At 40.4% G+C, this 144,179-nt stretch overlaps 1 protein-coding gene and 1 pseudogene across 1 annotated transcript; one reads left to right on the forward strand and one right to left on the reverse strand.

The window, feature by feature from the left end:
- Window positions 1–777: 777 nt before the first annotated feature.
- On the forward strand, window positions 778–13,865 carry LOC127676107 (serine/arginine repetitive matrix protein 4-like; annotated as a pseudogene).
- A 29,426-nt stretch (window positions 13,866–43,291) lies between these two features.
- LOC127676106 (PRAME family member 12-like) lies at window positions 43,292–101,043 on the reverse strand. Its single transcript, XM_052172026.1, is given in 4 exon segments — window positions 43,292–44,274; window positions 45,150–45,740; window positions 46,160–46,473; window positions 100,904–101,043. Coding segments are annotated over 3 exon segments (1,284 nt in total). The 5' UTR covers window positions 46,285–46,473; window positions 100,904–101,043; the 3' UTR covers window positions 43,292–43,706.
- Between the last annotated feature and the right edge of the window lie 43,136 nt (window positions 101,044–144,179).

Genomic DNA, 144,179 nt, shown 5'->3' on the forward strand with positions numbered 1-144,179 from the left:
AGGGAGCACATTCGTTGAGAGAGAGAGAGAGAGAGAGAGAGAGAGAGAGAGAGAGAGAGAGAGAGAGAGAAGAAATTCCTGTCTAGAAGATAATTTTTGTTACTGAACTTTAAGCGATAGCCAACACCATACACATTTCTTTTGTTTGTATATACAGGCCTCTGATTCCCCCATCCTCAGGGAAATAATAATTGGTAGAAACATGTCTATCATACCTCAACTCAGATGACAGCTCCTACTAATGCTTTGCAGTTGTGATCTCAAAGAAACTATGCAATGCCTTGAGAGTGTATACAACAAGGTCTGTGATATACATGCAGTAAGGAATGCAGAAGTTATTAACCAAAGATTTAAAGGATCTTTAATTTACTTTTTTTGGGTTGGTTTATGAAGTAGGTGAAGGAGATCTGTAAAGAATGCTGTAATTCATGTCAACCAAAGGAATGGGACTGTTCGACAAGTGGGAGGGGCCTGTGTACCCTGGCGCTCTTGCCCAATGAAAGCACTCATCTCTGCTTCCTGGTGATGAAAAGCATTAATCTATGTAATGCTGTCAGGTCAAACACAAAAGCCATATGTGCATTACGTTATGGTCAGGGAGAGAGACTCTACAAACATCCCTGTGGGCTCGGGTTGTGGGGCTGAGCATGCGCAGAAGGTAAGGTCCCTTCTCCATCCATGCACCAGCCTAGAGAGACTTACGTGCTCAACATCTTACCTCACAGAGAACCATAGCACATCAGGAAAATAAAACACTTCTAGATTGTAGTTGATACCATGAGAAAGTTCCTGAAAGAGGGAAAAAATGGTCTAGATGCGCCCAGGGAGCAAGCCAAAAGATACCAGACAGCACTGAACTCCCAGGTACCGCCGTTGAACTCTGCCAGCCTGGTTCCCTCCAAGATTGACTTCCTTTCTGATATGCTAGTAACCACACCATTCACTTCAGGTTAAAAAAATGCCTTGATCCTTTCCCTGAATCAAACCCCAGCCAGAAAGCTCAGATCCGGCTCCCCGTCATGGTGGTTTTCCATTCCCGGTAGAGGTGATAGAGGTCGTGGAACCATTGGACATCAGAGGTGGGAAAGAAGTGACATCTGATCTACCAGGAGCTGAATGGGAACAGAGCCTGTATATTCTATTAAAAAGAGGTCTCGCTTCAGAAAATTCTACCTGGCCACCTGATTTTGAGGTCTCACCTTCAAGGCAAAACTAGCCAGGTGAATATGATGTGTTTAAGGCAGGGCTGCACTGTACCTATAGGATTTACTAAGGCTAGACTATTACCTTGCTCATCCGCAAAGCCTTCTGGGAGGAACAGTAAAGAAAGTCCTACCTCCTAGCCCCAGGACCTAGTATTTCAAACTGTTGGGGTTCTCGCTTTGATTATCAGTTCCAGGTATGCACATCTCCCCTGAAGGCAGAAATGGTTTCTTAGGAAAGCTCAGGTGGCCCTTCTCTAGCAGGTCTTCGAAACAAGGGATAAAGTTGGGGGAAAGTAAATTTCTATTTTTAAAATAGGAAAATACTACATAAGGACCAGGGCCAGACAATAGGACATCTATACTAGTCAAGATGTCTAAATGCTCATAAATAAAGTAACAATGCCCTAATAAGTATGTTAGCAAATATGTCTTCAAGGTGATACGAAAGTCACCTTTGGATGCAGAGTCTCAGGGTCTCTCTGCACTAGAATGGCAGTGAGAGAGAATCTGATCCCAAGGTCACAGGCTTCCCATCTTGTCACTATCTAACCGTGTGACTGGCCCCAGAAGGGCACTTGGACACCTTAGCATTATCATGCAGATTCTGGCCCCAGATTGATCCACCTGAGGCACAGTAACTTCTGGGAAGACAGAACTGTGGAGGAGACATAATCTCAGAAGGAGGCTCGGGAGCCATTTAAACAGAGAATTCTGGAATCCCAGGAGCCCGAGAGAGGTTTCCAGGGAGTGCCCACACATTTCTCTCCTCATAGAGATATATTACTAGCAAAGTCAAGTCCAAGGATACATCTTGCCCATAGCAACTAAACGGCCAGGAGCCAGAAGCAAACCCACCGTGTCCTCTCAGCCACTGCCTAACCTGAATGTTGAAGAAAAACAAATTCTCGGCATAGAATCCCCTTCCCAAGGGCTCACTGCTCACAGCCTCCTAAAGCCTCGGTCTTCCTAGGCCAGGCCCCAAGCAGGACTCCGAGGCCTCTCTTCGGAGCGAGCGACCCCTAAATCCCCCATCACGATTGAGTTCCCTTCCGGTGTCCTCTAGAAATAACGGGCAGGTCTCTATAGTAGCTTCCGGAACCCAAGCAGCGAAAGTTTCCCCATCTAACCTGGGCAGGAAGGGAGTGGCAAGGTACAGATATCCACTCGCTCAAAGCACTGAGTGCCCCAAAGCTGGAGGTGAGGGTGAAGGTTGACGTTGTGCAGGAAGGTGTGTGTTTTTTCTTGTCATTTACGACTCTGAGGATGGACTCACGTTGCCCGCTCTTTCCTTTCTCTTACACCTTTCCTACTAAAGGAGGAGTCCTTGCTTGGTGAGTGGATGTAATCCGCGAAGAAGACAGGAGAGACTTCATTAGAAGCCACTGAGGGTGCTTAGCTGCCTCCTACGAGGGAGAAGGACGCGCACAAATGCCTGTAGAGACTTTTCTTTTTTTTAATGGTTATTATTGTTATTATTTTTGGTTTGTTTGTTTTTTTTGTCAGACCATAAGGACTTTACATTTATTTTGCCCCTCCCTCTTGACTCCTTTAGTTGGAAACTGCCGAACTGTCAGCTTGTGACCGTGACTTTTTTTTTAAAGAAAGAACGAGGGAAAGAAAGAGAAAGAAAGAAGAAAGAAAGAAAGAAAGAAAGAAAGAAAGAAAGAAAGAAAGAAAGAAAGAAAGAAAGAAAGAAAGAGACCTCATCTTTATTTCTTTGACCCATGTGACATTTCTTCAGGATTTTATTCAGCCAACTTTTAAGAGACAGAGAGAGAGAGAGAGAGAGAGAGAGAGAGAGAGAGAGAGAGAGAGAGAGAGAGAGAGAGAGAGAGAGAGTGTTAGCTGAGGGTTCTGGTTAAAATATAAACCTTGGCCTTTTGCATTTTTTAATTTCCAAGCTATAATTTTTGAGGCCTGTAGCCCCTTCTTTTTCTTCCCCGTTCCCCTTTCTTTATTGTTTGAGGTTAAGGGTGTCTACAGCCCTCCCCTTTCTATTAATTTGTCTCTTTTGTTTGAGTTTAATGAAGACTACATTTTTGTATAATTTCCTTTTTTTCTTTCATTTACTCTGAATCGCATGCCGTTTCCCTGCATGATTCCTAAATCTTCCAGTTCTTCTAGCAGGGGGTTTAAAAAAAAATCAAAACAAAACAAAAAGATCTAGAGATCTCCTATTTCTGTGGAATTCTTTCAGGAATTTGTGCTTTTGTTTTTTGGCGTCTCTCCTCTCCCCTCTCTCTTTGCTTTCGATACAGTGACTCATGACTCATGATGGTTAACATTCTAGGCTACTGACACACAGCCCGGGAGCTCAGGAGTGTCCGACGGGTCTTTTTGCTTTCAGATCTCTGGGTCGGGGTCCACTGCTGACTTCTTTAGCAAATCGGCCAGCCCGCTCGCCGCCTCCCGAGGGCGCTCATAGGAGTACGACTCGGGAAAGGACACGTCCTCGCCGCCCTCCATGAAAACCAGCTCGGCTCTCGGGCCAGGAGAAAGGGAGTCCCGGTGGGGATCTGAGCAAGAGTCGGGACCTCAACAGTGGCAACACCTCCGATTCAGGGAACTCCTTCACCACCTCCTCCCCACAGAACAAGGAGGCTCTCCTACCTGCAGAAGCAGTGAGTCAAGGTCAGTGTATTTGGGGTGGGCGGGTCTTAGCGGCAACATTTCGCTGTCTTAGTATGGTGCCCTTTTCTTTCCTTTATTTGCAGGAGACAGGACATTCTATTCATGTATGTGATATGTATATAGCACAAACGTGCACCTGTATACACACACACACACACTCACACAGGCGTGCCACTCCAGTTATGTGAAATTTGAGACACTGTCAGTTAAAAACATACCATAATACTGACCAGAATAAATTAAAAACATATTCACACCAAAAAGCCCTTGCATATATATATATGATTATAATAGTTATATTCATATTTCTAAAAGTTAGAGGCAACCAAGTCCTTTGTGAATAAGCTGTGGTATATCCAGGCTCTAGAATATGTTTTAATTCTTTTTTAATAATTGATTTATTTTTATTTTATATGCATCAGTGTTTTTTGCCTACATGTATCTGGGAGAGGGTATCAAATCCCCTGGAACTGGAGTCACAGACAGTTGTGAACTGTTCTGTGAGTGCTGAGAATTGAACTCCAGTCCTCCAGAAGAGCAGTCAGTGCCCTCAAATACTAAACCATCTCTCCAACCCCTCGGACTCTGGAATATTATTTGGCTCTAAAAAAAAAAGAAGAAGAAGAAGAACATGTTAACATTGTATACAAAAGAAACATTTAAACATGGGTGCACGTGCATGCACACACGCACACACGCACGCACACACGCACACAGGCATGCAACTCCAGTTATGAGAAATTGTGGAAAATATTGAATTTTCATATGAAATATTGTTGTGCATGGTTGGGGGGTGGGAGATGACTGTTAGAACATGACATTTTTAGGGCCATGAAACTATAACACATGACATAGTCATGATGAGTTACCGTTCAGGGATTCACCCTAAGTCATAGGATGTATAACTCCAAGGGCCAGGGTGGGCTTTGGATGCTGATGTAAGATGCTGGCTCCTCAGTCCTAACACGTGGACCCCTTTGGGGAGGGATGTTGGGTACAGGGGATGAGCCCCTGGAAGCAAGGCTGAATTTTAACATGCTCCAACATAGTTTATTCACGACAACACACCTCCTGCCACTGTGAAGTTCGGGCCTTTTTGTTGGGTGCTGTGCTTGCTGCCTGTGTTTTTCCTTCAGAAAAGGCAGCTTCGTGTTTGTTCAGAAGCCAACGGCAGGGCCATCCCTTCTTCACCAACTGCTCTGTCGCCCAAGCAATCACAGCAAATGGCACCTGGGGCAATAGTTCGATGATTAAAATGCTCGCCAAGCAAGCAGATGTAAATGCCAGGTGGGCTCGAAGGCCTGTCTTGTATCCTCAGGGGGCAGAGCCCAGGGTTCCCTGGGGCAAGCAGCCTAGTGAGCAGAGTCCTGTCAGCCAGCTCTGGAGTTAACCAAGAGACCCTGCCTCAGAGAAGAGGGGAGTATGGAGAATGATCCCTGGCATCAGTTAGCATACACGTGTGTGCACGCACGCACACACACCCATATCCATGCACACGTGTGCACATATTATACACGTGTGCACATGTTGCACACATGCCCAGGCACATGAAGAGAGTCTGGAAAAAATAAGTGAATCATAGCGTTAAGGACTCCATGTGCTCTCACAGGAGTAATTGTGTAGTCCGCACCATCCGTTCAGTTGCCAACGCCTCAACTTCTTACCAGGCACACCCTTACGGCAGCACTGGGCTTGGTAAAAATGGCAGGCCCCTGTCCCGGGTTTATAATTTACTAGGCAGATACCCATGTGGGGAAAGTCTGCTAGCATACTCTACCCAGAGAAGCACTGGGGCTCTCCTTCAGCTGGGGCTCCAAGTCCACCTTTGTTCTAAGTGATTCAAGTCTTCTAAATGTTGGCCACATGCTACTTAAGCGGTAATAGCAATAACAATGATATTAGTATTGATTAATTTAAAAGCCATTGATTAGTCTGGGTTTCTATTCCTGTACAAACATCATGACCATGAAACAAGTAGGGGAGCAAAGGATTTATTCAACTTACACTTCCACATTGCTGTTCATCACCAAAGGAAGTCAGGACTAGAACTCAAGCAGGTCAGGCAACAGGAGCTGGTGCAGAGACCATGGAGGGATGTTCCTTACTGGCTTGCTTCCCCTGGCTTGCTCAGCTTAGTTTGTTACAGAACCCAAGACTACCAGCCCAGGGATGGCACCACCCACAAGGGGCCCTCCCCCCCTTGATCACTAATTGAGAAAATGCCTTACAGCTAGATCTCATGGAGGTGCTTCCCCAACTGAAGTTCCTTTCTCTGTGATAACTCTAGCCTGTGTCAAGTTGGCACACAAAACCAGCCAGTACAGCCATTAACATTTATTGAGCTGGATAACATGCAAGACACTGTTAAAAATGCTTCCCATGAACAGCCTTCCTCAGGTCCTGTTAGTGTCTCCACAACTTTATGTCTATATCACTATTAAAATCTTTCTGTGAAGTGGTAGTGAAATTGAGGCACAGACCCGCAGACTTAAATTTAGTTAATAAGCAACAGTAGCGGCATTCAAATGCAGACCCCTCTCTTTAAAACTAGATTCCAAGTCCAAGAGATATATAGCCGTTACCTGCTTAATTTTGATATACATGGACAGCCCAATTAAATAATTTAGAAGCAGCCTTTCACGGCGGAATGTAAATGATGGTGAAATTATGGGTATTTATGCCCTGCCAGCTCTGGACAAAGGGCTCAATAAATATGGGCTAAGTGGAAGAGATAAGAGTGGAAACCAAGGGCAGCACAGACACAGAGGCAAAGGGATTGTAGTGGTGAGGGGCGTGTGGCTGTGCCGCCAGACAGATCCAAGTTTGGAACTGTGAGTGACCTTGAGCAAGTCACCAGTCCTTCGGAGCCACCTCAGTAAATCAGCCATAAAAGGAGGGCCAGCTCTGCAGCTCTTGGGAGGATTAAACAAAATGATGATTGTGACGAATCCAAGACATAGAGGATGACTTTAAGGTGACACTTGACAAGCTGTGTGTGGAGGGTATCACAGAGGGGCACACGTCCTTCTCCAAAGAGCTCAATATCTAGAGCAAAAGGCACGTGGAATTATATGACTGACCAGAGGAGTCGTATAGAAATGGGACGAGGTCTAGGCAGGAGTAACCATGGCAACACAAAGGGCACCCTCAACCCAGACTGGCAGTAGAGAGAATGTCCTAAAAGGCTTTTCAGAGAAGACACGGTCAGGTCAAACCAGAATCACGTGTAGAGGAATGGCTAGGTGACAAAGACAGTGACAACACTGTCCTAAGGTCTGGAGATAAAGGACAGAAGAGGACATTTTGCTTAGGAGGGAACAGTCTGTTAGGGTCAAGAGCCAAGACAAGAGGTGAACAGAGGTCGTCACGAATCTAGAAAGCTCTATCAATGCAATCTGAAGTTGACTCTTGTGCATCTTGAAATGAACATGCCCGAGTAAGGACCTTGGAAGGAGTCCAGTAAATCCCTAGACAAGAGAGACTGTAAGGCAAAGCCCCCTACCCCTTGTCTGATTATGAACAAGCTTCTATCTGTTTGGGGGGGCGGGGCTCTCAATCTCTCCATTTGCAAAACGGGCTACATCAAAGTTGCCCAAACTTAAGCTAATCACGGGTCACTTTCTTGATTAAAAAAAAAAACAACTATATTCACACTGGTTCATTTATTGTAATCATATCATGTCTTTTCTGTATTGAAATGTGTATCCCTTTCTGAAACACAAAAGCTCCTAAATAGAAAGCACCTCTGATGATATGACTAACTCACTAACTCTGTCTTTAACTCTGGTCAGTTACAGTTCCCTTCTCGAGGCCCTGACCCCAAGGCCTGTTCCTTTATCTTGGGGAGATTACAAAGTGTTAGAGAGGTGCTAAAAACCCAGGAGCACCCAGCCAGGGCTTTCTCATTCATGCAAGCAGAAGGACTGGACAAGGGCAAGGGAGTGGGGGATCTCTCACCGCACATTTGATGTCACTTAATTAACACTGTGCCCAGGAAGGCTGCCTGGGATGCTCTGAATCAGCCCCAGGTCATGATATGTCTCCCTTACCTGGGGGAGACAGAACTGTACTAAACATCCATCTACTTGTGAGGGATTCTCTACCTCTGCTCTTCTAAATTCAGACACCTGGCAGGCCATCAGTCACTGAAAGGAGGGAAGGTGGAAAGAGGAACAGAGGAAACTGTGGCCTGGGCAGATGTGGGGGAGGGAGCATTAGGTCGGAGTAAGGCAGAGTAAGCAGGGTGATGACAGCTGTGTTTCTTCCTGCAGAGGACTTCAGTCTCCATGTCTCCAGTGTGCAGAGGTGAAGTCTAGTTTGGTCCCATCCACAGCCCAGAGCTCCCCTATCAAAGAGTGCTCTCGTAACTCTTCCTACACCAGCACTCGATCCTCCAGTCCCTCATCCAGGTCCCCAAACCCCAGAGCCTCCCCCCCAGTTACACTCTGAGCGCGGAGCGGGTCCACCTCCTCCGAAAAAAGGTGGGTGTGTCTTTGACATTTGATCCACTGTATCTTCTTCTTCAGCAGGGAGTTTTGGTAACTAGAGATGCCCAACCCTGACACACACACACACACACACACACACACACACATACACCATGGACTTGACTTTGAATAGCTGCTCCAGCCATTACTACTGACAGCCTTGGTTAAGCCAAGGTCTCTGAGATCCTGCTTCCTTCTGTGGCAATAAAAAGAATAAGAATGCTTGGCTCAGCCCCATGGCTCCTCCCAGGGGCAGAAGCCCTTAGAACACAAGGAACTTTCCTTGTTATTGTTTCCCTTGGCATGAGGAGGAGTTAAGCATCAATTAACTCGTGCTGTGTGAAAAAGTAACCAACACCATCCTTCAAATAAAAATGAGTTTACTTAGTTGCTGTAACTCTGTGGATTAGCGATTTGTGCTGGGCTCAGCAGGCTGGCTCAGTTGTCAGCCCCCTCCCCTCGTGTGTTTTTTGACCAGATGGTGGGTTGGCTGGGGGGCTGGGGATTGAAAGTCATCCAGTGATTAGTTGTCTCTGCACTCTGTTGTCTCTTATCAACCAGCAAGTCTATCTGCTTGTACACATGGTAGTGACAAGGGAAGAGAGAGAGAGAGAGAGAGAGAGAGAGAGAGAGAGAGAGAGAGAGAGAGAGAGAGAGAGAGAGAGAGAGAGAGAACTACAGCTGGTTTTATATTCTCACCCCCCAATTTCAACAGTCATTGGTATTGCTTGGTTACCTTATATGGAATAACTATGTCATGGAACAGTCAGACACAAGATCTCAGGAACTGGAACACCCCATCAAATACAACCCCCATGCCTCCTTGGTCCCAACTTCCCTCTTTAAACAGAAACCCCCAGACAGCAAGCTGGCTGTTCCTCTTCGACAACTATATAATCACAATGCAGTTGCTTCCTTGGTTATTTCAAAACCAGCACTTGCATTTTTTTTTCTGTAAGATTCCTCAATGTGTGTGTGCAAAGAGCAAACCTGCAGGACACTTTTCCAGGAGGTGGAGGCACCACCATACTTGATAGGAATGAGTCGTTCCTTCCTCCGTAATATTTCCTAAGAGTGGGACGTCAGTTGTGAGAGAGGTAGAGCTTGGACCACAGAATGAGTAGCTGAGATGCATCATGAAGAATTGCTCTTTCTCTCCTGTCCGCAGGAGATATAGTCCTTATTCTCAATGGACCGACAGATGCCTATAGCCAACTCCTGCATCAGTGCCAACCCCCATAATGGCATTACCCATCTCCTTTTGTAACTAAGTACCTATCTTGCACTATGATGTGAATGTGTTCAATTCAAGGTTATCATAGCCAAATTAACCTGAGTTCTGCTCTTATTCAGTTGCCTGGAGACCTCAGTTCTTACCACGGTCTCAATACCCTCTGCATCCAATTGTTTTCCTGAATGGGGGATGCTTATCCTCTCTTCTTAGGGCAAGCATGTCCCTGCATCTTTCTGACATGTAGGAGTAATTAGCATCTCTGCTCACTTTTGTGAACCATTAGTAAGTAGCTATTGCTGGCACACAAATAATGCAGTGATGGTAGATCTGACCACAAGAAGGCTACTTAGTAACAGGCAAGTAGTCCACACACTGTGGATACTCTGCACAAGGAAACAATCTATTTCCTAACCATATACCTCAGAATGATCTGAAATGTAAAACTTGTGAATTACATGTTTCTAGAATTTTCCACTTCTTTATTTTTTTCCAAACCATTCATGAAGCCACAGAAGAAGCAAGGCTGTGGACAAGAGAGGAGGGGCTACTGTAATTTGCCCAAGGCAAATCATTTTGCAGCCAGAAACTCTTGGATTCATGTGTCGACTAGCTGTGTGACCCTGATCAAATTACATCACCTCTCCCTGCCTTTGTTTCTCCATCCATAATATGAAGTTAATAATAAGTGAGATGCATGCATGAGTTCATTAATAATAAGTGAGTTCAATGCCTGGCATGCACATAATAAAATGTATAACAGTCATAATATTTCCAATGTATTGGCTAATTAGATAGGTAGGTAGATAGATAGATAGATAGATAGATAGAGACAGACAGACAGACAGACAGACAGACAGAGAACTGATTTATTCTAATTTAGATTTACAACCAACTTTGTAGGGTTGATACTATTACTCCATTTTGCAGATGAGAAAACAGAAGCCTAGAGTAGTGGAATTACCTACCCAAGATTATACAGACAAAAAGTGGCCAGGACAATAAGGGTTCACTAAATAACAGGGTATTGTCCATATTATTATCAATCACTCAAAAAGGAGGAGATTTCATCTTCTGGTAAAGGGACAGATTCCTTTATGAGACTTGCGCAAAGACAAAGAGCGCCACCTGGGGACCGGGTACACAGAGCCTTAGCCGCTGTCCCAGCCCTAACAGGCTGCAGGCTCCTCAGGGGCTCTTCTGTCTTCCCCAGGTCCTACTCCCGCTCCCCCAGCTATTCGTCCAAGTCTGGCAAGCGGAGCCCACCTGGCAGAAGCTCCAGGTCTAGTCGAAGTCCCAGCTACTCCCGATACAGCCCCAGCAGGTATCACCCCACCCCACCCCCAGGGCGGATCCCGCCCCTCCCCTTCCTGAGCCTTCTCCTTTGACCTTGCCTTTCTGTACCAATATCCCAAGCCCTGTCCAAGCCCTAACCCTGCAAAAGTAGGGACAGGAATTCTTGCAATCCTTTTTGTCCAATCAAGAGTGGCAACAAGGCCTCAATGCGCCCCTTATTCTACTATCCTTTCGCATCCGGGTGCTCGATTTCCTTGCTTGACTTGCTGCAATCTCTTGCCCCCATGTTCACAGCCCCGACTGTTGCCCACCCCAGGGCCTTCTGATATGTTCCTCCTCACCCACTAATATTTGTGCCTCTGCTAAGGGGCACACGCACACGCGCGCATGTGCGCGTGTGCATCCACAGAGGCCACTACTCTGGCTCATGCCCAGCTCACCCCATACCTGCTTCCCATGGTGCCCACGGAAGCAGATTCTTCCCAGAGTGGGTCATCTTCCCTTTCCTGTCTTGTTTGGGGACCCTGACAAAGCCTAGCCTCAGTGAACACAGCTAAGCGTCTCACACAGCGTGTACCTGTAGAAAAGCCACTCCAGCCCTAGTTACCTAGCAACATCTCCTCCCCCTTCCCTCCCCGCGCCTGCTGTTGTACCCCTTCAGGGAAGGAGACCCAAAGTATGGTGAGAAGGAACCACAGCCCCGAGAACGGGCACGCAGGAGGCGACGGTCCTACTTGCCCATGAGGAAGCGCCGAAGAGACTCCCCAAGCCACCTGGAGGCCAGGAGGATAACCAGGTGAGACCCAAGAGCGGGCATTACCTGCTTCCAGACTTCTCCCCACTGCCACATACATATGGACGATGGCCTGACTAAGTCTTCTTTTGCCTCCCTGAAACTGGACTTAAGGATTCGCGGGGTCCAGAATGCCTCTTCCAACCCCTAAAATGATGACATTTGGTTCAAAGCCTTCCCTAGTATGGAATCTTATCAAGCTAGGCTAGCAGTGAGGCAGGGACCCGGATAGCATGTGGACCGAGCTTGTCCTGGAGACTGGAGGGAAGACAATGGGCCAAAATGAGGAATAGTACGTAGCTAGGGGGTGTTTGTTCCCACAGGGCAGGGCATTTGCCTGGTAGTACAACCTGGCCTTGTCCTATACCCTAGAATACTCAGATGCCAGGTTAAAATTAAACTATTTGTGATCACACCTTTAACTAAGTTCAGAGAATGCACATAATATTCCTGAGATTTCCAAGGTTGCTTAAATGGTGCTGTGGCGAGTAAACTTTTGAGTTAAGACCTGGTTCTGGGGTGGGGCGGCTAGAGACTTTTCCTCTCCTTAGGCTGATTCTTGCCCACAAAACAAGATATCACTCCCAAGAGTGTCATGTGGAGGAGATGAAAGGGAAGAGGTGACCTTGCTTTGTAAATTTAAACTTGGGACACACTGTGTTCTAACATTATTGACTCAGTGGTCGGAAGCGGTGGAAGTGTGACCTGTGACAGCTAAGGTCTCTGAGGAGAAGTGCAGTTGGCAGAGAGCGGGCAAAGGCTATGAGAGAAATTGTATTTCTCAGGCTTTGAAAGCTGGATTGGCTGGATGTTGCCCCCTCCCCCCAGATAGGGATATTTTTCTAGACATCTCCACTCACACCAGAGACCAGCAGGTATCATGGAAGCACACTGTATCCTTCCTGGAGAGGACCAGGAGGCAGAATAAAAACAGGGGGCCCAGAGTGACAGATGGAGTTGCCTGCTCAGCCTACAGTGCTCTCTTCCCAACATCTGGGCATCCATTGGCATCTTGGAGGCTGGTCACCAATGCCGCTGGCTAACTGATCAAGGATGTAGTTCATTTTCTTAAAAATCAGTGTGTTCTTTTTCACAGACCTCCCGCCCCTTATACACACACACACACACACACACACACACACACACACACACACACACACCATGCACTTGTTTTGAAAAAGAAATGATATACTACAGTAAGTGGAAAACCAGCCTCTCCTGCCTAGAAACAGAACCTACTAGGAATAGAAGGTTCTAGTAAAAGTAAAAATAGCAAAGCAAAAACTTCAATTAAAGTGGCAAGGCAGACACTGTTGCTAGCTGGGAACTCTGAGCCCCAAACCTGATTTGATTTGTTGATTTTTTTTTTCTTAAGTGACATTATCCCTTTTTCCAGCTTCAGCAGGATTTTTTTTGGTTTTGTTTTGGTTGGGGGGGTTGTTTTGTTTTGTTTTGTTTTGGTTTGGTTTGGTTTGGTTTGGTTTGGTCTGGTTTTTGGTTTTTCGAGACAGGGTTTCTCTGTGTAGCCCTGGCTGTCCTGGAACTCACTCTGTAGACAAGGCTAACCTTGAAATCAGAAATCCACCTGCCTCTGCCTCCCAAGTGCTGGGAATAAAGGCATGCCACCACTGCCCAGCAGGATACAGCAGGAAATAGCTAGGCCTTTACTAGTCTCAGAACTACAGGGGTGGGGTGATGGCTTTTGTTTGTTTTGTTGGGGTTTTTCTGGTTTGCTTTTTCTCAGTAAGAGACTGGGGGATAGAAGGATATTGTTTTCCCTGAAACAGCACTGGGGCTCCCTGAGCCTCATTGAACCTCACACTTCCTATCTCTGATCTCTCTCCAGTGCCCGCAAACGCCCCATCCCCTACTACCGACCCAGCCCCTCCTCCTCCAGCAGCCTCAGCAGCGCCTCCTCCTGGTACAGCAGCAGCAGCAGCAGCACCAGCAGCAGCCGCCGCTCTGCCTGCCGCAGTTACTCCCGGAGCTTGAGTCCCAGTCGGAGCCACAGCAGCCATAGCCAGACCCTGAGCAGGACTCGGACCAGCCTCAGTTCCAGCTCTCGCAGTCTCAGCCTGGGCTCCAGGAGCCGCAGTCGGAACCGGAGCCTGAGCTACAGCTCGGCAGAAAGCTATGTACTCTGCAGTCTCCTTTACTACCTGCCCTTCAGACCATCTCCCGGGAGACAGATACTAAATGTTCCTGGCTCCTGGCCTCCATGATTTCCTGGGATGGTGGCATGGGATACAGGGACTTCTATTCCTTTGCCAAGCTGCTAGGAGCCTCTCTACCAGCACCATCTTGAGGCTCACCGGGGCGGATGGAGAGGGCCACCTGTGGAAAGCTATGATCTATGATTCAAAAGTTTGGGCCTGCCCAAGACATGTGACGACATACGACTCTGTTCCAGTCACCCACTGCTTACAGGATATCTCCTAGAGGCCAGGGTTAATCCGTTCCTCGATCTATTTATTTTTATTTATTTATTATTTATGTGATGAGCTCTCTTCCCTCACCGTTAGCAGTATTTAATTATTTATTTATGTATTTATTCAGAGAGATTGTGTACCTTGATACGTGGTCATTCGTGTATTTGGTGGGATCTTCTAAATTATTTGTGTACCTTTAAAAAAAAAATCCTGTTGCTATGGCTGCAGTGGGTGGGGCCAGAGGCATCTTGGTCTTTTTCATGAATGCTCTAAGCCCTGAATATCCTGGGACTGACCCAGGTCCAAACCTCACTGGGCCTCCACCCCATATACACCCACTGCACCATTGCTATCACAGAGGTGTCAGAAAGATGAAGTCGGCTACAGAGCTCCTGGTTTTCTGTTCAGGGTTGGAGCCTAACATTAGCATGTAAAGCTACACAAATTTAAAAGAGCTGCGAAGAATTCCCTGAATGACTGCCTAGTGTCAGAAGTGCCATGTCTTGGCCAGAGACACTCCCTGAGCTTGGGGAACTATGTGGGTACTAGCATGGCTCTTGGAGACAAAGTATCATTCTGATGATGTTTGACTGATGCTCGCACATCCACTGGGAGATAATAGTAGGGAAGGGCTAACCCAGGGAAGACATCGTGCTCATCTCCATATTACTGGAAGGGATCTATTCCTTCCTATGAGCAGAACTGGTTGGTCTCGTGTAAATTACCCCTACCTGGTTCTCCTTCACTCCTAGCTTTTGTGATCAGAAAGCTGTCCTGCTTTGTCCGCAGTTGACAAACACTGTTCTGATAAGAGGGCAGGGGACCATCCTGGGGGTGGGGGTCGGGGGACCCACAACCCCAAATCAAACCTCCTTTTGCTATGATCAGCAGCTGTTCCATTAGGGACAGCACCAAGCTACTTCTGAAACTAGACAATAAAAGGCAGATGGAAGGACAGTCAGATGTCCCTCCCCCCCCCCCAAAAAAAAGGTCACTTCTAAGCTCACACTGGAATCTAAGACCTGGAGACCTTTTTTGTTTTGTTTTGTTTTTGTTTTTGTTTTTGTTTTTGTTTTTTTATTTTTTGTTTTTTTGTTTTTTTGTTTTTTTTTTGTTTTTTTGTTTTGTTTTTTTGTTTTTTGCTGCTGCATTTTTCTTTTTCTGTGGTGCTGAGGGTAGAACCTAAGACCTCATGCACATTAGACAAAGATTCTATTGAGCGCCGCACCCTCAGTCCTGTGCTAGAGTCCCCTGCCCTCATCCTCTTCTGTGTATATTATGCACAGTCTCATGAGTGTCTGTGTCCCACCCTGGTTTTCCCTCCGCTGAGTAGAAAATTGATTTGGTGATATATGTAGGACCCATGCCCCCTTCCGCTAGCCAGCCCACCAGAGACACTCTGGCCAAATGCAACATCATCAGACAACACTTTAAAGAACACTACACCTTCTCTGTTCTGCACCGATGAGCCAATGACACTGACACCATGGTCACCCTCCCTCTGTACTGAATTTTTATTTTTGTTTGTGTATTTGGTTTTTATTTGTTTTGTTGTTATTGTTTTTTTGGTTTTTGTTGTTTTTTGGCTTTTTGACTTTTAGCTTTTGGTTTGTTTTGTTTCATTCATGATTCATCTGTTTTGATTTTTGTGGGTTTGTTCTTTTCTTTTTCTCGGAGGTTGTCAATTTTGCACTGTAGATACCATGATGTGAGCCTGACCTCGGAACATGGCTTACTTAATAATTTATTATTTCCTATTTATTAAGTGGTATTGGCAAGTGAGGGGGACCAGCTCTCCTGCTGAGTTGCTATTAGAAATCCATCCACCTCTCAGTTCTGGGTGCTGCTGTCTGTGGTGGGGAATTATCACCCAGGTAATGAGTGCTAGACTTACCAGAAGAATTGGAACCACAGAAACAGAGGCTTCTGTCATACAAATTAAGTCCAAATGGATCTAAAGCACTAGTTCTCTCTGGGGAAAAAAAACTCATTTAGATGGAAATTAATTGAGGAACTCAAATGCCTGTACTCAAACCAACTTCTATTAAAAAGTCACAACTGAAACACTGAGAGAGAATCCTTTTTCTGTGGCCATGAGAAATTTCGTCTGTGTATTAACAAGCTGAGCCAAAGAGAAATCAATGGGATTCTTTTGTGGTTCTCTTGCCTTTGTGGACAAAAGGAGTGGGTTTCAGGCCTCAGTTTTATCTTGGAAACCCAAGGGACTTGGCCAGTATGTTCTGGGAGGGAATGGGAGAGAGCTCTGCTCTGATACAGTGAACTCCATCCTGGTGCTTATTGTGGATGTTGTGGTAATTTTTAATCCCAGCCTGAGGTTTCTACCCCACCTTAGACCATTTAGTTCCCGGGAAAAAAGACACACACTATCTTTTTATTTACAATAAGCTTTAAGCAGCACAAGAGCTGGGCAGATCTCTATTCTCTATGCTATGAGAATCTACTTTCCTATCGATAAGCCCAAGTTATTACTATGATTTATCTGGGCTGCTCTTAACTCCAATCTGCCAGCCCGCAGGGCCGTGTTTTCTTGACTCCTCACCCATGGTGGTTTCACCCTCCTCCTCCTGAACCTTCTCCCCTGTGCTTCTTCCTCCAACTCTGGGGAAACCTCAACCCCACCTATGTGTCCTCTGCCTAGCTTTTGGCTATCTTTATTTACCAACCAGAACTAACCGGGGGAGGGGGGTCACAGGTCTACATGCAGACTCCAGGTCTTGGGGTCCCATGCTTAGCATTACAATAGACAGCAAGGCTGCTGGATGTTAACCAAGGAAGGAAGCAAAGGGATGTAGGGCTTGGAATTTCCTGCCGGGCAAAGTAGGAACAGCTGGGATACAGGATGCACCAAAGTGATGATAATCCCTGAGCCTGACTCCAAGGTTTCTGTGTCCAATTTAAACTCTCAAGTCCAATTTCCCTGGAGTCACGCTGGGGGAAAGCAAAGTGGTTTCCTGCCCTGGATCTAATCACAGCCCATTGTCAGGCCATATCTTCTACAATTATTCTGATGAGCTGGCAACGAAGGTCCTATTGCTACTTTTCAGATGGGAGGGGCTGAGGCCTGTGGAAGAGCACTGTCACTCCCAGCTCCTAGAACTGGAATCTGTCTGACTCCGTCCCTTGTCCCTCAGTGGAACCTTTCTACGGGGACCTAAGCTGTGAGGACTCCTCACAGTGTCTCTTTTCTCCAAGGCTAAGCTATTTCCTCTAGTGGCCATTAGCCAAAAAGACCTTGCCAATTCTGCCCACACATACCTCAAAGCCAATTCTCTACAGTAGGGGCTAGGACTCCCATCTAGAAAAATCCCAAAGCAGAATACTCTCAACTATCCCTGCTCAGCCTGACCATGCAGCATCTGCCCAGAATATAGACACATAGGGTGTTGTCCCCTAGCATCCTGGGAGCCTGTCTCAGCATTACAGGGATCACAGCCCAACAAAACCTTCCCAAGGGTTTCCAGGCTTTCAGCCTGTAGGATTCACACCTTTGTTCTAGTTAAGGTCTGTGCTAAGCTATTCTCATACATGTCCCAGTGTCTTCTGTGTATGGGATGTTCAGAGAAGGAAGACAGGGTGTTTGGGAGCTCTTATGGCCTGCCTGCAGTGTGTCACACATAGATCCACATGGCTCAGCACATGTGTTCAGTTGTGTGTGTGTGTGTGTGTGTTTTAGTGTTTTACTGCTGTGAACAGACACCATGATCAAGCCAAGTCTTATAAATGACAACATTTAATTGTGGCTGGCTTACAGGTTCAGAGGTTCAGTCCATTGTTACCAAGGCAGAAGCATGGCAGCATCCAGGCAGGCATGGTGCAGGAGGAGTTGAGGGTTCTACATCTTTATCCAAAGGAAGCCAGGAACAGACTGGGCATCCTCAGGCATCTAGGAGGAAGATCTCCAAGTCCTTCCCCACAGTGACACACTTCCTCCAACAAGGCCGCACCTTCTTAATAGTGCAACTCCCTGGGACGAGCATATACAATACAAACCATCACAGTGTGTTTTCACACACACATGCAGAGGCTAAAGGGATAACTTCAGGTGTCATTGTTCAGGTGTCATCCAATTGCTTTTCTGAGGCAGAGTATTTCAGCAGCCTGATAACCAGTGTGCCTGTGAAAGTAGCCTGTCTCCACCTCGCGCAATGCTAAGGTTACAGGTGTGAGGCACCAAGCCCTGCCTTTCACATGGGTTGTGGGGAACACATTTGTGAGTCAGGTGCTTTATCAATCGGGTCATCTACCCTGCCTGGGTTTGGGATACCTGTGGTATCCAGAGGGTAACAGCTTCTATGTATTTCCTCAGGAAACCTACTCCAAACCATCTCACCATACACCCTATGTTAGCCTTCACCGCAATGCCAACATTAGATTTTCTTCCTAACAGAAACTGAAGCATAGAAAACCAAAGTCACAAAGAGCCACAGTCTCCAGAATCAAGGACAAAATTCAAGCAAACTGACTCAGAACCCCAGGTTGCCCGCTGTTCTCTATAGCTCCAGAGTTTGTACACATCTAACCTTTTCGTGGTCTGACAAAGATTTTACATCCTAAACATCTAGGGCAATTCTACTGCCTCCTGTGTAGCTTTGGACAAGGATTGCTCCTGTAGGTGACTGGTTTGCTGATCTGTAGAGTAAGTTAGCAGCAGTAACCTCCCTGGGATTCTATGGGAACAAAATTCGATAGTCAGTTCCTTAAATACATGAAAGTAGGGATAACATTTGGTTAATGCTAACAAGCAAAATTATCTTTTCCAGTACTGAGTCTGAAGTGGAATAGAGGGAGTCCAGGGATCAGCCTAACAGAGTCATCTTGGAACACAGGAGTTTTCTAGAAATATTCCCATGATAAAATTTCACATCTCCTCCCCTCCAGGACAGGTTGAAAGCACTCATGGGATATGTGGGTGTGGGTGAGGTTAGCTCTGGGGATATGGAGAGTACAATACACACATTTCCAGGCAAGAATCTCAACTCAGTGCTGTCTAATCCTCCAGTTCTCAAGGGGACATTTCAGGGTAAAAGTCTTATATTTAAAATGTTCACAGAATTAAATGTTTCAAGTATCATGTAAGTCACTACTATTACCGCTACTCTTACACACACGCACACTCATTCACAGACAGAGAGTCACACATACACAGTCACACATAGAGTCACACAAAGTCACACATAGTTACACACAAAGTCATGCACACAGTCACACACATAAACAGTCTCACATATACACAGTCACACACATAAACACAGTCTCTCATCCATACAATCACACACATAAACACAGTCTCTCTCAAACACACTTACAGTAACACACAGAGTCACACAGAAACACAGTCACACAGACACACAGTCACAGACTCAAATACACAGTCACACACATACACAAAGTCACACACACCTATACACAGTCACACAAACCTATACACAATCACACATAGTCACACACACACACACACACACACACACACACACACGAGTCACACACACAGAACTAATTATTCTCTTCACTCATCCTGTCTCTTGTCCAATGAAAACCTGCCTTGGGAATCCTGAGGATGGGGTAACCTACCTTGGGTAAGTCTGTGGTCACCTGCCTGCCACCCGCTCCCAACCCCACACTGATTTCATTCTTCCTAAATAGGTCGGTTGTGAAGCTGTACCCAATGTCCTCTTCTGACATTCTCTAGTGACTAAGACCCTTTGATGACTTAACGGTCACATGCTCTTTGCCCACACTGGCACATCACCTTTGGAGTGCTCCATTTGACAGAAGATAGAGTTAAGGCCCCAGGGGCAAGCTTACATAGCTAGTGGGCATCTGGGTCCAGATCTGACATTTCCAGGAGCATTTCTTTTGTTTTTTTTTAATCCCCGAGTGTATGGACCCCATCCTTGCAGAGCTAGACCACCTCACTCCCCCAGTAGCTCCAATTAGATGACTTGTCAGAAACTGTGTCTTTTAGGAGGCCGTCCCTGTGACTAATGTTGTCACTCTCTGTGGGTGACTCAGGGACAGGCCCTTCACCTTTGGATCTTCTGCCCAGACTCCCAGTTACCAGGAATCCTGCCTATTTCTTTATCTTGCAATTGACCTGGGCAGATGCCCCACCCCCTCACCTCCTTCCCCCATTACCCCTCTAGTGCCAGCTGTCCTGGCTGTAGAGAAAAAAAAAACCCTGCTTCTCAGATGCCTTCTTTCCTTACCAGATTGGCAGCTGCCTCCAACGCTCCTGCTTCTGATGATGGGAGATACGTGCAGCCTCTCTGCTGGGTCCAATCGATGAAACAATTCAGGCCATGGGAGGAATGTTGGGAAACAGAGCTGACTTCCCAGGGGATGGAAGCCAGACTCCTGCCCCGGTGCTTGCAGCTTGAACACTGAAGCAAGTCAAGCCCTTCTTTAGGACCCAGTCGCTCTACCTATTAAGAGGAGTAGGAGGGTTACACAGAGGGTCTCAGCAGCAACTAGTATTAAAATCACTTTGAACTGTTAGCCCGCCGCAGATGATATATGTGTGTTCTAGGGAGAATGCCAGGCACCGGTGCTTCTAAAAATCTCCCTAGGCTACTCCAGTCTGAAGCCAGGGTGGAAAACCACGGAAGAGGATGGCACCCACAACACTACCCACAGCTGGTAGATGTCCTAGGGTGAAGGACACACATCTAAGTGGGCATAAAGCCAAAACTAAGATCAGACAGCATCTCCATGGTGCCGATCACAGACCGGGCAGGTGTCTGGGAGCTCCACCTGTGTCGACGTAATATACCTACATATTCATCTCCACAACATCCGCAGGAGATAGACGCCATGTTAGCGTCAATTTCATAGTTGTAGAAACTGGGGCACAAATGGTTGCTGTAGGTCTCACTGGTAGTAAGTGACACAGCTAGGCAGCCGGTGGGAGTGGGGGAGGGCGGGCAAGGCAGGAGGAAGAGGAGCAAGGTAGAATAAGTACACTTTGGAGGGTGAAGCAAGACTTCTCAGGGCTGAGGAATGTGCCCTCCAGGCAGATGCTGGGTCAGGAGGGGAATTAACCAAGAACTGAAATGAAGCTTGGGATCAACCACAGGGGAAGCACGTGCATGGGGTGGGGGCAGGGCGGTGATTCCATCAGCTCCCACCCCTCTCTCCCTTCCTGCTTTTTTTTTTTTAACCTCAGTACTTACTGATAACCTGTAATTACTTCTCTTGTTTAGTGCCCATCTCTGAGGGCATAGGCGTGTGTGTGTGTGTGTGTATATGTATATGTATGTATATCTGTGTGTAAGTATCTCTGTGTGTGTGAGTGTATGTATGTGTGTATATGTATATGTATGTATATCTCTGTGTAAGTATCTGTGTGTGTATGTATATGTATATTTATGTGTGTATATGTATATGTATGTATATCTGTGTTTAAGTATCTGTGTGTGTGTGTGTGTGTGTGTGTGTGTGTGTGTGTTAGAAGGCTACAGCAAGGTAGTGACATGTCCCCAAGGGAGTGACATGTCCCCGAAGCAAAGTCGCTGATCTACCCTGGGAAGAGAGAAGGGAGCACAGGTGGTAGGGCAGACATGAGCACCTCCCATCCACCTGGCCTTACTCAAGGCACAGGGACACCTACCCTGGGCTACAGAATGACACAGATCTCAAAAGGAGCGGTTGGAAGCAAAGACTATGGTTCATCGTACCTGTGAGTCCATATGTGGATTTCATGGTCTCTCTGAGCGTCGAGGTTCTTACTGTCCGCTGAGAATAACAAAAGACCATCTTCACAGAATGACTGGAGAGCTTAGAGGAGCTGGTGTGTACCAGGCACTCAGCAGAGAGAGGGATTGACTTAGAATCCCATCCTACCCTGCGCCTCCATCCCTGCCCAACCCATCCACACCCTCCACCCCTCCCCACCCCTCCCTATCCCACCCCACCCTTAGAAATGAGGAGCAGGAGAACCAAATGTCGAGATATGCTCACAAGAAGTTTCTGGAAGATTCCATGCCACCTAGGCTGGGAGAGCAACTGCTCCTACCTGTTACCTTCCATAGTGTCTCCTCCACCCAGAAGAACCCATAGTCTCCAGAGAGCTGGCACCTCCGCCATGCCCCAGCCTTCGGGCACTCCGTCAAAGCTTTCCATCCGGGCCTTTCAGTGCTATTGTGGAGAGACTGTGGGCTGTGCGCGCCTGTCAATCAATGTGGAAGACAGCTCTACTTTACCACACCCCGGGACTCCAGCTCCACATCATGGGATAGCCCGGAGCCAAGCAGCCCTTGGTTGACTCACAGTCAGCTTTTCTTTTTGCTTTGTGTTTCTTTGCTTTGCTATAGAAACTTACCCGATGCGTTCTCGAACTGCAGCAAACACTAGGCCTCTTTGGCAATAGACTCTTGCACAGCTAAACCTGAAATGAGTAATACCAACCATATTCAATAGAGTCACATCACCTAACAGAAAGGGGGCTGGGGAGGTAGCTTAGACACTGAAGAGCCACACCCAAGGTTGTCCTCTTGGTTGTTTGTGTGCGTGGATGTGTGTGTGCGTGCGTGTGTGTGTGTGTGTGTGTGTGTGTGTGTGTGTATGCGTGTGTGTGTGTGCGCGCGCTCGCGTGCGCCCGCGCGTGTGTGCATGTGTATGCGTGTATACCTGTGCATATGTGTATGCATACTTTCTCACACATAAACATACTCTCCTGCACTCACACACACACACTCATAGGTACACTCACACACTCACACACACACACACTCAACAACAGTCTCATACTCACACCCATACCCACTCCTGTACTCTACACACACACACACACACACACACACACACGCACGCGTGCACACACACACTTATACATACCCTCACACACATACACTCACACACTCTCCCACATACTCTCTCACCATACACATACATGCACACTCACACACATACCCATATACAGTCTTGCACACTCCTTACACATACTCATGCACACTCACATGCACACTCACAGACTCTCATACATGCTCATACTTATACACACACACACACACACACACACACACACACCTGAAATAAACAGACTTGAAGAGGATAATGGGATGGAAATGGTACACACACAGAGGGAGTGAGAGAGAGAGTTTGTTTTGCCTCGACCTCTCTCCCTCAACTCCTATTTCTACATTAAGGAATCTTTTATTTATTTATTTATTTATTTAGGTTTTTTGGATTTGTTTTTTTTTTTTTTCGAGACAGGGTTTCTCAGTGTAGCCCTGGCTGTTCTGGAACTCACTCTGTAGATCAGGCTGGCCTTGAACTCAGAATTCCACCTGCCTCTGCCTCCCAGAGTGCTGGGATTACAGCCATGCGCCACCACCGCCCGGCTACATTAAGGTATCTTAACAAAAGAGAATCCATGACTCCCACACTTAACTGTACAGAGTCTCTCCACCATTTGACACTCTCCACAGAGGTACTGTGTGAAGGTATCTGCTTAGTGGCTACGCATTCCTCACCCACTTTCTGAAAGAGCTTAACTTAGAGGAAATGTAGGGTGGTTGGACAGCATTTCCCCTCTCTTAGGAAAGTGAAGATTTCTCCAGTGCCCCTCCCCTCCCAGTATCCCTTTCTCCTTCATCTATGATAATACAGGCCCTTCATTTTAACTAGACTTATAGTCACTGAGAAAGAAAACAACGATGCCTTCTCTAGGCTGGTTCTGCCCCAGGTGACTACTTTTAGCCAATAAGTGAAGGGCAGAATCTTCACACGGGTTTCTAGAGAGTGCCTCTCTAGAGTGTTTGTCTCTCATTGTCCTGTTCATCTTTCTTCAGGCAGAGATGCGGATGTGACTCAAGTGGCTCCCTGGTTCGTGAGGTGATGATGAGGGATGGGGACAGAGTCAGTTCACATGTGACAGGTGCCGAAAAGGTCTCGTTTTCATGGGGTTTTGTGGGCATCGGACTAGCACTGGATAGACATCCCTGGACTTCGGGCAGTGGCAAGAAATCAGCTGTCCTCCAGTTTTCATGGGTGACCCTTTGCGTGATCGTTGTTCATAGACAAAGCTAATTATCATTCATCCAGGGTGAGCCTAGGGCTGCCATGCCAACAGAGCCATTTTCCTGGTATTCCTCTCCTCTCTCCGCATTATCCCAGGCTCTTTGTGCCCTGTCCCAAGCACAGACTCGGAGAGCTTCCTCAGGCTGCACACACCCAAGAACTGCAACTCCCAGTCCCAAAAAAGAAATTCCCAAAGCTGTTGCCCGGTGTCATAGTCACCAACTGGGCAGTCCAGCTCCTATTCTACCACAGTGGCTTCTGGGAGAAGCTGCCCTATGGTTATAGACCTCCTAGGTCTCTGTTTCCCAAGGAGCTCGCTTTCCACTTAAGGGACAAACAGTATGTATCATAAATGTTCAGGACTGAGAGAAATGGGCACCAGAATACCAGACAAAACCTTCTCGATGAGACCACTGAAAGCTTTGCCCATTTAAGGGTCATTCATATTGCGAATGATCCTGTGAATAGAGCTATTCTCACACATGCAAAGGGAGCATCGCAAGGACTGCCTGTCAGAATCAGCTAGGTTAGGCTGCCATCTAGGTTTGTGTCTCCTTCATATCCCTTTTTGAGAGCCGGGACTATAACATTGATAATCATAGCAGACAGCTCAGGACCCTGCCTGCAGATTAAATGCTTTGAAAGGCATTGACGTTTTGATGAGTTTTGAGGTCATTGGATATGAACTGTTCCCACAGGCTCATGCCTCGGGACGCACAGCTGGTAGGGTGTTTGGGGAGGTTATGGAGCCTTTAGGGGCTCTGCTGGAGGAAGCACGTTCCCAAGGGGGCGGGACTTGAGTGTTATGGGTGGAGTCACTTCCTGCTGAGCTCTCTGAACTTGCTGGTGTGTGCTTTATAGCACGCAGCTGCCACTAGTTTCCATTGTCTTAGCCAGAGCCACTCCAACCACCTTAGAGGATGGCATCCCTGAACCGTGAACCAAAGCCTAACTCTGTTCCTTTGCTTTGCCTCTGCTAGGAAATGGGCGAAGCGATGAGAAACCAGCGACCACAGACGGAGAAAACTGGAAATGCCCGACAAACACGCCCAAGGACAACCACAACACGTTTTCTTCAGCACTGTGTACCAGGTCTTGGTGACACAGCCATAAACGATTGGATTAAAGTCCCCTCTCTCCTCCCTCCTACCACACCCATGCCAAAGGAGGGAGAGAGATAAACAGAATTAGAGGTGAGAAATAAAGATCTCAGTGTCAAGTACAGGAGAGAGACAGTTGCCGCCAACGGTTAGGGAGGCTCCCCAGAGCAGATGAAATGTAAAGGTCCGAATGAGTCGGGAGGCCCCGGGGGACACTGTTCCTGTCAATGGGAACAGATGCTGCAAAGGTCTCAGGCGAGAGCATTCTTGACTCTTCTGTCTGAGAGGCAGGAGGCCTCTGTGGCTAAAGAGCTAAGATAGTGGGAAACTTGGCAGCAGAGAATCAAACAAGGTTGCTAACTGAGAGCTTACTTGTGGCCTGCACAAAGCTTTACGGCACTGGCAGCCATTTTAATTAGCAGTTTGATTGCTTCTGGAGACTCAGGAGAGCCAGGGTTTCTCCCTTCCCCCATCTCCATTTCTACCCTTTAGGCTAGATGTTTGAACATAAGCATACTGAGGAGAAAGGAATGATTGAGAAACAGAGTTGACCACGCCCCCTCACCAGAGCAGGCCACGCCCCCTCCTCACCAGAAGGCCACACCCCTTCTTCCCTTTCTAGTGGGTTCTCCTTATTTGTAGCTCACCACTCTCCCAGTAGCAAGGTTTAAAATCCAAGCCCTTTGTATGATGGCTCTTTCTCAACCCTGGGATCCTTCCAGTGACTCTATACACATCCGGTTCCTTTATCTGCAGCTCAACCTGCTACCAGAACCACTGCAAACTCCCTCTGCTGGCTTCCTGGGAGTGGGACTCCCATAATACATACTCCCCAGTGTGTCAGTGATGGGGCTGCGGTCTCCTTCGTTTCCAAACATTTTCTGGCTCTTAAGCCAACTCAGGACAAAGTCAAATCGAGTTCCTGATTGGTTCCTCTGTAGGTCCATCAGGTCCATCGACCACGGTCCTCTTAACCATCATCCATGTTGCCAATGCCAGGCACTGTATTAGTCAGATTTTCATCACTATGACAAAACGCCTGAGACAACCTGTTAAGAAGAAAGGTTTCCGAGGCTTCAGCCCACTATTTGCCTTTGGGCCTGTAGCGTGGCAGCAAACTTGAGGTAGGGAAAACTGCTCACCTCAGTTTCTAAGAAGCAGAAATAGGCCAGAAAGGATAGGGTCTCAATATCCCCGCCAAGGCCATTCTCGAAATGATGATGGGGTGGGCAAGCGTCATGACCTCACTGTGCAGACCAAAGAGATCCAGGCTTGACGTTCACATAGACTGGGATTGAAAATCCACCAAATTAGTTTTCTCATCTGTAAAATGGGGGTTGCTCAGAAACCTTCCCTTCCATTCTACCCATTATGGATATTTCCGAGTGCTATGACTTGTTCATGCTATGCAGGGTGGGGCAAACCAAACCCAGAGAGCATCCGCTGCTCACACAGGCTCTGCTGTGCCCCGGCATGTTACCATCAAGAACCCAGATGGAAGGGACACCCAAGCATGGTGCTTATATGCCTGAGGTGCGGCAGGCTGCAGATTCTATTAGTGTCGTCTTTAAGGCTTCTGGGAAAGTGAAGAGAGGGAAGATAGAGACACAGGTCGCCCTGGACCTGGAGTGTCAGTGAAGGTGGAGCGCCCCAGGAGCCCCCACCCCAACCCCCGCTTCCCCAGAGAGTCCTGAGCCCCAGGGCTGTGCTGGAGCAAGAGGGAAAATGCTCACTGGAAACCTGGCCTTTGAGAGACTTTCCCACAGTCTTTGATGATAGTGCTGGGATTAAGGAATGGGAAGATGTCAGACAATTACCTTGTCAATGCCTGTGTGACTACAGCCCCTGTTTCTGCCTCGGGGGGGGGGGAGGGCGGGTTGGGGGGTGGGGGTGGGGTCCAGATCTGGAATGCAGGATGATGTCACCTTCTCCCTCAACTGTCTCTTTGGAAGATTAACTGTGGTATTTCCCGTGTGAAAGTTTTAAGTAGCTGGCAGGCAGGTGAGACAATGTTTGCTCTGGGTCCTGGGATCTAGCATCCTAATGCACACACTCACATGTGTACACACACATTTATACACTCCACACATATGTCCATATGTACATGCACATACATTCATACACTTACATTTACACAGTCACAAACATATATATACATATAAAAATACACTTATACATACATACATACTCACACAAAAATACACTCATATACACACTCACACATGTACACACATTTAACACACATTTATATGCATTTATATACACATACATTTATATACACATACACAGTCACACACATGTATATGTACATAAAGACACACTCACATACACACATATACACTCACACAAAAATAAACATTTATATACTCACACATGTATATGAACACATAAAAACACTCATATACACATACACACACAAAAACTCACATTCATATACACACATGTTCACGTTTCTACATTCACACATACACACACACACACATATAAATATACACTCACACACATAAATACACTCACACACATATACACACAAAACACACACTCATAGGCACACACGTACACATATTTATACACTTACACATATATACACTCATACACGCACTCACACATTCATACACATGTGCACACACACATACACACACTCACACATTCATACACATGTGCACACATTTTCACACACACACATCCAGAGTTTCTCCTTTTCTGGAGGAACCAGCCCAGGCTTCCTCCCTCTCCAAAGCCTCTCTGAGTCTGACCCCATGTTTTTGGCTGGTCAGTGATGGCCTAAGGTGTCTACTGACCGCTTTTCCCACAAGTCATCTTACATCTCAGTCACCAGGCTTAGCAGCTGCCTCGCTTCTCAATATCCTCAGGCAGAAAGCTGACCTGACCCAGGATGCAGTAAGATTCCAGAAAAGCATGCCATGCCAGGTGGTGCAGAGGAGCACTAGGCCTGGGTGATATTTTCCCTTCATGGTTATTGTGAGCAGTCTACATCCCATTGGCTGTGTGACCTAGAGGAGGTGTCTTCACCTCTCTGGACTATGTTGAATAAATATGAAGGTGGATGTTGTGAGCAGGAGCGGTAACCCCAGCAAATAAGAAGGCTAAGGCGGGAAGATATCAAATTCCCACCCAATCTGAGCCACATAGAAAGACCCACACACAGGGACAGGAAACTAGGGCTTGGTATGTGGTCAGTGCTGCGCAAACACGAACTGCGACTCTTATTTCAGAGAGCATGACAGCTGGGTCAGAGCCAATGGCCTAGGCTGGAATCCCAGCTCTGCCACTGAAGGTCACACAGAGTTAGGCAAGGAGGAGGAGGAGGAGGAGGAGGAGGAGGAGGAGGAGGAGGAGGAGGAGGAGGAGGAGGAAAAGGAAGAAGAAGAAGAAGAAGAAGAAGAAGAAGAAGAAGAAGAAGAAGAAGAAGAAGAAGAAGAAGAAGAAGAAGAAGAAGGCCTCTTAGAGCACATCCTCGGAACAGACTCACCCATAAATCAATACAGCCCAGCGGCACATTAAACACACAACGCAAAGCCCGCCCAAATCCACAGGCACTCAGCCAGAGACAGTGCTGCCCCCATCCCACCCATCATAGAGCCTCGCCTCTGCACCGGCATGGTCCATCACACAGGGTGACTCCCCGCATAATTAGCTGCAGGCTCACTCTGCCCCTCCCAGCTGCAGCCTGTTCCCAGCCGTGACGTCAGCTTAGGTCTTCTGGCATGATGAGCTCATTCTGTGTCTTATTGAGGCCACCCAGGTACTGGGGGGACAGTCAAGTTAGGATAGTGGGACCCTCTCTCTACCGGAACAAAAGCCAAGGGTCTCAGCCCACCCACTCAGTACAGATCTAAGATTCAAACAATTAGCTTTTCCACCAGGGTTCCTGGCACAGGACATCTGTGTGCACAGGCCACCAATTTCCTCATCTGCAAAATGGGTTGACACTACCTAACAAAGACGGCTGCGAACATTTCCTGCCATGCCTGCAGCTTGCCACAGTGAAAGACACACAGGAGCAATCCCTCTCAGTAATTGTTATTTTGAATAAAGTACCTCCTATGAGGACGGCTTTCTATCAAAATGGTTTCTCAACCTGGGACTCAAAGTTCCCGTAAAGAAAGCAGCATTGGGACTCCAATACTCTCAAAGGGAAAATGGCAAGTCCCAAGCTATCCACCTGCTGATGATTGGAACCCCAGACCCAAGGCACCTGTAAGTTAAAATATTCTGAATTCATTTTCCTAGCAAGATGGCGGAACAGAAGTTTCTAGAAATGGCTCTTCCTGGAGCTGGGCTTTCAAAATATCCCACCTGGAGAACAGTGCATCTAGATATTTGTTATTATTCAGAATAAAGATATAAACCCAGCCTGGTGCTGCTGGTCTGTCGTCCAGCCTGCACAGGAGGCTGAAACGGGGAACTCGAAAGTTCAAGGCCAGCCTAAGCTGAGAGTGAGATCAAGGTCAGTCTAGAAAGATTCATGAGGTGCTATTTGAAAATAAATACAGAAATAAAAGAGACTGTTTACTTGCTTACATAAACCCACTTACACACACATCATTCATCACACACACACACACACACACACACTCACATCATACATACATCAACACATGTGTACAAACACACACACATCATACATATATCAACACATGTGTACAAACACACACACACACACACACACACACACACAATTATAGATTAGGATTCCCCCATGAGGAATAGCGTAGTTGGACAACATAGTACTATTTAGAAAGAACATCAAGGGAGGGCCATATTAGGTAATGAGGAAGGACAGAGCGTAGGCAACGGACACAAGTCATAAAAGACATTAGAAAACATCTTTTTTCCTAGTTTCCATCCCATCACAGATTTTTGCTGTTTGGTTCTGTGTGGTGGATCTGTAAATAAAGATGTGATTGATAGTTAAAGTGTAAAGCGCATAGGAACGCTCCAACATGGCTGTTCTGTTGTACGGGGTTCACAAAGGGGGTGGGGCTCCAGGGTGCTGTTGTTCTGTGTACGGGGCTCACAAAGTGGGGGCTCCAGGGCGTGGCTGTTCTGTGTACAGGGGTTCGCAGAGCTAGACAGCATTTGGGACCGGGCAGGTGTTCGAGTTCAACCCACTGTGTGATGTTTTTATTTGTGAATCCATCACGTTAAATGCTTTTACAGAAGGAAGAGGATTAGAGGTGCAGCTAGCTCTGTGGTGAAAAGCTTTCTGGAATGTAAAAGGCAGTCAATGCAAAGAAAAAGTTGTCTGATGACTTCTGTTAACTCTCCTGCTGAATGAGACAGTCGTAGGGCTCACGGCTATCCGTGCGCAGAGGGGCAGGGTTCCACCGGCTAATGTTTATGAAGCACTTAAGAGCAAACATGCAACCGATAAACTGAAAGTTGAAAGCTTGAAAGCACAGACTCCCCTGCGAAGTTTACAACGTCATGCATTCCTGATGACAGGTGCAGAGCAGGCTCCTCTCCTGCCCCATTCCATAGGTGGAAAACCGGCAGCTCAGGCATGCCTTGGAAACTCTCATAGAAACTCTCATAGAAACGGCAGGCATGCCGCTCATAGAAACGCTCCCCTTGACCAAACTTCAGGCAGACTCCTCCTTGGAGGCCCAGGGGTGCTTTCTCTTCACCCAGTTCTAACTAGAACAAGTCAGTTTAGCCACAACCCCCATCATTCCATGTATGATCAACCCCTCCCATGCCTGTTGGCTGCTTGTCCTCCCATGGCTTTCAAAGCAAGGTCTGATCACCCCAGTCTATCCGTCCAGGAATCCAGTTAGATCAGTTTATCTGGATTTCCCTCTGATCCCTGGATCCCCCTCGGTCATTTCCCACCCGTTGACCCCCATTCTGCCTCCAGGCTGTAAATCCCCAGTGGCTCAGGCTGTACTGGGAGTTGTGCCCGACCTGTTTTCTTACCCCAAGTCCTACCTATCCCAATAGATTCTGCCTGGCAACGTCCCTCTCTTCATAACTTCAACTGCCATTTTTAACAAAATCATTCTCAGAAGTCTGAGGCTGTAAGATTTGGGCCCTACTGTAAGTGGGATTCTGTGTGCTTCTCAATCCAATGAGAGGCTTGTCTCTCTTCTGCGAGTCCCTACAGCGGGAGGCAAGACAGAACACGCTCTGAGGATGGTATTTCCAGAGTGTGACCTGAGCCCTCAGCCAGGCAGAGGGTTATTAATAGTCTGGCTTTAGTGCCCTGTGGGGCACTGGTGCCTGGAGTGGACTCTGCGGGAGGCAGAGGGAGGGCGGGGCGGAGCAGAGCAGGAGCAGGAGGAGCAGGAGGAGGAGGAGGAGGAGCAGGAGCAGGAGCATGAGGAGGAGGAGAAGGAGGAGGAGGAGGAGGAGGAGGAGGAGGAGGAGCAGGAGCAGGAGCAGGAGGAGGAGGAGGAGGAGGAGGAGGAGGAGGAGGAGGAGGAGGAGGAGGAGTGCCTGACAGGCTGCCTGGATTCGGAGGCCACGGCCACTCCCAGCTCCCCACCCGCTCCCTGAGCCCAGTTGTTCTCTCAGCGGGTTCATCTCAGCGGATTCTCAGGGGCGGGTTCATCACCTTCCAATACTCCGGTGACCAGAGGCACTTGCAAGACCCTCCCCCAGCCCCCAGCAGCAAATAAATAGAAGGCTCCCAGCCCAGAAGCCAGGAGAAGTTTCTAGGTGCGAGCCTCCCGAGCTTTATTAAACTCCTCGCTGCGCTTTCTCAAGACCTCAGCAGGCTTTGGCTGGGAGCCGCCGGGGACAGCCTGGGAGGAGGGCAGCCAGTGGCTTGCCTGGTGAGGTGGGACTGAGAGAGGCCCTCCGGGATTCTGCTGGGCCCGCTTAGGGGAGTCACCCTTGGGAGCCAGGACCCACCTGACTGCCTCCAAGTGTGGTCTAAATGTCACAAATCTAACAACACCCCATTAATCTTTGCAGATCACAGCTCATATTATCCAGGAGATTTGTGTTTTCTGGAGAGAGATAATGACCACCAAGCCTGAGCATGGACAGTGATCTCTAGCCTGGTCTCTAGAGTCCTTCCTTGCATGGGAAGTTTATAGCTGTGAAGCCCTACATGACCGTATAGTTATAAATTTCACTTTTTCATGGAAAAGACAAATTTTTAGCCTGAATGTTAAGAATCCTAATTACAATCTCAAAATTAATCCAGAATTAGTTCTCCTGTGATCTGAATCTGGAGGCTCAGAGATACAAGTTTCTGACCTGGATCTTGGCATGGAGATTTTGAAGCATAGTTTCTGTGAATTCCAGAAGATTAAGACAAGGAGATCTCTGAGTTTAAGATCATTTGGAATTAAAGTCACAGTAGCACATGGCTTTAATCTGGGCCACGCCCCCTGCTGGAGACTGACAGCCTTTAATCTGGGCCACGCCCCCTACTGGAGACTGACAGCCTTTAATCTGGGCCACGCCTCCTGCTGGAGACTGACAGCCTTAAATCTAGTCCAAGCCCCCTGCTGGAGACTGACAGACTTTAATCTTGGCACTCCCTCTCCTGGAGACTGACAGCCTTAAATCTGGGCCACACCCTCTCCTGGAGACCTACATAAGGACATTGGAAGGAGGCAGACACTCTTTTCTGCCTGCTTGCATCATGGGACTGAGAAACTGCTAGATCCTTGGACGTCCATCTAGAGCTACTTCTGACCATGGTTGGGGAGTTGGACTGCAGACTGTGAGTGCTCAAGAAACTCCCTAAATATATAGAGACTCCCCATGTGTTCTGTGACTCAGAAGAACCCTGACTAATAAAAGCATTGTGATGGGACAGTGGGGCACTGTGATGGGACAGTGGGGCACTGTGATGGGACAGTGGGGCACTGTGATGGGACAGTGGGGCATTGTGATGGGACAGTGGGGCACTGTGATGGGACAGTGGGGTATTGTGATGGGAGAGTGGGGCATTGTGATGGGACAGTGGGGCACTGTGATGGGACAGTGGGGTATTGTGATGGGAGAGTGGGGCATTGTGATGGGACAGTGGGGCACTGTGATGGGACAGTGGGGCACTGTGATGGGACAGTGGGGCCCTGTGTGGTACAATGGGGCATTGTGATGGGACAATAGGACACTGTGATGGGACAATGGGGCATTGTGATGGGAGAGTGGGGCATTGTGATGGGACAATGGGGAATTGTGATGGACAAGTGAGACATCGTGATGGGACAATGGGGCATTATGATGTGACAATGTGTCATTGTGATGGGACAATGGGGCATTATGATGTGACAATGTGTCATTGTGATCGGACAGTGGGAAATTGTGATGGGACAGTGGGGCACTGTGATGGGACAGTGGGGCATTGTGATGGGATAGTGGGGCACTATGATCAGAGAGTGGGACATTGGGATGAGACAGTGGGGCACTGTGATTGGACAGTGGGACACTGTGATGGGACAGTGGAACATTGTGATAGGACAAAATAACAGTATGCCAACACGGAACACAACAAAAGTGTTTACAAATGTGTAATGTTTCCAAGCTATGAAGACCCCTTGTGTATGGCTCTTGCCTTAATAGCCTTCTGTTTCTCTGCATTCACAGCTGTGGTACTCTGTGTCTTTGTCAAGCACCATGACATTCCTATTGTGAGGGCCAATAACAGAATCCTCAGCTCCATATTACTCATTTCCCTCATGTTCTGTTTTCTGTGCTCCTTTTCCTTCATTGGCCATCCTAAAAAAGCAACGTGTATCTTGGGGCAAATTACATTTGGAATTGTGTTCACGGTGGCTGTTTCCATAGTTCTGGCCAAAACAGTCACTGTGGTTCTGGCTTTCAAAGTCACAGACCCCGGAAGAAGGTTGAGAAAATTCCTTGTATCTGGAACATCCAACTACATTATTCCCATATGATCCCTATTCCAATGTATTCTGTGTGCAATAAGGCTAGCAGTTTCTCCTCCCTTTGTTGATATTGATGAACACTCTGAGCATGGCCACATCATCATTGTGTGCAACAAGGTCTCAGTTACTTCATTCTACTGTGTCCTTGGATACTTGGCCTGCCTGGCACTTGGAAGCTTCACTGTTGCTTTCTTTGCAAGGAATCTGCCTGACACATTCAATGAAGCCAAGTACTTGACCTTCAGCCTGCTAGTGTTCTGCAGTGTCTGGGTCACCTTCCTCCCTGTCTACTATAGCACCAAAGGCAAGGTCATGGTTGCTGTGGAGATCTTCTCCATCTTAGCATCCAGTGCAGGGCTGCTTGGATGCATCTTTGTACTCAGGATCTACATCATTTTAATAAGACCAGACAGAAATTCTATCCAAAATGTCAGGGAGAAATCATATTTTTGAATAAATAATTCAGGAACTATTGGATTATAGTGCATGTATCTACTTTTGACATCACTCTCACTGGCTCCTCTATTGATGACTAGAAGTATCATATCTGACAATCTTGTGTACATTCTCCATAAAATCTTTACCCCTTTACTTGCTTTGTTTACTCTGGAAGAAATAAAATTCTCAAATCCTTATTACAAATTTATTCATCATATTGCTTTTGTGGATATTTCCCCCTTATAACTTCTAATAAAATTTGATAAGGCAGTTGAATCTATGCCCTTATATAGGAAGTGAGTTCCAGAACAGACATGTCTATAAGTAGAAACCATCTATCAAGTCAAATAAACAAATTAACTAAATAATTTACAAAGGTGAAATCAGATCACATTTTCTTACTTCCAGTAGGACCACATATATGATAGTGCACTGCCTATTTTTTCACCTAGTCTTCAATTTATTGGCCAGTAGTCTGAGGCAGAAAATTTCTTTTTCTTCTCACAAGTTCAAAATATTATATTGAACAATGGATAGAAGCTGTGGAACCCAGTGGTTGAATTATGGAATAGCTGGAATAGGCTGACGAATATGGTGACCCATAGGAAGACCAACAATCTCAAACACCCCAGTTAGCCAAGATCTCTCTCACATTATACCACTAACCACGCAGCATAAACCAGCTGACATGAGGCCCTCACATATATGGTATAGGATGGCCTGGTTTGGCGTCAGAAGGAGAAGACACATTGACCCCCTGAGAATTGTTAGGACCCAGGAATGGTTAAGGTATGAGAGTTGTGAGGTGTGGATATCCTCTTGGAGATGGGAGAGGTGGTATGAGAAGAGGAAGTGTCAGGGGTAAAACAAGGAGGGGGGATAACAACATAAGTTAAAATAATAAAGACTGAAGAATTAAAATATACAGAATGAAACAAAGAAGATTGTAGATATGTGAACATGCTATTATAATGTAAGTATAGAAGAGATTGTTAAAACTACTGATATAGGCATGTAGCTATTTTTTTTTCTCAGAGCATGCCCTTGGTGTGCAGTTCTGACTGAGGTCCTTAACTCAGAAAATTCTGGGAGGATGGAATGGGAGCCACCTGCTCCCAAGACAGTGATATTCCCAAAAAGACAATTGAGTGTTTGTGATTGTATTAAATCCATAACATTCATCAACTCTGTCCTCATAATGGGATGAAGAATGGATCTAAAATGCATCAACATTAACAAATATTATCACTTCTCTAAGTAAGTCTTCATGCAAATATGCAAATATGATCATTAACAATGTCCCTTTAAGACCCATTCTTCAGTAACATCCACATTGTATTCATTGAAAATTCACGGAAGATGTCACTTCAAAAAGAAATATATATATATATATATATATATATATATATATATATGTGTGTGTGTGTGTGTGTGTGTGTGTGTGTGTATATATATGTGTGTGTATATATATATATATATATATATATAATATATATATATATATATATATTCAAACTGGAATTTAAAGGAAGTCTACACAACTTTATTATAATAACTGATCTCCTCTGAAATTACATTTATATTCCAACCTTGAATTTTAGTAACATTTACTTATTTTTTTCATATTTAATTTTGTGTCCCTAAATATTTTCTAGTCACCATATAAGTGCAGGAGATGGTAGAGAAGGGAAATTGGCAGCAGGTCAACTGGACTGTAGTAGTTGGATGGTGGTATTCAAGATTCAATGTCTCTGTGTGATTAATGAAGAGGACAAATGATTACTTGTAACATTAAAAATAAACTGATAACGAAATGACTAAAGATGTTATTCATGAGCTAGATCCCACATTTTAAAAATTCACATGATTTTATATCTATGAATTTGTGGATAATTTTTGACTCATGATTTATAGAATGTGAAGAATCTTATATTTTATATTTTAATACACATACAGTTGCTGCAATGTTATGAGGTAAAATGTTATTGCACAGTTAGTCAAAATTATTAAAATTATGTTGTCAACTACAGAACCAGTAGTACTCAAAAGATTATTTGTTTACAAAAATTGCTCCCTACATAAAAAAGGGAGATTGGTAGATTTAGCTTGTAATCATTTACAAAGAAATCAATGTCTTTAAAGGACACCTGTGGCCAGCCATGGCTAAGCAGCTATATCCATTAACAGTAAATATGATAAAGTGAACCCATCACCAGGATTATATAATAAGTGAGATTACATAACCCTAGGAGGTGTCTGCTGAAATCCATACATTTTCACATAATACTTGCTCAAAATTATTATGAAATGAATTATAAAATTATTTCTAATAAAATGAGTCATAATCAACCCATTTAGAACAATAAATTTAACAAAATTTCAACAAAATGTTTATATTATTTTACTTATGTGTATGTGTGTGCTATAGGTACACAGGTGCTTGTAAGTGCATACAAGTGTAGCTGCAAGTGAGAGGCATTCATTGACCCTTGAGTTAGACACAGAGACAGCTCTGAAAAACCTGACATGGATAGAGGAACAGAACTCAGATGTTCAGAATGGGCAGTACATTCTCTGCACAGTTGAACTGAATGCCCAGGCACATAAAAACATTAACCTATAATTGCTTTCCAAAAATGCATTTCATAGAGAAAAATAAACAACACGATGGAAGCACATCTTCACTCTCTGCACATATCCCAAGATTCAGTCCAATTGAAATAATGTTTCTTTTTTTTCCTGTTTTAATTTTCTTACTTTAATCCTTTGTTTTATAGGCCAGATTTTATTTCCCCTCGCGGCCTACCTTCTGACTGTTCCACATCCAATAACTTCTCCCCTTCTCCACAAGGTGGCGCCACCCCACCCACATCCCTCACCCTACCAAACCTCCCCACTTCCTGGGGCCTCCAGTCTCTTGAGGAATAGGTGTGCCTTCTCTGACTGAGTCAGACATGTTAGTCCTCTGCTGTATATGTGTTGTGGGCCTCATATCAGCTGGCGTGTACTGCCTGGTTGATGTTCCAGTGTCTGAGAGATCTAGGCGTTCCAGTTTACTTGAGACTGCTGGTCCTGGAAAATAATACACATGAAATTAAAGACATATTAATGATTTCTAAATTAATTGATTGGTAAGTAGAAGTTTTCTGGTAAAATTGAATAGTTCCATGGAAAATATTTCTGATTAAATTAAAGAAATATATAGAAAAAACTAAACTACACGGCAGTGGTAAGTAGAAATAATTTCAAATTGTCAATTTTAAAACATTTTCTCAGGATATTTCTTCAATTTTATCAGAATTATTTTACATGTACCTTTCATTTTATCAGAAAATGTGTGTCCTTCCTCCTTCAAATTATTTAGAAATGTGTTTTAAATAAACGAATTTTTCGCTATTATTATCCATGAAAATGGTCACTTTTAACACTTAAAAATACTTTCCTTGTTAACCTTCAATTTTTTCATATAATGATTTTTCTTTCTTTTTCAATTAATTTAGTAAAATATTTATGCCTACATTTTTATCAGTATAATTTTCCAAGAAAATTGACAATTTTAACAGGATTTTCTACATATTTCTTCCATTTTATCAGACACACTCTCCATGGAAATGTTGCATTTTGATATAAAATGTTTATTATTTCACTTTCAATCAATTTACTAATGCTTTTTGTCTACAATTTAATCTGCATAATTTTTCATGAAAATCTTTAAATTTATCATAATTTTTTTCTTTTTTGAATTAATTTAGCGATGATTTTTATTTTTACCATTTTATATGTATACTTTTCCTTGAATTCAGAAATTTTAACGTGTTTTTGATATATTTCATCAAATTTATCAGAAATATTTTCCATGTAAATCTCTACCTGTGTCAGTAAATATTTATAATTCCACTTTCAATTAATTTAGAAATATTTTTATGCCTTTCATTTTATCTGTATAATTTTCTATGATATTCTTCTATTTTAACATGTTTTCCTATAAATGTCTTCAACTTATCATAAGTATTTTCTAGATAAATCTTCAATTGTATAATAAAGTGATTCTACTTCATTTATCAACTAATTTAGCAACGTTTTTTTATGTATACCATTTTATCTGTATAATTTCCTGAGACAATAGTGTATTTTAATTTGTTTTTCGATGTATTTCATTTTTTTCTGATTTTATTTCCATCTAATTCTGTAATAGTGTCAGTAAATACTTATAAATCTACTTTCAATTAATTTAGAAATATTTTTATGCCTACCATTTTATCTGTATGATATTCCATGATAATCTTCAATTTTAATTTTTCCTGATATTTCTTCAATTTTTCTTCAGTTTTCATAAATATTTTTGATGTAACTTTTCTATTATTTTAGCCATGATTTTATGTATACCATTTTATCTGAATAATGTGCCATGAAAATCATCAGTTTTTCTGTGCATTTCTTCAATTTTATCTGAAATATTTTCCACTTAAATCATCCATTTTATCAAAAAATGTATATTTCCTCCTTCAATTAATTTGGAAATATTTTCAATTCAACCAATATATCCATATTATTTTGCATAATAATCTTAATTTTATCAGAAAATGTTTATAATTCCACTTTCAATTAAGTTAGAAATGTTTTTGATGTCAAACAATTTATTGATATTATTTTCCATGAAAATCGGCAAATTTAATACCTTTTTCTAGTTTACCAAGCATACTTTCTACATAAATAATCTATTTTTTCACAAAATATTTCTACTTCATTTCCAATTAATTTAGAAAAGTTTTTATGCCTACCATTTTATCTGAAAAAATTTCAATGAAAAACATCCATTTTAACATGTATTTCTATGTTTTTTCAATTTATTAAAAATATTATCTATGTATCTTTAGCTTTATGAGAAAACGCTTTACTTCCCCTTTCAATTATATAAGCAATGTTTTTATGTCTACCATTTATTTGCATAATTTTCCCTGAAAGTTGTGAAATTTAATGTATCTTTCTATATATTTCTTTAATTTTGTCAGAAATGTTTTCCACGTAAATCTCTAATTGTGTCAGGAAATACTTATAATTACACTTTTAGTTAATTTAGAAATATTTTATGAGTACAAATATAATTGTATAATTTTCTATGATAAGCTTCAATTTTTAACATGTTTTCCTGTGTTTTTCATCACTTTTATTTTTCATGTTTCTTCAAATCTATCAGAAAATATTTATACTTTCTTCCTCAATTATTGTCCAGATATCAACCAATTGATCTATATTATTTTCCATTATAATCTTAAATTTCAATATTGTTCTCTATATTTCTTCAGTTTATCAGAAATGCTTCCCTTTACATTTTCAAGTTTATCAGAAAATGTTTATAATTTGCTACCAATTAACTTAGAATAGTTTATATCATCCAATTGATCTGTATTATTGTTCAAGAAAATCGCAAAACTTAACACTATTTCCTATATTTTCTTCAATTTTTTCCAGAATAATATCCATGTAAATCTTTAGTTTTGACACAAAATATTTCTAATTCCACTTTCAGTTAATTTAGTAATGTTTTATGTCTACAATTTTATGTGTATAATTTTTCATGAAAATTTTAGATTTAAATATGATTTTCTATTAATTTCTTCAGTTGTGTCAAATTTTCCATGTAAATCTTCTTTTTTATCACAAAACATTCCTACTTCATTTTTCAGTTAATTTAGCCATATATTTTATGTCTACCAAATAATCTGTATAATTTTGCATGAAAATTGTCACTTTTAACATGTTTTTATATTTATTTTTTCACTTTTATCAAAAATATATGCCATGTAAATATTCAATTTTATCAAAAATGTTAATAATTCCTCTTCAAATTAATTTGGAAATGTTTCTATGCCTACCATTTTATTTGTATAGTTTTCTGTGAAAATTGTGATTTTTAATGTGATGTCTATATATTTCTTCTATTTGATCAGAACTATTTTCCATGTAAATCTCTAGTTGTGTCAGTAATATTTATAATTTGACTCTTGATTGATTAAGAAATATTTATGTGCCTGCAATTTTATCTGTATAATTTTCCATGATTATCTTAAATTTAAAAAAAATTCTTTATACTTCTTCAATTTTGTCATATTTTCCATGTAAATCTTCTATTTTATTACAAAATATTTGTACTTAATTTGGCAATTAATTTAGAAATGATTTTAGGCCGACTATTTTATCTGTATAATTTTCAATGAAATTTCTCAATTTTAAAGTTTTAGAGTTTCATTAGGGGAGGGATGTGGACACTGACATGCTTCGTAGCAACAAAAGATTGGCTCATCCACTAGGATTTCTTATCTTATTTCCCAGTAAAGGACAGAGTGGAAGTGTGGGTAAAAGTAGCAGGGGTTTGGGTTGTGGGGATCTGTGGGTTCTGAAGGTTACATCTACAAGAAAGGAACAATTTGACTTCAGAACTTAGGAACTGGCTACAAAGAGATGACAGGATATCAGGTCCAGGCAAGAACAAAACACTTCCTTTAAGCCACCATCATTTCAATCATCCTTTCCCACTCTAGGACACACGTGAGTTCCATGTCTACAGGAGTGAAACAGCCTAGGTCAGTTGTCAGATAGGATGTGGACATGGCCACTCCCTCTGCAACAGCAGCCTCTGGGGTTTGACAGTTCAGAGATGCTTGACTTAGAAGGGACCTGGAACTCCACACACTCTGGTTGCTCAGATGAGATCTGCATACCTGGGTTCTGTAGGTGGGTAAATTATTTTGTTTTGTATTTGTTTGTATTATCTCTGTGTGTCCTTGGTTGTCCTGGCTGATTTTTCTCTAGAACCTTTTTTTAAAAAACAAAATCCCCTGGCAGGGATTGCAGCCATCATTTAAAGGGGCAGGAGCTTGCTTCCATGAAAATCCTTCTACTTGCTCATGAGAGTCCTGCCTACTTCTCTCTATGTTCTTGATGGATGGCTTTCAAGATATTGCCTTGACTGTCAGAGGAGACTTTAGAACTTTAGACTTTAGACTTTAGAACCTTGCAAGAGGTCCTAAAGACTGTTAGGATCACAGAAGACCGAATGCATTTTCACCACAGGATTAGCATGAATCTATCATGACCAGGCCCACAATGCAATTGATTGAAACAAAAAGCATCTAGATAGAATAATGTCTTTGAATGCTTGTATGTCCTGTCTGTCTTTCTTTGTGGAGTTCGTGGAAAGTCATGTATGAGAGACTTTGCCAGAAATAAATTAATAAATAAATAAAATAAATAAATAAGTAAATAACCCCCTTAAAGAAATGCAGGAGAACACAGGTAAACAGTGTCTGCTTTCAAAGACACCACGTGAAAAAGTTGCTCAGGTGAGGAAGGATGGAGAACTATTCTGCACATCAGGATGAGTTTTCCTTTTACTTTATAGATTGTTAGGTGCTTGATGTGGGAATGTTAGGGTGGTAGTAGCTGTGCTGGGAATGGTATCTGAGCTGCATCCCACAGGTCTGTATCTCTATGTGTAATGTGTATGTTTTGCCTGCATGAACTTATATTCACTACACACACAGGATTTCAGATGTGGGAATAGGACTGAATAAATGTTGAGTTCCACAGAGCTGGAAGGATAAGAGCCTACAGGTTGGTAGCAGGAACGAATCCTAGTGCTCTAAAAGCATAGCAAGGGCTCTAATCTGTTGGACAATCTCTTTTGCCTCTAAGGTGTCCAATTTTGAGGTAGGATACACAACAGAAAGCACAGTACTCAATCGTATATGAATAGTAAATGAGTTTGCTCTATAGGCTGGCACCATCTGGACAACACAACCTAAAACACATTATGCATGTGCTTGTGTAACAAAACAGTCCTGAGGTGCTGAGTCAGAGCTACAATGCTGAGGAAACAGTTTTGACATGGAGCTGTATCCAGAGTCAATGAACCAGAAGATGCAGAATGAATTCCCTCCATAGAGGACTTCATTGCAAAAATCATGCCATTGTCTTTTTTTTTTTTTTTTTTGGTGGGGGATTTTGATTTTTTGAGACAGGGTTTCTCTCTGTTGCCCTGGATGTCCTGGAACTCACTCTGTAGACCAGGCTGGCCCCAAACTCAGAAATCCTCCTGCCTATGCCTCCAATGTGCTGGTATTAAAGGCGTGCACCACCACTGCCCGGCCACGCCATTGTCTTAAAAAACACTAGTAGCCCCTTCTCCATTTTTGTCCCTGCAGTTCTTTTCTATAACTGGGGGGCTGGGGTGCAAGCCAAGGCTAGATTATAAATCAAGAAATAAAATAATATAATAATGATAATAACAACAACAATAATAGGACACTGTTAGCACATGGAGAACATCAATCCCCAGTGGGTTTGAGGCATAACAAACCTGCTTATCCTGTCTCTACCTTTCTGTGGGTGAAGTGACCTGGAAGACAGACGGCCCTCAGGAGATGGATAGAGTATGCATTCTACTTGTGTGAATAAGTTGTATTGTGGGACCACACTTTCACAGATAAAACTATTCAACATTATGGAAGAGCAAGAAGATAGACTATGGTCATAGTAAGTCTTATGATAGCCCATGTCTGGGAAAAATGATACTTTTAACAACTCCCCCACACCCCATTTCTAGAGTGTGTGTGACTTCAGGGTCTAGTGTAGGAATGACACTGAGTCCACAATCACATCATATCACATCACAAGGAAGGTTCTGGACAGATGTTGGTTTTCAAGAGCCACTCACAATTAGTTTGACAATTCTGCGTACATACCAAGGAGTCAAAGAGTGGGAAGCAAAGAGTAAAATACAATGTCTTAATTGACTTTAATGCTACCAATATGTCTTACATGATAATTTCTTTGATCATATATCATGATGTCATAGGATAATATGAACATAAACTTAAAACTGAGGTCAGTGACTCAGTAGCACATGAGAGGAGAACATTCATAAATTGGCCATATATTTACAACATGGGGAAGTCACTGGCGATTCTGTCCCGATGGGCGCACATTTAGAAACGCAGTACCGTCTTTCTGATTCTACAAGACACCTGATGTTATTATCTTATTCTTCATTTCAAGTGACCCTTGTGGTCTCCATACACAGAACACCATTTTGATTCCAATGGATTTGAAACCACATAGTTCCGGAACCCCATGATGAACGTACTTCCTCAGATATCATGTCCTAGCATCTAGAATCAACCTCTTCTTTACCGCCAGCAACGGCAAAGTCTGGTCTTCATATCATAGATGCAGCGACTCCAACAATAACGGCAGGTTTCTGAAGCAAATGTGATTGTCTTGGGCTGCCTTCTGGCCCTGAGAATGTCCATGAGATTTTGACACAGTTGGGAAAATCTGTCCACTATAAGATAACCCTCGTGATCATAGCACTCTAGTGGGGCAGGGTACTGCTCAACAACCAGCTTGCTTTGATTGGCCATGCATTGCAGAAGGTCCTTTATTACAGCAGTGGAGAAGTCATTCTCATAGAAATTGACAGAGGTGAGCTGTGAGCACTGGCCCAGAGCAGGCAAAAGGATTTTGAGCTGAGAGTCATTCATCCTGCTGTTCTCTAACTGCAGGGTTTGCAGAGTTTCAGATTCATTCTCTAGGAGAATTCAGAGACTCTTGGAACAGGACTTGGGAAGCACTACATCATTGAAGTGCAGGTGTTTCAGTTGATAGAGCCTCTGACACACTGACGTGTGTTTCAAGTCTGACTTGGAGAGTTGGCAGACAGTCATAGACAAGGACTCCAAGGGACTCTTCAGGCATCTAGAGAAAGAACAAGAAAAATTTTCTGACTCATGGTGCTGGAGGACTCTAGTAAGATTGATACTGACACAGAGAATCCACATATGTAGAGTCAATCTATGCTTATGTTGAAGGTCTACCCTGGGGAAACAGCATGTTGGTGTCTCCTCATAGCATTGTTTACTGAACCATATTACACTCAGGTAGGGTGGGATCAGACCGCATGTCTGCAACAACCCTTCCTCACTCTGTCAGAGAACTAGAGTTTGCACCATCAAGCTAGGAGAGCACACCTAGAAAGAACTAGCACAGAAGGGTTCTGGCAATATCTTGGCCTATGTCCTGCAGACTTTATCCATGTCCCGGCAATCTCCACAGTCTTTATCCCTGATCACAGTGTTTCACCTCTGACACTGATGAGCCCCATCACAGTGTCACAGATTTCCTGTCTACTTAGTCAAAACTTGTGTTCAAATCTTTATGGAGAAGTAGAGGCTGACTGACTCCAATAGAGGAACAAACGGATTCCTGTTCTCACAAATCTTTGTAGAGGGTAGTTGTGGAGCCTGCCCATATCTGTCCTGTTACCTTGAATCAGTTTTGCCTGGATCCCAAAGGGTAATATGGAAAGCACACTTACAGCATCTGACCCACACAATGGACATGCTTACAAGACAGCTTTCTCAATATTCCTTACCCCAGCCCATACTCTTCCACATAAGTGGGGACTGAATCAAGTGAGCTCCATTAAGAAGGAAACAGTCCACACATTGATAGTGTAATAAGTGCATCACTGTAACATCCTCTATGACTGTCACACCTGAGATGCCCACAAATGATTGAAGTAAAGGGAAAGGTTGCTGCTATAACAGAAACAGATCACTATCCTTCCTTACCTGAACAACAGTTTCATGTTGTCACTGGAAAAGTAGCCACCATTCATGGAGAGGTGTTGGAGATAGTTGAGTTTGGAGAACTGAGAAAGGAGTTTGGCAGCACAGTCCTTTACATCTGCAAAATGAAGCACACCACTAACTGAGATCCTCAATCTTATTTCCCTTAGATGGAATTTGCGAAGATTTCTCATCAGGCCAAAGCAAGGTGCAAAGCAACCTAGAAAGGATAGGTCCTGTTTTGTGTATATTTCCAATTCCTCAATATAGTTTGGCTGAAAAATGTTCAAGATCTCCCTGATAATCTCCACTGGGAAGTGACAAATCTTCATCTTCAGACAGCATAGCCTCAAAGAGTCTTTTCTCTGCTGGGCCCATTGTAGTAAGCATGTTTGATGTTGTTGCAGAGAGAAGTCAAGGCTCAGGTCAGTGACCACCTTCAAACGCTGCCTCAGTGCATATCTAGGAATGTGCTTTGCAACTTGTTTCTCATTCCCAGTCTTTGCTGAGCAGACTTCATCCTTTCTTCCAGCCCATACATCCCAAAAATCCTGGTGCACATCTCTCAAGTCCAGGACTTGAAGCTTCCTGCTTCTGTGAAAGATAAAGGCAAAGTTTCATAATGTAAAATGAACCAACATGGAGTTAGCCTGGATCCCACATGTCTAAGATCAGCTCCATCAAAGTACTTTGCACCAAGCAGGCAAGGAGCTGCATCTGGAGACATGACCCACATCCCTTCATTCATTTGCTCTTGACTTGTGTCTATTCCATATCTAGTGCCTGTAGGAAAGGCACAGAAAGGCTCATCCTAACATGGTTCCTTGTACCCTGAGCTGTCCTGACCTATGACTATCATTTAGGTCAGTTTTCAAATTGAATAGTATTTCCACATATCCCCATGTCAATGGCATCATTATCCCCTGTGCTGTTTCCCCCATTCTTCCTGCCCTAATGTTTGTCTTACCACTATCCCCATGATTCCCCATTTAGCCTCCTTGGGCCTTGCTTACCTGGGACTAACATTCTGTGTCAGCACTATATCTATGCCATCCAGCACAGCTTGCAAGTCCTCCACATCAGGGGTTTTCATCAGCGCCCCCACAGGGAGGCAGGTAAAGGGCCAGGCTGCCACCATTGCCTTCAATATCTGTGTGTGTCTTCCATTGAAGGCCTCTAGGAAGAGTGGTGGGGAAAGCACAGTGGGCAGGTAGACCAGATCAGAGGAGTTTATGGCATCTTTCCTCAGCAGCACATCCAGTGCCAGCTACTGGAGTGTGGGAGGGTTGTAGGTGCTCATCCTGCTAGATATTCAGTCAGAAGCAACCTGGTGAAGCATTTAGGAGACATAATTTCAGGCTAAGTTTTCAGAAGTCCTATTTCTCACATATTGCATGAACCAGAAGTATAGAGCCCATGCTCTGGCAATAATGTAGAACACAGTCTGCCCAATTATACAGTCCTGTGGTCTCCAAGCCACAAATTCATCACCCTCAGCATGTGGATTCTCTTTTAAGCACCCACAGTAGAAAAAGTTATCCACTGTTGCATGGAATATCAACCCATGCTTCTCTTAATCTCATGTCTAGTATAAAGCAAAGGTTCAGACTGGACAAAGTCTTGTGTCAGGAAAAAGGACACTGAACATCTTTGCAGGCCCTGAAAAAAATATTCTGCTTATGTCGCAGATGCAACCAGGCTTATTGTCCTTGCAATAGATTGATTCCTCCAGGGAAGGGCTAAGGAGATCCTATGAGATGCCTGTATGTATGTATCACTTAACTCTTTGAAGGCCAGGGTGACAAATCTGGGCTATATTATATTGTTTTGGGAAATGAGGTAAAATTCATAGCCACCTGGATATATGATCAGACCACATCTAAAATGTAAAACCTATGCCAGGTGGTTCTGGCACATGCCTTTAATCCCAGTACTTGGGAGGCAGAAGCAGGCAGATATCTGAGTTAGAGGCCAGCCAGGGCTACACAGAGAAACCCTGTCTCAAAAAACCAAAACAAATAAATATAAATTAATTAATTAATTAAAGAAGTAAATAAAAATAAATACATAAATACATAAAATGCAAAACCTAACTAAAACCTGCAACTTTCCCCAGAGATTTGAAAAGCCATGCTATTGAATGAGAGCGCCTGCTCATGTGAGTCTTAGAGGAGAAGCCAAGTTTACATAGGCTACAGGGAGGGGAGTTTCCCATGACAAGTTAGAGTTCAGACAAAGAAAGAGATGAGACATTATACCTATCAGTACTTCCAAATGTTTGTTTATACTTTAAAATATGTTATTGCCTAGAAAAGATGCTTCCGTTCAGTTGGCTCTCCTTCCAATCTTGAATGGAACTCATTATGTAGCCCAGGCTTACTGTCACACACTATGCTCCTGTGTGTGGTTAGCAGCCTTGGATTTTCTTTTTTTCCTCCACTATACATGCCTAGAGCCCTTTGCTTTTAGAACTCTGCGTAGATGCCAAACAAGCCTCTAAAACAACATAACTGAAGCCCTTTAAAGGAAGAGTTGGGAGAATTTCACACCAGTCTAATCTATAAAGTATATTTCATGCTAGTTCAGGTTCAGGAAAATCAAGTAAAGTAGGATTTTAGGGGCTGGAGAGATGGCTCAGTGGTTAAGAGCACTGCTCTTCTGGAGGTCATGAGTTCAAATCTCAGCAACCTTATGGTGGATCACAACCATCTGTAATGAGATCTGATGCCCTCTTTTGATGAGTCTGAAGACAGCTACAGAGTACTCACATATAATAAATAAATCTTTTAAAAAATAGTATTTTAAATGTCTTCATTGAAGTTATTCCGTAGTGGGGTCTGTTTCCACTACACAAATGCTCTTCCATTCAGCAAAAATTCCAGATAATCTACTTCTTTTTATTTTATTTCATGTAATGATGAGGTGTCTTCTTGTAGCCAAGTCTTGCCTGCATTGTGATATTTTGCACCCAGTACATTCATTTGGTTTCCAGGTGTGGTTGCTATATACATTTTTTTTACATTCCTGGATATTTACATACATACACACATACATATCTTACACAATGTCTAATCATCTGGACAACAATGAAGCAACCACATTTCCACAGCTTTACATCCTGGGTGAGCTGTGGCTTCAGGGACACAAGCCAAAAGCCAGAATTTCCAGCTTGTGTTCCTGAAACCTTCTCAAGTGTAATTTGTAAGGTCTACTTTAGAAGAAATTCTAGTTCATATACTTGCAAAACCATAATCTGTGAAACATAGTTTAAGAGACTACAGACGGATTAAATTATAAAGATGAACCTAACTGAAATTCCAGATAAAGTCTAGAAAACTGGATGAAACCAGAAGGACCAAGAGTTCCAGCCCTCCTATGGAGCTCTGAGGGATTAAACCACCAATCAAGAGCACACATGGAGGGACCCATGGCTCCAGCTGCATATACAGCAGAGGATGGCCTTGTTGGACATCAATGGGAGGAGAGGTGCTGGATCCTCTGAAGGCTCAGTGTCCCAGTGTGTGTGTGTGTGGGGGGGGGAATGACAGACCAGGGAAGCAGAAGTGAGTGGGTTGGCCAGCAGGGGTAGGGGAATGGATAGGGGACTTTCAGAGGAGAAAAGAGGAAAGGGAATAGCCTTTGAAATGTAAATAAACACCAGGCAGTGGTGGCACATGCCTTTAATCTCAGCACTTGGGAGGCAGAAGCAGTGGCAGAGGCAGGCAGATTTCTGAGTTCAAGGGCAGCCTGGTCTATAGAGTGAGCTCCAGGACAGCCAGGACTACACAGAGAAACCCTGTCTTGAAAAACCAAAATAAATTTTTAAAAAAGTAAATAAACAAAATATCTAAAATATCTTGTAATAAAAAAAGAGTTCAAGCCCAGATTCTTCATTGACATTCTATCTTTAAAACCTCAGCAATTCCCATGTAATCCGATTTCTCATTAAAACTGAAGTCTATCCTATTTAAACAATATACACTGGAAATGAAGTTATAGCTAGATCATGATAAGGCTAGGCCAGCTTGCAGGAAACCTCCTTATGGAGGTAAATTTTTTACCTGATATGGACACTGGCTCCAGGGTTCCTACTCCCAGCAGGACCAGGCAGTGATCCAAGCTTGAGGACACTGACATCTCTTTGCCTTCCTCTGAGCCTTTTATACAGTTTTCTTCTCTCACCTCCCCATAGCCCTACCTTCCTCACACAAGCTTCTTCTTTCTCATTGGTCCATTGAATCCCCACCCACTCAATCCTGTTAAAGAATTCCCCCACCCCCCACCCCAAGACAGGGTTTCCCCCTGTAGCCCTGGCTGTTCTGGAACTCACTTTGTAGACCAGGCTGGCCTCAAACTCAGAAATCTGCCTGCCTCTGCCTCACAAGTGCTGGGATTAAAGGGGTGTGCCACCACTGCCTGGCTTTTTTGTTTGTTTGTTTGTTTTTGTAAAGATTCACATTTCCTGCTGTTGGTTGATTGAATCAGAGTTTCTGATTCAGTCCTCCAAGGAGGATCTTCTTGTGTGAAATCAAAAACACAGAATTAAAAAGTCCAGATTCCACTGTCTGCTTGACTGACTTATGTTGTGTTAGTTCATATCTACACTTGTTTATATATGGATATAATTACTCTATGTGGTTTTAATGTCTCTGTTTGTGCATTTGTTTCAGTGTATTCATTACTGTGAACATGTACTTGACTGTGTAGGGAGTTGCATTTTAGCAAAAGTTTAAATACCGAGGTTTTCTCTCAAAACAACAAGACCACAACAATTAAAAGCCAAATACAAAACAAAGAAAGGAAGAAACAAAACCCATATTCTCATGTTGATGACGTGAAAGTGTTGCAGTTGGTTGCATGAACCTGCAAGCCTTGCTACAGAGAAGTTTAGTTGGGATAATGTTTGGTCAAGGACTTTAGAACCATCATGATCAAGATGGGTACTTAGTTATAAGTGTGAAAACCAAGATCAAAGCATTATGAGATGGAAGTCAAAGAAATAATAAGGCTCTAACAACACAGCTGTGCAATCCCTGCACATGGTACACACCATTGAACTCTAGCAGTAACAGCAGGAACATGTCTATGAGTTTCAGGGCAGCCTGATCCAGACAGTGAGAACAAATTTCTTTAGCCATGCATAGAGGTACACCCCTTTAATCATAGCACTCAGAAGGCAAATGGAGGTAGATCTCTTTGAGTTCCTAGCCAGGATGCTCTAGAGAGAGGATTCAAGGACCCCCCAGAGCTGTACAAGGTGATACTATTTTAGGGATGACAGGGGCCTGGGGGCTGGCAGGCAAAGCTTTAATAAGCACCCATGCATTCTCAGTATTTGGTGCCTACCTTTGATTCTAGTAGTCCAAAAGCAAACACAGGAGGATTTCAGGCCAACTGGATCCACACAGTGAGAACTTGTCCAACAACATCAAATTCCAAACACAAAACAGTGGTACCTTTCTCGAAGAAAACTGTAGAAACCTCAGTTCATCAAATGGACCTTGAGAACCTATTTAACCAGTGACCCTAGACAGGTTTAGAGTTAAAAGTACTGGTTCCAAACTCGAAGACCACAGTTGTATTTCTGGATCCCAGGAAGATAACACATCTGAAAGGTTTTCTCCCACCTCCACACGTGCACCATGACAAATGGCCCAATCACCAGTAATTAGAAATCAAAACTTGCTGGGAATTTGGTACCTGCCTTTAATCCTAGAACTTGTGAGGCAGAGGCAGGCAAATCTCTATGAAATATGGATCCCCTGTGTATTATCTTGGGTTCTCTAGAGTCAGAGAATGTATGGGCAGACTCTATATAGTTAGAAAATTTGTCGATGACTTACAGTCTGTAATCCAACTCCCCCAAAATGGGCAGCAGCAGCTGTGGATGGAAGTCCAAGGATCTAGCAGTTGCTCAGTCCAACAAGGCAAGCAGGCAAGGAAGAGTGAGTAAATCTTCCTTCTTCCAATGTCCTTATATATCTGAAGTAGAGGGTATAGCCCGGATTAAAGGGTGTAGGTCTCCAACAGAGTGTGTGGACAAGATTAAAGGCATGTGGGTCTCCTGCAGACGGTGTGGCTTAGATTAAAGGCATGCACCTCTATGCCTTTAATCCCAGATGACCTTGAACTGGGAGATCTACTTGTCTTAATCTTCTGGAATTCATAGCCTGGACACCCCTTCATTGAAGGGGTTCTGCATCTGTAAACTGGCTCAAGACTGTAAATGGATTCACTGGCTGAGGTTGCCTTTTGCCATGATCCAATGCAGCCTTTCTATTATTTGAGGATTTTTCTGCTTATACAGATCAAACAGATATGCAGTAGGTTTCCTATGTATTTCATCCCTGGAAACACCATGATTGATTAGCCAGCACCAAAGGTTCAAACGACTTATATCATTATAAATTCCACCTCTCTGCCCATTACAGGGTATGTTATTATAAACATTGTTTTGTTTACGCTGTCCATTATAATAACTACGATCACCTTGTCTCTGGCAATTCAATGCTGCCACCTGGCCCTTGTTAACTCGGGGCCAAATTAAACCCATTGAATTTAATTCATCTAATTGAGCAGCAGCATCTCCAACCCTAAGTTCTGGCACAAGGAAAAGGGCAAGAACAAAACTCTTTAAATGTGCTGGTGCCCCTCTCACCAGTTTGGGTCTTATAGGACTGGTGAAGGGCATATCTTCAGGACCTTCCCACTGTGGAGGATTGGGGTTTACACAACGTATCCACTCTAACATTGAAATTTCCCTAAGCCTTAAAATACCTTCATCAACACTAAGCCAAGGGATATCAGGCATCTCCAACTCCTTTTCAGTAGGCCATCAAACAAGCTTTTGACACCTTTTTTTAACTGTGCGAACTTCCATGTTAAAACTAGAATCTCCACTCAGAGGGCCCATGCCAATAAACTCAGCCTGCTCTACTTTTATGTTCCTTTCACCATTATTCCACACTCTTAAAATCCATCCCCATGCATATTACCCAGACTTCTGCTTGAATGAATTAGCAAACTCATTAAGCTCCTTATTAGTATAGTGTATTTCCTCATGGACTACACTTTCTATCTCCCCTTTAGGGGCCTGCTTTGCCTTGAGTCTGGTTATAGGTCTAGAAGAAACTATTGGTGGGCCCTGAGAAACATCAGTATTTTCAGCAAAAGTCACTGCTAGTTTATCAGGCTCTGAGGGATTAATATCCTCAAGTGGAGAAGGCATTATTTCAAGGGGTGGGGCTGAGGGTACTACTTCTTCAGGTGGAGCAAATTCTTAAAAATCTGAAGATTCAAAGTTCTCAATTTCAACAGGGTCTTCCCACACATCCCCATCCCAAGTTATAGGATCCCATTCTTTGCCAATTAATGCCCTTACTTTAACTGCTGACACCTTCTGAGGTTGAGACTTAAATTTTCGCTGTAATTCAGCCAACCTTATAATGAGGACTTCAGTTTGATTTTCTGCTACTTGAGGTCTATGGCTGCTAGAGAGTAGATTCTTTTCAAGGGCACACTTAGCAACTTTTAGATTGTTTACTTGAGTCTGGAGTTCTTCAATTTTATCACACAACTCCTTCCTTTCCTTCATTGTTTTTTCCCCCCGAGATGCTAAGGGCAACCAGCCAGCAAAATCATTTTCTGATTTTTTCCCCCAACTTGGAGAATGTATTGTATACCACCAAATCACCTAATTCATCAAGATAATCAAAGGCATTAGCTTCTTTAATCTTAAGATATAGTTTCATCCATGGGTCTTCAATATTCCCCGAGCTCCCAGGAGGGAGAGAATCTGGAGAAGTTTCAGTAGTTGAAGGTGATATTGGATCAACCAACCAACTCCAAAATTTTGAAACATTCATCCTTATACTTCTGCTTCTCTAGAACCACTCCTGGTACCAACTTAGTTTGGGTTCTCTAGAGTCACAGAACATATGGATAGTCTTTATATAGTTAGGGAATTTGTCAATGACTTACAGTCTATAGTCCAATTCCCCAACAATGATCAGCAGCAGCTGTGGATGGAAGTCCAAGGATCTAGCAGTTTCTCAGTCCCACGAGGCAAGCAGGTAAGGAAGAGTGAGAGAGAATCTTCTTTCTTCCAATGTCCTTATATATCTCCAGCAGAGGGTGTAGTCCAGATTAAAGGCTGTAGGTCTCCAACAGAGGGTGTGGCCCAGATTATTAGCTTGTGGGTCTCCAGCAGAGGGTGTGGCCCAGATTAAAGGCATGTGCATCCATACCTTTAATCCCAAATGATCTTGAACTCGGAGATCTCCTTGTCTTAGCCGCTATGCTTCAAGTTCTCCATGCCAAGATCCAGGTCAGAAACTTATATCTCTGAGCCTCCAAATTAGGTTCATAGGTGAGCCTTCCAATTCTAGTCTGTAGTTCATTCCAGATATAGTCAAGTTGACAACCAGGGATAGCCACTAAAATATCCAAGATTATTTTATAGTTTCTTATTCAACTGTACTGTAATCTAGTTAAAGGGTGGCATTGAGAGATAGAACTACGTATCAATTTACATGTATAGAAAATTTTTCATATCATATCTAGTGTCTTACATCTATGAATTCTTAAATTATATTTATCTCTAAAGATCCCTCATTAATTATGATTATTTCAAGACATTTATTTAGAAATTTAGTATGTCTCATAGTAAAAACTTTATTGTAATTGTAATTTTAAGTTTCAAATATCTCCCTTAATGATTATTATGCCTTGTTTTAGAATACCAGCAAGAAGTTATGAGCTTTTTCTGGTAATGTTTTTTGCTACTAATGAGATCAACAAGAATCCTTATCTTTTACCCAATATGTCTTTGATGTTCTCCATCATTGTTGGTTTGTGCCAAGACACATTGGGAGTTCTGGATATATTATATTCACAACAAAACAATAGCATGGATTTTATTAATTATATCTGTTTAAAATATGAAATTTGTGATGTAGACATTAGAGGACCATCTTGGAAAACGCCCTTAAAACTTGCCGTTCATTCTAGGACACCAAAGGTAAGAATGTATGACACTGAATAAATCAACAACAATAAATTCCATTTAAATGTGCCAACAATAAAAATTTTAAAGCATGAATTTATGAGTGTTCTGCTACAAATACACACAGACAGACACAGACAGACACAATATATATCACTGTATAAACATATCACAATATAGATAGATAGATAGATAGATAGATAGATAGTTATAAAGGAATTAAACAATCATGTCATAAATGTACAGGACAAACAGTTGAAACTGTGTTCTAGAAAATTCAGACTTGTTAGGAACAGACTAGAATATAAATGGAATAATACATGCTATTTAGAATAAAATCATACTCTACTTGAGAGGAGTTTGGAAAGGTGTGCAACATTATTTGTATATAATTCCAAAGATTCTAATAATCATATTCCACATGCAGATATTTCATCTACTCTTTTACATCCTTTAGGTTTTCTTTGGACCATTTAATCCTAACTTAAGTGACCATGACCAGTTTCCTTATGTCCACCAGGTAGCCTCCAAGGACACACATTTGTCCCTTGGCATGGTCACCTTGATGCTTCATTTTAGATGGACTTGGATAGGACTGGTCATCTCAGATGATGACCAGGGCATTCAGTTTCTCTCAGATTTAAGAGAAGAAATGCAAAGTCATGAAATCTGTTTAGCTTTTGTAAATGTGATTCCAGAAACCTTGCAGACATACCTGACAGAGTCTTTGATATATGATAAGCAAATTATGGCATCTTCAGCAAAGGTTGTTATCATTTATGGTGAAATGAACTCCACTTTAGAAGTCAGCTTTGGACGATGGGAATATTTAGGTGCTCAGAGAATCTGGATCACAACTTCACAATGGGATGTTATCACAAATAAAAAGGAATTCAGTCTTGATTTCTTCCATGGGACTGTCACTTTGGCACATCAAGGTAGTGAGATGACTAAATTTAGGAATTTTATGCAAACTGTGGATACTAACAAATACCCAATATACATTTCTGAGTCTATACTGTGTTGGAATTATTTCAATTGTTCAATCTCTAAAAACAGAAATAATATGGAACATTTCAAATTCAACAACACATTGGAATGGATAGCACTGCACAAATATGACATGACCCTGAGTGAAGAAGGTTACAATTTATATAATGCTGTTTACACTGTGGCCCACACCTACCATGAACTAATTCTTCAACAAGTACAACACAAATACTATACAAATACAGATACCAGCAGAATACAAAGGAATATTTACTGACTGTCAGCAGGTTAAGTTTCTTATATTTCATTATGCGTAGCTACGTCAATATGATCTTTAAAATGGACCCAGAGAAACACATGTACATTTGTTAGAGATTATTCTCTCAGCAGAAATATTTCTACACTACAAAACTCCCTAATTAATCTTTTACATGGATGAACATCATGCACAAGGAAAACATTTAATAGGAAACAATCTTATTTTAAGATATCAGAGAGTTCTGTGAAAACACATCTCAACATTTCATCAAATTTTTTCAAAAGTCAAAATAATACCCAAGGGTTATATAATAAAGACTTATGTGATGACTAGAGTAGAATATTTTTCTAAAGAGTGATTTCTCCAGAATCAGTACATGTGCTGTATCTAATAGTTACTCATTTAAATTAACAATGATTTACAAAGCCACAAATGATTAAGACTGTACACATTATTAAGTTTATTTTTATCTCATATTTGTTTATTGACTATACATGAAAGGTCAACAGACATTCTTTATTTTCACACATATTCAGAATTCCTGTTCATTTGCTCATTCATGGCTACATTTTTAAAAATGTATTTTTGACTAACATGGACACACACATGCACTCATACACATTCACTCACACCATGTTACTTGTTATATGGTAATGATTTTTCTAGACCATTTAAACATGGATTATTAATATGAAGTATATGAATTTTCAGATATAAATGAGTTATTACTCCCGTATTTTACTACACGGGATCACTTCAATGCAGCTGTTTTTGTGAAAGTCATTAAGAAATTGGGGGAAATTCTCAATTTGGCTCTCCCTTTATTGATATGCATATGTAAACATCAAATGAAGGATTTCATTTAGGTGTCTTCCTTGCTGAAGACTAGGGTATTTGTTAACCCTGTTGGAGAATTGGTTAACATGAACCATAGGGAATATCAGTGTACAGAATATGACATTTTCATCATTTGGAATTTTCCACAAGGCTTTGGATTAAAAATGAAAATAGGAAGCTATTATCCTTGCATCCCACAGATGCAACAACTTCATATATCTAAAGATGTGGAGTGGGCCACAGGAGAAACTTTGGTTGGTGTTCTACAATTTTTAGCTTTTTTCAAGATATTTAATTTTTAAATATGAGGCAGTCAAGTAATATCTCTGTGGTTAAGACCAATTGCTACTCTTGCAAAAGAACATTCTCAGTTATAAGCATCAGAATGTGATTACTCCTAACTTCATGTAAATCTGGTGTTAGGGATCAAAGGCCTCTGGATTCCATGTTTGTACCCAAATGCCAATTTACCCCTTGCCCGTCCACTGTCACTGCCTGGAGCACAGAGAGGGTTTGCACTCCATCCCCCTGCAAACTTTCCTGAGCTGTTAGCCCGTGTCTTGCCAGGCCTCTCCAAACTCACAGACTTCATCTGCGGAGACGACAAGAGGACAGCGTGGACTTACTCCAGCGCTCAAAAAAAAAAAAAAAAAAAAACAAAACAAAAAAAAAAAACAAAAAAAAAACAAAAAAAAACCTGCAGCATGGAGCACTATCTTCATCTGAATGCGCAAGTGAATGCGGTTCCATTCCACAATGCTTGGAGCCCGGGAAGCTCAGCAATCGCAGCAGTCGCTAAATGCGCGCACTCACCTCCTTCTCGCCTCTGCCAGACCTCTGACCAATGCGCACATTCAAACTCCCAGCCCACTTTCATTCACAAAAATTAAAGACAGGAAATGACAACAGTCCAGGAGGCTGGATGCAGGGCGGGCGCTGTGGTGATGTCAGGGGTGGTGCCAGCAGTTGCTGGGTGACGGACAGGGACGCCAACATGGCGCCTGCCAGGGGCTGAGGTTCACAATCACGGGGTGGTGGCGGGGCTCGGTGGACGTCAGGGGGCATGGCCAGAGGTTGCTGGGTGACAGTCAGGGAATCCAACATGGCTGAAAAAAGCACATGAAACAAAATAAAAGAGCAAAAGGGAATGAGGGGATGAAAATATGTGTGGCCATTATGGACGAAGTATGGAGGTTCTTCATAACCTCAAAAAATAGGACTGTCCTATCCAGCTACATCAATCCTATGTATATACCCAAAAGAATCCAAAAACAGCATTACCACAAAAGGTACCTGCGCGCGTAATACTTACTGAAATTCTATTCACTATTAAAGATGCAAGTCAGCTTAAATGTCCATCAATAGATGAAGCCAAATAAAATGTAATTATGTTTACAAAATGGAATTTTATTCAGCTATAAAGGATACAATGGCTTAAAGGGCAAAGTACTTGTCATACAAGACCAACAGCAATTTTAATAAGCAGAATCAACATGAAAGTGAAAGAAGAAAATCAACTTGACAAACGTGTTCTCTGACTTCTACAGGCACTCTGTAGTACAACTGTGCAAACACTTACTCATAAAATATCACAGTTTCAAAAAAGTAATAATTTAACATTTTAAAAAAGGAGTGAAATATGTAACTTGCAAGATAATAAGGAAATAGAACCCATCATATGTTGAGTGAAATAAGCTAAACTAAGATAAATATTTAATGTTTTGTCTTATAAATCTCACAAGACTTTATTATGCATGTATTTGTGCACATAAGTATATTTGCATGTGTTTGTATATCATGAATATAGAAGGAATACTATTTGAGAAGTGGAAGGAAACAAGCAGTAGGGGAGAGGAAAGAGAACAATAGAAGTGGTCATAGTGCAAGTGCAAAAACCAAAACAACTTAAGAATGAGCAAAGCCATAAAAAAAAGCACACATTAAGATTGTTTTCATGGGACTGGAGAGATGGCTCAGCAGTTAAGAGCATTGACTGCTCTTCTGAAGGTCCTGAGTTCAAATTCCAGCAACCACAAGGTGGTTCCCAACCATCTGTAATGAAATCTGATGCCCTCTCTTCTAGTGTGTATGAAGACAGCTATAGTGTACTTAGATATAATAAATAAATCTTTTTTTTAAAAAGATTGCTTTTATGTTAGCTCAGTGGGCTCATGCTAACATACATAAAGGCAAAACACACATACACATAAATTTAAGCCAAAAAAAAAAAAACCCTCAGCTGGGAGGTAGTGATGCAAACCTCTATTTGCAGTACTTGGGAGGCAAAAACAGGCCTATATCTTGAGTTCCAGGCCAGCCTGGTCTACAGAGGGAGTACCAGGACAACCAGGGCTACAGAGAGAAACGAACACTGTCTTGGGGGTAGGGGAAAGGAGATTGTTTCTATGCAAGAGAAAAGTGAAGGTGAAGATGATTTACACGTTTTCTGAAAACAAGTGGTAATTTGCCCCACAGATATATAGACACAATCAATATGGACACTGCTGAGCACTGCATGAAGAACAGTTGTTCAGTATCTTCATAGTTCTAAAAGACAAAAGATAAGTTGCAAAGCAAGCCATGAATTATTTGAGAAGATTAAAAATTATACCTGGAGGCTAAGAGGATGGTTCCACACTTGACTTATAAGCACCAGAACCTAAGTTTGATCCCAGAACCCACAAAGAATTACCAGGGTTACAAAACGGCACATAGTTAGTTGTAATCCCAGTCTTGAAGAGGCCGAATCCCTGTGGCTCTCTGATCACCTATCTCAAAGGAAATAGAAAGTGTCCTGAAGACAACATATAAGGTTGTTCTCTGGCCTTCACATGCACACATATGCACTGGTATGTTATGTGTACATACACATATTCACTTTTTTTAAAATAAAAAAAAATATTTTTTGAGACAGGGTCTCTGGCTGGCCTTGAACTCAAGAGGTCCACCAGCCTCTGCCTCTGAAATGTTGGGATTAAAAGGATATACCATCATCCCCAGCCTTAAGATATTTTTAAAATAATCCATAAGGGGGACTGGACAGATGGCACATTGGTCCTTGCTGCTCTTGCATAGTATACAGCACACACATGGAAGCTCACAATCACTTGTAACTCCAATTCAAGGGAACCCAATGCTCTTTTCTGGCTTTCTTAAGACACTAGGCCTACACATGGTACGTATGTATACATATATACACACATACATGCAGGCAAACCCTCATTGTTAACAAATAATTCTTAATATATAATTAACTTTTAGAAACCTACAGGTAAACACTGTAGCACAGAAAGACCTATAATTCCAGCAACTAGCAAGCCTGATGGAGAATACCTAGGCTTCAAATCCAATCTGGGCTACAGAGTGAATTCAAAGCCAGTTTTGGCGTTAGAAAAGAGGAGGAAGGAAGGAAGGAAGGAAGGAAAGAAGGAAGGAAGGAAGGAAGGAAGGAAGGAAGGAAGGAAGGAAGGAAAGAAGGAAGGAAGGAAGGAAGGAAGGAAGGAAAAGAAAAGAAAAGAGAGAGAGAAAGAAAGAAAGAAAGAAAGAAAGAAAGAAAGAAAGAAAGAAAGAAAGAAAGAAAGAAAGAAAGAAAGGAAGGAAGGAAGAAAGAAAGGAAGAAAGGGGAAAGACAGAATGCCCCTCTAGCTCTTGCAAACTTGCCTAGCATGTTTAAGGACATAAGTTCAACCCCTGGTACCACAAAGCAAACAAATCTACAAGAATATTTAAAAGTCAGTGATAAAGCAGTTTACACAGTTAGCACAACTGTAATAGACTTCCCAGCTAACTATAGAAAACAATTATTAAACATGAAAATATTTAAAAAATAAATTTGGGGAATCTGGAGAGATGGTTCAGCAGTTAAGAGCACTGACTGCTCTTCCAGAGGTCCTGAGTTCAATTCCCAGCAACCACAGGGTGGCTTACAATTATGTGTAATGGGATCTGATACCCTCTTCTGGTGTGTCTGAAGACAGCTACAATGTGCTCATATATTAATTAATTAGCTAATTAATTAATACGTCTATCTTTTTTTAAAAAAAAAGTGAATTTGAAGTAGTGAGATGGCTCAGTAGACTGCCACCAAGTCTGATGATCTGAATTCAAGCCCTGAAACCATTACATGGTAGAAGGAAGAGTACCAATTTCCACAAGTTGTCCTCTAACCTCCACATGAGCACATTAAACACACAATAAAAACATTGGGGTGGTTTAAACTAAAATGTCCCCAGCAGGCTCATGTATTTGAATACTTGGTTACCAGCTGTTGTTGCCATTTTGAAGATGTTATGAAAACTTTATGAGGTTTGACTTTGCTAAAAGAAGTCTATCACTAAGAGATAATTCCTATTTTGGCCATGTGCTGCTATGTTCCACAGCCCCACACCCTTGACATTATATTCTTCTGGAACCACAGTCAAAATAAATTCTTCTCTAAGTTGCATTTGGCCAAGGTATTTTATCACAGCGAAAGAAAACTAATACATGGATAAATATAACAAAAAAATTTAAATGAATTTACAATCCCAACAAAAAATTTACAAAGTCTTCTAGTTGAAACACATGTGGAAATAAACATAGTCTAAGAATTTGAATAGGCCACCATAAACCAAGTTAGAGTAAGAAAGGAAAAAACTTGCACAACTTTTTTAAAAAGTAAAGGACTTTCTGTGCCTCTATTCTCTTATGGGGTGTAACCAAATTTCTTTGACAAACCAAACCCGTCCTCTAAGATTTTACTCTATCTCAATCCTATTCGTCCTCTACTGATCTGGACTCCTGACATTCTCACGTTGCCTCACAGTTTCTTCCATCATTAAACCCTTCCAAATTGGAGGGCAACTCTTCAAGATATGGAATGAGACAAAAGAAAGTGAAACCATATGATTTAAGACAGGACATTTATAGAGAAGTTAAACATTGTATGCAGCAAGGACACTCCTTAAATTGTGGGAGTAAACTACTCAAAACACCTTCAAGAAGTCCTTGAAACTCATTAGATTCACTAGGCTCCTCTTTTCCCAAGCATATGTATAAGGTAAAGACTGCTGAGAGTTACTCTCACACATTCTGAGTTACCTAGAAGAGGCAGACACCAGCTAAAATGAATGCCCCCAGGGGGAGGGGGACGACGACTAGAAAGGACACCCCCAAATTGCTGAACTGCTATCAGGTTATACAATGAAGCCCAGGTTTACAATTTTCATGAGCTGTCACCCGTCTGGGAAGGCTTTACTGATATAGTGTCTTCTGAGTCATTTCTGCTTTATCACTGACTTTTAATTTAAATATTCTTGTAGGTTTGTTTGCTTTGTGGTCATTTTTGAGCCCCCCATAAATTTTTTTTTAAAAGCTAGGGTGGTAGTTCATGCCTGTAATCTCAGCACTCAGGAGGCTAAAACAGAAAGATCTCCAAGCCAAAGCTGAGAGCTACAAATTAAGTTTTGGGCCAGCCTAAGCAAAGACTTTCTTTATATTTATGTGAATATATATATCTATGTGAGTTCCTCCTGTAGCTTCTATGGCACTTCTCCCTATGTAAAATGTTCATTTTTTTTAAGATTTATTTATTTATTATATGTAAGTACACTGTAGCTGTCTTCAGAAGACACTCCAGAAGAGGGCATTGAATCCCATTACAGATGGTTGTGAACCACCATGTGTTTGCTGGTATTTGAACTCAGGGCCTCTGGAAGAGCAGTCAGTGCTCTTAACCACTGAGCCATCTCACCAGTCCCAGAAAGGTTCATTTTAATCTCATTGATAAAGACATTGAAAGCAGAAATAACTTCACATGGATACAAACATTAAATTCCCCTAACTTGCAAGCCATTCTTTACAGAGTGAGGAAATCAAAGCCTCCATTAGAATAATGGTGGTTACTCTGGCTGTCCTGCTAAGAAACAAAGCTAGAGTATTACAATGCTGAGCAAACTTAGAAACACATTTTATAAATTAATTTTTAAATAAAAGTAAATAAATACATATTTTTAAGTAAACAAGTAAATTATAGGATACTCTTTCAACATATTTGGGTATCTATTAAAAGTACTTTAATACCTTGTGGGTATTGTTTAAAAGCCTTCCCTGAATTGAATGATTCAGTAAGCATGATAATGGTAAGTGTGCAGTGACCTAACAAATATTAACTAACAAAAGATACAACAATGTCTAAGATCCTGTTCTAAATTCATTGTCCTGTTCCCTGACCATAAGAGGTGCAGGTGAAAAAAACAGAAGCAAAGGAAGCTGACCTGTAAAACCTTTCTAAAGCAATCAAAACTTTTAAAGCCTATCTTCTTGACTTAGAAATGGCTATTCCTAGAAGAGAAATAACTGGAACATAAAATTATTTTCGCTGGAAAAATTCAATAATAATTCAAGTAATTTTAATTACAACTTTAAAAACTCAAAATGAAAGAAATATTATAGTACCAGGATATGAAAAATAATTACATACCTATTTAGTATACTTTGAAAGAGTAGATGCTGGCATGAGAAAATTTAATTGTTTGAAGAATGAAATATGGCAAATATATCATCTATCTCTTTAAAAAACAGAAAGTGGGGTTGCAGAGATGGCTCAGTTGTCAAGATCACTTGCTGCTCTTGCAGAGAACCTGGGTTCAGTTCCCAGCATTGGCATAGTGGCTAACAAGCATCTGTAACTTCAACTCCAGGTCATCTGACAGCCTCTTCTGACTTACTTGAACTCCAGGCACACAGGTGTACAGACATACATTCAGGCAAAGCATTCATGTATGCAAAATAACAAATCTTCAAAACATTTTAATAGGAAAACAAAAACTAAATTCTTCAAGTGTATACATATAAAAAAAAAAAAACCCTTTGACCTAATATTCTAGTCTATTATTCAAGAGTTCCAAAGTGCCAATATGAACCTAAGCCAATAAAAATTCTTAAATTTTTTTCAAAAACTACATAGTTTGCCCATGGTTCTGAAGGATGGAGACAGATGGAAGAACATGAACTGGTCAGCAAAGTGTAGGGAGCAAAATCCTCACAGAGGGGCTGAGGCGAAGGAGGAAGGCTAAATCTTCTGGGCAGAACCCCAGAGAGGCGCCAAGTCAGTGACCGATGAACAAGGAAGGTCAGTAGTGAGAAGTGGGACTGAAAACATCTGTCATAGCAAGAAGTCAAGAGAGAATGTCTAAAGTTGATAAACCAAAAACACAGACACTATAAACATATCATTTAGAAGCATGGAGTTAAATCCCCAGGAAATCTGAACCAAAAATATTTTATGAAAGCAGTTGTCCCTAGGGAGCAGCAACAACTCTTTAGTAGCAGTTTATTAGTAGAATTTTAGGTATTTAATTTTTAAGCTTTTATTATTTGTAATTTACATTTTATTCATTTTGTCTGAATATACAACCATAATTTTACTTATTAAGTCAGGGCTATAACTTATTTGACAGTGTTAGTCACCAACAAGATGTGGAATCAAACAAATCTACCGTAATTTGACCAGAATTACTTTCTCCTAACAGAAACAAAAAATAGTATTGTTAGTAAATGTATCGTTTCAGTTATAAAACATTTGCTTATATGTGTATACTAAAATGCTAGCCAAAATACCTTCCTGTTATTTTGTTTTGTTTATTTTATGAGACAGGGTGTCTGTGTGTATCTCTGGCTGTTCTAGAACTTGTTCTACAGACCAAGCTGACCTCAAATCCAGAGATCTGCCTATCTCTGCTTTCCCGAGTGCTGGGAAGACTTCCACTTCCACCTAACCTACCTTACTGTTTCTATGATCAATTTAGCAGCCAGAGAAACCCCTATAAACCTAAATCGTGTTGCTGTTCATATGGAAGCCTAATCTCACTTGGTGAGGGCCTTAAAAAGTCCTTCAGAATTTACCAGTATCTCACTCCCACCTTCTGTCTCTGGGTTCAGCTACTCTATCATTTTCCTGCAACATTCTCATCTATATCCCCGTTGCAGATGCTGCACTTGTGGTACCCTTCACACATTCACATTCACTCCCTCACCAAGCATTCTTAAATGTCACCCTAACTTTAATTATGACTCCCATGTTCTTAGGAAATGTAAACTTTTCCTTTCCACTTAGTATTCTACTACATTTTATTGATTGTGTTTCACTCCTTTACTTCACCTAGAATGCTAGTTCTGAAGGAACATGAATTTTTGTTTATTAAAGCCCCAGGATCTATTATCTATGGCAATAAGTGTTTGACAAGCTAATGGTTGGTTAAAAACAAAACAAACAAACAAACAAACAAACAAAAAAACCCAGAAACATCACAGGAAGCAGTCACAATATTGATAATTAAGCAAAATAGTTTAGAATCCTTAAGAGATTCTGAGATGTATATTTGCACCTCAGGGGGAAGAAGACAGAGAGAAAATTAACACAAACTTGCTCATGAGAGGACCTGCTCCATTAACAAGTGAAATGGCCTTTTTTATTCAAAGTCAGAGTAATAATCTCACACATTAACAACAACTAGTCACAGTCCCATTGTCCACTACAGCCTTCAAGTCTGAATAAAGATCAGGAGCACATTGTTCACCATCTTCAGTTTCCCACCCAGAACAAACACAAAGAACAAATTGGTACTCTGGAGAAATTCTTACAAAAGAACTTTTCATTGTGGTACACATGAGTGATAGAGAATACATCAGTCATAACGTCAAAGAATTTCATCTATTCTGCATGGTAACTTACTCAATAAAAAATAACCTTTATAGACTTTTAATGACTATAAGTAAAAAGTAATTAATCATAAGTAAAAAGTAATTAATCATCCTTTATTGATACACAGAAACATACACAACAAACAGAATTCTACTATGTGCAAGCAGTTTATACATCTTCAGAAAGAATTATGATTGAGCTTTTACCAAATCTCAAGTCATTAACAAAACACAAAATCTGACACAAAGACTTAATCAAAATCATTTGTTTTTGTGTTCACAGAGAATAGATTTTGACATGGCTACTCTACAACTGTTTTGAACCCATCTTCTCAAAAACAACATAGCTTCACCTTTTGACATTACAAGTACTAAAAGCATTTGTAAATAGAAGGTAAATTGAAAATCCTGCTCACAGACATACATAACAAAACTGAATGAAGTGGTGAAGCCACTATCAAAATGATACTAACAAACAAAACAAATCCACATTATAAGTAGTAGTCCTAATACTGAAGAGAACAAACTTAGTAAAGATTATCAAGAAAATAACATATCAGAACAGAACAAAGGAAGCATTTAGTAAATAATGAAATGGAGCCGGAAATGAAGATGGGCAATTATATAACTAATGCTTAAGAAAGAATTCCAAAAATTAAAGCATATAAGATATCTAAGAAATTTTCCTGAACCCACCAATCGAGATGGCTTACCACTAACAGGAAAAATGTAATAGAGAATCACACCAAGAGCGAGATAAAAAAGAGAGTCTAATAAAGTTACCGAACTTCAAGGATAAAGAAAGAAATCTGCCAATACTCAGGCAGAAGTAGGTCACCTACAAAGGGAAAAAAAAAAGTCAGGCTGGTCCCAGACTTCCCTATAGTAACCCTATAGGCCAATAGATAGGGGAACAGTCTGTTGGGTTTTAAGGAAAAAGAAGTGTAGCTCCAATTCTGACTTTTAATTTAAATATTAAAATATTGTCAGACAAAACATCCTTTCACTTGAAAGCCATGAATAGTACTTCAAAGCTAAGAATGCTGAGAATATTGCCTTCATGCAACCGCTCTCAGAAAAGATACTTGATAAATATAATAGACTGAAGTGTATTAAGGCTTCGGCTTTTCAGTAACAACAGGTTACTGTACAGGTCAAGTACAAACAGCAAAGGACCATCATTCTAAAATGCACTCAATTTCACGTTTTAGCTTATTTGAAATCACCATCCATATTACAACTGATGATGTCATGGTTTGACAACATTTATCCATGTTAGCAGTTTATTACATGTTGGCTTTATTAATGGAAAATAAAACATTAAAACATTGATGGTATCCTAAACAAAATGAAATAAAGTATTTTTGTAAGATGAGAAGAACAATGAGAGCAAATTAAAAAGTAATTTTAAAAGATGATAAAAAACCAGGCAGAAACACAAGCAACAACAACAAAAAATGACTAATATTACAGAAGTAAACCCACATTATGTGAACCAGTAAAAGCATTTTAAATTGGGTCCCCCCCCCCAAAAAAAAAACGAAAAAACAAAAAAAAAACTAATCCTGATCCATCTACATGGATCCATCTACAGGGTCTACATGAGACAAACCTAAAAAGGTGACTTTAAGAAGTTAAACGTAAAGGTTAGACAAAAAAAATGTATCAGGCTGATATAAACATTTTTGAAACTCATTAAAGAAAAAAAACATTGAGAGCCAAAAGACAGAGTTACTTTTTCTAGTGATCAAACTCCAGCCAGACATCGTGACCAACACCTCTAATCCCAGACTTCTAGAAGGTAGAAGCAAATAGATTCAGAGTTCAAGGCCAGCCAGGGATACAACATGGTAAAACTTCCAACATTTTTTAAGACCCACAATCTAAGTCCTTTCAACTGATCATAAATTAAAATTAAGTGCTGAGCATTCAATTAAATGTTAGAAAATAAAAAGGCTAAAAAACAGAATAAAGGAATTTCAAGATGTCTTAAATTACTTAGAGAACAGATGCCTCCATAATTTTAACTCTCACTGGAGCTGAAGCCAGTGAGAAGTCTAGGCAGGTAAGGGTGTTTTGTTGCTAAACTTTGGGACTTGAGTTCAAAACCGAGAACTGATTTCCACTACACATGTGCCCATGGTACATATTAGCTCACATACACACAAACCTACGCAAAATAAATGTGTAATTAAAAGCAACATGTGACAGCACACACCTTGAATCCCAGTGCTCTGGAGGCATAAGTAGGCTGATCTCTTTGGGGCCATCTCAGTCTAACAAAGGAAATACCAGGCCAGCCAAGCCTACATAGTTAAGACTCAGTGTTTCAAAACAATAAAGGAGCTATATTTGATGGCTCAATATTTGAGATGGCTCAATATTTGAGAGCACTGGTTTTTCTTCCATAGGACCCAGGTTCCATTCACAGCACCCACACGGTTGTCTGTAGTTCCAGTTTCCAGAGAATCTGACACTCTCACACAGGCATACATGCAGGGGGAAAAAAATCTAGGTGAGGTGGTACACACCCTTGATCCTAGCACTCAGGAGGAAGAGACAGGTAGATCTCTGAGTTAGAAGCCAGCCTGGTCTTGAGTAAATTCCAGGACAGCCAGAACAACTCAGAGAAATCATGTCTCAAAAAAATAAGTGTTTTTTTTTTTTAAGTTAAAGTTCATCATTAGCTACATAGTGGGTTGAAAGTCAGTCTGAGCTATATGAGACCCTATTTCATATATTGATAAATAGAAAATACAAATATCAACTTATTGCCCATCAATTTGATATTGTAAGGGTGGAGTGTTTACTGAATCATGAGAGCTAGAAGTTCAGATCATAGTCACTCACATAACAAGCCAGGTATCCTGCACACACATGTAACTTACCCCAGCTTCAAAAGAATCACTGAAGCTTACTGACTTACACCCTGGCCAAAAAACATGAGCTCTAAGTCCAAGGCCTTTTTGGAATAAGTGTGGTCTCATTAGAGGAGTGTGTCGCTAGGGGTTTGGCTTTGAAGTTTCAAATGCTCAAACAAGACTCAGTGTTTTTCTCTTTCTGCTGCCTGCCAATCCACATGTAGAACTCTCAACAACACTTAACACTATGTCTACATGCCTGCCTGCAAACATGCGTCCCAACATGACAATAGATTAAACAAGCTCCAATTAAATGCTTTTTTTTTTATAAATAGTTGCCATGGTAATGGTATTTCTTCACAGCAACAGAAAACTGACACAGGCATACAATGACAGACACACACACGTGCACACACACACACACCCCTCTTTAAAAATTCTGTGAGTAAACAGTGTGTAAGAGCATCTGACGCGCAAACATGAGAACCGATGTTTAAGTCCCCAACACCAACAAAAAAGCCAGGCAAGAGCCAAATGTATCTGAAACCTGAGTGTGGAGTAGAGACAGATAGGTCTAAGAAGCAAGCTGGCCAGATAGCCTAGGCAAAAGAAGAGATTTGTTGGGCTGGGTAGCACACATCTTTAATTGTAGCACAGCAAAGACAGGCAGGTAGCTATTTGTGAAAATCTAGACCAACTTGATTTGCACAGAAAGTTTCAGCTAAGTGAGGGCTACACGGTGAGAACCTGTCCCCTCCCATCATAAGAAAGAGAGAGGGTGAGGGAGGGAGGGAGGGAGGGAGGGAAGAGAACAAAAGAAAAAAAAAAGAGAAAGAAAAAGAAAAAGAAAAAAACCTCTTCATGCCTGTGGTACATTTTCACTTTGCTATTTGGTCCTTGTGCTGATTAAGTTTTTAAAAAAAATTATTTTAAAACTTTCTTTCTTTAAGGACTGTCTTAAAGTTTGGTTTGATACTGCAATTTTTTGAGGAAAATATTTGCTTTGATTCACACAGTTTGAAGGCATAACATGAATTAAGATTTAAAAAAAAAAGTCAGTGGCAAGAGTCTAAGGTGAGGAAGACACAGTGGGAAGAATCTAAGGCAACTGGTCATACATACAGTGTCTACCACAGTCAAGAAATAGAACAGAGAAACATTAATGCTATAGTTCCTACAATTCTTTAATAAAATTTTTATTCACAGTATCTCCTTCTATACTTAAACTTTTTACAGTCTATGTTCCTGAGCTTTTCAAGCATGTTCTCTTCCATAATTTTATTAAAGTACATTTTATATATGTTTGTGCTTCACTTTCAACTTTTCCTTTACATAAACCATAAATTTTTTTTTGAGACAATGTTACTGAATACTCTTGGCTAGCTTGAACCTTGAAATGTAGACCATTTCCTTCTGCCTTTCAAGTGCTGGTTAACTTACAAACTTGAAAGAACTCATTGGGGGATTGAGATATATACGCTGCTTTGAAATTTTTCCTTTATTTGTATTTAATTTTAACTTGAACTATTTATATCCTGTACAGACAGATACTACGCTTTCCTATCTAAAAGAGCACACTGTTAACTGAAATATTGCCTACAAATGTAGTCTCCTCATTAATATTGGCATTGTAATTTTTTTGTCTTCCTTACAGCCCTTCCCTTATATTAATGTTTTTGTAGACTACAGGATCCATTTAACTCATTTACAATAAATACTGTTTTTCAAATGTTGACTATTTTTATTAACAAATGAAGTATTTTGGAAAGCATTAATTCATTAAAATAATTTAGTTCTGTGGGTATACTTAAAATACTATATTTTACTAAAGATTGTTTGCTTAAATTATTTATGTTTACTTGTGTCCACCTGTGAACATGCAACTTTGAGTGTGTGGAGGTCAGAGGACAACTTGTGGAAGTTAGTTCCCTCCTTCTACCATGAAGGTTCGAACAAGCTATGATTTAAACACTATAAGGCTTGGTGACAAGTAAGTGCCTTTATCTACTGATCCATTGGTCCCTCAAATAGCATTTCACATATCTTTAACTACTTTTAAGTTATTGGCCTTTGATTCAAATCCAATTCTTCTCTAATTGTCCTCTTTAAGTTTCCAACCTCTCTGTGGTTTTTTTTTTTTTTTTTTTTTTTTTTTTTTTTTTTGGTTTTTTTGAGACAAGGTTTCTCTGTATAGCCCTGGCTGTCCTGGAACTCATTTTGTAGACCAGGCTGGCCTTGAACTCAGAAATCCGCCTGCCTCTGCCTCCCAGAGTGCTGGGATTACAGGCGTGTGCCACCACTGCCCGGCTATTCTCTGTATTCTAAAAAGAGGTTTTGACCCTAGATCTTCTTTACAAATCTACCTTAGACCTATCACTTCTTTCCCAATAACCCAACAGAAACCTCACTAAGATCTATCTGATTCTCCTTTAACCACTATCTCTCTAAAATATGTCCTGAACTTATACACTAAACTGATACTGAGTTTAACTTTCTACATGTTTTAAAAAAGACATTTAAAATTTTTATATGTAAGAGTGTTTTGCCTGCATGTATGTCGGAATAACACATGCTTATCTGGTACCAGAGGAGCCCAGAAAACGGTGTCAGATCCCTTGGGACCAGACTTACAGACAATTGTGAGCTATCCTGTATGTAGGTGGTACTGAGAATGAGGCTAAGTCATCTGGAAGAACAGCCAGTGCTCTGAACAACTGAGCCATCTCTCCAGTCTCTTAAAAAAAACCTTATTTTTATGATGTTTAATTATGGGAATGGAGTGAGAGGTGTAAGTGCAAGTCCCCAGAGAGTCTAGAAGAAACTATCAAATCCCCTCAATCTAGACTTACAGGCAATTATAAGCCATCTCATGTGGGTGTTGGCAAACTGAATTCCAGTCCTCTGAAATAGTAAGCACTCATAACTGCTGAGCCAAGTATCCAGTCCCTAATTTTCCAATCCTAGTTTAAAATAGGAATGAGTGCACGTATTCAAAGTCAGGGAGACTCTAGATAGACTTCCCAAGTATTTCCTGTTTCCAACTCTACAAAACGTATGTGACCTGCTCCAGCTTTACAATCAATCCTACAACTATAATTACAACTTTTTTTGTTGGTGGTGGTATTGTTTTTGTTTTTTGGACTTGGTTTTTTTGAGACAGGGTTTCTCTGTATAGCCCTGACTGTCCTGGAACTCACTCTGTAGACCAGGCTGGCCTCGAACTCAGAAATCCACCTGCCTCTGCCTCCCAGAGTGCTGGGATTACAGGCGTGCGCCACACCGCCCGGCTTATAATTAACTCAACTTATATGTAATTTCTCTACTACTTATTTCTATTCAATACTGATAAGGAATTCAACTTTCTATTACACAGTTACAATTTCACTATAAGAACCTTTATTTAGATATTGAACACTAAACATCCTTTAAGGCCTTAAAAATCATCTGTTTCAGATTAAAACTATAAAACTCTTTGTCTTTCTGGGATATGCTTTAATAGTCTAGGTAGGTGGAACCTGTGGAGGCTAACACCTTGGGAAAGAAAAGATGACTTACCTACAAGTTTTGAACTCATTTACCTAACTTGAATGAATACTCAGTATTTCTGGAGTATTACAAGGGTGAGTAAAATAAACTAGCTATAGGAATCACATTGTAACTTCACAAGCAATACATAAAAAACTTGCACAATTTAAAAACCAATTCTTACAGTTATCTCTCCAAGTGATAGCTGTAGTAACTGAAGAAATCACTAAGTAATTAATTCTTGTGTTCAATAATGACTTTACAAATATTAACAAAGAGGAAGAATGGCTCAGCAGTAAAGAGCAGCAAGTGCCTTATTCTGACCCCTGTGGATGGGCAAACACACAAACATATAAATATTTTAAAATTTATTTGTATTGTTCTTATTTATGTACATGACCAAGACATGTATATGCAGGTATCCAAGGAGGAGAGAGGAAGGTGCCAGATCTCTTAGGACTGAGTTACAGATAGTTCTGAACTGCCTGGCCCTGGTGCTGGAGTGCAAAAGAAGCAAGCCTTCTTAATTATTTAGTCATCTCCCTAGCCCCATAAAAATAAATCTTGGGGGAAAAACAAATATTGACTAATTCTCATGAAAAGTCTCTATTCTTGTCCTAAACGGTTTCCACATTCTACATATTTAATCTTCCTGAGTCTCATATACTAACTACACCACCATCTTTCTTGTTTCAGATGAACTGATCATACTTAAACTGATCATAGCTAAATAAAGCTTCCAACACAGGCATTGATTAGAATCCCATCTTAAATTTTCTCAAAAAAAAAAAAAAAAAAAAAACACTTCCAGTTCCCTCCTGTGTCAACCATTCCTTCTCCACTAAATTCAATCTCAATATTAAATATGCTAACAATTCTGCAATTTTACCAAAACAAAAATGAAACACTCTAACTTCAGGTGCTTCCTTTTGCCCTTTGAGGTACAATTTAAACAGTTGTTTTCATTTCCTATACTCACTTTCCTTTCATTCTCCCAAGCTCAGACCAAGCTTTGGCCCACTTCACTGAAACTGCCACCCTCAAAGTAACATTCATCTCCAGTGGCAACCTCACCCTACCTTACCTGACCTCTATGTGAAACTTCCTTTGCTTTTCTGTGACTCTTAAAAAACTAGTGCACAAAGATTTAAGTTCTTTGTATCTACTACTTATTTCCTTATTGAACCATTTAGCCTCAAGAGGGGAGAGAGAGAGAGAGAGAGAGAGAGAGAGAGAGAGAGAGAGAGAGAGAGAGAGAGAGAGAGTAAAAGCCAACATTCACCCCACTAATACCAAGACCCCATGTGCCCCAGGCAATGTAAGTCCCTCTGCCCACTTCAGAGCTTCTGTGCTGGTTCTTCTCTCCACCAAGAAAGCTAGTCCCTCAGACAGTCAACATGCTACCCCCAACCCATCCACATCACCAATCTTCTCACTCATCACTAATAGGTTAGAATTCCTAACTTAGGGCTGGAGAGATGGCTCAGTGGTTAAGAGCACTGACTGCTCTTCCAAAGGTCCTGAGTTCAAATCCCAGCAACCACATGGTGACTCACAACCACCCGTAACGAGATCTGACGCCCTCTTCTGGAGTGTTTGAAAACAGCTAGTGTACTTACATATAATAATAAATAAATCTTTAAAATAAAAGAATTTCTAACTTAGTTGTCTAGCTCATTATCTCTCTTATGCTAGCAAGAATTTTATGCTGTTCATTCTTTGACTTACTTTATGTTGCTATTCTTAGAAGTATGCACTCAAATTATTTGGTAAATTTGGAATTAAATCTAAAGCTTTCATTTTATATATCAGAAGTTTAATGCTAGCAAGTCAAAATTTTACATGATCCTATGACTTAAAATATTGAGACTATAACCAGGGCAAGCCCTCTTGGCCTACATAGGAAAAAGAGATAATTTCACTACTGTTTTTCAAACTTTTATTTTTGCAGGTGGGGAGGGGGATCCCACGAGTAAATTTCTCTTCAACTGCAACAGATAGCCTTTTGTTGCTAGAGTAGCTACCTCTGGGTGGGGGGGGCAAATGATTATCAGGATTTAAAAAAAAACTAGGGAAAACAAATGTTAAAACTCCACTGGGTTTCTAAAATAACACTAATGCTTTAAGACGGGGCCAAGTCACTATTCAAAAGTAAAGTAGATTTGTTAATGTGAGGAATTAATAAGAAAGAACAAATATAACAAGAAACCCAATCAAGAAATATTTTCTTTTGGGGGAGTCGGTTTTTTTCAAGACAGGGTTTCTCTGTATAGCCCTGGCTGTCTTGGCACTCACTCTGTAGACCAGGCTGGCCTCGAACTCAGAAATCCACCTGCCTCTGCCTTCCAAGTGCTGGGATTAAAGGTGTGCGCCATCACCACCATATTTTCTTAATTTCTTAAATCAATTAGTGTCTCTCTCTCTCTCTCTCTCTCTCTGTGTGTGTGTGTGTGTGTGTGTGAGTGAGTGAGTGAGTGAATGCCACTAGAAAAGGAATTTTTGCAGTATAAAGTGCATACTACATGAGTCCTTTTCCTTTTTCACAATTTCACAAATTGAGTTCATTCCTAACCATACATCTAAATAACCTAAGCATATGATTTTCCTTTCCTAATTTTTTGTTTTTCAAGATAGGGTTTCTCTGTGTATCCCAGTCTGTCCTAGAACTTGGCCTGTAAAGCAGGCTGTCCTTGAACTCAGAAATCTGTCTGCTTCTGCCTTACCACCACCCAGTAACAGATTTTTATTAATGTAAAAGAAAGAGAGAGAGAGAGAGAGAGCAAAACACAAAACAAAAAAAAAAAACAAAAAAACAGGGCTAGAGAAATGGCTCAGAGGTTAAGAGCACTGACTGCTCTTGCAGAGGTCCTGAGTTCAATTCCCAGCAACCACTGTGGCTCACAACCATCTGTTATGGGATCCAATGCCCCTTTCTGGTGTGTCTGAAGACAGCTACAGCGTACTTATATAAAAAACAGACATACAAACTTTTTGCTCAAATGAAGTATTTGGCAGGTCTTCTTTATGAGTTGCCAGCATCGCAGCTCTTAGTAAAGGGTTATTTGAACACAGGGATAAGGAAGCATTACAACTTAAGTGACTCCAGGCTACAGTATGAATACACCAAATAAAAGGATGGTTTGTATTATGGGTAAATAGAACAGGACAATTTGCGAGTTCATCCTAATATTCAGAAAGGTGTACAATTTAAAACTCAAAAATAGTCTTCTCTGCAATTGTCCATTAACTTTCACATATTGAGGTTTATTTCAGGTAAATGCAACATCTGAAAGCAATGTGATGCTTCAGACTATTACATGATAACGATCTTAGTTCAGAATCCCAGCACTCAATGTAACACCCGGGTGTGCAGTATACTCCTGCAATCTCTGTACAAATAGAATCAGTAGAATCCCTGTAGTTGCTGGGCAACTTTTCTAGCTAATCATAATCAGCAAGTTCCAGGTTCAGTGGAAAATACCATCTTAAAAATAAAAAAAAAATAGTAGAAAAAAATTTTAAAAGCTGGATATAGTGGTACATGCCTTTAATCCCAGCACTTGGTTCACTGAGGCAGCTGGGACTCTTGAGTTCAAGACTAGGCTGGTTTACAACAAAGAAATGAAGGTCCAGGTCAGTAGGGGCTACAGAGAATTCCTGCCTCCTCTAAAAAAAAGGAGGAGGAGGAAAAGAATCAACAAAAAAAGAAAGTGGGAGAGAAAATTAGAATTAGGAGTACTGGGTACTCTATCAGGGAACCTAGGTTGAATCCCAACACATGGCTGCTTACAACTATAATTTAATCCAGAGGATACCTTTTTTTCTGGCTCTTAGGCAGGAGGCAGAGGAGTAGTTCATAGAGGCACACAAGCAGGCAAAACACTCACACATACAGAATAAAAGTAAACAGTTAAAAAGTAAAATGAACTAAGCATAGTGGATTGCACCTTTAATGCTAACCCTCAGGAGGCCTAGAAAAGTGGATCTATCTCTGAGTTCAAAGCCAAATGGTGCTTGAACATACTGAGTTCAGGACAGTTAGGGCTACTAAGTGAGACATTGTCTTCTTTTTTTTTTTTTAAAGTGGGGTTGGGGGTGTGCTAAATAAAGTATTAAGTGACAGATGAAGATATTTAACCTGACACTGAAATCTGCCTATACATACATGCACATAAACACGTACACCGAAACACTTGGTTCTTTACTATGCCCTCAGATAACTTGATTCTAAAACATCTTAAGATGTTTAAGGGTGTTGTGCTGTTAATAACTTTATTGTTATATTAATAATAAGTCATTGTGCTTCAAATCCCAGGAATTATTCTTTCATCTGCCCATATTGTCTCAGTATAATCTGCCCAATATGAAGTCTTTCAAGCTACCAGTACAGTGATGGTTAATTATTTGCTTGCTTTTACTATGACAAGGTGTTCTAAATATTTCCAGCCCTGGACTTATAGTCATTGCTCTAGGTAGTACTGTTTTTTTCAGTGGGGAAAAAATCAATATATTGTTGTACTTTGTAACCTATTCTCTTGAAATTGTTTTTTTTTTTTTCTTTTTTGGGGGAGGGTGGGGAAGAAGGGGGAGGAAGGGTATGTGTATTGGGTGTTTTGCCTGCTTTTGTGTCTGTTCACCAAAAGCCTGCATTGCCCATAGAGGGCAGAAGAGGACATCAGATACTCTGAAATTGGAGTCACACAATTGTTATATCCTATGTAGGTGCTGGGAACCAAAACCAGGTTCTCTGCAAGAGTAACAAGTGCTCTTAACCACTAAACCATTTCTCCAGCAAATTTATTTCTTCTCTTTATTCCAGTCAATATAAAACACCCAGCTAACTAATAAGACAGCTTTGCACAAAACTAATCTACCCCATTCTAATAAAGACTATCCCAGATTAAGGAGGTAGAAAAATAAAAGGCAAAACTCAGAAGAAAATACTTTAACTTGGAAAGACAAAGTAAAGCTTCTTTTCTTTCTGAAGCCATCATGCCATCCAGACTAAGGAAGATCCAAAAATTACCACAATTTAAAACTCAGATAAGCGTTGTTAGGTGCACTTAATATGGATACTAAAGATCAAGCTTCAACTTGCAAACATGCGCATTAAAAAATTGAATCAGTTAACAAACAAATTATTTCATTATTAAAGTGGCATGAGACATTTGGTGTTCTCCCAAAGAACCTAGGTTCTGTTCCCAGCACCCATTTCAAGGTTGTTCACAACAGTCTGTAACTCCAGCTCCAGAGAATCTGACACCATCGTTTTTGGCATGTAAGACATCTGCACCCATGTGGTGTACATAGACATAACCAAAAATAAATCTTTCCCAAAAAATGTCTTATGCAATCTGACACAATCCAGGTATCCAGAGGGGACAGGTAAAGTGACAATACTAAACAGCCAGACACAAATACAATAAAGTGCCAGATTTAATGGTATATGCCTTTAATTCCAGCCCTTGAGACACAGAGACAGAGGCAGACAAAGGCTCATGATGTCTATGTGTTCCAGACCAGCCACCTAAGGATAGTTAAACCCTGTTTTAAATTTTAAAAAAAAAAAGGAAAAAAATTAAATCCTGGCCCCCAAGAGTATTTAGTATCCATTCCTTTATTATTTTCCTTACTTTTCTTTAACTGTATAGTTCGCTGAAGTATATAAACACTGTGTCTGGTTAATCTTATTATATAATTTTTAAATTTTATTTGCAATATTTTATCATACAAATCATGTACTATAATAAAATCATAAAATTAAAAAATAGTTGGGCATATCATTATATATACATGCCATAATATTCAGTAAAGATGCCATTTAAAATAAATATAAAGAATGAACGTTTTCAATCTAAGTCTTGACCAAAGTCTAGTGGCCTAAAAGTTTAAGGGTTGCTTAACTTGGATTTTAATTCTATTCAACTGTCATTTTATAATAAGAGATATAGTAGGGTTTTTTTTTATTTGTTTTGGTTTTTGAGACAGGGTCTCTTTATATAGCCATGGCTGTCATGAAACTCCCTATGTCAATCAGGCTGGCCTCAAACTCAGAGATCCTTCTGCCTCTGCCTGTCAAGTGCTGGAATTAAAGAAAGGCATGTGCCACCATCCCTGGCCCTCTTTTTTAAAGAGTTATTTATTTTACACACACACACACACACACACACACACACACACACACACACACACACACACACAGTTGCTGTCTTCAAACATACCAGAAGAGGGCATCAAGATCCCTATTACAGATGGTTGTGAGCCACAATGTAGTTGTTGGGAATTGAACTCAGGACCTCTGGAAGAGCAGTCAGTGCTCTTAACTGCTGAGCCATTTCTCCAGCCCTCTCTTGGACACTTAAAAAGAGATTTAAAGAATTAAGTAGGCAGGTCTAGGACAGAGTACTTGCCTAGGAAGCACAAAGTCTTCTGTAACAATGCACAATAAATACATAGTAAATAACAGTTTCTTCAGTCATAGCACCAACAAGCATTTGGTATTACATTGCTAGTGCTTGGAAAAACAAACAAACAAACAAACATCTCCAGATTTACCAAGACTTGTTTATGCCTCTAATAGTCACCTATTATACAACTCTCATCTTACAGGGGAATATCTCTTGCTGATCTTCAAAGCATGACAGCAGAGATGGCTTCAGTATGTTGACACACAAGTAAAAATAGAACAGATTTCAGGGACTCAAAATGAAAAAGGCAGAGGAAGAATATAACAAAACCACAAAATGGAGATGACTCTTCACATAATTTGCATTTAAAGTGCTGAATAACTCAACTGTACCTTTTAAATAAGTTTTACTAAAAGTAACACCTATTACTGATATTTCAACAATATAGAGTTCAGAATTGCTTGTCAATACAACTTTTACTTTTACTTTTAATTACATTATTTTTATGTGTGCTTGTACATGTGCAGCATACCACAGTCAGAGGACAACTTGCAGGAATAGTCTCTCCTCCTATCATCAAGTAGGTTCAGGGGATCAAACTCAAATCATCAGATATAGTTACAAATGCCTTTACCTGCTAAGTCATCTCATTAGTTCAACACAATTTAGTTTTTATAAATTGATTTTATACCATTAATCTGAAGACTAATTTTAACTCTCATGGATGCTTTCTACTTTCTCAAAGGCTTTACATGAATTTTTTATACTAATTCAATAAACACTAAATATTAATAATGCTAGTTCACAATAAGTATATATACTAAATACATGAATTAGACAGCCAATCATGCTCAGGTCCCACTGTTCATCATAGATGAATTGCTGCAGTAAGTTTTCATATGTAAAGCTTGCAGTTTTGACAAGAACCAAAGTGAATACAATGAGGAAGATAAGGAAGCAGAGGTGAAGGAGAAGGAGAAACAAAAATGTCTGAGGGAGGGCTGGAGAGATGGCTCAGCAGTTAAGAGCACCGACTACTCTTCCACAGGTCCTGAGCTCAATTCCCAGCAACCACACGGTGGTTCACAACCATCTGTAATGAAATCTGATGCCCTTTTCTGGTGTGTCTGAAGAGAGTGACAGTGTACTCACATACATAAAATAAATAAATCTTTAAAAAAGAAGATTTAAAAAAGAATGTTTGAGGAAAAAAAAAACACTGAGAATGCTAATTTGACTAGAAATTCTATTATCCAAAAGATTGCTTAGGTGGTGGAGAGATGGTTCAGTGTTAATAGCACTAACTGACCTTTCAAATAACCACAATTCAATTCCCAGCACCCGTAACTAGCTATGTAATTCCAGTACCAGAGAATCTGATGACCACTTTTGGACTCCAAGAGTGAATATAAAACTTATTTACAATATAATGTGCCAGTAGCCCAAAACAAGTATTCCTTTTCTAACATCCCCAAAAGAGATTAAAATTAAACGGATTCTTTTAAATGACATTTTGTTCTGTTTTGTTTTGTTTTGTTTTGTTTTTCAAGACAGGGTTTCTCTGTACCTGAAACTGGAAATCTACCTGCCTCTACCTCCCAAGTGCTAGGATTAAAGGCATGCACCACCACTGTCAGGCAAAATTAAACAGATTCTTATCACTACAATTCATTTAGCAAATATTTACTTAGTATCTACAATATGCCAAGTTCTACAAATACATTGTAATAAAATGTAGTAGTTATTAATGCTGCTGTTAACAGCTAAGGTTATCTTACTGGGCCTCAACATAATTGTGACTAGGTGTGTGGCTAACATAACACTGAGACTAGATGCAATCAACACCGTAAAACTCACAATGCATCAAAATCATTTGTAGTCAAGAGTATTTAAATTACTGTGCAGGAGCTTCCAGAAAGCTCTACCAACATTTCAGATGATGGTTACTCTGTTACTCAGTAATATCATGGATTAGAGATGCTTGCCAACTTTAACAAATAAAGAATCCCCTGTGTTTGAAGCCATTGAGATCTTAAGGTTATTTGAGGTTTCTCAAAACTTTTTGGTTTTTTGTTTGTTTGTTTGTTTTTGTTTTTCTGTTTTTATTTTTTGTTTTTTTGAGATAGGTTTTTTCCGTGTAGCCCTGGCTGTCCTGAAACTCTGTAGACCAGGCTGGCCAGGAACTCAGAAATCTGCCTGCCTCTGCCTCCCAAGTGCTGGGATTAAAGGTGTGCACCACCACAACCACCACCACCACCACCACCCAGCTTGCCTTTTTGATTTTTAAAGTTTGTAAGTCCCACACCCTTTCCTGAGCATTTATAAGTAGTTACCAATTGCTGGAGGAGGGCTTCATGAAGTTCCACCCCCTCTCTGAGGATTCATAGGCAGTTAGTGGTTGCTGGAGAATGGTGAGACATTTTCTTCAGTGGTGTAACCACTGGTAAGATATCTATGCTCCTGTAAGTAACACTGGTACATACATACAAATATACATACATACATACATACATACAGACAGACAGACAGACAGATAATACAAGGTGCTGAAGAGATGACTCTGCAGTTAAAAATGCAGGCTGTTCTTCCAAAGGATCCCGGTTCAATTCCCAGAACTTCCGAGGCAGCTCACAATTGTCTGTAACTTCAGTTCCAGGGTACCCAACACCCCCACAGAGACATATATGCAGTAAAAGTACAATGCAAGGCAGAAGCAGGTGAATCTCTTTAGTTTGAGGACAGTCTGGTCTACAAGAGCGAGTTCCATGACAGCCACAGATACACCTAGTGTCAGTTAATTAACTAATTAATTAATTTTAAGAAGGCTCAACACAAGGCTATGTGAAAGTTACAAGGTTACCTATGACTAGGTATCTGACTTCTGACTGGTTAAGACACCCTAATACATCATTCTATTTAATTTTTAGAAAATGGTCATTCAGCTGGGCAGTGGTGGCACAAGCCTTGAATCACAGCACTTAGGAGGCAGAGGCAGGTAGATTTCTCAGTTCGAGGCCAGCCTGGTCTACACAGTTAGTTCCAGGACAGCCAGGGCTACACAGAGAAACCCTATCTCGAAAAAAACAAAAAGAAAGAAAGAAAGAAAATGATCATTCAAACCCACAGAAAACTTTCTAAATTCTGTTCAACTAACTTAGTGATTGATTATTCCCTTCCTGTTCTTGGTACAACCTTATTATATATAGCAATGTCATATTTTTTAAAGCAATGTCTTAAAGTAATTCCAAGTACTTTGAAAGTAAATAAACCCAAGTTAAGGAACATAGATACAAAGCTACAAATACAATCTTTTGGGAGTGGTGGCTCATGTCTGAAATCCTAGAACTGGAGAGGGTAAGGCAGACAGGAAGATAGGAAAGACTTCAAGAACAATCTAGGCTACATGGTGTTTTGTTTGTTTGTTTGTTTGTTTTTGGTTTTTTGTTTGTTTGTTTTTTTGAAACAACAAACGGGGTTTCTCTGTATAGCCCTGGCTGTCCTGGAGCTTACTCTGTAGACCAGGCTGGCCTTGATCTCAGAAATTCGCCTGCCTCTGCCTCCCAGAGAGCTGGAATTACAGGCGTGCGCTGCCGCCACCACCACCACAGGGCTCTACATAGTGTTTCTAAAGGTCACTTTTATAGGTGGGAAATTTTGCTCAGTTGTTAAAGAGTACTAGCTGCTCTTGCAGAGGACCCAGGTTCTGTTCCTACCACCCACATGGGCTGCACACAATCATTTAATGCAAGCAAACCAAACACTTGTAAATATCAAGTAAATTTTTAAAGGGTTCTGGGGGCTGGAAAAGTAGTTCATCAATTAAGAGTCCAGGCTACTCCTCCTGAGGACCCAGGTTTGATTGCCAGCACCCACTTGACAGTTCAGAACCATCTCCAATCCCAGACGATCTGAGCCTTCTTCAGGCCTCAGCAGCACCAGACATGCCTATGGTAAACGTACATGCAGGCACCCACACACCAGAGCACAATTTTGTTTCGACACCTTTTGCTTTGTTTCAAGACAGGATGTCTCTGTGTAACCCTGGCATTCCTAATACTCACTCTGTAGATCAAGCTGGCTTCAAACTCAGATTTTCCTGCCTCTGCCTTCTGAGTGCTAGGATTAAGACATGTGCCACAACCACCCAATTTATTTGGGTCCTTATGGCAGGTTAGGTATACAGCTTTCTGTCTTCTGGGGAAGAGGGGAGTTTAAGAGACTCCAAAACATGATACTTAAATTGTTGCCACAAGAGAGAAATAACAGGAAAGCAATAAGCAAGTGGTTTTCAAAAACTATCTTTTGGTCTCTCCACCAAAAGCATGTGGACTGTGATTGTTTCGAACAGATATTTATGTTAAACTAATAGAAATTCATGAAGCTTTCCATATTTTTACGGATTTGTATTCAGCTATAATGAAAAATGAAATTATGGATTTCACAGGAAAAATAGAGAAAATTAAAGTATATTGAGTTAACCCAGACACAGAAAGATAAATAGTACACTTTCATATGTAAATCTTAGTTTCTAGTTGTTAAATATGTGAATTTAAATGAAAGCAAGATGAGAGGCAATAGGAAACAGATATGAAAGCAGATGGACTGATGGGAATAGACAGGTTGATAGCGATATGGGTAAGAATCAGCCAAAACTAAGTATATATTAAAATTGCTGTAAGGAAACCTATTACTTTAGAAGCTAATTTTTAAATTAATACTTTTAAAACAGTATGTCACAGATCATATTGGTGCCAGTAGAGCCCAGAAGAGGGCAGCAGGTCTCTTTGAACAGGAGTTACAGACAGTTGTAAGCCTCCCTCCCCTACCATGGGTACTGGAAATGTGGAGTCCTCTATGTAAGTACCTTTAACTATTGAGTCATTTCTCCCATCCTTTTTAAGTAATATTTTCTTAAACATGTGGACAATATTGATAAAAGTAAATGGTTTTCAGACTGCAGTCTTTATCCAAACACATCCACATATCTCTAGACTACAAAAAATAATTGGTTTACAAGAATATGGATTAGTTTAAGCCTTTGGCCAATTCTTTGGGGGGGGGGGAAGTGGGGGAGGAAAAGAGGGAGGGATGGAGGGATAAAAAGAAAAGAAAAGCTAAACTCATCTTGGCAAAGCTGAATATGGCAGCAAATCTCAAACTGGGGTAGTGGTGGTACACGCCTGTAATCCCAGCACTCTGGGAGGCAGAGGCAGGCAGATTTCTGAGTTTGAGGCCAGTCTGGTCTACAGAGTGAGTTCCAGGACAGCCAGGGCTATACAGAGAAGAAACCCTGTCTCAAAAAAACCAAAACTAAAACAAAACAAAACAAAACAAAACAAAAAACAAAAAACAAAAAAACAAAACCAAAACCAAAAACAAAACAAAAAAAAGAACGAAATCTCAAACTGCATTTACTGCCAAGGATCTATAAAGCAGTTATATATTATCTAACTGACCTACTTAAAGTAAACTTAGGGTAAACATCTTCTTGAAATGAAGTCTTAGGATACTTAGGTATCACTTAGTAACAAAGGATACTTTCAAGAGCTTAGTGTTCTGCATTGGCTGGTGATCCATCTCCACAACCTAAGTGTGCCAGACCACTTTTAAGTATCCCCAAGCAAGGGTTGGGACAGGATTTTGCTTTTATTCTCCTGGAAAAAATAAAAACAAACCCCTGCCCAACTCGCACTTGTGTGTGTGTGTGTGTGTGTGTGTGTGTGTGTGTAGCAGAGAAAAACAAAACATCCAGCTGATGTTCCTTTTCAACTAGTGTCCCAAAAGGAAAAACTTTCTCCTCCACACTGTCTTAAATACCCTTCAACGCAAAGACCCTCCTTCCTGCTTACTTATGTTCACTGCCTGTGGGCTGATTACTTGCTCACTGCCTCTTGACCTCGCACTGACTTTGGTTCTTGGAGTAAAGGAGTGTGATAGTGCTGAGATACACCACCACAAAGTCTTTTCAGTAAATATCAAAGTCTTTGGGGATTCACAGTATGATCAAATATCCTGCAACGCTCAAGTGCTGTGGGCCATTTCAACTTTACTGTTTTGTCTCACCCCTAGATGCCACAGCAATAGTTTACCCAACTCTCTCTACTATACTATTTTATAGCAATTACAAAGATTGACTGCCTTCTTTACTAAACAAAAGCATTTTTACTAGTGTCTAATAAACCCAATATTTAAAGACAATTCAAATAAGAAAACTACTTTGAAAAAGAACTAATTCTTAGGACAATTTTCTAATTGTCATTCTAGTAATAAAGGACAGATAGGCAAGTAGACAGATGTTCAATATAATATAAAGATAACTAATTTAGAAAACTCTCAATGGAGTTAAATTTTACCTAAAAGTAGGCTGGAAAAAAGGCTCAGTGGTTAAGAGTACATGCTGCTCTTCGAGAACCTGTGTTTAGTTCCCAGCACCCTTGTAAGGTGGTAATTCCACCAATTTCAGCTAAAGAGGATCAGACACTCTCTTCTGGCCTCTGCAGGTATGTATACCTGGCAAACACATATATATGAGTACACATAAATACATTTTATACACATACACACAAATAAAAACAGCTGGAGGGAGGATGTGGGGGTGGCACACTCCTTTAATCCCAGTGATAGGGAAGCAGAGTCAGATGCATTTCTGTGACTTAAGGCCAGTCTGGTGTACAGAGATAGCTCCTGGACAGTCAGGTTTACACAAACAAACCCTGTCTTGAAAAAAACAAAAACAAAAACAGTAATAGCTAGAAGTGGTGGCATACACCTTTAATCCTGACAATTGGGAAGAAGCGGGATCTCTGACTTTGAGGTCAGCATGGTCTACAAAAGAAAGTTCCAGGACAGCCAGGCTACACAGAAACCCTGTCTTGAAAACCAAAATAGATAAAAATATGAAAAAGCTGGAGATGCTTTAGCTGTTGGCAGCACTTGCTGTTTTTACAAAGGAACCCAGACTGGTTCCCAGGACTAACATGGTGGCTTTTAGGACATCTGCAACTTCAGTTCTAAGGGATCCAATGCCTTCTGACCTCTGCTAGCACCAGGTATGAATGTAGCACATAAAACATATGTGGAGCCGGGCAGTAGTGGCGCACGTCTTTAATCCCAGCACTTGGGAGGCAGAGGCAGACGGATTTTTGGGCCAGCCTGGTCTACAGAGTGAGTTCCAGGACAGCCAGGGCTACACAGAGAAACCCTGCCTCAGAAAAAAACAAAACAAAACAAAAACAAAAACAAAAAACAAAAACAAAAAACCCATACATGGAGGCAAAACCACACATTAACACTCACACACATTGGGCTGGGGAGATGGCTAAGATTTAAGAGCACTGTCTGCTCTTCCACAGGACCTGACTTCAATTCCCAGCACCCACAAGGCAGTTTGAAACTGTCTATAACTCCAGTTCCAAGGATCCAACACCCTTACACAAACATACATGCAGGCAAAACATCAACACACATAAAATAAAAAATAAACACACATTAAACAAACAAATCAAAAACATTATAATAAAAATAAATCTTCTTTGAAAATTTTATCTATAACATTTTGAAGTAATAAAGGATTCATAGAATATTTCACTTTGGGCATTGTTAATTCTCTAATTTAAACTATTTATAAAAATATGCACCCAGGGACTGAAGAAACCATTTAATTAAATTAGAGGATCAATGTTATCTACTCAAACCACTATAAAATAACCACATTATCTTCAGAGTATTGTCTTACCCTTCCTACAGAAAAAAAATAACTTTTTATCTAGCTCATTTTAAAAATGAAATTATGAAAGAACCATTTTAAAGGAAACCAGTCAGAATACCTCCCTTTTTGCTCCAATGTTATTTATTACTTGACCCATAGGGTCTATACTGTAATTTAAAAAAGACAATAGTCGAGTGGGGGGGGGCTAGAAAAGGGGAAATCATTTGAAATGTAAATAAATTATATCGAATAAAAAAAAAAGAATGAAAAAAAAAAGAATCTATAAAAAAAAAAAAGACAATAGTCTCCAAGGGCCCCCTAGAATGATACACACAGTAAGTGAAAAGTATTCTAGTTGGAGGAAGGCTGAGAAGAAAAGGGAGTATACCAATCAAGACGGAGATGGGTAGGGCATATGTTTCAGGTATTTTGGCTTTTGATTGTTGTTGTTTCCCCTGTTTTCATTTTTATACAGAGTTTCCTAGCTGTCCTAACATGCCATATGTGCCTGGCAGAGTTTGATCTCTAGACCCATAGTAGAAGAAATGAACACATGTAAGCTTATATTTAAGCGTATGTGTATGTGCCCTTACACACACATTCATACCCACACCATATACACAATAAACAAAACTTTTAATAAGAAATTAGAAATGAGGACTGGGGTGATTGCAGAGTATGTAAAAGTGCTTTTTTTCTGCCAACTCAAGGAACTAAGTGCAATAAATTAAAAAAAAAAAGCAGGGCATGGCCATGTATGCTTGTAACCCACACATAGAGAAAAGACAGAAACAAGCACATATTAATGGAGCTCACTAGCCTAGCTGAGACCTTAATCTTCAGGTTTAGTAAGAGACCCTGTCTCAAGGGCTGATACATAAACCAGACAGCGATAAAGAAAATGCCTGATGAGTCTCCTATGCTGCACGGGCCTGTACCTCCATGCACATATTACATATGCAAGTACAGGCATACAAATGAGTGGTAGGGATGGGGAGGGGGGAGGGAGACAAAAGGAAAGGGGAAGGGAAAAAAGAAAAAGGGAAGAAAGCAAATTTAAAACGATTGCCAAAATGAAAAATTAAATGGTCAGTCTAAATAATAACACAGGCATAGATGAAAACCAAGCTACTAATCTGGAAAATAAAGGGGAGGATGAAGTGGAAATATCTGGTTTCTTTAACAACTCAGTTGTGTCGTGTTTTTTTTTTCTGCAAGCTGTCATGTGAGAGAACATGCATGTGCTGTTTTGCTGAAAACAGACACTTCAGAGGGTACATGATGTTTAGAAAGGTCATAAATAGAACCCCACAATGAGGACACTCTTGCACTGCTACACGCCCGCAATGCTTTCCCGGTCTTAGAAACACACAAAAGAACTTCTCGTGGTATTCCAGCTCATTCTGGCCACTTTCCTGACTTGTGCCATTCGGCAGAGTCTTGCTGTTTCTGCTGGATCATGCTGCCACTACTGATTCATGTTTGGTACCTGCTATTGAAATGGACTGTTGATATCCTAACATCGAAGAATGGAATCGTCACAAGGAATTACTTCTGAACAGTCCACAACACCCTTTCCTATTATCCTATTTTCCCCATCCCCTGGTTGATGGGTTAGAAGAAAGGTTGAAACATTTAAGAACCCTAGATAAAGTAGATTTTGAAAAATCTAAGCCTTCAGAAGGAAGTCTATATGGGTAAAAAGAGCAACATTTAAATTTTGTCAAGCCTTCACAATCATGTGACCCAACTCTTCAATCCCTGGAAAACTGTCAACACACAGTTTATCCCAAAGTATAAAATAAAATATCAGGCTGTGAGGTAGTCACACCTGCCTTTAATCCCAGCACTCAGGAGGCAGAGACAGGCAGATCTCTGTGAGTTTGAGAACAGCTTGGCCTACAGCAAGGCTGTTACAAAAACTCTGTCTTGAGATAGATAGATAGATAGATAGATAGATAGATAGATAGATAGATAGATAGATAGATAGACAGACAGAGAGACAGACAGAAATATACAAACTCAGAATATAAGTATGTATATTCCACTTAGTTCCAACTAGGTGGAAGAAAAGATAGAAGTCTTCCCTTATAAAATTCTAGGAGTTAGCAGATATCCCTCTTCCCAAGTGGAGCTTCATAGTGTTTCCAGTATGTGAGTACAGAGAAAACTGAGTGGGACAAGGTGACACAGAGCTATAGTCTCAGCAGTTGGATGGCTGGGGCAGAAATAGCACAAGTTTTGAAGGCAACATGGAATATAAACAAGTCCCAGATCAGGATTGCCTATATAGACAGACCCATTTCAAAAATCAAAGAAGGGAACATGATGGTGGTGGCACACACACCTTTAATACCAGCACTTAGGAGGCAGAGGTAGGCTGATCTCAAAGTCAGTCTGATCTACAGGGCAATTCCAAAACAGCCAGGGTTACACAGAGAAACCCTGTCACAAAAACAAAACAAAACATCAAAACTTTAAATTCAGTCTCTTTAAAATATCCAAAACTCCCTCTAAAACTTCAAAATGCCTCAACTGTAGGCTCACATAAAAATAAAAAAATAAGTTACATACTTTAAGAGGTCAGAATCAGGGCAGTTACAAATCAAATCAAAATTCAAACGTATAAAGAGTCACTGCCTAATGTCTGGGACCCACTGAGGATCCACTACGCTTTAAGGGTCCTTGGCAGCAGCATTTATCCAGCTCTGTCTTCCTCAGGACATGCAGCTTTTCTTGTAGGCTCAGACTGGCTCCACTTCATAGCTGCTGCTATCCTGGTCATCTCACAGTACAGGCATCTCCAAAATGTTGGCATGTCCACTACAACTGTGCTGCACTGTCACCAATACCCTCATAGTTTTTTTCTTCAGGGACTCGAACCCTGCCACATAGTGTGAAACCTCAATTTCTCTCCATGATCTATCTCTACAATCCTAGGTATTCTGAGGATGTATCTAGCTCCCACTACGACTGAGTGCCAGATCTGCCAGCAGCAGAAACAAACACTAAGTCCAATGTGACACTATTCCCCTGGGTGACCAGCCAGCAACTAAGTGGCAGGTTGACTACACTGCACCATTTACATTGTGGAAAGGGCAATGTGTTGTCCTTGCTGAAATACAACATATTCTGGTTTTCAATTTGCCTTCCTGCATATAAAACTTCTGCCAAAACTAAACCCACGGAATTATAGAATATTTTATCCAACACTATGATATTCCACATAGCATTACTTCTGACCAAGAAGCTCACTTCACAGCCAGAGAGGTGCAGGCCATCTCATAAAATTCACTGCTTCTTACTATGTTTGTCACTATCCTGAACAGCTAGACTGTTAAAAAAAATGGGATGGCCTCTTAAAGACATGCCTATAGGACCAGAGTTCTCCTGAAGGTGATATATGCTTTGACTATATGCATAGTTTTTCTTAAAGTTAGGATTCATGGGTCTAAAATTAAAGTGTAAACCTGTGATGATTCATCTTGGTTATCAACTGATTACATCTGAAATAAAAACACAAATAGCTGGACATGCCTGTGAGGAATTTTTCGTGATCATTTTAAATGGTAAGATCCACCTTAAATCTTATGCCCCACATAAAAGGACACATAAGGAGTGTTTGTTTTCTGCTTTTTGTCTGCTTGACTTCATTGAACTTCATCTAACCAGTTTTAGACCCATTCCTTCATTGGAATTAAAATACATTCTTCAGGATTCCAACAAAGACTAAAGACCAGCCACTCTCTTGGAATCCTATACTCCAGTACCAGGTTGGAACTGCTGTGACATCTAGTCTCATAAACTGAATAACTACTAGGATTTCTGGCCTTTCCATTAGGAATCAGCCACTGTTGAACTATTTGAATGAATCACCACCTGTAAGCCAGTCTTTCTTTTTTTTTCCCCTCCAGGGACTAAACATGAGTATTTGCCTCAGCCACTTGAGGATGAAGCAGGAGTAGGTGGCACTAATACCAGGCCAGCTGTGCTTAAAAGGCATATAGGTATTGGAGAACTCACACAAGTAGTGGCATGTCAGCTCTGTTTAATTTCCATCTGGTTGAAGGTATAAGCCCACCATGCTGCATACCATCTGGTAGGATGATCATGTTCCTCAGGTAGATCTTCACCACCTCAGGCTTCTCCATGGGTAGCACCTCCTACTTGGTCTTTCTCAAATGCTTGAATAATGTAAGTACTGCTTTCACTGCCTCTAGAAAGCACTGTACAACTGCATCTGCTACTCATAGAACATGCCCAGTAATTGGTCCAGATCCATACCATGGCAGGCAAATTTGCAGAAGATCCACTTCTCCATTTCAGCCATCTTGGTGGCTGCTCAGAAACACTGGCTGCATCTGTACTGTTATCTTGAACTTCCTGTAAGCTATTCTTAATAACAAATGTTAACTACATTCTAGTAGATGATATAGATCATGGAAGAACCTATTTATTCCTAAGAAAGGAAGCATATTGCAAATAGTATCTGCTGTTCAGCTTTACTGAAAACTTATACTCTTCAAAAATAAATAAAGCTGCCAGGCAGGGGTGGCACACGCCTGTAATCCCAGCACTTGGGAGGCAGAGGCAGGCGGATTTCTGAGGTCGAGGCCAGCCTGGTCTACAGAGTGAGTTCCAGGACTGCCAGGGCTATAGAGATAAACCCTGTCTTGAAAAAACCAAAAATATAAATAAATGAATGAATAAATAAAGCTAATAAAAATTAAGACAGGACTTGCTGATGTGGTGCACATCTTTAATCCCAGCAATCAAGAAGCAGAGAGACAGGTAGATTTCTTTCCTGATATACATGGTGAGCTGTAGGCCAGCTAAGGCTATATAGTGAGGACCTGTCCCAAAAAGTAATAAAGCAACCATATATGTGGGTACAGACAAAAAAGAAATGAAAGAAGAGTCTTAAAATTTTTGCATATATATTAACAGCTGCACTAATCACAAGAAAAGAAGTGGAAAGAAGCCAGGGCATAATAGCACATGTCTTTAATCCCAGCACTCAGGAGACAGAGGCAGGTGAGTCTGTAAGTTCAAGGCCAGCCGGATTACAAAGCAAGTTCCAAAACAGTCAAGGCTACACAGAGAAAGCCTGTTTGGAAAAGGCCAAAAACAAAAACAGGAAACAAAATGTAGACTAGGAGCCAGCTAGATGGCTAAATGGACATCAGTTTGATACTAAAGACTAGCATAGTAGGAGAAAAGAGACTCCATCCAGCAAATTGCCCCTCTGACCCCCACAAGCATACCATGACATATGTGCCCAAACACACACAAACAAAAATTTAATTTAAAATTAAAGGTTTAAAATGGCTACAATAAGAGGCTGGGGAGATGGCTCAGAGGTTAACAGCACTGACTACTCTTCCAGAGCTCCTGAGTTCAATTCCCAGCAACCACATGGTGGCTCACAACCATTTGTATATGGGATCCCAAGCCCTCTTCTAGTGTCTGAAGCCAGGGACAGTATACTCATAAACATAAATTTAAATGGCTACAAGAATAAACATGTTTTGACAATCAAAGAAACAAAAATATCTTCTGTGTAGTAGCACAAGCCTATAACCCTAGCACATGGGAAGCAGAAACAGGAGGATCAGAGGTTCAAGGTCATCCTTGGCTACCATAGACTGGGAAGGAGAGAAAGAAAAGAACTACAAAAGATTTTCTATGATTGCACCACTCCATATTCCCACCAATAATATATAAAAGATTTTCTTAGTATCTTTGCCAACAACTGGTGACTATGTCTACTCACATCTTATTTTTAGCTATTCTAATAGTTAACATAGTAATACATTATTGTGCTTTCAATTTGTATTTTCCCTAATGTCTACTGACTAATGACTACTGATACCAAACATCTTTTCATTTGCTTATGTGCCATCTGTGTATCCATCCTTCTTTAGTGAAAGGTCTGTCTTTTGTTTGTTTCCTAAGTGACTGGTTTTTACTGTATAGTTCAGTTTCTTACACATTGGCTTTTGCCAAACATATCTTACAAAGACAGTGGTTCTCAACCTTCTTAATGCTGTGACCCTTTAATACAGTTCCTCCTATTGTAACCTCCAACCATAAAATTATTTTCATTGCCACTTCATAACTGTAATTTTGCTACTGTTATACTATGCTTTCTGGTGGTCTTCAGTGACCCTGTGAAAGGGTAGCTTGAGCCACCCAACCTCCAAAAGTTGAGAACTGATACTCTAGGACTACAGAGGATCACTGGATAAAAACATTTGTCATATAAGCCTGATGACCTAAGTGTGATATCTGAATCCAACACAAAGATGGAAAGGAAAACAAAGACTCTAGAAAGTTGTCCTTTAACTCTCATATACATGACTTGGCATGCATCAACCCACAAACACATATCATATATAATAAAAAAAGTCATTCCAATTCATAACTAGTGTTTGTGTATATGTAGTATTATCTGTAGGTGGTGGTTATGTGAATGAAATGCATGAGGGTTTGTGGACTCATACCTTCACATGCTTAGGGTACAAAAGGATGCCAAGAGCCTTTCTCTTGAGACTGGGTCTCTCACTGAACCTCAACTAAAGCTCCCTGTTTTCACCTGGCTAGAAGGGCTAGCCAAGGAACTCCAGGGATCCAGATATAAGCTTGTCTCCATCCACATCTATGCTTGTATTAACAGACATTTGCAGCTATAGGCTCTTGCATGGGTGCTAGGAGCTTGAACTCATACCTAAACATCAAGCATTCTTACTGAGAGCCATCTTTCTCAACCTTGTAGTCTATCTTCTCATCTCCCTAAAAGTTTTCATACACCCAAAGGTTTTAGTTTTGATAATGTCTAATGTATCAATATTTTCTTCTATGGATTATGCTTTCATTCTAGTAATAATTAAGGGATCCTTAATTCACAAACACGTGGAAATATCACAAAATATAATATGTATTATTTTAAGTAAGCTACATATAGAACTATTAGTATTGCTTTATAGTAAATATATTAATGTGCTAATAATTATCTAAAAGCTACAGTTTAGTTCTACACTTAAACATATCAACCAGTATTTAAGATTTAGAACAGGTTATATAAGTATGGTGGCATATGCCTTTAATTTAAGTCCAGCACTCTGAAGGTACAGGCAAGTGTTTCTCTGTAAGTTTGAGTACCTCTATACAACAAGCATCAAGCTAGCCAAACCTACATAGTAAGACCCTGTCTCAAAAACCAAAAAGAAAGAAATAGAAGTGAGGTCATCCATTTTAAAGACTAATGCAGAAAGTATACTTTGTTCTATAATATTTTATTTACATTTAAAAAAATTAAATTGTTATTTATAAATACCTAAATTTCCTATTATTGAAACGATTCACTATGTAACTATTGCTTAAAAACTGTTTTAGTCCTTAACACTAAGAAAGCTCACTTATAGCCCATGGTGCACGCCTTTAATCCTAGTTCTTGGGAGGCAGAGGCAGGCAGATTTCTGAGTTCAAGGCCAGCCTGGTCTACAGAGTGAGTTCCGGGACAGCCAGGGCTACACAGAGAAATCTTGTCTCAAGGAAAAAAAAAAGGAAGAAAGTTAGTTCACTCATGGACAGAAAATGGCTCTTAAACTAGGTCATACTAGCCACTCAAGAAAACACACACAGTATAAGACATCTGCCATACAAACTGCACGCCGTAAGAAGTTCATTAAAAGAACACACAACAAGGGACTGATTATCATGAAAACAAATGTAATACATGAGGCTGAAATATAATACAGCAATGGGGTATTACTGCACACCCATGTCAAGATGTGCTCTTGAGAAATTACTACATGCAAGAGGTCAGGTGTGAGGAGGCTTACTGGGAGACGGCAGAGGGGTGAGGACCTGCAGACTGGGTAGAGGCAGACAAGAGCAGAGCCATGAGGGCAGATAAGGGAAGAGGGGGCCAGAGGACAGAAAACACTGGCAGAACTAAACTGTACCATACAACACCAGGATTACCAAACGCTGACACGTCTCTAGCTTCAGTTTTAGGGACTAACTAGTAAGCTCATTATTAGATTAAAAGAGGCACAAAGACAAATTTTTCTAGCCACAACTTAGGCTATCACTGCATTATATTTCATAAATTAATACAATATTTACAGTGCTTTCGGTAATTATGCATGTTTATATCAAAGATTATTATATGAAGCATTAAATACCCTATCAAAGTCAAATTAGCTTTTGTAAGATTTATAAGAATCTTTAACACTTAAAACATATTTTATCCACATACATGACTCTTTAGTTTTTGAAATGACCTTTGATATGGTTTCTCTTTCTGAAATTTGTATTAATGACATATTATATACATGAAATATGGCTAAAGACACACAGAAGTTGTCAGCTAAGTCATAGGAGTAAAAAAGAAAATTTAAATGTTTTAGGGGCATATGGAAAAGGCCCTGAGGATAAATTACTAATTCTGCGAACAGAAGAGTTTTGCTTTCAAATTTGCTCCAGGCAGGCGTGAGGGTGTTCAATGGTGTATTCATTACAAGTCCAGAACTGCCATATGTTTCTCTTAAATTCTCCTTAAGTAGCTTATTTACCAGTCCTGAAGACTTTATCACTTAAGAGTCAGAGAAATTCCTATTAGAAAATTTCCAAGAAACTCTGAATCTATACACCTACTTTTAAAAGCAAATGACTTGAGAATTCTGCTAATGTGTATGTTACAGTCATTAATGTAACTGAATAAGAATGTCCCCACAGACTCAGATATTTGGACACTTAGCTGGTGGTGCTCCTTGGAAGGGATTAACAGATGCAGCCTTGCTGGAGGAAGTGGATCCCCAGAGGTCAGTTTTGAGAGGTTAAAGACTGTTGCCATATTCAGTCTGCTTTCTCTGCTTCACACTTTGTGCCTGAAGATGTGAGCTCTCTGCATTCTACTCCAGCTGCCATGCCTGATGCTTGCTGCATTGCTGCCCATCATGATATCTATTAAACTATAAGCAAAGTTACTTTCTCATGGGAAAGCGAGCAGGAAGGTCGCTTCCTCAGGTTTGCAGCTTGCTTGGGAGAACATCAGGTTCTCTGCATGAGGAAGTGTCTCCTCTGTCTTGGTCGGCTGAGAATGACAAAGACCCTAGGTTGCCTGGAAACTAGCAAGCTGGGAACAATCTCCTCATGCCATTTCTCTACAGATAATAAAATATATCTTCAAATTTGAAGCCAGGGATGGGGTATTACACCTATAATTTCAGTGTCTGGGAGGTAGAATGAGGAGAATCAGGAGTTCAAGGACAGCTTCATTTGCATAATGAGCTCAGGACCAGGCTAGACTACAGAAACAGTATCTGTTCTGAATGAATAGATACATACATACATACATACATACATATATACATAAAAAATTAAAAATAGTAATTCATTTGATTGCTCATTTAAGAACACCTATGCTCACCAAGGTTTCTGCTGTGAAAAGCCAGTGAGAAAATCCTTATTGATGGTGTAATAAGGAGGGTAGACAGGTCTGATACTCAGATAGATGCTTAGACTATAGATATGGATCAGGAGTGCAGTACTTGCCTGTCTTTCAAGAGGCTGTGAGCTTGGTGTCTATATTGAAGGAAAAACAACACCAAGCAAAGCCCACAAGAAACTAAAACTGTTTTCTATACAAAATTGTCCCAACCAAAGACACCTCCAAAGTAATGGAAATTAGTCAAGTATCAGAAGAGAACAAAATTTACAAAGATCTGCTACTTCTCCCCAAATGGGGTTCTTTCCACTCTGAGACCAATCTGTCAACTCCAGAGAGTGGCTGAAAAGTAGCCATGTTTTTAACAAACACCATACTAAAAGAATGAGGACTGCAGTCTACAAATCTTCCAAATATTCTGATCTCTATATAAGGGGTTAGTATCTCAGAAATAAGAACAAACTAGAAGTAAACAAATCAAGTTTTCCAGAAATTAAACCCCACCTCACTTTAGTTTATCTGTGAAGTGGACTGAAGTAACTGGCAAGAAGCAACTGGCAAGACCAACTATATTCCATGTAGTAGCTATCCCTGGTGGTCAACTTGACTATATCTGGAATGAACTCTGACCTGGATCTTGGCTTAGAGATCTTGAGACACAGTGGCTATGAATCCCAGAAGATTTTGACAGGGAAATCTCTAAGTTCAAAGTCATCAGGGAGCAGGGCAGTGGTGGTACACACTTGTAATCCCAGTACTCTGGGAGGCAGAGGCAGGCGGATTTCTGAGTTTGAGGCCAGCCTGGTCTACAGAGTGAGTTCCAGTACAGCCAGGGCTACACAGAGAAACCCTGTCTCAAACAACCAAAAAAAAAAAAGGAAAAAAAAGGAAAAAGGAAAAAGAGTTGAACCTAACCAACTCTACAGTCTACTATCATTCTATACACTTAAAGAAAACAACACACACATACACACGAACACACTCACAAACACACACACACAAATCCCTTCATGGGCTAGAGAAATGTCCCACTGGGTCCACAATTTAGAGTACTGAATGATTGTTTAAAAAAAAAAAGATTTGCATCTAGTACCTTTATAGGGCATCACAATCACCTGTGACTACATATGAACAGATACCATAGGCAAAATGCCTACCATATTCTTTATTTTTACCTTCCCTAGTACAGAGGATCAAATTCCTGTAATCTTTTTTTTTTTTTTTTTTTTTTTGAATTTTCAAGACAGAGTTTCTCTGTATAGCCCTGGCTGTCCTGGAACTCACTCTGTAGACCAGGCTGGCCTCAAACTCAGACATCCGCCTGCCTCTGCCTCCCAGAGTGCTGGGATTACAGGAGTGCGCCACCACCACCCGGCTCTACAAATGTGTTCTTGATATTGAATTAACAAAACTTCCTTTAAGAATAGAGAATTTTCCCAGCACTCTGGGAGGCAGAGGCAGGCAGATTTCTGAGTTCGAGGCCAGCCTGGTCTACAGAGTGAGTTCCAGGATAGCCAGGGCTACACCGAGTAACCCAGTGTCAAAAAACCAAATCCAAAAAAAAAAAAAAAAAAAAAAAAAAACCACATTTGTAAAATGTTAACATCTGATGTTGGGTATTGGTTCTAATGCTTATTTCAGCTCCAGAAAAGCTGCACTGCCAGATCTGAGGGTCCCTGCCCCCCTCCCCTGATTCGAATGAGTAATAAAAAGTTGCCATACAGCCAAGGGCTGGGCAGAAAGACCGGGGCAGACTTAAATTTCAAGTGCAAGGGAAGGAGAGGGGGGAGGAAGAGAAGGATCAGATTTAAGAGCTGAAAGAGGGAAAGCATCCTACACTGTAGGTGGAAAGTGAATGCAACCCTATGGGGAGGGGGCACAGAAGATGACAGGCAGCAAAGATACAACATAAATTTAAAATGCATTAAACCAGGGATACTGGAGGGAAATGTGTGCTACCCATCAGCAGGATTACAAATGTCCAGCTATTGAGCTTAGTTAAGACATATCAAAATTAGCTAGTGTGTGTGTGTGTGTGTGTGTGTGTGTGTGTGTCTGGTGTGTCTTTCATTTACCAATCAAGAGAACTCTTGGGCAGGTGCAGTGACTGCACTACATGTCAGAAGCCAAAGCAGTTTAATTAATTCAGTCTAGTGCATTGAGGTCCCAAGAGAGTTTCACATTACCCTGGACACAGGGGGTACAGAGCCCAGTCAGTCAATACACAGTTTAGTCAAAGTTTCAACTTTTTTTAAAGACAAAGCAGAATAAGATTTTCCCACATTTTCTAGTTCTCACCAGCTGCTGTTTCCTTAGCAATAGCATATCTCGGTTCAAAGTGACCCAAACCTCCTTGCAGACTGAGAAATCTGTCAGCAGTCCAACTCTGAGATGTGTTAGATGTGTTGTCTAATTAAGCTATAAACAACGTTACTTTCTCATGAAAAAAAATGAGCATGAAGCCACTTCCTCAGGTCTGCAGCTTGCTTGGCAGAACACCAGGATCCTCTGTTTGAGGAATTGCACCTCCTCGGTATCTCAGTATGCTGAGAGTGACAGAACCATCCTAGGGTGCCTTGCAGCTAGCAAGGTAGGAGCATTATCATGCCATTTCTCCACAGTAAAGTAAAATACTTTCTACTGTGATCCCTAGAAATTGGCCTGTGGTCCTGAATAGCCAGAGAAATGTTGCCCTCTGTGGATTAGCTGCCTACGTTTGGACTACAACAGGCAAAAGTCTCAACATTGTTTGTATTGCATCCACAATCTTTTTCAGCAACCTAGCCTGTACCCCAATAAACTTAAGAACACTTAATAATTTTAGTATTAGTAATTTATTCTCCATTTCGGCTACATAATTCAGACTGTGCCTAAAAGGGGAAAATGAAACAAAGTATATTCTTAGAATTATCATATGTAAGAATGATGGAGTTTAGAGAATTATACAACCCTTGCTGTATAACTAAACCTTCAAGAAGTTTCTGTTAAATCTTGAGTGTGATCAAGCAAGACTAAGTCAGAAAGCAACATTCTGCTTCCCTTTTATACTAGGCTCAAGTACAATCATATACAACACACATATCAATCACAGACATTTTTTGTCCTCCTGCTCTCATGGAAAGCCTTGAGTCAGATACTCAGTCCAAACATAAGAAGCCAATTACAATAATAATAATAACAACAATAATAAAATCTGGTTTGGTGGCACACACTTGTGCCAGGGAGACAGAGACTCCATGTCTTCCCTAGCCAGCCATCTGAGCCTACCTATCCAATTCAAAGCCAATCAAAAATCCTGTTTTACAAAAAACAGTGGATGGCACCTGAAGAATGACATCCAAGGTTGTCCTCTGGTCTCCACACACAAGCTTACATGTGCAGGGCCACAGGATCAAACTATCCTGTAAAAGGATTTTCATCCGCTGCTGTAAGAGAGCTCAATGGGTAAAGGTTCTTGCAGGCAAGTCTGATATAACCTGTCCAATACCTGGGACCTCTATTGATGAGGTTTGGTCTGTTGTATGTATTGTCCCAGAGACAAGAAAGTGCACAGGTAGATCCAAGTGAGGCTATGTGACCTTGCATCCAAATTATTTCTGATTGGTGAATAGAGATGACAACAGTCAATAGCTGGGCAGAAGAAACCCATGCAGGCAGGGTTTAGCATTCCAGGACTTCCAGCATCAGAGAAGAACCACAAGGGGGAAGACACCATGGGTTAGGTGAGTCATAAAATAAAGACCATGTGGGTTGGCTACCTGTAAATAAGAGCCGTCCAAATGAAACATGGCACATTCTATCATGGGATTAGTAGTGGGAAATAGACAACAGCGAGAGGTGCGCAATCTGCCCAGCTATTGTGCTGATTAAGGCTAATTGTACATAGAAAGGTTGTGTGTGTCTTTTATCTGAGAACTAAGTGGTCAAAGGCAGGGTAAAAACCTGAGTTGGAATTAAATAATTTCTACAACATCCACATATACAACTCCTGCCCACCCCCACATACACAAATAATAAATGTAATTTCAAAGGGGGTTAAAGCACTTTTTAGTAAACATGAGGATCCACGTTTAATCACCAGAACCCATGTGGTAGGACGATAACCTGCCCAGTCACTATCCTCTGGCCTCCATAAATGCACACTAACACACACATACGAACACAGAATAAATTAATGTAGTTATTAATTAATTAACTAATTAAAGGTTTTTCACATCATCTCTTGTTGGCCCAGACTCACTTCTGTCTTTGGTTTACATAGCTCGCTTCCCCACATCTACCTCTCCTTATCTCATGCCTATCATGCTTGCATGTGTTTCTCCTCCCTAATCTCCATGTTTAAATCTATATTAAACTCTTTATAAACTACTGTTCTGGGGACTAGACCGATGGTCCCCAGGTTAAAAGAACTTATTGTGCAATCATGAGGCCTGGAGTCCAAATTCCAGCATCCTGTACACACCCATGAGTATAGCTTCCAGGAAACAGACATTGTCTTAGGAAGAAATAATGAAAAACTGCCAGTGATTTGGAGGAAAAAACACTTACAAATGTATGGCAAAAATGCAAAACTCTGTTCTTTTAAAATATAGCCCACAAAAGAGTTAAGACCTGGGCTATGAATGAAAGGGAAGTAAGTGAAAATCCCGGTTCCTTTCCTACCATGTAACCCAACCAAGTACCATTATTATCTCTACAAATCTGTTTCTTGCTGAGTGTGCCAAATTTATATGCTGCTTCTCAATATCAAAAGGGAAACCACTTAGCAAAGAGTCCTGGAACATAGTCCATACAGAGTAATTTACTAATTATTAAATTTTGGAACAAATGTTAAAAAGACAAGTAGTTTTTCATGTTTATTTTTAACTGTCAGGCACAAGGCTTAGAATCCTGACTTAAAGTTGAGACTGAGATATAAAAGGAATTACAAAAAGCCATTTTGCCAAGGACAAATGCTAAGTAAAAATATCTAGTACTATGGAAATATAATTGACATAGGTACAATCATAAGTTTATTAGAATAATTTGATGCATCACCTCAAAGTTTTCATTTTTACAAAGATATGGTTTCATTTTCATAAACAATAAAGGGGAAAACAACACATTAAAAAAAGAGAGCAAAGGTAGGAATGAAGAATATTACTAGGTTGCTTTACTTTCCAACTTAAGAACCAAAATTCAACACAGGAAAAACTCCTCATACAAAAATGGTAGAAAACATCACACTAAAGATAATAAAACACCTCTCGTTCCTGAACACTTCAAAAAACAGACTTCCCTGAGATCTTCAAGTTTTCCTGTCTGGAAACAAGAAGCCCCAGTAAGTTATTTCATCACCACAATCCTATTTCCAGCATCAAAGCAAAACCTAGGAAAGCCACTCTGGTGGCTTTCTCATTCTCAGAAATTTATTTTTATTTTATTCTAGACATACAGAGAAACTACTTAAAAAGTCAAATAAATTCTGATAGGCAGCAAAATTTCACTCAAAAAAAAAAAACAAAATATAAAAACTATTTCTATTTTGTCTTATGACAACAATAAAAAATGTTGTCAGAAGACAGGCAATGGTAACACACCGTTTATTCCAGCACTGTGGAGACAGAAGTAAGTAGCCAGATCACTTGACTTGGAAACCAGCCTGATATATACGCTACTTGGGAAAAGCCAGGGTTTCCTGAAGTGCCTGCTCTGCAAGCATGAAGACCTAAGTACAAATCCTTATGCACATAAAATCTGGTGCAGGGCTGCACATTTCTTTCTAACTCCAACTCTTTGTCTCACAAGAGACAGGTCCTGGGAGTCTGCCAGGCCAGCTGAAATACAAGCTCCAGGTTCAGTGAGAAATTAAGGTAGAGACAACTGGAAGACACTGACCTCAGACCTCTGACCTCTACACAAAGCATGGGAAACTCAGGCCTCTGTTCTTTAACATGGATTAACTCAGTTACTCACTGTAGAGCTACAGAGTAGGTAATACGATAGTCATCACACACAGCTGAATAAAATGAAGCCCCAGAAGTCACTAACCGGTCCATGGCCATGCAGTCAGTCAACGGGAGCAGGCAGGATCTGAACTGAAGATGTCAAGTGTTCGAATCATCTACAGCATTCATTTAGTTAGCAATTTTTACAAAGAGCCTCTCAGGTGCCAGACACAGTTCTAAGTACTAGGGATAAAATTATGAATAAATCTAATGAGATCTTTACCCTGTAATTAGGAAGAGAGAGCCAACAATTCTAATGGGAATAATTAACAAGTGTAAAGTGTATCTAATAATAAATAGGGATGAGAAAGGGAAAATAATGTTTAATTTAATGCTAAACAAAAGAGTCAAATGACAAAGAGAGGGAGACTTGCTTCTATGTTAGGAACCAGGAGAAGTTCTCTCAAGTAAAGAACAGCAATAGAAGTCAAGAACAACTGCCACCAGCCAGAGATGGTGTCCTGTACATCTGCCAGGGTAGCACCCTAAAGCCCTAGTGAGAGTGAGAGTCATGGGGTAAGGCTGAGGTTAGGTTGGAAGCTGCCCTAGTGGCAGGGAGAAGCAGCTTAGATTCAGTTCTGTGTGTAACCCAGGCTTTTGGAGGATTTGAGCACAAGCAGTTCAATCCAAGTTCTTTTTAAAAACATCATTCTTACTGTTATGTGAGGAACAGCAAGCTGGAGAACTGCATCTGGGGTGCGGGTAGACTGGGGGAGGAGAGGAAGGGAGCCCTGCCAAGATCTGCAGATCCGAAGCAGATCCGTGGGCGCACAAGTCAGCGAACCACGCAGCGCGGGTAACAGGGCCGGGGTGGCCTTGCAGTCACGGCGGAGGGGGAACCGGAGGTCACGGGTTACACAATTCTGCAGCCTGAGCTGCAAGAGCAGTGCAGGGGATCGAGGTCTCCAGGGTCAGCGCCATTCCCCGGCCCCCCGGCCCGGGGGTCGCCGCCGCAAAACACTGCACCTGGGCCTCGGAAGCACCGCAGCCACTCAGTGACCTCGCCCCAGCCAGGAGGAAGGCCGGAGAAGGTAGCAGGTCCGCAGGCCTCCTAGGGGCACCGCGCCGCACCCCTAGCTCCCTTGGTCAGCTCAGCCTCTGGCTTCACAATGGCTCCGCCCCGCTCCTCGCCTCCCCCACATCCCTCTAGCGCGCCCTGCCCCCATCCTGCCTGTGACCTGCCTGCTGGGTGAGAGCTGACACTTTCAGTAGACACAGTGCATGGGAGCTGCTAGCACAGAGAGCAAAGTGACCCAGTCAAGGTCCTTCTCCCGAGCTGGGGGTGACATAGCCTCGGTGGTAAATTGCTGGCTGGCAAAGGAGGCCTCTGTGATATCAGACCTGAGACTCCATTGTTATTACAATAGTCCTTACTGTTGAAATATTCAAACTCCTCTCCCAACCAACTCCTTTCCCAAAGTTCAACACTTTCTTTCCTCCACCTTAGAGACTTGAAAGTGTTTGCAATCACTTTAACAATCAGTACTGTTTTCAAAACTGACTTTGCAAACCTGAGGTGTTTCCCCCAGAAAAAACAGGAGATACTCAAATAAAATCGCTCTCATTCTCCCTCCTTCATAAATTCAACTTCAATATTCCATCCCTATCCCTAAAAAGCAGCATGGTTCTCTGGACCCACAACTGAAAATATAGAAACAGCTTAATTTCAGGAGTAACAGACAGAGCACCTAGCTGCCTTACCAGCAGGTCATGTCCTGAAATGTAACAGTGAAGAAAAAAAAGAAAATGAAGATTTGGGGGAATGATATTTTAAAAATTGTCTCTACACAGCTGTTATTTCCACTAAGAAAAATGAAAAAACTGTATTTTTAAGGCTGAGAAAAGCATGTTCCACCACAGTTCACAAAAATTCATTCTAACCAATAGTTAGTCACAGCATACATTCTGTCCACCACTCACTTTACCACATCTTTTGTGCCAATGGACAAACAGGTCGATTCCCAGTGTTTAAAACACATTTAGTGTGGTGAGAGAGGCAACAGCTGCAGGATAAGTTCAGAGCTACATCTGAGGGAAAGCTTTGGGGGGCATAGCTAGAAAATGTCAATAAAGTCACAATATGAACTGAATGATTACTTCTCTTAGGTAGGGAAACTCCAGAGCAGCATGTGCATGGGCAGAGGATGGAGGTCAGCGTGCATTCTAGGAACTGTGAAGCATGAAGCAGAGAGTGGCATAGGCTGCAGAGTATCCAGACAGAGGAAGCTAGGGAGGCAAATGGAGGACTGAGAATGAAGGTCCTGCAGGGTTTGGAGACCTGGTGAGCCTATACTCCAGAGGAGGAATCAATGAAAGAGTTAAACAGTAAAAGTAACTTTAGTAATTCACCCTGGCTGCAGTCATGAGAGAGAACAAATAAAATGGAGGACAAAGTCATTTTAAAGGAGATGTTCAAAGATATGAAAGTTCAGGACAGAGATGGTTCATCTCTATATATATTAAAGTCATCAGATATCAGGGCTTGGGGGAAGGCTTAGTGGGTCAAGAATTTGCTACACAACTGTGAGGAACTGAGTTCAGATCTGTAGCACCCACATAAATGCAGGGCAGGGGTGGGTGCTTGCCTATACTCCCAACTCTCATGAAGCAGAGACAGGATTTCCAGAGGAGCTGAACAGTCAAATTGCTAAATAAGTGAATTCCAGGACTGGAGACAATGACTCAAGAAATCATTTTGAATCAAGTCATAATTATGAATATCATCTAACGTGCTAAGTTCTAATACAGTGATTACCCTACAAACTGGGGTTCACAAACTCATTCTGTCCCTAGCAATTATGGCTCAATAATTTTTTAAATATTATCCATAAGCCAAAATAAATATGTAACTCTGTGATTACAAATAAATGAGGCCACATAACTTAAGTATTTGTAACTTAACAGGTTGGTAATTCGTCAGGCAAAAAAGTAATATACTTAAGTCAAAAACAAAACTACGAATTTTATTTACTAATGGGACATCTGTAGCCACTGGGGAATGTGCCACTTCTCAAACTTGGGACTATGGGACAATATCACTATTGTTCCCCACTCTACATTGGCAGGAAACGGTCAGGCACACTGCTCTACACTTAATATTCTATCATAGTGAAAGGGACAGGTTCCTCACTACAAATAGAATACAAAATAGAACCGCCTGGTTGAGTGGTAACAGCCAAATTTTTTTTCCTTACTAAAATATAAAAATACATTTTCCTCTATATTGGCCATTAACTTGACAATGCTTTTATCAGCCTTAAGTTCTCACCAACAACTTGACATCTAATGTTTCAGCCTCTATTGATAAATTTGGTCTCAGTCAACTATTTTATTGAGTTGCAAAGGATGCTTTTCCAAATACATATTCCTTTTGTGGTTGTTGGCTGCCATTCCTGTTTAATGAGCTATCATGGTGGAGCACACCTTTAATGTCAGCACTCTGAAGGCAGATTGTTGTAGAAGTTTTTAATCCCGACCCAGGTTTCTAACCCACCTTCCAACCTTTAGCTCCCCGATAAAAGATACATACAGCCTTTATTTTTGCAATAAGCCTTAAATGGCACAAAAGCTAGGATTAGAATCCTCTTTGGTATTAAAATCTACTTTCCTATTGATAACCCCAAATTATTACTTACTATTTTCTCTGTTTCTTCTGGGCTGCTCGTAGCTCTAATTTGCCAGCCCGCGGAGCCATGTGATTATGGCTCACCTAACCTGTGTCAGCTTCTCCTTCTCCCTCATGCACCTCCTTCTTCTTCTCGTGGTTCTCCTTGGACCCCAAGCCTGAGAAACCTAACACCCATCTATGTCTCCTCTGCCTAACTATTGGCTGTTTCTGTCTTTATTTATCAATCAGAAATAACTTGGGGGTAGGGTCACAGGTCTATATGCAGATTCCAGGGCTTGGGGACCCGCACTTAGCATTACAATAGACAGAAAGACCAAACCTCCTTTTCTCTCAAATATGCATTGAATCCAATTACAACAATTATGAAAATTATAGTCACACGATCTTTAATAATGAAATAGCCGGGTGGTGGTGGCACCCGCCTGTAATCCCAGCACTCTGGGAGGCAGAGGCAGTCGGATTTCTGAGTTCGAGGCCAGCCTGGTCTGCAGAGTGAGCTCCAGGACAGCCAGGGCTATGCAGAGAAACCCTGTCTCGAAAAAAAAAAACCAAATCCAAAAAACAAAAAAACAAACAAACAAAAAAAAAGAAATAACTTTCGATGCCATGTTCTGTGGATCACTGATGCTTTTGAAGCTATCTACATATAGCATGACTGAATTGCTAATCATTAATTTTTTTAATTATTTACTATTTGAATAACCTTGAAAACATGTTATTATAATTAACTAAATGAGAATCTAATATGACCATGAGTTTGACTGTCTATCCTAAACAGTTTGTAATAGCAGCAATTAAAAGGACTGGGTTTAAACCTAGTATTCTTAAGTGACTTGCATCAGCACAACACCCCAGCAGCTGTAGGACCACAGAACCACAGTGGACCCTTGGAGACAACCTGGTCCATGGGTATCACCTTAGCCTCAGGGGGTCGTGCAAACCACTCCCATCAATATGGCCCCCAGAGTCAGCAGAGCCACTGATGTCAGCATGGTTTCAGGCTGCAGCCATGGACATCCACAAGTCCTTGGTGTTATAAGGGGCCACAGGCCCTACTCAGACCTGATCAAGATACCATCACGGACTCAAGGAGCAGCACCCCCCACAGAATCCACTTGGCCTGAGACCACAGCACAGACTATGGACATCGTCACAGCCCCCAGCTATGGAAGAAGCAGACCTGGCTGTCAGCAGCATCAGGACCAAGACATCACCCTTAGAGCAGGGCTTGCCTCCCAGATCAGTGTGGCCTCCAGTGGTAGCTGGGCCCTCCTACATCAACATGGCTTTAGGTGGCAGCACAGGCCATTCACATCAGCCTGAGCCTCACTGCCATCACATCTCCAGTGTAGCCCCTCTCCACAATATACAAACCTCTCCACCTCTCTGTCTCTGCCATCTCTCTACCACATACTTGTTTATGGTAGTGGCACCCTCTTGCCTGAAACTCAAAGAGACAGGTTGCCCTGTGTTCTTACACATGTTTTCCAATTTCTTTCTTGGGAGTTGGAGAGAGAACCTGGGATCTTCCTGGACTTTGTTGTCCAATCTGTGTAATGGCTATGAACTTAGGCCCTCAACATGCCAAGTACCTTATCACTGAATGACCTAAGCCTGGCAGTATTGTTTGTAACCTCTGAGAAGATTACATGCTGCCTGGTTGGTTTCGTGGGGGTTTGCCTTTTTTTTTTTTTGTTGTTTGTTTTTTTGTTTTTTGTTTTTATCAAGACAAGGTTTCTCTGTGGGGTCCTGGCTGTCCTGGAACTCACTCTGTAGATCAGGCTGGCCTCGAACTCAGAAATCTGCCTGCCTCTGCTTCCCAAGTGCTACGATTACAGGCGTGCACCACCACTGCCTGGCTTGTTTTTTCTTAACAAAGCCACATCCACAGAGTGACAATGGAGACCCCCACTTTTAGACATAGGCTAAGATGACTGGAAGCTCCGAATTTTGATGTCCCCATTGTTGGAAGTAGCCAGGCCCATTACTGTATTTGATCAAACGTATTTTCTAACCAAGGTGATGGCACCCACATATCATCATAGCACATGGGAGGCTGAGGCAGGAGATTCTCCTGCAACTAGGAATGTGAGGCCAGATTGGGCAACACAGTCACTTGCAATTTCCATATCCATATGCAGCCACAAGCCAAGCATTCAGACATATCCAGTCCTGGGAGACATCAACATGGCACACCAGAAACAAAGGGAGGCCGTGGGTGCTCTGAAGAGGCAGTTGTAGCTGAAGAGGCAGGGCAAAAAAACGAAGAAACAGGTGCTAATTAGCTGAGAGGGGATGTTCCCAGGGTTGACCAAAGAAGCTGAGGCCTAGGAGGCTTGAGACTGTTCCTAAATAGGAAACCAACTCCTCTGAGTAGCTCAAGATGTCTTCGGGAAAATGTGCAAATATGCCACACCAACTCCAGTGTCGTCTGTGCGACAGGACAGTACATCATTAAGGCAGACGAGAGATAAATGCCCCTTGGGGCTAGGCTCCCTGGAGGTCTCTGGCAGAGTGCCTACCTCTGGCCTTGAAAAGGGCCTCGATGTTCTCCACAGATACTGTGCTTTCTATGTTATGGGTTCTGCACTGTGTCTTTCTTCTTCCTATTCTTAATTCTCTATATCACACGATCCAAGCCTACAAGCTGGTTAATTGATAAAGGAGGATTTGATGTTCTGGTAGAAGGAAAAGAGGATGTGGCGGTTACGCCTACTGCTCCCAGTCTTGAACTCAATGAACTCATGTTGAACCTTACTGAAAGAAGGTCTTGGATTGTTTCTCATCAGGGCCCCTCTTTATTACTAGCCTTAGCAAAAGTAGTGACCAAAGAATATGAGATATTAGGGAATGTTATGGATAGTTTGTAGCAGGAAGAACACAGTAGGAGAAAATATAGGACTACTGATGAGCCATTGCCTTATACAAGTGCTTATGGTAAAGAAGGTTACAGATGGGTAATAGCATTGAAGGGCAGAGGTCCTGTAGTATTCTTTAAATTTTAGAGATATATTAGCTTGAGCCAGACCACCTTGGGGTTTGCTTTCCAGGGCAGTACAGAGGACTCTTGTAATGAACATTGCTCATTCTTAAAGCATTTTGACTTTTGGTGGCAGAAGAAGGCTTATATCATACAAATTGGCCTGAAAGCCCAGGTTCTCCTATTGATTATTAACACAACTTTAAGTAACCAAAAATTAGACTCAAATGCCACATGTCTAAAGTTCATGACCTAAGTCTGCTTTTGACCATGGTTTACAGAGCAATAGTTCCTGTGGGCACCATGTCATGTCTACTAACTGTTCTAATTAAGATGGAAGTCTACCTTGTTTAGAAACTGTATGAGTGTTTCTGGAGGTGTTCCAACCTCGACCTGTTCCTCAATATACTAAAAATATGCCTGACTGAAAATTTAAAGTTTCAGCAGATTCAAACCGCTCTCTTGTGTGTCTGTCTGTCATTACCTCGCCACACCTATGCCTTCCTGAGTACCAAAGCCCTGGTTTTCCCGTGGTCATGACTTCCCCGGCTGGGTCAGTCCATGGCACAAATACAAGTGGCTGGTCCCATAAGCTCATAATGCTGTGAGTATCATAGAGTCTGGGCCAGGAGCAGAACTCAGATCAGCTCCATGTTATCTCTTTGAGGTCAGGTGGTTTCTTCATTCAGAATTCCTGTCTGTTGCTTTACTTCCTAGTCATCATGTATACAAGGACTGCTTAATCCCTTTCCCCTTGTAACCAAGAAAATTTTATACAACCTCTGACTTACAGGAATACAAAACAAGCAATTCAAACATTCCTTTGTAAGTTGGAAGCAAATTTATCTTAAGGCCATTTATTTCTTTTGACAGGAAGACTTAATTCTTGGCTCAATTTTTTTATATGGAAGGACAAGGGCCACCTTCACCACTTTAACAACTGATTAACATTCAGATTTCATAGGTTTCCCCCCCCCCCCTTCTTGCTCCAGCCCCACTCACTAAGGCCCAAAGATTTATTTATTTATTATATGTAAGTATACTGTTTCTGTCTTTAGACACATCAGAAAAGGGCATCAGATCATATTACAGATGGTTGTGAGCCACCATGTGGTTACTGGGATTTGAACTCAGGACCTCCGGAAGAACAAATCAGTGCTCTTAACCACTAAACCATCCCTCCAGCCCAATTTCATAGTTTTTTTCATAATTTTTAATACAGAAAAATATGGTACAAAATGGAGGAACTACATGTAAGGCCAAATCTGAAGTTGCTGGATTCTGTCTTACTCTGCAGCTGTACTGGATGGTTTTGTGTGTCAACTTGACACAGGCTGGACTTATCACAGAGAAAGGAGTTTCAGTTGGGGAAGTGCCTCCGTGAGTTCTTGCTATGGGGCATTTTCTCAATTAGTGATCAAGGGGTAGGGCTCCTTGTGGGTGGTACCACCTCTGGGCTGGTATTCTTGGGTTCTATAAGACAGCAGGCTGAGCAAGCCAGGGGAAGCAAGCCAGTAAGTAACATCCCTTCATGGCCTCCCGCATCAGCTCCTGCTTCCTGACTTGCTCAAGTTCCAGTCCTGACTTCCTTGGATGATAAACAGCAATGCGGAAGTATAAGTTCAATAAGCCCTTTCCTCCCCAACTTGCTTATTGGTCATGATGTTTGTGCAGGAATAGAAACCCTGGCTAAGACACCAGCCAAGATTCATTGACTGATTTCTTTTTTGCACGAAAGGCAAAACAGTAACTTAAACAAATTTAAAATCTTAAACATAACCAAAAGATTCACTACTTTGATGTGTGCTGAGGAATGATGGTAGGCAAATATGAATTCTCAGTTTTCTGTTACATTGCTCTAGAGTCAGGAAACCATGCGTGTTCTGTGGAAACAACAGCTTGAGTCTGAGCAGAGGAGCTCCTAACAGTGTTTGCTGGTGCTGCACAGAGTGATGGCATGCACGGTACAAAAAGAATTCAGACCCACAGCTTCTGGGAAGCTGAGAGCTGCCACACAGTTATGACTGCTTCTGCAGACACCTGAGATCCAACATAAATGTGACCTGGAATTAACTTCCTTAGGCAGCACCACAGTGTGCCATCTTCAAGCACTGCAGGATGCCAGCTATACACCCAGCAGCCAGCTAGGAAGAGGCAGCCTGCACAGCTTGAGTCTGGCCTTGCAGAGCGAAGGATCCAGTCCGGAGGCCTCTGGCAAGAACCTTCTGGTCTCTGCCTCTGGATTGGGAACAGCCTCGGCCACAGCACGCCATCTCTAAGCAGTGCAGGAAGCCAACTCTAAATGAAGCAGCCAGTGAAGAGGAGACAGCCAGCACAGCCTGCATTCAGAGCTGATCAGGGCCACAGAGGTACATACCCAAATACAACTACAAGAGAGTAGGTCTCGGCTGTCATCTTTGCTTCTGTGACTGTGCAACAGATTGGTAGGCAGGCTTCACCAGAGTAGAGGATCACTTGGGACATACCACACCAGGACTCCATCTGTACCCAAGAACTCTGCAGCATCACAGCAATTTGTGCCAGGAGAAAGCAGCTCACCCAAGGTTGCTGAGATAGACCTACAGGCACACACACAGGAGGGGCAAGCTCCTGCCAGTGACAGCAGGCCCAGCTAAGACCAGAGATTACCAGATGGCAAAAGGCAAAGGTGGGAACGTTGCTAACAGAAATGAAGGCAATATGGCACCATCCGAACCCAATTCTCCCACAATAGCAAGTCCTGGATACCCCAACACACCAGGAAAGCAAGATTTGGATTTAAAATCACAGGTCATGATGCTGATGGAGGGCATCATGAAGAGCTTCATGAAGGACATAAATAATTGCCTTAAAGAAATACAAGAGAACACAGGTAAACAGCGAGAAGCCCTTGAAGAACTAAGGGAAAACACAAAACAGGTGAGGGAATTAAACAAAGCCATCCAGGATCTAAAGAAGAGGTAGAAACAATAATGAAATCACAAAGGGAGACAACTCGGGACATAGAAAACCTAGGAAAGAAGTCAGGGGTCATGGATCCAAGCATCAACAACAGAATACAAGAGATGGAAGAGAGAATCTCAGATGCAGAAGATACATAGAAATATATATCTATGTATATAACATACAAATATATGTATAATAACATATAGAAGATATATGATACAATAGTCAAAGAAAATGAAAAATGCAAAAAGCTCCTGACCCAAAATATCCAGGAAATCCAGGACAAAATGAGAAGACCAAACCTAAGGATTATAGGCCTAGAAGAGAGTGAAGATCTCCAACTGAAAGGGCCAGCAAATATCTTCAACAAAATTATAGAAGAAAACTTCCCTAACCTAAAGAAAGAGATGCCCATGAACATACAAGAAGCCTACAGAACTCCAAATAGATTCAACCAGAAAGGAAATTCATCCTGTCATATAATAATTAAAACACCAAATGTACTAAACAAAGAAAGAATATTAAAAGCAGTAAGGGAAAAAGGTCAAGTAACATATAAAGGTAGACCTATCAGAATTACACCAGACTTCTCACCAGAGACTATGAAAGCCAGAAGAGCCTGGGCAGATGTCATGCAGACCCTAAGGGAACACCAATATCAACCCAAACTGTGATATCCAGCAAATACCTCAATTACCATAAATGGAGAAACCAAGATTTTTCATGACAAAAACAAATTTACACAGTATCTTTCCACAAATCCAGACCTCCAAGATATACAAAGAACTCAAGAAGGTAGACTCCAGAGAGCCAAATAAACCCCTTAAAAATGGGGTACAGAGCTAAACAAAGAATTTTCACCTAAGGAATATTGAATGGCTGAGAAGCACCTAAAGAAATGTTCAACATCCTTACTCACCAGGGAAATGCAGATCAAAACAGCCCTGAGATTTCACCTCACACCAGTCAGAATGGCTAAGATCAAAAACTCAGGAGACAACAGGTGCTGGTGAGGATCTGGAGAAAGCATAAAACTCATCTACTGCTAGTGGGTTTGCAAGCTGGTACTACCATTCTGGAAGTCAGTCTGGCAGTTCCTCAGAAACCTGGGAATGATACTTCCAGAGGACTGTGCTATACCACTCCTGGGCATATACCCAGAGGATTCCCCACATGTAATAAGGATACATGCTCTACTATGTTCATAGCAGCCCTATTTATAATAGCCAGAAGCTGGGAAGAACCCACATGTCCCTCAACGGAAGAATGGTTGCAGAAAATGTGGTATATACACAATGGCGTACTATTGAGCCATTAGAAACAATGAATTCATGAAATTCTTAGACAAATGTATGGAACTGAAGAACATCATCCTAAGTGAGGTAACCCAGTCTCAAAAGAACACTCATGGTATGCAGTCACTGATAAATGGATATTAGCCCAGAAGCTTGGAGTACCCAAGACGCAATGCCCATATCAAATGATGTCCAAGAAGAAGGAAGGAGTGGCCCCTGGTCCTGGAAAAGCTCAGTGCAGCAGTGTCAGGGAATAGCAGGACAGGGAAGTGTGAAGGGGTCGATTGGGGAACAGGGTGGGGGAGGACTTATGGGACTTTCAGGGAGGGGGAATCCAGGAAAGGGTAAATCACTTGAAATGTAAATAAAGAATATATTGAATTAAAAAAAAAAAAAACCTTCCTTAGGCAGGAATCTTCTGCTATTGCCTCTTGTACTTTCAGGTATATTTTGGTATCATCACCTTTTCTACCACACTCATGTTTGGTTGCCATATGTGGTTGAACACACAGTTGAAGAATCTGGACTCTAAATGATGTTGGATTCAGGTGTCAAATGGACTCATGCTGTAATGAAATGGAAGGACAGAGAAAAATGAAGGCAATCCATGACAATAAAGGTGAATGAGAAGCCAAATTTCCCTTCCTCCAAGGGAAAGTAAGTCTCACTTTATGGACATAGCCTCAAGGCAACTCCTGGATGTTTAGCAAGCAAACTTACATACTAAAATAACAACTGTGAAAAAAAGTTCAAGGGGACTGGAGAGATGGCACAGTGGTTGAGAGCACTGACTGCTCTTCTGAAGGCCCTGAGTTCAAATCCTAGCAACCACATGGTGGCTCACAACCTTCTGTAATGGGATCTGATGCCCTCTTCTGGCATGTCACAGTGTACTTATATATATTAAATAAATAAATCTTTAAAACGAAAGTTCATTTCAAGAGTTATCATACAATAGAACTGGGAAGAAAGAATATAAGCTATTTTGGGAACCATTACTAATTCCTACAGGAGCAGAAAAGCGAGTATATGATACTAAATTGTTGGACGGACAGTACAGCAACCACTATCCTTCACTTAGCACAATTTTCTCGAAGTTATATGGTCTATGTTAGCATATTTTTAATGTACAACTCTTTCATTTATGAAGAATTCTTGCTAACATTATCTTTTGGGAAATCAATGTTAACATAAGCAACACACTGATGGTGAAAAGAGAAATTTGTGAGTAGGCTTATAACAAAATTCAGTGTTGTGAACTTGATTCCATCCAGATGTCATCCACCAAATGCCTGTTCTTTGCTAGCGATATGTTGAGTATTACAGGGTCCCAACACCTGACCTCAAGCAGGTAACAATGTACTCTGAAGTCACTGGACATCAAAGGAAGGATGTATTTGAAATTGCCCTAGTGCTGGGCGGTGGTGTAATTTCCAGGACAGCCAGGGACTTCCAGAGAAACCCTGTCTCAAAAAAAAAAAAAAACAAATACAAACACCGAAAGAAAGAGAGGGGGAGAGAGAGAGAGAGAGAGAGAGAGAGAGAGAGAGAGAGAGAGAGAGAGAGAGAGAGAGAGAGAGAGAGAAAGAAAGAAAGAAAGAAATTGCTCTAGGAAAAGATACAGTGTTGTGTTTAGTTCTGCACTTCCTCCCTTTGTTCCAGGAAGTGGACACACCACCCACTCCCACCAGGCTTCCCTTAAATTTGCAGATAAAAGACACATAGACAGTTGTTCCTTTGCAACTTGCCTTTGAACACTATTGCTGGCTCTACTATCTCTTGCCTGGAAAATGTACCCTTATTATTACCCTTAGCTCTGTTCCTCCTATCTGCCCTAAACTTCAGTGGCTAGTTCCATTTAGCCCCTGCCAACATCCCTTACCATCCTCCTGTAGTAGTGGCCAGAGGCCCTGGCTCCTCCCAGTGCTCACATGCCTGCTGGATTCTTTACCCTCCAAAGCATTGTAAATCTCCTTCTCCATTCTTTTGTCTACCTGCCTATCTCCAGAGACCTGGAGGTCTCACTATGGCTTCCTTTACTAACAAATCAAGAACCAACTGGGAAACAGGAACTTAGCATCAAAAACGACCCCTACACTTCACCTTTTCTATCCAAAAAAAATCTCTTCTCCCAGACATAAATTGAACAAAACCATAACAATCATGTAAATTACACAGTATGGTATACAAATAACATTCAATCCATCATATTTGTCAATTAGAAAAAGTAATTCTACCATCATTTCTAACTGAAAGAACTATGCATCTCTTTTTTTTTCAAGAGAGGGTTTCTGTGTAATCCTGGCTGTCCTGGAACTCACTCTGTAGACCAGGCTGGCCTCGAACTCAGGAATCCACCTGCCTCTGCCTCCCAAGTGCTAGGATTATAGGCATGTGCCACCACACCCGGCAAGAATTATGATCCTATCCCTTGATTATGTTTAGATTTTAGCCTGTTATGCCATCTGAAAACCATGCCCTCCACTCTATAACCTCTCTCTCAATGTTAAAAACTTGAGATTGATTACAAGACTAAAACTAGTCTTCAACCCAGTCAGAAATCTGAAAATGACTCAAAGGTTTCCTGTTTATATAAGAAGCACCAAACGTAGCTTCTCAAAGTTAAACAACTGTAGAGACAGCTGAATTCTTACATATTCTTTCGAGAGAAAACTCTCCTGTGCGTTCTCTTTTGAGGCTACACGCTTAGACATTCACGCAACACCAAAGCTTTTCGAGTTACAACGTGCTGTTTAGGAAAAAATAGATAATTTAGCACGATGCTGGATTTCCATAAAACGTGGTTTTCTGACAAAATTTGACGAAAGAAAATTCTCCTGTGGGTTCACTTTTGAGGCTACCCATTTAGACGTACACGCCACACCAAATCCTTTCAAGTTGAAACGTGTTGTTTAGGAGATACAAGTTAATTTTGTACGATGCGTTATTTCTTCTCTTAAAGTGTTTCCAATACGTACATATTTGTCTTTACTCTGCAACACTGTATTTCCTTATAACGTGGTATGCTTACATATTCTTTCGAGAGAAAACTCTCCTGTGCCTACACTTTTGAGGCTACAAGCTTACCCATACACGCAACACCAAAGCTTTTCGAGTTACAACGTGTTGTTTAGGAAAAACAAGATCATTTCACACGATGCCGGATTTCCTTAAAACGTGGTTTTCTGACAAATTTTGACGAAAGAAAATTCTCCTGTGGGTTCTCTTTTGAGGCTACACGTTGAGACGTACACGCCACACCAAGTCTTTTCGAGTTACAACGTGTTGTATAGGAAATACAAGCTAATTTTGTACGAAGCGTTATTTCTTCTCGTAAAGTGTTTCCAATATGTACGTATTTGTCTTTACTACGCAACACTGTATTTCCTTATAATGTGGTATTCTTACATATTCTTTTGAGAGAAAACTCTCCTGTACCTTCACTTTTGAGGCTACATGCTTAGACATACACGCAACACCAAAGCTTTTCGAGTTACTACATGTTGTTTAGGAAAAACAAGATAATTTCTCACGATGCCGGATTTCCTTAAATCGTTGTTTTCTGACGAATTTTGACGAAAGAAAATTCTCCTGTCGGTTCTCTTTTGAGGCTACACGTATAGACGTACACGCCACACCAAATCCTTTCGAGTTACAACGTGTTGTTTAGGAGATACAAGCTAATTTTGTATGATGCTTTATTTCTTCTCGTAAAGTGTTTCTAATACGTAAGTATTTGTCTTTACTCTGCAACACTGTATTTCCTTATAACGTGGTATTCTTACATATTCTTTCGAGAGAAAACTCTCCTGTGCCTTCTCTTTTGAGGCTACACGGTTAGACATACATGCAAAACCAACGCATTTCGTGTTACAACGTGTTGATTAGGAAAAATAAGATAATTTCGCACAATGCGGGATTTCCTTAAAACGTGGTTTTCTGATGAATTTTGACAAAAGAAAATTCTCCTGTTGGTTCTCTTTTGAGGCTACACGTTTAGACGTACACGCCACACCAAATCTTTTCGAGTTACAACGTGTTGTATAGGAGACACAAGCTAATTTTGTACGAAGCGTTATTTCTTCTTGTAAAGTGTTTCCAATACGTAGGTATTTGTCTTTACTCTGCAACAATGTATTTCCTTATAACGTGGTATTCTTACATATTCTTTCGAGAGAAAAATCTCCTGTGCCTTCTCTTTTGAGGATACACGCTTAGACATACACGCAACACCAAAGCTTTTCTAGTTACAACGTGTTGTTTAGGAAAATCAAGATAATTTTGCACGATGCGGGATTTCCTTAAAAGGTGTTTTTCTGACAAATTTTGACGAAAGAAAATTCTCCTGTGGGTTCTCTTTTGAGGCTACAAGTTTAGACATACACGCACACCAAATCCTTTCGAGTTACAACGTTTCTTTAGGAGATACAAGCTAATTTTGTATGATGCATTATTTCTTCTCGTAAAGTGTTTCCAATACGTACGGATTTGTCTTCACTCTGCAGCACTGTATTTCCTTATAACGTGGTATTCTTACATATTCTTTCGAGAGAAAACTCTCCTGTGCCTTCTCTTTTGAGCCTACACGCTTAGACATACACGTAACACCAAAGCTTTTCGAGTTACAAAGTGTTGTTTAGGAAAAACAAGATAATTTAGCACGATGCGGGATTTCCATAAAACGTGGTTTTCTGACAAATTTTGACGGAAGAAAATTCTCCTGTGGGTTCTCTATTGAGGCTACACGTTTAGACGTACATGACACACCAAATCTTTTCGAGTTACAACGTGTTGTATAGGAGATACAAGCTAATATTGTACGAAGCGTTATTTCTTCTTGTAAAGTGTTTCCAATAGGTACTTATTTGTCTTTACTCTGCAACACTGTATTTCCTTATAACGTGGCATTCTTACATATTCTTTCGAGAGAAAACTCTCCTTTGCCTTCTCTTTTGAGGCTACACGCTTACCCATAAACGCAACACCAAAGCTTTCGAGTTACAACGTGCTGTTTAGGAAAAACAAGATCATTTCGCACTATGCCGGATTTCCTTTAAAAGTGGTTTTTTGACAAATTTTCACGAAAGAAAATTCTCCTGTGGGTTCTCTTTTGAGGCTACATGTTTAGACGTACATGTCACACCAAATCTTTTCGAGTTACAACTTGTTTAGGAGATACAAGCTAATTTTGTAAGATGCTTTATTTCTTTTTGTAAAGTGTTTCCAATACGTACGTATTTGTCTTTACTCTGCAACACTGTATTTCCTTATAACGTGGTATGCTTACATATTCTTTCAAGAGAAAACTCTCCTGTGCCTACTCTTTTGAGGCTACAAGCTTACCCATACATGCAGCACCAAAGCTTTTCGAGTTACGACGTGTTGTTTAGGAAAAACAAGATCATTTCGCACGATGCCGGATTTCCTTAAAACGTGGTTTTCTGACAAATTTTGACGAAAGAAAATTCTCCTGTGGGTTCTCTTTTGAGGCTACACGTTTAGACATACACGCCACACCAAATCTTTTCGAGCTACAACTTGTTGTTTAGGAGATACAAGCTAATGTTTTAAGAAGAGTTATTTCTTCTCGTAAAGTGTTTCCAATATGTACGTATTTGTCTTTACTATGCAACACTGTATTTCCTTATAACGTGGTATTCTTACATATTCTTTCGAGAGAAAACTCTCCTGTGCCTTCTCTTTTGAGTCTACACGCTAAGACATACACGCAACACCAAAGCTTTTCGAGTGACAACGTGTTTTTGAGGAAAAACATGATAATTTCACACGATGCGGGATTTCCTTAAAACGTGGTTTTCTGAAAAATTTTGAGGAATGAAAATTCTCCTGTGGGTTCTGTTTTGAGGCTACACATTTAGACATACATGCCACACCAAATCTTTTCGAGTTACAACGTGTAGTTTAGGAGATACAAGCTAATTTTTACGATGCGTTATTTCTTCTTGTACAGTGTTTCCAATACTTATGTATTTGTCTTTACTCTGCAACACTGTATTTCCTTATAACGTGGTATTCTTACATATTCTTTCGAGAGAAAACTCTCCTGTGCCTTCCCTTTTGAGGCTACATGCTTAGACATACACACAACACCAAAGCTCTTCGAGTTACATCGTGTTGTTTAGGAAAAACTAGATAATTTCGCACGATGCGGGATTTCCATAAAACGTGGTTTTCTGAAAATTTTGACGGAAGAAAATTCTCCTGTGGGTTCTCTTTTGAGGCTACACGTTTGGACGTACACGCCACACCAAACCTTTTCGAGTTACAACGTGTTGTATAGGAGATACAAGCTAATTTTGTACGAAGCATTATTTCTTCTCGTAAAGTGTTTCCAATACGTACCTATTTGTCTTTACTCTGCAACAATGTATTTCTTTATAACGTGGTATTCTTACATATTCTTTCGAGAGAAAACTCTCCTGTGCCTTCTCTTTTGAGGCTGCACACTTAGACATACAGGCAGCACCAAAGCTTTTCGAGTTACAACGTGTTTTTAGGAGATACAAGTTAATTTTGTACGATGCGTTATTTCTTCTCTTGAAGTTTTTCCAATAAGTATGTATTTATCTTTACTCTTCAACACTGTATTTCCTTATAACGTGCTATTCTTACATATTCTTTCAAGAGAAAACTCTCCTGTGCCTTCTCTTTTGAGGCTACACGCTTAGACATACAGGCAAAACCAAAGCATTTCGTTTTACAACGTGTTGATTAGGAAAAATAAGATAATTTCGCACGATGCAGGATTTCATTAAAACGTGGTTTTCTGACAAATTTTGACGAAAGAAAATTCTCCTGTGGGTTCTCTTTTGAGGCTACATGTTTAGACGTACACGCCACACAAAATTTTTTCGAGTTACCACTTGTTGTATAGGAGATACAAGCTAATTTTGTATGAAGCGGTTTTTCTTCTCGTAAAGTGTTTCCAATACATACGCATTTGTCTTTACTCTGCAACACTGTATTTCCTTACAACGTGGTATTCTTACATATTCTTTCGAGAGAAAACTCTTCTGTGCCTTCTCTTTTGAGCCTACACGCTTAGACATACACGTAACACCAAAGCTTTTCGAGTTACAAAGTGTTGTTTAGGAAAAACAAGATAATTTAGCACGATGCGGGATTTCCATAAAACGTGTTTTACTGACAAATTTTGACGAAAGAAAATTCTCCTGTGGGTTCTCTTTTGAGGCTACACGTTTAGACGTACATGCCACACCAAATCTTTTCGAGTTACAACGTGTTGTTTAGGAGATACGAGTTAATTTTGTACGATGGGTTATTTCTTTTCTTAAAGTGTTTCCAAAACGTACGTATTTGTCTTTACTCTGCAACACTGTATTTCTTTATAACGTGGTATGTTTACATATTCTTTCGAGAGAAAACTCTCCTGTGCCTACTCTTTTGAGGCTACACGCTTACCCATAAACGCAACACCAAAGCTTTCGAGTTACAACGTGTTGTTTAGGAAAAACAAGATCATTTCGCACTATGCCGGATTTCCTTTAAACATGGTTTTTTGACAAATTTTGACGAAAGAAAATTCTCCTGTGGGTTCTCTTTTGAGGCTACATGTTTAGACGTACACGCCACACCAAATCTTTTCAAGTTACAATTTGTTTAGGAGATACAAGCTAATTTTGTAAGATGCTTTATTTCTTCCTGTAAAGTGTATCCAATACGTACGTATTTGTCTTTACTCTGCAACACTGTATTTCCTTATGACGTGGTATGCTTACATATTCTTCGAGAGAAAACTCTCCTGTGCCTACTCTTTTGAGGCTACAAGCTTACCCATACACGCAGCCCCAAAGCTTTTCGAGTTACCACGTGTTGTTTAGGAAAAACAAGATCATTTCGCACGATGCCGGATTTCTTTAAAACGTGGTTTTCTGACAAATTTTGACGAAAGAAAATTCTCCTGTGGGTTCTCTTTTGAGGCTACATGTTTAGACATACACGCCACACCAAATCTTTTCGAGTTACAACTTGTTGTTTAGGAGATACAAGCTAATGTTTTAAGAAGAGTTATTTCTTCTCGTAAAGTGTTTCCAATATGTACGTATTTGTCTTTACTATGCAACACTGTATTTCCTTATAACGTGGTATTCTTACATATTTTTTCGAGAGAAAACTCTCCTGTGCCTTCTCTTTTGAGTCTACACGCTAAGACATACACGCAACACCAAAGCTTTTCGAGTGACAACGTGTTTTTGAGGAAAAACATGATAATTTCGCACGATGCGGGATTTCCTTAAAACGTGGTTTTCTGAAAAATTTTGAGGAATGAAAATTCTCCTGTGGGTTCTGTTTTGAGGCTACACATTTAGACATACATGCCACACCAAATCTTTTCGAGTTACAACGTGTAGTTTAGGAGATACAAGCTAATTTTTACGATGCGTTATTTCTTCTTGTACAGTGTTTCCAATACTTATATATTTGTCTTTACTCTGCAACAATGTATTTCCTTATAACGTGGTATTCTTACATATTCTTTCGAGAGAAAACTCTCCTGTGCCTTCCCTTTTGAGGCTACATGCTTAGACATACACACAACACCAAAGCTCTTCGAGTTACAACGTGTTGTTTAGGAAAAACTAGATAATTTCGCACGATGCGGGATTTCCATAAAACGTGGCTTTCTGAAAATTTTGACGGAAGAAAATTCTCCTGTGGGTTCTCTTTTGAGGCTACACGTTTGGACGTACACGCCACACCAAACCTTTTCGAGTTACAACGTGTTCTATAGGAGATACAAGCTAATTTTGTACGAAGCGTTATTTCTTCTGGTAAAGTGTTTCCAATACGTACCTATTTGTCTTTACTCTGCAACAATGTATTTCTTTATAACGTGGTATTCTTACATATTCTTTCGAGAGAAAACTCTCCTGTGCCTTCTCTTTTGAGGCTGCACACTTAGACATACAGGCAACACCAAAGCTTTTCGAGTTACTACGTGTTTTTAGGAGATACAAGTTAATTTTGTACGATGCGTTATTTCTTCTCTTAAGTTTTTCCAATAAGTATGTATTTATCTTTACTCTTCAACACTGTATTTCCTTATAACGTGCTATTCTTACATATTCTTTCAAGAGAAAACTCTCCTGTGCCTTCTCTTTTGAGGCTACACGCTTAGACATACAGGCAAAACCAAAGCATTTCGTTTTACAACGTGTTGATTAGGAAAAATAAGATAATTTCGCACGATGCAGGATTTCATTAAAACGTGGTTTTCTGACAAATTTTGACGAAAGAAAATTCTCCTGTTGTTTCTCTTTTGAGGCTACATGTTTAGACGTACACGCCACACAAAATTTTTTCGAGTTACCACTTGTTGTATAGGAGATACAAGCTAATTTTGTATGATGCGGTTTTTCTTCTCGTAAAGTGTTTCCAATACATACGTATTTGTCTTTACTCTGCAACACTGTATTTCCTTATAACGTGGTATTCTTACATATTCTTTCTAGATAAAACTCTCCTGTGCATTCTCTTTTGAGGCTACACGCTTAGACATACACGCAACACCAAAGATTTTCGCGTTACAATGTGTTGATTAGAAAAAACAAGACAATTTCGCACGATGCGGAATTTCCATAAAACATGGTTTTCTGACTAAATTTGAAGAAAGAAAATTCTCCTGTGGGTTCTCTTTTGAAGCTACACGTTTAGCCATACACGCCACACCAAATCTTTTCGAGTTCCAACGTTTAGTTTAGGAGATACTAGCTAATTTTTACGATGCGTTATTTCTTCTCTTAAAGTGTTTCCAATATGTACGTATTTGTCTTTACTCTGCAACACTGTATTTCCTTATAACGTGGTATGCTTACATATTCTTTCGAGAGAAAACTCTCCTGTGCCTACACTTTTGAGGCTACACGCTTACCCATACACGCAACACCAAAGCTTTTCGAGTTAGGAAGTGTTGTTTAGGAAAAACAAGATCATTTCGCACGATGCCGGATTTCCTTAAAACGTGGTTTTCTGAAAATTTTGACGAAAGAAAATTCTCCTGTGGGTTCTCTTTTGAGGCTACACGTTTAGACGTACATGCCACACCAAATCTTTTCAAGTTCCAACGTGTAGTTTAGGAGATACAAGCTAATTTTTACGATGCTTTATTTCTTCTCTTAAAGTGTTTCCAATATGTACGTATTTGTCTTTACTCTGCAACACTGTATTTCCTTATAACTTGGCATGCTTACATATTCTTTCGAGAGAAAACTTTCCTGTGCCTACACTTTTGAGGCTACACGCTTACCCATACACGCAACACCAAAGCTTTTCGAGTTACGAAGTGTTGTTTAGGAAAAACAAGATAATTTCGCACGATGCCGGATTTCCTTAAAACGTGGTTTTCTGACAAATTTCGACAAAAGAAAATTCTCCTGTGGGTTCTCTTTTGAGGGTATACGTTTAGACGTACACGCCACACCAAATCTTTTCGAGTTACAACTTGTTGATTAGGAGATACAAGCTAATTTTGTACGATGCTTTATTTCTTCTCGTAAAGTGTTTCCAATATGTACGTATTTGTCTTTCCTCTGGGACACTGTATTTCCTTATAACGTGGTATTCTTACATATTCTTTTGAGGGAAAACTCTCCTGTGCCTTCTCTCTTGAGGCTACATGCTTAGACATACAGGCAAAACCAAAGCATTTCGTGTTACAACGTGTTGATTAGGAAAAATAAGATAATCTCGCACGAGGCGGGATTTCCTTAAAACGAGGTTTTCTGACAAATTTTGACGAAAGAAAATTCTGCTCTCGGTTATCCTTTAAGGCTACACGTTTAGACGTACACGCCACACCAAATCTTTTCGAGTTACCACTTGTTGTATAGGAGATACAAGCTAATTTTGTATGAAGCGTTATTTATTCTCGTAAAGTGTTTCCAATACATATGTATATGTTTTTACTCTGAAACACTGTATTTCCTTATAACGTGGTATTCTTACATATTCTCTCGAGATAAAACTCTCCTGTGCGTTCTTTTTTGAGGCTACACGCTTAGACTTACACGCAACACCAAAGATTTTCGCGCTACAATGTGTTGATTAGAAAAAACAAGATATTGTGAAGGGGGTCATTTCCCTAATTTCTTTCTCAGCCTGCCTATCCTTTGAGTATAGGGAGGCCACTGATTTGCTGGAGTTGATTTTATAACCTGCCACATTGCTGAAGTTGTTTATCAGCTGTAGGAGCTCTCTAGTGGAGTTCTTTGGGTCACTTAGGTAGACGATCATGTCGTCTGCAAATAATGATAGTTTGACTTCTTCCTTTCCAATTTGTATCCCTTTGACCTCCTTATGTTGTCGAATTGCCCGAGCTAGTACCTCAAATACAATATTGAAAAGATAAGGAGAAAGGGGGCAGCCTTGTCTGGTCCCTGATTTCAGTGGGATTGCTTCAAGTTTCTCTCCATTTAGTTTGATGCTGGCTACTGGTTTGCTGTATATTGCTTTTACTATGTTTAGGTATGGGCCTTGAATTCCTGTTCTCTCCAAGACTTTAAGCATGAAGGGATGCTGAATTTTGTCAAATGCTTTTTCAGCATCCAATGAAATGACCATGTGGTTTTGTTCTTTGAGTTTGTTTATGTAGTGGATTGTATTGATGGATTTCCGTATATTGAACCAACCCTGCATTCCCGGGATAAAGCCTACTTGATCGTGGTGGATGATCGTTTTGATGTGTTCTTGGATTCGGTTGGCAAGAATTTTATTGAGTATTTTTGCATCGATGTTCATAAGGGAAATTGGTCTGAAGTTCTCTTTCTTTGTTGGATCTTTTTGTGGCTTTGGTATCAGCGTAATTGTGGCTTCGTAGAAGGAATTGGGTAGTGTTCCTTCTGTTTCTATTTTGTGGAATAGTTTGAAGAGTATTGGTGTTAACTCTTCTTTGAAGGTCTGGTAGAATTCTGCACTGAAGCCATCTGGTCCTGTGCTTTTTTTGGTTGGAAGACTTTCTATGACTCCTTCTATTTCTTTAGGCATTATGGGACTGTTTAGATGGTCTAGTTGGTCCTGATTTAATTTTGGTATTTGGTATCTGTCAAGGAAATTGTCCATTTCCTCCAGATTCTCCAGTTGTGTTGAGTACAGGCTCTTGTAGTAGGATCTGATGATTTTTTGGATTTCCTCAGTTTCCGTTGTTATATCTCCCTTTTCATTTCTAAGTTTGTTAATTTGGATACTTTCTCTGTGCCCTTTGGTCAGTCTGGCTAAGGGTTTATCTATCTTGTTGATTTTCTCAAAGAACCAGCTCCTGGCTTTGTTGATTTTTTGTATGGTTCTCTTTGTTTCTACTTGATTGATTTCGACCCTGAGTTTGATGATTTCCTGCCTTCTACTCCTCCTGGGCGAAATAGCTTCTTTTTGTTCTAGGGCTTTCAGGTGTGTCATTAAGCTGGTAATGTATGCTCTCTCCATTTTCTTTTTGGAGGCACTCAGGGCTATGAGTTTTCCTCTTAGCCCTGCTTTCATTGTGTCCCATAGATTTGGGTATGTTGTGTTTTCATTTTCATTATGTTCTAAAAAGTCTTTAACTTCTTTCTTTATTTCTTCCTTGACCAAGGTATCATTGAGTAGAGTATTGTTCAGTTTCCACGTGTATGTGGGTTTTCTGTTGTTTCTGTTGCTATTGAAGACCACTTTTACTCCATAGTGATCAGATAGGAGGCATGGGATTAGTTCTAACTTCTTATATTTGTTGAGGTCTGTCTTGTGACCAATTATATGGTCGATTTTGGAGAAGGTACCATGGGGTGACTCTTACCAAACATGTGAAAGATCTGTATGACAAGAACTTCAAGACTCTGAAGAAGGAAATGGAAGAAGACCTCAAAAAAATGGGAAAACCTCCCATGCTCATGGATCGGTAAAATCAATATAGTTAAAATGGCCATTTTGCCTAAAGCACTATACAGACTCAATACAATACCCATCAAAATCCCAACTCAATTCTTCACAGAGTTAGAAAGAGCAATTATCAAATTCATCTGGAACAACAAAAAACCCAGGATAGCTAAAACTATTCTCAGCAACAAAAGAAAATCTGGGGGAATCAGTATCCCTGACCTCAAGCAATACTACAGAGCAATAGTGTTAAAAACTGCATGGTATTGATACAGTGACAGGCAGGAGGATCAATGGAACAGGATTGAAGATCCAGAAATGAACCCACACACCTATGGCCACTTGATCCTTGACAAAGAGGATGAAAACATCCATCAAGAGGACAGATCGGCAACCAACAAATTGGGAAAAGATCTTCACCAATCCTACATCAGATAGAGGGCTAATATCCAATATACATAAAGAACTCAAGAAGTTAGACTCCAGAAAACCAAACAACCCTATTAAAAAATGGGGTACAGAGTTAAACAAAGAATTCTCACCTGAAGAACTTCGGATGGCGGAGAAACATCTTAAAAAATGCTCAACTTCATTAGTCATTAGGGAAATGCAAATCAAAACAACCCTAAGATTTCATCTTACACCAGTCAGAATGGCTAAGATTAAAAATTCAGGAGACAGCAGGTGTTGGAGAGGGTGTGGAGAAAGAGGAACACTCCTCCACTGCTGGTGGGCTTGCAAATTGGTACAACCACTCTGGAAATCAGTCTGGCGGTTCCTCCGAAAACTGGGCACCTCACTTCCAGAAGATCCTGCTATACCACTCCTGGGCATATATCCAGAGGATTCCCCACCATGTAATAAGGATACATGCTCTACTATGTTCATAGCAGCCCTATATATCATTGCCAGATGCTGGAAAGAACCCAGGTATCCCTCAACAGAAGAGTGGATGCAAAAAATGTGGTATATCTACACAATGGAGTACTATTCAGCCATTAGAAACAATGAATTCATGAAATTCTTAGGCAAATGGAAGGAGCTAGAGAACATCATACTAAGTGAGGTAACCCAGACTCAAAAGGTGAATCATGGTATGCACTCACTAATAAGTGGTTATTAACCTAGAAAACTGGAATACCCAAAACATAATCCACACATCAAATGAGGTACAAGAAGAAAGGAGGAGTGGCCCCTGGTTCTGGAAAAACTCAGTGAAACAGTATTTGGCAAAACCAGAACGGGGAAGTGGGAAGGGGTGGGAGGGAGGACAGGGGAAGAGAAGGGACTATCGGGGAGTGGGGGGGCTAGAAAAGGGGAAATCATTTGAAATGTAAATAAATTATATTGAATAAAAAAAGTAAAAAAAAAAAAAGAAAGAAAGAAAGAAAAAACAAGATAATTGAGCACGATGCGGTATTTCCTTAAAACGTGGATTTCTGACAAATTTTGAAGAAAGAAAATTCTCCTGTGGGTTCTCTTTTGAGGCTATACGTTTAGACGTACACGCCACACCAAATCTTTTCGAGTTACAACTTGTAGTTTAGGAGATACAAGCTAATTTTTACGATGTGTTATTTCTTCTCTTAAAGTGTTTCTTCTTGTAAAGTGTTTCCAATACTTAAGTATTTGTCTTTACTCTGCAACACTGTATTTCCTTATAACGTGGTATTCTTACATATTCTTTCGAGAGAAAACTCTCCTGTGCCTTCCCTTTTGAGGCTACACGTTTAGAAATACACGCAACACCAAAGCTTTTCGAGTTACAACGTGTTGTTTAGGAAAAACAAGATAATTTCGCACGATGCGGAATTTCCATAAAACGTGGTTTTCTGACAAATTTTGACGAAAGAAAATTCTCCTGTGGGTTCTCTTTTGAGGCTACACGTTTAGACGTACATGCCACACCAAATCTTTTCGAGTTACAACGTGTGGTTTAGGAGATACAAGCTAATTTTTACAATGCGTTATTTCTTCTCTTAAAGTGTTTCCAATATGTACGTATTTGTCTTTACTCTGCAACACTGTATTTCCTTACAACGTGGTATGCTTACATATTCTTTCGAGAGAAAACTCTCCTGTGCCTACACTTTTGAGGCTATACGCTTACCCATACACGCAACACCAAAGCTTTTCGAGTTACGAAGTGTTGTTTAGGAAAAATAAGATCATTTCGCACGATGCCGGATTTCCTTAAAACGTGGTTTTCTGACAAATTTTGAGGAAAGAAAATTCTCCTGTGGGTTCTGTTTTGAGGCTACACGTTTAGACGTACACGCCACACCAAATCTTTTCGAGTTACAACTTGTTGTTTAGGAGATACAAGCTAATTTTGTACGATGCTATATTTCTTCTCGTAAAGTGTTTCCAATACTTACGTATTTGTCTTTCCTCTGCGACACTGTATTTCCTTATAACGTGGTATTCTTACATATTCTTTTGAGAGAAAACTCTCCTGTGCCTTCTCTTTTGAGGCTACGCGCTTAGACATACGGGCAAAACCACAGCATTTCGTGTTACAACGTGTTGATTAGGAAAAATAAGATAATTTCGCACGATGCGGGATTTCCTTAAAACGTGGTTTTCTGACAAATTTTGACGAAAGAAAATTCTGCTGTTGGTTCTCTTTTGAGGCTACACATTTAGATGTACACGCCACACCAAATCTTTTCGAGTTACCACTTGTTGTATAGGAGATACAAGCTAATTTTGTATGAAGCGTTATTTCTTCTCGTAAAGTGTTTCCAATACATACATATTTGTCTTTATTCTGAAACACTGTATTTCCTTATAACGTGGTATTCTTCCATATTCTCTCGAGATAAAACTCTCCTGTGCGTTCTCTTTTGAGGCTACATGCTTAGACTTACACGCAACACCAAAGATTTTCGCATTACAATGTGTTGATTAGAAAAAACAAGATAATAGAGCACGATGCGGTATTTCCTCAAAACGTGGATTTCTGACAAACTTTGAAGAAAGAAAATTCTCCTGTGGATTCTCTTTTGAGGCTACATGTTTAGACGTACACGCCACACCAAATCTTTTCGAGTTACAACGTGTAGTTTAGGAGATACAAGCTAATTTTTACGATGCGTTATTTCTTCTTATAAAGTGTTTCCAATATTTATGTATTTGTCTTTACTCTGCAACACTGTATTTCCATATAATGTGGTATTCTTACATATTCTTTCAAGAGAAAACTCTCCTGTGCCTTCCCTTTAAGGCTACATGCTTAGAAATACACGCAACACCAAAGCTTTTCGAGTTACAACGTGTTGTTTAGGAAAAACAAGATAATTTCGCACGATGCGGAATTTCCATAAAACGTGGTTTTCTGACAAATTTTGACGAAAGATATTTCTCCTGTGGGTTCTCTTTTGAGGCTACACGTTTAGACATACACGCCACACCAAATCTTTTCGAGTTACAACGTGTAGTTTAGGAGATACAAGCTAATTTTTACGATGCGTTATTTCTTCTCTTAAAGTGTTTCCAATATGTACGTATTTCTTTTTACTCTGCAACACTGTATTTCCTTATAACGTGGTATGCTTACATATTCTTTCAAGAGAAAACTCTCCTGTGACTACACTTTTGAGGCTAGAGGTTTACCCATACACGCAACACCAAAGCTTTTCAAGTTAAGACGTGATGTTTAGGAAAAACAAGATCATTTCGCACGATGCTGGATTTCCTTAAAACGTGGTTTTCTGACAAATTTTGACGAAAGAAAATTCTCCTGTGGGTTCTCTTTTGAGGCTACACGTTTAGACGTACACGCCACACCAAATCTTTTCGAGTTACAACTTGTTGTTTAGGAGATACAAGCTAATTTTGTACGATGCTTTATTTCTTCTCGTAAAGTGTTTCCAATACATACGTATTTGTCTTTACTCTGCTACACTGTATTTCCTTATAACGTGGTATTCTTACATATTCTTTCGAGAGAAAACTCTCCTGTGCCTTCCCTTTTGAGGCTACACACTTAGACAAACAGGCAAAACCAAAGCATTTCGTGTTACAACGTGTTGATTGGGAAAAATAAGATAGTTTCGCACGATGCGGGATTTCCTTAAAACGTGGTTTTCTGACAAATTTTGATGAAAGAAAATTCTGCTGTTGGTTCTCTTTTGAGGCTACACGTTTAGACGTACACGCCACACCAAATCTTTTCGAGTTACAACTTGTAGTTTAGGAGATACAAACTAATTTTTACGATGCATTATTTCTTCTTGTAAAGTGTTTCCAATACTTAAGTATTTGTCTTTACTCTGCAACACTGTATTTCCTTATAATGTGGTATTCTTACATATTCTTTCGAGAGAAAACTCTCCTGTGCATTCTCTTTTGAGGCTACACGCTTAGACCTAAACTCAACACCAAAGATTTTCGCGTTACAATGTGTTGATTAGAAAAAAACAAGATAATTGAGCACGATGAGGTATTTCCTCAAAACGTGGATTTCTGACAAATTTGGAAGAAAGAAAATTCTCCTGTGGGTTCTCTTTTGAGGCTACACATTTAGACGTACATGCCACACCAAATCTTTTCGAGTTACAATGTGTAGTTTAGGAGATACAAGCTAATTTTTACGATGCGTTATTTCTTCTTGTAAAGTGTTTCCAATCCTTATGTATTTGTCTTTACTCTGCAACACTGTATTTCCTTATAACGTGGTATTCTTACATATTCTTTCGAGAGAAAACTCTCATGTGCCTTCCCTTTTGAGGCTACACACTTAGAAATACATGCAGCACCAAAGCTTTTCAAGTTACAACGTGTTCTTTAGGAAAAACAAGATAATTACGCACGATGTGGAATTTCCATAAAATGTGGTTTTCTGACAAATTTTGACGAAAGAAAATTCTCCTGTGGGTTCTCTTTTGAGGCTTCAAGTTTAGACGTACACGCCACACCAAATCCTTTCGAGTTACAACGTGTTGTTTTTGAGATACAAGCTAATTTTGTATGATGTATTATTTCTTCTCGTAAAGTGTTTCCAATACATACGTATTTGTCTTTACTCTGCAACACTGTATTTCCTTATAACGTGGTATTCTTACATATTCTTTCGAGAGAAAACTCTCCTGTGTGTTCCCTTTTGAGGCTACACGCTTAGACATACACGCAACAACAAAGCTTTTCAAGTTAAAACATGTTGTTTAGGAAAAAAAAGATAATATAGCACGATGCGGGATTTCCATAAAACGTGGTTTTCTGACAAATTTTGACGAAAGAAAATTCTCCTGTGGGTTCCCTTTTGAGGCTCCCCATTTAGACGTACACGCCACACCAAATCCTTTTGAGTTACAACGTGTTGTTTAGGAGATACAAGTTAATTTTGTACGATGCGTTATTTCTTCTCTTAAAGTGTTTCCAATACGTACACATTTGACTTTACTCTGCAACACTGTATTTCCTTATAACGTGGTATGCTTATATATTCTTTCGAGAAAAAACTCTCCTGTGCTTACACTTTTGAGGCTACATGTTTACCCATACACGCAACACCAAAGCTTTTCGAGTTACAACCTGTTGTTTAGGAAAAACAAGATCATTTCGCACGATGCCGGATTTCCTTACAATGTGGTTTTCTGACAAATTTTGATGAAAGTAAATTTTCCTGTGGGTTCTCTTTTGAGGCTACACGTTTAGACGTACACACCAGACCAAATCTTTTCGAGTTACAACTTGTTGTTTAGGAGATACAAGCTAATTTTGTACGATGCGTTATTTCTTCTCATAAAGTGTTTCCAATAAGTTCATATTTGTCTTTACTCTGCAACACTGTATTTCCTTATAACATGGCATGCTTACATATTCTTTCGAGAGAAAATTCTCTTGTGCCTACTCTTTTGAGGCTACACGCTTACCCATACACGCAATACCAAAGCTTTTCGAGTTACGACGTGTTGTTTAGGAAAAACAAGATCATTTCACACGATGCTGGATTTCCTTAAAACGTGGTTTTCTGACAAATTTTGACGAGAGAAAATTCTCCTGTGGGTTATCTTTTGAGGCTACACGTTTAGATGTACACATCACACCAAATATTTTCGAGTTACAACTTGTTGTTTAGGAGATACAAGCTAATTTTGTAGGATGCTTTATTTCTTCTCGTAAAGTGTTTCCAATACGTATTTGTCTTTACTCTGCAACACTGTATTTCCTTATAACGTGGTATTCTTACATATTCTTTCGAGAGAAAACTCTCCTGTGCCTTCCCTTTTGAGGATACACGCTTAGACATACACTCAAAACCAAAGCATTTCGTGTTAGAACGTGTTGATTAGGAAAAATAAGATAATTTCACACGATGCGCGATTTCCTTAAAACGTGGTTTTCTAACAAATTTTGACGAAAGAAAATTCTGCTGTTGGTTCTCTTTTGAGGCTACACGTTTAGACGTACACGCCACACCAAATCCTTTCGAGTTACAACGTGTGGTTTAGGAGATACAAGCTAATATTGTATGATGCTTTATTTCTTCTCGTAAAGTGTTTCCAATAAGTACGTATTTGTCTTTACTCTGCAACACTGTATTTCCTTATAACGTGGTATTCTTACATATTCTTTCGAGAGAAAACTCTCCTGTGCCATCACTTTTGAGGCTACACGCTTAGACATACAGGCAAAACCAAAGCATTTCGTGTTACAACGTGTTGATTAGGAAAAATAAGATAATTTCTCAAGATGCGGGATTTCCTTAAAACGTGGTTTTCTGACAAATTTTGACGGAAGAAAATTCTCTTGTTCGTTCTCTTTTGAGGCTACACGTTTAGATGTAAACGCCACACCAAATCTTTTCGAGTTACAACATGTTGTATAGGAGATACAAGCTAATATTGTACGAAGAGTTATTTCTTCTCGTAAAGTGTTTCCAATACGTATGTATTTGTCTTTACTCTGCAACACTGTATTTCCTTATAACGTGGTATTCTTACATATTCTTTCGAGAGAAAACTCTCCTGTGCTTTCTTTTGAGGCTACACGCTTAGACATACATGCAACACCAAAGCTTTTCGAGTTACGACGTGTTGTTTAGGAAAAACAAGATCATTTTGCACGATGCCGGATTTCCTTAAAACGTGGTTTTCTGACAAATTTTCATGAAAGAAAATTCTCCTGTGGGTTCTGTTTTGAGGCTACACATATAGACGTACACGCCACACCAAATCTTTTCGAGTTACAACGTGTAGTTTAGGAGATACAAGCTAATTTTTACGATGCGTTATTTCTTCTTGTAAAGTGTTCCAATACGTACGCATTTTTCTTTACTCTGCAACACTGTATTTCCTTATAACGTGGTATTCTTACAATTTCTTTCGAGAGAAAACTCTCCTGTGCTTTCTTTTGAGGCTACACGCTTAGACATACATGCAACACCAAAGCTTTTCGAGTTCCAACGTTTTGTTTAGGAAAAACAAGATAATTTCGCACGATGCGGGATTGCCTTAAAACGAGGTTTTCTGACAAATTTTGACGAAAGAAAATTCTCCTGTGGATTCTCTTTCGAGGCTACACATTTAGAAGTACATGCCACACCAAATCCTTTCGAGTTGCAACGTGTTGTTTAGGAGATACACGCTAATTTTGTGTGATGCTTTATTTCTTCTCATAAAGTGTTTCCAATACGTATGTATTTGTCTTTACTCTGCAACACTGTATTTCTTTATAATGTGGTATTCTTACATATTCTTTCGAGAGAAAACTCTCCTGTGCCTTCTCTTTTGAGGCTACTGGCTTAGACATACAGGTAAAACCAAATCATTTCATGTTACAACGTTTTGATTAGGAAAAATAAGATAATTTCGCACTATGCGGGATTTCCTTAAAACGTGGTTTTCTGACAAATTTTGAGGAAAGAAAATTCTCCTGTTGGTTCTCTTTTGAGGCTACACGTATAGTCGTACACGCCACACCAAATCTTTTCGAGTTACAACGTGTTGTATAGGAGATATAAGCTAATTTTGTATGAAGCGTTATTTCTTCTCGAAAAGTGTTTCCAATATGTACGTATTTGTCTTTACTCTGCAACACTGTATTTCTTTATAACGTGGTATTCTTACATATTCTCTTGAGAGGAAACTCTCCTGTGCCTTTTCTTTTGATGATACACGCTTAGACATATAAGCAACACCAAAGCTTTTCGAGTTACAACGTGTTGTTTAGGAAAAACAAGATAATTCCGCACGATGCGGGATTTCCATAAAACGTGGTTTTTGACAAATTTGGACGAAAGAAAATTCTCCTGTGGGTTCTCTTTTGAAGCTACACATTTAGACGTACATGCCACACCAAATCTTTTCGAGTTACAACGTGTTGTTTAGGAGATACAAGTTAATATTGTACGATGCGTTATTTCTTCTCGTAAAGTGTTTCCAATACGTTAGTATTTGTCTTTACTCTGCAACACTGTATTTCCTTATAACGTGGTATGCTTATATATTCTTTTGAGAGAAAACGCTCCTGTGCCTACTCTTTTGAGGCTACACGCTTACCCATACACGCAACACCAAAGCTTTTCGAGTTACGAAGTGTTGTTTAGGAAAAACAAGATAATTTTGCATGATTCCGGATTTCCTTAAAACGTGGTTTTCTGACGAATTTTGACGAAAGAAAATTCTCCTGTGGGTTCTCTTTTGAGGCTGCACATTTAGACGTACACGCCACACCAAATCCTTTCGAGTTACAATGTGTTGTTTAGGAGATACAAGCTAATTTTGTATGATGCTTTATTTCTTCTCATAAAGTGTTTCCAATACGTACATATTTGTCTTTACTCTGCAACACTGTATTTCCTTATAACGTGGTATTCTTACATATTCTTTCGAGAGAAAACTCTCCTGTGCCTTCTCTTTTGAGGCTACACGGTTAGACATACAGGCAAAACCAAAGCATTTCATGTTACAACGTGTTGATTAGGAAAAATATGTTAATTTTGCACGATGCGGGATTTCCTTAAAACATGGTTTTCTGACAAATTTTGACGAAAGAAAATTCTCCTGTGGATTCTCTTTCGAGGCTACACATTTAGAAGTACATGCCACACCAAATCCTTTCGAGTTACAACGTGTTGTTTAGGAGATACATGCTAATTTTGTGTGATGCTTTATTTCTTCTCGTAAAGTGTTTCCAATATGTATGTATTTGTCTTTACTCTGCAACACTGTATTTCTTTATAATGTGGTATTCTTACATATTCTTTCGAGAGAAAACTCTCCTGTGCCTTCTCTTTTGAGGCTACTGGCTTAGACATACAGGTAAAACCAAAGCATTTCATGTTACAACGTTTTGATTAGGAAAAATAAGATAATTTCGCACTATGCGGGATTTCCTTAAAACGTGGTTTTCTGACAAATTTTGAGGAAAGAAAATTCTCCTGTTGGTTCTCTTTTGAGGCTACACGTATAGTCGTACACGCCACACCAAATCTTTTCGAGTTACAACGTGTTGTATAGGAGATATAAGCTAATTTTGTATGAAGCGTTATTTCTTCTCGAAAAGTGTTTCCAATATGTACGTATTTGTCTTTACTCTGCAACACTGTATTTCTTTATAACGTGGTATTCTTACATATTCTCTCGAGAGAAAACTCTCCTGTGCCTTTTCTTTTGATGGTACATGCTTAGACATACACGCAACACCAAAGCTTTTCGAGTTACAACGTGTTGTTTAGGAAAAACAAGATAATTCCGCACGATGCGGGATTTCCATTAAACGTGGTTTTGACAAATTTTGACGAAAGAAAATTCTCCTGTGGGTTCTCTTTTGAGGCTACACATTTAGACGTACATGCCACACCAAATCTTTTCGAGTTACAACGTGTTGTTTAGGAGATACAAGTTAATATTGTACGATGCGTTATTTCTTTTCATAAAGTGTTTCCAATACATTAGTATTTGTCTTTACTCTGCAACACTGTATTTCCTTATAACGTGGTATGCTTATATATTCTTTCGAGAGAAAACTCTCCTGTGCCTACTCTTTTGAGGCTACACGCTTACCCATACACACAACACCAACGCTTTTCGAGTTACGAAGTGTTGTTTAGGAAAAACAAGATAATTTTGCATGATTCCGGATTTCCTTAAAACATGGATTTCTGACGAATTTTGACGAAAGAAAATTCTCCTGTGGGTTCTCTTTTGAGGCTGCACATTTAGACGTACAGGCCACACCAAATCCTTTCGAGTTACAATGTGTTGTTTAGGAGATACAAGCTAATTTTGTATGATGCTTTATTTCTTCTCATAAAGTGTTTCCAATACGTACATATTTGTCTTTACTCTGCAACACTGTATTTCCTTATAACGTGGTATTCTTACATATTCTTTCGAGAGAAAACTCTCCTGTGCCTTCTCTTTTGAGGCTACACGCTTAGACATACAGGCAAAACCAAAGCATTTCATGTTACAACGTGTTGATTAGGAAAAATAAGTTAATTTTGCACGATGCGGGATTTCCTTAAAACATGGTTTTCTGACAAATTTTGACGAAAGAAAATTCTCCTGTTGGTTCTCTTTTGAGGCTACACGTTTAGACGTACACGCCACACCAAATCGTTTTGAGTTACAACGTGTTGTATAGGAGATATAAGCTAATTTTGTACGAACCGTTATTTCTTCTCATAAAGTGTTTCCAATACATACGTATTTGTCTTTACTCTGCAACACTGTATTTCCTTATAACGTGGTATTCTTACATATTCTTTTGAGAGAAAACTCTTCTGTGCGTTCTCTTTTGAGGTTACATGCTTAGACATACACGCAACACCAAACCTTTTGGCGTTACAACTTGTTGATTTGGAAAATCATGATAATTTCGCACGATGCGGGATTTCATTAAAACGTGGTTTTCTGACAAAATTTGAAGAAAGAAAATTCTCCTGTGGGTTCTCATTGAGGCTATATGTTTAGACGTACACGCCACACCAAATCTTTTCGAGTTACAACGTGTTGTTTAGGTGATAAAGCTAATTTTGTATTATGCATTATTTCTACTCGTAAAGTGTTTACAATACGTACATATTTGTCTTTACTATACAACACTGTATTTCCTTATAACGTGGTATTCTTACATATTCTTTCGAGAGAAAACTCTCCTGTGCCTTCTCTTTTGAAGCTACACTCTAAAACATACACGTGACTCCAAAGCTTTTCGAGTTACAACGTGTTGTTTAGGAAAAACAAGATAATTTCGCACGATGCGGGATTTCCATAAAACGGGGTTTTCTGAAAAATTTTTGACGAAAGAAAATTCTCCTGTGGGTTCTCTTTTGAGGCTACACATTTAGAAGTACACGCCACACCAAATCTTTTTGAGTTACAACGTGTAGTTTAGGAGATACCAGCTAATTTTGTACGAAGCATTATTTCTTCTCGTAAAGTGTTTCCAATACGTACCTATTTGTCTTTACTCTGCAACAATGTATTTCCCTATAACGTGGTATTCTTACATATTCCTTCGAGAGAAAACTCTCCTGTGCCTTCTCTTTTGATGCTGCACACATAGACATACACGCAACACCAAAGCTTTTCGAGTTACAACGTGTTTTTAGGAGATACAAGTTAATTTTGTACGATGCGTTATTTCTTCTCTTGAAGTTTTTCCAATAAGTATGTATTTGTCTTTACTCTGCAACACTGTATTTCCTTATAACGTGGTATTCTTACATATTCTTTCGAGAGAAAACTCTCCTGTGCCTTCTCTTTTGAGGCTACACGCTTAGACATACAGGCAAAACCAAAGCATTTCATGTTACAACGTGTTGATTAGGAAAAATAAGTTAATTTTGCACGATGAGGGATTTCCTTAAAACATGGTTTTCTGACAAATTTTGACGAAAGAAAATTCTCCTGTTGGTTCTCTTTTGAGGCTACACGTTTAGAAGTACACGCCACACCAAATTGTTTTGAGTTTGTTGTATAGGAGATATAAGCTAATTTTGTACGAACCGTTATTTCTTCTCATAAAGTGTTTCCAATACATACGTATTTGTCTTTACTCTGCAACACTGTATTTCCTTATAACGTGGTATTCTTACATATTCTTTTGAGAGAAAACTCTTCTGTGAGTTCTCTTTTGAGGCTACACGCTTAGACATACACGCAACACCAAAGCTTTTGGCGTTACAACTTGTTGATTTGGAAAAACATGATAATTTTGCACGATGCGGGATTTCCTTAAAACATGGTTTTCTGACAAATTTTGAAGAAAGAAAATTCTCCTGTGGCTTCTCATTGAGTCTATATGTTTAGACGTACATGCCACACCAAATCTTTTCGAGTTACAACGTGTTGTTTAGGTGATAAAGCTAATTTTGTATGATGCATTATTTCTTCTCGTAAAGTGTTTCCAATACGTACATATTTGTCTTTACTATGCAACACTGTATTTCTTATAACGTGGTATTCTTACATATTCTTTCGGGAGAAAACTCTCCTGTGCCTTCTCTTTTGAAGCTACACTCTAAAACATACACGCAACTCCAAAGCTTTTTGAGTTACAACGTGTTGTTTAGGAAAAACAAGATAATTTCGCACGATGCGGGATTTCCTTAAAACGTGGTTTTCTGAAAAATTTTTGACGAAAGAAAATTCTCCTGTGGGTTCTCTTTTGAGGCTACACATTTAGAAGTACACGCCACACCAAATCTTTTCGAGTTACAACGTGTAGTTTAGGAGCTACAAGCTAATTTTGTACGAAGCGTTATTTCTTCTCGTAAAGTGTTTCCAATACGTACCTATTTGTCTTTACTCTGCAACAATGTATTTCCTTATAACGTGGTATTCTTACATATTCTTTCGAGAGAAAAGTTTCCTGTGCCTTCTCTTTTGAGGCTACATGCTTAGACATACACGCAACACCATAGCTTTTCGAGTTAGGATGTGTTGTTTAGGAAAAACAAGATAATTTCGCACGATGCCGGATTTCCTTAAAACGTGGTTTTCTGACAAATTTTGACGAAAGAAAATTCTCCTGTTGGTTCTCTTTTGAGGCTACACGTTTAGACGTACAGGCCACTCCAAATCTTTTCGAGTTGCAACGTGTTGTTTAGGAGATACAAGCTAAGTTTGTACGATGTGTTATTTCTTATCTTAAAGTGTTTCCAATACGTACATATTTGTCTTTACTCTGCAACACTGTATTTCCTTAGAACGTGGTATGCTTACATATTCTTTCGAGAGAAAACTCTCCTGTTCCTACTCTTTTGAGGCTACACGCTAACCCATACACGCAACACCAAAATTTTCGAGTAACGACGTGTTGTTTAGGAAAAACAAGATCATTTCGCACAATGCCGGATTTCCTTAAAACGTGGTTTTCTGACAAATTTTGAGGGAATAAAATTCTCCTGAGGGTTCTCTGTTGAGGCTACACGTTTAGACGTACACGCCACACCAAATCTTTTCGAGTTACAACTTGTTGTTTAGGAGATACAAGCTAATTTTGTACGATATGTTATTTCTTCTCTTAAAGTGTTTCCAATAAGTACGTATTTGTCTTTACTCTGCAACACTGTATTTCCTTATAACGTGGTATGCTTACATATTCTTTCGAGAGGAAATTCTCCTGTGCCTACTCTTTTGAGGCTACACGCTTACCCATACACGCAATACCAAAGCTTTTCGAGTTATGACGTGTTGTTTAGGAAAGACAACATTATTTTGCACGATGCCGGATTTCCTTAAAACATGGTATTCTGAAAAATTTTGACGAAAGAAAATTCTCCCGTGGGTTCTCTTTGGAGGTTACACATTTAGACGTACACGCCACACCAAATCTTTTTGAGTTACAACGTGTAGTTTAGGAGATACAAGCTAATTTTTTACGATGCGTTATTTCTTCTCGTAAACTGTTTCCAATATGTATGTATTGGTCTTTATTCTGAAACACTGTATTTCCTTATAACGTGGTATTCTTACATATTCTTTCGAGAGAAAAGTCTCCTGTGCCTTCTCCTTTGAGACTACACGCTTAGACATACAGGCAAAACCAAAGCATTTCGTGTTACAACGTGTTGATTAGGAAAAATAAGATAATTTCGCACGATGCGGGATTTCCTTAAAACATGGTTTTCTGACAAATTTTGACGAAAGAAAATTCTCCTGTTGGTTCTCTTTTGAGGCTACACATTTAGACGTACACGCCACACCAAATCGTTTTGAGTTACAATGTGTTGTATAGGAGATATAAGCTAATTTTCTACGAAGCGTTATTTCTTCTCATAAAGTGTTTCCAATACATACGTATTTGTCTTTACTCTGCAACACTGTATTTCCTTATAACGTGGTATTCTTACATATTCTTTTGAGAGAAAACTCTTCTGTGCGTTCTCTTTTGAGGCTACACGCTTAGACATACACGCAACACCAAAGCTTTTCGCGTTACAACTTGTTGATTAGGAAAAATAACATAATTTCTCACGATGCGGGATTTCCTTAAAACGTGGATTTCTGACAAATTTTGAAGAAAGAAAATTCTCCTGTGGGTTCTCTTTGAGGCTATACATTTAGACGTACACGCCACACTAAATCTTTTCGAGTTACAACGTGTTGTTTACGAGATACAAGCTAATTTTGTACGATGCGTTATTTCTTCTCGTAAAGTATTTCCAATACGTACATATATGTCTTTACTATGCAACACTGTATTTCCTTATAACGTGGTATTCTTACATATTCTTTCGGGAGAAAACTCTCCTTTGCCTACTCTTTTGAGGCTACACGCTTAGCCATACACGCAACACCAAAGCTTTTCAAGTTAGGACGTGTTGTTTAGGAAAAACAAGATAATTTCGCACGATGCAGGATTTCTTAAAAACGTGGTTTTCTGAAAAAATTTTGACGAAAGAAAATTCTCCTGTGGGTTCTGTTTTGAGGCTACACATATAGACGTAAACGCCACACCAAATCTTTTCGAGTTACAACATGTAGTTTAGAAGATACAAGCTAATTTTTACGATGCGTTATTTCTTCTTGTAAAGTGTTTCCAATACGTACTTATTTTTCTTTACTCTGCAACACTGTATTTCCTTATAACGTGGTATTCTTACATATTCTTTCGAGAGAAAACTCTCCTGTGCTTTCTTTTGAGGCTACACCCTTAGACATACATGCAACACCAAAGCTTTTCGAGTTCCAATGTGTTGTTTAGGTAAAACAAGATAATTTCGCACGATGCGGGATTTCCTTAAAACGTGGTTTTCTGACAAATTTTGACGAAAGAAAATTCTCCTGTGGATTCTCTTTTGAGGCTACACATTTAGAAGTACATGCCATACCAAATCCTTTCGAGTTACAACGTGTTGTTTAGGAGATACAAGCTAATTTTGTGTGATGCTTTATTTCTTCTCGTAAAGTGTTTCCAATACGTACATATTTGTTTTTACTCTGCAACACTGTATTTCTTTATAACGTGGTATTCTTACATATTCTTTCGAGAGAAAACTATCCTGGGCGTTCCCTTTTGAGGTTACACGCTTAGACATACACACAACACCAAAGCTTTTCAAGTTACAACGTGCTATTTAGGAAAAAACAAGATTATTTCGCACGATGCGAGATTTCCTTAAAACGTGGATTCTGACAAATTTTGATGAAAGAAAATTATCTTGTGGGTTCTCTTTTGAAGCTACACGTTTAGACGTAGACGTCTCACCAAATCTTTTCGAGTTACAACGTGTTGTTTAGGAGACACAATCTAATTTTGTACGATGTGTTATTTCTTCTTGTAAAGTGTTTCCAATATGTACTTATTTGTCTTTACTCTGCAAAATTGTATTTCCTAATAACGTGGTATTCTTATGTATTCTTTCGAGAGAAAACTATCCTGTGCGTTCTCTTTAGAGGTTACACGCTTAGACATACATGCAACTACAAAGCTTTGCGAGTTACATCGTGTTGTTTAGGAAAAACAAGATAATTTTGCATGATGCGGGATTTCCTTAAAACGTGGTTTCCTGAGAAATTTTGACGAAAGATTGTTCTCCTGTTCGTTCTCTTTTGAGGCTACACGTGTAGACATATGAGCCACACCAAATCTTTTCGAGTTACAACGTGTTGTTTAGGAGATAAAAGACAATTTTGTACGATGCGTTATTTCTTCTCGTAAAGTGTTTCCAATATGTACTTATTTGTCTTTACTCTGCAAAATTGTATTTCCTTATAACGTGGTATTCTTACATATTCTTTCGAGAGAAAACTCTCCTGTGCCTTCACTTTTGAGGCTCCACGCTTACACATACACACAACACCAAAGCTTTTCGAGTTACAACATGTTGTTTAGGAACAATAAGATGATTTCGCACGATGCGGGATTTCCTTAAAACGTGGTTTTCTGACACATTTTGACGAAAGAAAATTCTCCGGTGGGTTCTCTTTTGAGGCTATACGTTTAGACCTACACGCCACACCAAATCTTGTCGAGTTACAACGTGTTGTTTAGGAGATACAAGCTAATTTTTTACGATGCGTTAATTCTTCTCGTAAAGTGTTTCCAAGAAGTACTTGTTTGTCTTTACTCTGCAACATTGTATTTCCTTATAACGTGGTATTCTTACATATTCTTTCGAGAGAAAACTATCCTGTGCGTTCCCTTTTGAGGCTACACATTTAGACATACAGGCAACACCAACGCTTTTCGAGTTACAACGTGTTGTTTAAGAAAAAAAAGATAATTTCGCACGATGCGGGATTTCCTTAAAACGTGGTTTTCTGACAAATTTTGACGAAATAAAATTCTCCTGTGGGTTCTCTTTAGAGTCTACACGTGTAGACGTACGAGCCACATGAAATAATTTCGAGTTACAACGTGTTGTTTAGGAGATACAAGCAAATACTGTACGATGCGTTATTTCTTCTCATACAGAGTTTCCAATACGTACTTTTTTTGTCTTTACTCTGCAACACTGTATTTCCTTATAACGTGGTATTCTTACATATTCTTTCGAGGGAAAACTCTCCTGTGCATTCTCTTTTGAGGCTACACGCTTAGACAAACACACAACGCCAAAGCTTTTCGAGTTACAACGTGTTGTTTAGTTAAAACAAGATAATTTCGCACGATGCGAGATTTCCATAAAACGTGGTTTTCTGAAAAATTTTGATAAAAGAAAGGTCTCCTGGGTGTTCTCTTTTAGGCTACACGTGTAGAGGTATGAGCCACACCAAATCTTTTCGAGTTACAACGTGTTGTTTAGGAGATACAAGCTAATTTTGTACGATGCATTATTTCTTCTCTTAAAGTGTTTACAATACGTATGTAGTTGTCTTTACTCTGCAACACTGTATTTCCTTATAACGTGGTATTCTTACATATTCTTTCGAGAGAAAACTCTCCTGTCCGTTCGTTTTTGAGGCTACATGCTTAGACATACACGCAACACCAAAGCTTTTCGAGTTACAACGTGTTGTTTAGGAAAAACAAGATAATTTCGTACGATGCGAGATTTCCTTAAACGTGGTTTCTGACAAATTTTGACGAAAGAAAATTCTCCTGTGGGTTCTCGTTTGAGGCTACACTTTTAGACGTACACGTCACACCAAATCTTTTCGAGTTACAACGTGTTGTTTAGGAGATACAAGCTAATTTTGTATGATGCGTTATTTCTTCTCATAAAGTGTTTCCAATATGTATTTATTTGTCTTTACTCTGCAAAATTGTATTTCCTTATAACGTGGTATTCTTACATATTCTTTCGAGAGAAAACTCTCCTGTGCCTTCACTTTTGAGGCTCCACGCTTACACATACACGCAACACCAAAGCTTTTCGAGTTACAACATGCTGTTTAGGAAAATAAGATGATTTCGCACGATGCGGGATTTCCTTAAATCGTGGTTTTCTGAAAAGATTTTGAAGAAAGAAAATTCTCCTGTGGGTTCTCTTTTGAGGCTACACGTTTAGACGTACATGCCACACCAAATCTTTTCGAGTTACAACGGGTTGTTTAGGAGATACAAGCTAATTTTTTACGATGCGTTAATTCTTCTCGTAAAGTGTTTCCAATACGTACGTATTTGTCTTTACTCTGCAACATTGTATTTCCTTTTAACGTGGTATTCTTACATATACTTTCGAGAGAAAACTATCCTGGGCGTTCCCTTTTGAGGTTACACGCTTAGACATATACACAACACCAAAGCTTTTCAAGTTACAACGTGCTGTTTAGGAAAAAACAAGATAATTTCGCACGATGCGAGATTTCCTTAAAACGTGGATTCTGACAAATTTTGATGAAAGAAAATTATCTTGTGGGTTCTCTTTTGAGGCTACACGTTTAGTCGTACACGTCACACCAATTGTTTTCAAGTTACAACGTGTTGTTTAGGAGATACAATCTAATTTTGTACGATGCATTATTTCTTCTTTTAAAGTGTTTCCAATATGTACTTATTTGTCTTTACTCTGCAAAATTGTATTTCCTTATATCGTGGTATTTGTACATATTCTTTTGAGAGAAAACTCTCTTGTGCGTTCTCTTTTGAGTCTACAAGCTTAGACATACACGCAACACCAAAGCATTTCGAGTTACAACGTGTTGTTTAGGAAAAACAAGATAATTTCGCATGATGCGAGATTTCCTTTAAACGTGGTTTCTGACAAATTTTGATGAAAGAAAATTATCCTGTGGGTTCTCTTTTGAAGCTACATGTTTAGACATACACGTCACACCAAATCATTTCGATTTACAACATGTTGTTTGGTGATACAAGTTAATTTTGTACGATGCGTTATTTCTTCTTGTAAAGTGTTTCCAATATGTACTTATTTGTTTTACTCTGCAAAAGTGTATTTCCTTATAACGTGGTATTCTTACATATTCTTTCGAGAGAAAACTCTCCTGTGCCTTCTCTTTTGAGGCTCCACGCTTACACATACATGCAACATGAAAGCTTTTCGAGTTACATGTTGTTTAGGAAAAAGGAGATGATTTCGCACGATGCGGGATTTCCTTAAAATGTGGTTTTCTGAAAAATTTTGATGGAAGAAAATTCTCCTGTGGGTTCTCTTTTGAGGCTACATATTTAGACATACACGCCACACCAAATATTTTCGAGTTACAACGTGTTGTTTAGGAGATACAAGCTAATTTTGTACAATGCGTTAATTCTTCTCGTAAAGTGTTTCCAATACGTATGTATTTGTCTTTACTCTGCAACATTGTATTTCCTTATAACGTGGTATTGTTATATATTATTTCGAGAGAAACCAATCCTGTGGGTTCCCTTTTGAGGCTACACAGTTAGACATACAGGCAACACCAACGCTTTTCGAGTTACAACGTGTTGTTTAGGAAAAACAAGATAATTTCGCACGATGCAGGATTTCTTAAAACGTGGTTTTCTGACAAATTTTGATGAAAGAAAATTCTCCTGTGGGTTCTCTTTTGAGGCTACAAGTTTAGAAGTACACGCCACACCAAATCCTTACGAGTTACCACGTGTTGTTTAGGAGATACAAGCTAATTTTGTACGATGCTTTATTTCTTCTCCTAAAGTGTTTCCAATACTTACGTATTTGTCTTTACTCAGCAACACTGTATTTCCTTATAACGTTGTATTCTTACATGTTCTTTCG

Source organism: Apodemus sylvaticus, unplaced genomic scaffold (assembly GCF_947179515.1).
Source record: "Apodemus sylvaticus unplaced genomic scaffold, mApoSyl1.1 scaffold_131, whole genome shotgun sequence".
Classification (NCBI taxonomy): domain Eukaryota; kingdom Metazoa; phylum Chordata; class Mammalia; order Rodentia; family Muridae; genus Apodemus; species Apodemus sylvaticus.